The sequence below is a fragment of the Phalacrocorax aristotelis genome, chromosome 12, assembly GCF_949628215.1.
Source record: "Phalacrocorax aristotelis chromosome 12, bGulAri2.1, whole genome shotgun sequence".
In the NCBI taxonomy this organism is placed as follows: domain Eukaryota; kingdom Metazoa; phylum Chordata; class Aves; order Suliformes; family Phalacrocoracidae; genus Phalacrocorax; species Phalacrocorax aristotelis.
Window position 1 is genome coordinate 11,650,800 of NC_134287.1, and position 142,225 is coordinate 11,793,024.

Here is a 142,225-nt window from a genome sequence, read left to right on the forward strand (position 1 = left end):
TTTGATTATTTTTTGCCAGTGAATTATTACTAAATCACTTTGGGTTAGCTAACGGACTGTGGGAGCAGCAGCAATCAAATACAGGGAGGAAAGAAAATACATCTCCTATGTGGGAGTGCGACTTGGGGAGTGTCCACAGTATGAAATAACCAGGCTGCTCACAGAGCCCAGCATACCAGGGGAAGGACAGGGCAGGGGAAAGCTCAGCGTCTCCATCAAACTTGCCTCACTAATTCCATCAGGTCTGGAGATCCCATCCTGCGTATCCATAGCCAGTCCGAAGAGAGCAGCTACAGCATGAGAGCAGACCTGTCCTGCCTCCGCCAGCTACCCTACAGCTCCAGAGTGAGAGGGGAGAAAACCAGGAGGATTGAACTTGATTAATTTTCTCTACTTTGGTCCCAGCTTAGGACAGAGATAACAAGCGCCACTGCAGACAGACTGTCAATGTGATATTGATGTCTCTGTAATTTAAAATGAAATAAATTAAGCCACCACTGAAAACACCTTACTGAGTTGTTTGGTGACCAAAATGTGTCCCCATTCTGTCTTCCTGATCAAGATCTTGATTTAATAAAGGTAAAAAAAAATCTGCATTCCCATCTCCTAAAAATATGCTAAAGGAAGCAGAAAGTAGGAGGGAAAATATTGATGTCTGCAAGATCTTCTTAGTTGCTATTGAGCGCCTGGTATTGCAGAGCCATGTTGTGAAGGCTTCTGCACCCAGAGGTGACTTCTAACTGTTTCTGACTCATTGAGCACTAAAATTTAGATTAATTTCCTTCCCTTCCTGGTAGAATTAATAATGATAAACTGATGGGTATTCTGCATAGGAACCTCATTCCAGAAAAGGAATGGTCTTGTAAGAAAAGATGTATTCAGGCCAGAAAGCATTTTGCAGAGATCTGATAATGCTCATGACAAATCATCTGCAGTAAAAACCAGCCATTTTACAGGTGGAGGTGTGACCATGCCACATGGGCTGGTGTCCTGCCTGTCTGCAGAGTCCTAGGTCTAAATACCCGAGCATCCCAGTTCCACCAATGGCCTGACCCAGCAGGACCAGTGTTAAGCCCATGCATGAGCCCTGGAGGAGTTCTGAGTTGCATGGGGGACTGGTGCTGAGACGTGGCCCATGTGGAGGCTGCTGGATGCCCAGGCTGAATGAGCCAGTGGATTGTTGCTAAACGCTTTGCCTGGATGAGCATGGGAAGCAGCGCTATTTATTTGATTTAAATAATATATGACCAGTAAGTTAAGTAAGAGAAAATGGAATGAGCTTTCCGGTTAAGCCCAAATATTTGATGCTTGTTTCCTGGGCATTTTGGGTCTGAGAGAAGCTTTGAAGTAGCCCTTATGAACTTGCCAATGTAGATAACGTAAAATACTTTAATAATTAATTTATCAGGCTGTGCTGTCTATGATATATAACCTGAAATGTTTAAAGAGATGAAACTGTCCTTTCTAAGCAGCTGTTTGATCTCAACTAAAATGGTGCAAGTTCTGTTGCAAAGGTGTTTTATGAAAGCACTTCAATCTACCTTGCTTTTAATTAAATTGTCCTAATTGGGTTCTTTTATGTTCTTATAACGCTGTATTTGCATCAGATTACAGAAGAGAGGGGTGAGGGCGAAAAACCTGACAAGTAGCAACCACAATTGCCTGAGACCAACCTTGCCAAATGACAGAGCCATTAACTCCATTGTAATCTTGATCTGTATCAAGTGATCAAGGACAGGAAATAAGCCATAAAATAATTCCTTTTATCTTATCAACCCTCCTATACCCAAGATACCTTTGTTATGGTTATAACTTTCATTTCATTCACCTCCTGTTGGGCACCTGTGAAATTTAGACTCCTGTTTTGCAATCTAATCTCCCCAGATGACCCCTGCCCACCTTGAGCAAGCTCACAGCCTTTTCATGGCAGGAGCTCTTTGGCACCTTGGTGGTGTCAGAGGCCAATCCGGTGACCAGTCTGCAACTGGGACACATCTCTTTTCCCCACAAAGCACGAGGCACAGTGCAGGGTGCTGTGGGAGACAGCAAGTAGAAGGAAACAGGGATTTGTAGCAGGAGGCTGAGCATCTGCACAGCTCTCACCGAGTAGAAGGGACGCTATAGCTCAGCTCATGATGAGCCTGGCTTTTGGACCGCGGTGTCCTGCCAGTGACTTGGGGCATCTCCTGGACACTAGGCAGGCAAAAGGATGCTCTCATCCCTGCTTCCACGCCGTGGGGCCAGCGTCACCAGCACCATCGGGCTCTTCCGTTGCAGTGGTCCCAATGTGCCACAGCCTCGGCACTGCTTCCAAGCCAGGAAACTTCTCAGCAGACCTGCAGGGGCTTGGAGGTGGGGAGCGGGATCGCTTCCCCCTCACCCCCCGCCAATACCGGGCCAAAACACACTTCTACAAGGTTGCACACATGGCAAACAGCGCCTCCCATCCACGTGACAGTGCTGGGATTGCCCAGACAATAACCAACCCACTCATACCTGTGTTTCACAGGGGCTGTCCTGCAAACCGTCACGTGCAAGTTGTTTTACTCACAAAAGCCCCACAGTGAGTTTGGTCACATTCATGCCTCTGCACTAGTTCGGCAAGGTCACATCCTCCCGGCCTGGAGGCACACCTGGTCCATGCTGGAGAGAGCAAGTATTTTATGTCTGGTTTTCCTCCTATTTCCACCCCAGAAAATTACCTAACGATAATTACTGCCAGTGTTTTGGTAGTGTGTAACAGCAGTGCTGTGATGTGAGAAGGCAAGGAAGGGCCTGAGAACAGTTCAGCAGAAAACTGCTTGTATTTTAAGCTCTCAGCTCTGAGTTAAATGGAGGTTTCAAACATGTGGTATGAGTCCTTTTGGATCACGTTTAAAATAAATTTTGTATGTTTGGAAACAGTGAAACTAGAAACTGCAACAACAAATGGTGTGTTTGGGGGAAAAGATAGCAGGGAGAGAAGAAACAAGCCTATCTAGAGATCTTATCTTAGTTTTTCTTGGGAGGACATTTTATCCAGCCAGCACTGGAAGTTGATCATGGTTGGGAGGTTCCCAGCAGCTGCATTTGGAAAGGAAAGGGAGGCAGCAGCAGGCCAGGTAGATATCCGAGTACTTCCATGTCTGCTCTTTTCAGTTAAATACCAGATGTTAGGACTTTGCTTGTAAACCTTTAACGACAAGGATGAAAATGAAATGTTTGCTGAGTTCTCTGCTTGGCTCTGTTTCAACACCAAACAGTGTGTGCACATCCCTGCTCACCTGCACTTGCCTGTTTGCAAGTGAAATGTGAGCCTTGTGGCCATTTCCAGGACCTCTTAGTTTTCCCTTGCCTGTTCTAGCAGGAAAAAAGATGGGAAAATCTAGATCTAATGCATGCAAAAGAGACCGTGGTGGTCACTGGTGCTCTGTTAAGTGCTTTAGGAGATGATTTGTTCAGCTTGAATAAAACTCCATGCTTCTAAGGAAGTATATTCTGATTAATTTGATATATTTATGGATATATTCCATGTTTAAATATGAAAATCATGCTTACTGCACAACAGAGACTTCTATTCAGTTCATATGATGCCATTCTTCCTCCAAGTCTTCACCAGCACAAATGTTAACAGGGTGCAGTGACCTGCCTGTGTTTTGGCCTGACACCTGGGAAACATTTTTATTACACAAGATTTCCTTATCTTCTCCAGCAGTAAAACTAATGGAGCCAGGTGTCTTCGCCTTCTGTAACGCTGCTAGGTCCCGCTCCTCTTCCTGTCTGCTCAGGGGGCAAGTGGGAGCCCTCCTGCGAGCTCCTGCCAGGGCCTGGGGTAGTGGCGCATCTCCTCCAGGCCGTGCTAATCCGAGTCTCTGGCATCTGGGATTGCCAGTGAGGGACCAGGCATGGATTTGGGTTCCAATTAACATTTGCAGTATAGTAGAAATTTATTTGTAAATATATATATAAGGGCCACATTTTACAAGCCCCAACTCCCAACGGAAGTCACTGCCTTTGTGAGCGAGGCCTGCTCACCTGCCGAAAAACCCCTTGGGCCTGAACGTGTTGAAATAATTTGGTGTCCCGTGCTGTGCAAAATGTTAAACGAATCACATACAAGAAACAGATGTTTATTCCAGTGGGTGTAGGAGTCCAGACACAGAGTGTTGGGTTACTGTCTGTCTCAGATAATGGGACAAAGCAGAAAAGTTGGGATTAAACATTTGACATGTGTCCCTGTAGAAACTGCAAACCTTAAAAATGTAGCTCAAGTCCTGTAACTGGCCTTGCGGGAGCAAACCCTGCAGTTGCTGGGTGGCAGTCCCAGGCTGCGATCAGCACTCAGGCATAAGCCTGGGTGCTGGCATGTGCCCTGCACGTCACACCGAACTCTGAGGCTGTTTGGGTTCAGTGCCTGGCCACTTCTTTTAACTCCCATGCCCAAGGGACGGTGATCCATAGCCCACATCCACGAGAGGTTTGAGGCCATCTGAGACCCCTTCTATGATATTTCAGGTCTTTGAATGCTGCCATCCTGAGATACAACTGCAGAATGTAACCCTAGGCTTTTCAAATGAGCTGTTTTCCTTAAAATAAAGGTTCGTTACATTTGATTAGTTGTTTTCATCTGTGAAACCAAAACTCTAGATTAGGAGTCAGAAAAACTGGGTTTATTTTTTTTTCTTCAAAAAAAACATGAAATGTGAGGAGCTCCAGAGGAGTTTGGGGGCTGGGACATCCCTGTCAGGTCAGCTGCTTGGCTCTTAGCAACTCAGTACAGGGAATGTTTACTCAAAACTCTGTGCGGGAGAAAGCATAAGCCTGAAAAAGCAAATGAAGCAATGAAAAGGATCCCTGTAGAAAGACGGTGCATATCCAGCGATGCTCCTTGCTTGCAACTTTTCTGCCATGCACTAATTCTGTTATCATCAGCAGGAAATCACTGCCTATATGGGTCCTGTTTGGGGTCATTTCTAGAAGACCTGTGGGTCCAGGTGGTGCTCTGTGCTTGGGGTCCCTGAGGGATCGCAGCCTTCAGCCATGCAGGGTGGCAGTCACTGGAAAGCAGCCTGAGACCAGACCTCCAGCCGCTTCTGCCACCTGCAACCACTCTCCTTCAGCTGGAGCAATTGTGGAAAATGAAAAGCACCATTTTTACATTTTAAAATCTGTCTAAACAAACAGACCTTTGCTTAGACAGAGCTCTGCCTTCTCCCGCATCTCGCCAAGCACCATAGCACTGACAGTGCTTCCTGGCTGCAGGAGCTGGGCTTCACTCATAAAGGAGGAAAGATCTGCTTCTTTCCTGTTCCTGTTTGCATCCCTCACCGTGCTTGAAATGTGCTGTATCCTGCATTATACTTAAGCAAGCCTTCCCATTGTTTGAGTTGGGTTATGAATTCTGTCGCTTTGAAGAAATATGACCCATGCTATGGAAAAGTGAGAATAATGTTAAGTCTGCACGAGATACCCATGGCTGTGACATACAGGAAAAGGATGAGTGCTTTGCACTGTCCTCATGAATGAAGGCACAGGAAGGAGGTGTGACAGGGCAGCGGGTGAGTGGCTGGGAAATTTCCACAGCTCCTGATGCTGCACTGGCTCAATTTACATCCTCACCCTGCATTTCCATTGACTGAAAACATGCCTTATAAAGGACTCCTTTGGCACAGAAAGCCTTGTCTCTGCTAAGAGGGGGCTTTTTTAATACCTAACACCAGTGATTCAGACCTAATTTGTGGCATTTGTGTCGTGACAACCTGTGCTGAGCAGGGCTGGATGACACGAGGACAGTCATCGGTCCCTTGCGTGTCTCTCCACACTAGCACTGGTCCTTTATTCTCATCAGTAACACCAGCAGAGTATTTGCAAGAGTGGGAGAAAACACTTCTGCCGATAGAGACCAAAAGTGTCTTTCTGATGGCTGCAGTCTCCTCCCCAGGAGGAGTATTTTGCTGGAATGGGAAAAATCAAAATGCCAGAGCCAAAGGCCTGCTGCAGGCAGGTGCTGAGCATCACCAGGCACAGCCTGCAGTCTGGAGCATTTGGGGTTTGCTACTGGGGCTCTGTGCCCTGCATTGTCCCTGAGGTCACTCAGCCTTTCGGTTGCCCAGCCCCACTCTTGGCACCGGCAGCACCCATGCTCACTGCCACGCTCGCTGCCACGGGCTGTGCTGCCCATTGCCAAGCTCCTTCCCGCGCCTCGGCACCTTGCTCCTGGAGGCTGCTATCATGTGCAAAAAGGAAGAAGAAGGCAAAACAAGCAGAGCCAGGATTCACATAATGTTGCTGCAGCCCCGCCAGGAAACAGACTGTAAAAGTTCCTGTATTTAAAGCCGGGAGATGAGTTTTATTGTTAGTAGTTGTTATAGCAACCCGAGGTGCCAGAGAGTAATACATGCTCGGGGCGTTGCAACAGACTCTGACAAGTTCAAGGCTGTTGCCTTGCTGCTAAATCTCGTTGCCAAGGCAATGCAACATAAGGCAAGAGCCTAGAGGAATGAATACTGCTGACAGCTCGTGCCAGCAGGCTCAGTCTGATTAAAAGGGAACTTCTGAAAGTGATGTTAACTTAAACAGCACAGCAGCAGCAGAAGGGAAAGGGGAGCACAGAGATGGAGGAGAGAATTCAGAGGAGGAGCAGTGGGTTAATGTCAAGCAACAGGTAAAATAAAGCATTCAGTTAAAAGGCAATGTGGCTGAATAGAATGTGTTAGCCTGTAACGTACGAAATGCCCCACGTTTTTGGAGGGAGTAAAAAAAAAATCACAAAATTCTTGCTTTTTGCATTTGTTTAACTTGGGAAGTACTGCTGCAACTTGAATGGGAACTTTGGCTTTTTCCCAATGGTGTTGATAGAAAAAATTGTTTTCACAGTAAATTAGTTCAGTGATGCGGGTATTGTTGCTGCTGTAGTAAAAGCCATGAAGTAGCTCAGTTAGCTTTCAATTTTACGTTATTTTCCAGCATTTTTAAACATGCTTCATGGCAAAATGTTAGCTGGAAAAGAGATGAAGCTGCAAGTTGATTATTCTCACCTGACTATGATTCATTGTTAATGTTGACAGTATGCTCTGAGTTGAAGGAAGAGTACTACCCCAAGGACCACGGAGTCAAAATAGATCATCGATGCCAAAGAAGTCAGGTAATTAAGTTAATTTCCACTACCAATACAATATTTTGACATGTGCTATGGGATACTAGGGCACTAAAATGCAATTACTACTGAAATGCCTCAAATAGATACACAACAATCTCAGATTGACTTGTTGACTTGTCTATCGATTTGTGAGTAAAAGCGTAATATTTCTTAAACAATTACTATAGCAGTATTCTGATCTACTCCTACTTACGTCCCATGCATTTTACATTTTCATGGGCTATTGATAGCTAAAAATGACCTCACATTTTCCTATTCAAGGACTATTTCATCATATGCATCTTGCAGTACAGCAGCAGTAGTATAACTGAGACCACCAAATGCCCCGGGGGGAGTTTGTTCTTCTGGCACCTGCTGTGGATTGTGGAAAAGTCAGGTCTGTGAGTACTATTTAAAAATGGAAAACTAAGACACGGGAAGTGATTTGCTGACTGTACTGGCAATTTTTCTTGTGCAATCATGGGCAGAGCCACCTCTATTGACCTTCATAAAAGTAAGGCTTTTAATTAGCTGCAAAATATTTTTGTACTAAATTGAAGTTCTTAAGCCATGAGCCAGGAAGCGGGCAGGTGACTGGTCATATGCTTGTAACCATCATTTGTTTTTCAGCAGCTAAATGCTATTCAAAGAAGCTAGCAATGTGTTACTTGTAGCCTTACTACTGTTACTGGCATTTTTCCACAGTCCTAGCTAGCTGTGAGATATTATAGGATATTATAGGATCAGAATGAACAGAAAACCTGGTTCAGGCAATTGTGAAGGGAACATGACATTGCCCCAGAGAGTGCTTTTATGTGAAGACTGTCCATTAGATAATGAAACGTAAGAATCCTAGAACTGGGCATTAGCATTTTTTTGAATAAGAAAGCAAAAGGAAACTCTATTTTTAGTCTCAGTTGAATTTCTCTGCTGGTGATTCCACACAGGGTGTTAATTCTTAATATATCCAGGAGAAGGTTTTGAAGCCCTCCAGAATATCCTTCCTTTTTCTGAAGAAGTCTGACTAGTAAAACGGCAGGTCACGCAACAACATCGACACTTGGTCTGCAGGATCCCAGACCATTTCCAAGACCTCCTATCTGCAAGTCCCATCTGCCCTTGATGCCTGTGACAGTAGGACCCTTTTTGGAAGGTTTCTAGACCATCTTTACCACCCTGAGCGTGTTGTGTGATGTCCCCTCCAGGACAGATGGGATGCACAGGGGAAGCCCAGACCCCTCCAGAGGAAATCAGCGCTGAATCATGCTGCAGCTAAATGCACCTTGGCACATGCTCCAAAACATGGAGGCACAACCCGACGGCATGCCCTTTTGCATTCTTCTGCCTCCTACCCTTCTCCCTTGCTGTGCACCTATTTAGCTGCTTGAGAGCCGCCCCCAGAGAGCAGGGAAGCAACATGGAGCTGGGACAGTGTGTCATCAAGATAGCTAATGATAGCAGAGTAGACAGAGCTATTTCCAGAATGATTAATACTATTAGCACATGCTGAAGCTTAAGGCTGAACACAGTCTTTAGAGGAATGGGTTTGATGTAAAAAGTGAATAAATGAGACAACTGTCAGGACAATGAGTGGTGAATCAAGTGAAGATCCTTAGTGTGGGAGATGGAAAGCCCTGCCTGCTGGCCTGTTTTCACTAACGCTGCTGATAAAATTCCCATTGCCCTTCAGGCTGGAGAAATAGGGCAGCAATTGTGTGTGGCACAGCGGTAACCCAACTAGCAGGCACCAAGGTTGCTCCCACAACTAATTAGCCACATGGCACTTTAGCAGGGGCAGAATGATGGTAAAGCCCTGGGATCCAAGGCATTGCTACCCTTACAGCCCAAACTGTGCACCACGGCTCCTGGAGCCTATTTGGGGGATCTTTGTACTGCCCTTTACCGTACATGCCTTGAGTGCTTGCAAAAATACCAGTCTGAGGGCTCGTCCTGTTGCTGAATAAAAAGCACGTCTTAAAAGGACCATCCGATTTATACTGTCTTCTCATAATCCCCACTCTGGAGGTCTCAAATGCCATAATTGAAAACCCACTGTTCATCTTCTGAAAGTCAGGTTTAACCTACTATAGGCAGCTCCCAGAAGGACAGTATTTTGCATAATCAGTTACATTGCAGGGAATATGTTTAGCATTTTTCTGTTTTTCTTCTCCTGACACTTTTCTCACAGGAAAGCAGGCATACAATATCTAGCCATAGCTGAGCAATACTCTCTTCCCTAATTCCTTTTCTTAAGCCCAGTCATCAAAGCTACTTGTTTTCTGAAGAATATCGCATTGTATGGGCAGTTTTTAATTTCCTTTTTGAAAATCTAGTCTTCTCTTTCTTATGTGAGATATCTTGACAATAGATGTCTTGAATGGATTCACCAAAATCTGGTGGGTTTTGTTACTTTACATGTGTGTTTGCAAAGAAGTCATATGCTCAGGGTGTTTCTCTGGAGTAGCTAATTCATCTTGGACCGAGCCACATGATCCCCTTTTCCAGTCTTGCCTTATGGCCTCTGAGGAATGTTGCATTGGCTGCGAGGGAATTACTAGGTCTTGGCAAGACACGTTAATATCCTCGCAAAGACTTGTTAGGGACCAAGACTTCAGCCTCCAACTATTTCCTCTGATAAAGCAGAGTATTCACAGCAGTTCATTAGTCTTGAATCACCAGTTTGACTTTGTTTGAGAGAAATGAAAGCTCCCCACAGACCAGAAGGACTCTGCAAGTAAAGCTGGCTGGTGCTAGCAGGATTCAAAACAGAAACACAAAGTGTCAGAATTAGATAAATCAGTTCAAGACACTTCAGTCAAGGGCTGGGAAAATGAATACCCAGGTGGAAGACAGGTTATGAATTATGGCAACACCTGATGCACTGGGATCTGAAAGACTGGCCGTCAGGACATCTGAAAAGTTGGACTCTTGTAAGTGGGGATGCAAATTTGATGTTTTCTTTCAGAGACCTGCCTATGTTCATCCACAAGGTTCATAGCGGTGACAGAACTACAGTCCCATTTTATTACAGCTGTTGTTTTTTAAACACTCTGTTATCTTTCCATTCATGTCCGAAATTACACTGATAATCCTTGAAAGCACCAGAGCATGAGTATCATATCTGCAGCTGGATCTCTCTGCTGGGAAGCTAGTTACACAGCATGGAAAATATTTTTGCTATCTCATTTTGAATCATTGATAACAACATCACAAGTGAAGGGACTGTATTGTTTGTCCATGAGTTGGGGAGGAACCACTCCTACAGTCCCAGCATGTCGCCGTCCCGAGCACCCGCTTGCAAGGCAGAGTTACGCGTTTTGTAAATGAGGAGCAGCTTTCTCAAAGCGTGGGGGACGCAGTACCAGTGCAAGTGACAGAGGGTGAATCACAAAACAGGTCCCTCCATGCCAGCTTCGCAAAGCACTCATATCGCTGAGCTGAGCTTCAGAACATAGCACGGAGGACACTGTAAAGGCACCTGAGAGGTTGCCCCCAGCAGCAGCTGGCCCCAGCACTGGAGCACTTGGACTGAGTAAGGGTATTGGTGAGATGGTCAGAAATTCCCAGCTGACTCACGGCCCCATTTCTTGGCTGCGCACTGGCCTCTTCACACCTCTGGTGTTGGAAAAGGAAGTGAAACAGCCAGTTCTCATGTATATGTTCAACAGCTTTGAAAAGCCCCCTGATTGTAGAAAAATGGAGGAGAGCTGCAAGGTCTGGAGCTGGTTTCCTACCTGAAAGCCATGCAGGATGCCGGATCCATAGCTGCAGTTTGGCTTGACAGAGGGCCAACACCAACACCACCATTCTCATCTGCTTTAATGTCAGCTGAACATTTGTGTGCCATTTTCCCATCCAGCACCATCCAGGCATATATCAAGGACTAAAGCCCACAAAGCTTTCTGAGGAGCGGTGACACAAATCGCGATCTTGTACAGTGCCCTTTGCTGTCACTCAATCCATATTTTTGACACTGGGATCCAAATCAGGACCCCGGTTCAGCACCTACACAAGGATGTGTCCTATTCCAGCCTCCCTTGGTCTGTGCATATCTTTGGATAGGCACATGTTTAAATAACTCACTACAGACATGCCTAAGCCTTGACAAAAAGTATCACAGCAGAAGGACAGAGAACCGGCTCCATCAACCACACACAATGAGATGTGTTCCAGCCAGCCAATGGGTAATCCTGTGTGTACGTACCACAAATCCACAACATAACTCACTGTCCTGCTTGGCAGGAGAGTGTTATTGCCTCTTGGGATACAAGCATTCCTGATCAAAGACTATCCTTATAGAATAAATAATCAAACCAAACTAATGCGTGTGTATGTGTATATATATATCATTCACATGGATTTATATGACATGTTGCATATGCTAAAGTCAGTCCATCTGAGGGGATAGAAACTGATGGGGAAGTTGTAGCTATGAGGAAAGAATGGGAATTTGCCTGTGAACCTCAGCATGGCAGAGAGACCGTTCTCAGAGGTCATAAAAGACTTCTGCAGGCTGCTAATTATACACTAGCCAAATCTTATTACAAACAAGTAATAAGTATAGGCACGTTTGTTGGTTTTGTTAATGACATTAATGTCTTTTTTGATGATTTGCAGAGCTACAGGGGGCCAGAGACTCAATTTGTACTGATGTATCTCCCACTCTGGTGAAGCCTGTTGATGTTTCACATCTTTTCAGCATCTATCTTTAGACAATTAAAGGTCTGTTCTCTGCACAGTAGTTTGAGCTGCTTCTTCTGCTGTGTGAGACTTAACGCACATTCAGAACTCCACTTAGATAGTGGATCTGTGTACTATTTTCTAGTATACAAGTGATGGTACATAGAATTACACATTACTGTTGTTAAAAGGAATTTGTGCTTTTACTCCTTCACAGTTTCCTTATCTCCCGTAGCAAAACGGCTGTGGCACTGAAGTCTGCTGTGTAGGTTCATTTATCTTTCCCCTGTGGAGCCCCAGAGAGTTCAGATACCCTAGTTAAAACCACTGACTTTGCAATTTAGGGTAAGTCATCAGCAGGGAAGGAGACAGACTTGGAGCTGGTTAAAACACATTCTGAAGAATTACCAGGATTTGCCGGGCAAAGACAAGCAAAGTTTTTTCTCTTGCACACTATCCGCATACCTCTACAACTGATTTGTTTTGAGCTTCCAGTGTCTGTTTGCACAGACCTGATCATTGGTCTCACTGCCCTTCGCTTCCTGTCTGAGAACAAACTGAGACAGTCAGCAGATGCAATCTCACGTCCTTTAGTACGAAAACCACTGAACACAGTTTGTCCCGCCAGAGAAATCAGTACTTTAAGTATGTGAGTAACCCACTAACTTCATAGGAATATCTCCGAAAGGATTTTTTAAGCATGCTGTCAATGCTGCAGCGACAGAACATGCTTGCACACTGCAGGCGAGCGCCAGGGAGCTCCGTGCAGGCGCTGCTGGCCCATGCAGCTCTTTGGGGAGCCCTGCTGTGCTGGGGCAGCGAGCCCCTGCCCTCTGGCTTTCAATCCAGCCGTTCCTAGCATTACACATCCCTGGGAATACACTCAGAAACTACAGATGAGGTCATTCCCAAGAGTCTGCTAAGGTATTTGGGGCCCTTGACACAGAGAAGAGCTAAAATCTTATACTCTATAATTGTTTTTTAAAGGGAAAGTGGAACTCTTTTTATAGTACATTAGCACATTATTAATCTTCAGTTCGTAAATGACTGACTCCTACAATTTGTTTATTCTTATCATTAGAGATTGCACTAACATATGTTCGTCCATCTTATTTGCTTCTAAAGAGGCTTTGGGAGTAACAGTTACCTATGCAGAATCCAAAATCAAACATTATTTGTGAATTAATATTGTTTATGCATATTAACAAATTTGAGGCTGATTTAATCTCTGTGCTGTCCTTTCAAGTGATCCATCAAATATGAAAAGCAACAGTTTCCCCAAAAGGCCTTGAATTTGACTTAATACTCTAAACTTCCATACTATTGTCCAGGAAATTACTCCACATGCTCTTCTGTGGGTCCAGACTTAGAACAAGAACAGTGCGCATAGATGCATCACCACTGAGGGTGGGGAGTGACTCTAGCTTTGCCCTATGTCCAGTTTGTATTGGGACAATGAAGAAGAAAGTGGACGCTTACGCTGGAGTCCAGGAAAGGTACAGAAAGACTTTTTCAGAACTACTGAATCAACACCCACATCCCCCAGCCCATGACCTTACACTCCTGTACTTCCATACTCCTTTCCCTCAGGCAGTTGTACTGGGCCCCCCACCAGGTGTGGGTCTGGCAACAGCGCGCCCCTGTCAGAGGTGGCAGTTCAGCTTCAAGTCACAGTTAATGTGCTGACAAAGAATTTCCAGCTTGTTGTTCAGCCATCATAAACCTTTTGCCCAAGTGTAGATGGCGTTGAGCCGACAAACGTGGGTTTCTTGATGCAAAAGGATGTGCTGTGCTCCAAATGCATCATCAGAATCACAGATTAGAGATGTCTTTTTAAAAATGTGCTCTGAACATGAGTTTTTTGCTTCCAAAAATAACTTGTATTTTCCTCAGATTAGAAGAGCAGGATGTTCTTTCCTGTCCTGAAGGGATAAGGAGGAAATGAGAACTATGAGGTTTTTATATGATATGAGCTACTATTCTTCTGGACTAATGCTGTGAATCTTGATTTTTTTCCCCTCAGCCTTAGCATTTTATTCCCCATGGACCTCATTTTGCTTCCATTCATGCTGATGTTGCCCCAGTGAAGCTCTCTTTGATTTCAAAGGAATTCCTCCATATTTACAACCTCTCCCATCCTGAGGCAGCAGGCATTAGAAGGGAGGCAACCTACTGGAGACAGCGAATGCTGCATGTCTCAAATCGCTTTTCGAATGAGGTAAAGTCAGTTGAGAGACACAAGTGGGGGCAGAAAGCATCCTTTCCTGTCCTCTGTGTTTGAAGGAAAGAGACAGCTGTTTGGAGGAAATGTGAACGTAATGGACTGTACATTGGTGTCCCATTGTACTGAGGTCTGACAGGAAACACTTGGGGTTCGATTCAGGAAAAAGTAAATAGTATTCCTTTATAATACTCATAACCCTGGTTATCCTGCAGTATTTGACTACATCCCTGTCTTTAATGTATATATTCTCACAGCTCTGTCCAGAAGGCCAGAAGGAAATCTGGCCACTGGGGAGCGGGGGAGGCATGGGAAGAGACTATGCAGCAATTTCCAGCCCACGGCCCTCCTAAATGACAGCAAAAGTCCAGCGGCTCTCTCCCTCTTAAGCCAAAGGGACTCAGGAGCAGCTGCCATTATTGGCTGCCACCATGGCAGTTCCTCACCAGAGGAGAGCTGCAAATACTGAACTTCAGGTAGTTTCTGAGCAGCCTCCGCCAAGCCCATGATAGCACTCTCTCGCCATCATCTCTCACCATAATGTATAGATGGCTGCGGAGAGGCATCCCACCACATGCAGGGCTGCAGACTCCTCAGCAGGCACCGGGGAATCCCTTGGCTAGGGGCTTACCCTGCAGCAGTGTGGAAAAGGCTCCTGCCCTCAGCATTTAGCAACTTTGTTCCTCATACAGCCAGCTGAAGCTGAAGTGGTCTCTAGGATCAGTGCTGGTCCCTGGAAGTGCCTTTCACCACTCCCGAGGGAGCCTGCCTCCTGGCATGAGCGGGGTCAGGGAGTTGTTACAGTCCTTTGTCCCCGGGGAACATGCAGTACCACCAGTGTTTGGCATTTTGCTGTACAGCTTTGAAGCTGCAAAGATTGCAAAAGAAACCAAAAACCCCCACATATAACCCAGAAGAGGCGGATTGAGGACATAATGCCCTTGATTGAAAAAGGAGGCACCCAGGAAACCTTCTTGTATATATACTTTTTTTAACCAGAGCTAAAGTAATTTGGCATGCATGTCCCCTGAGCTGCTTCCTAAATCACAGCTGCACGAGGAATTATCTAGCTCTTAGCTGAAGAAACTCCTTAAAAAAAAACCCCAACATGTAGGTCATTAAAGTGCTAATAAAAAATGTTGATGAATCTCCGAGCAGTGCTCTGATTATCTCTCTGTGGGGAATGAAGAACTCATTAACATGAGCTCCATGCCACTCCCTCCTCCTTTCTCAGAGTTTGGCATAAAGCAAGGAAACAAATGTTTGTGGTTTGGCCAAGTTTCTAATGAGTAGCTCAGCTAGGTCCACTGATTAGACACAGGGCTCTACACAGGGTGAAAAGGCTGCAGTACCATGTAAATCAGCGAAGTATTTCTGGCAGATCAGACCCCCAAAAAGGGAATTATTTACCTGTTGTGAGGATTGTTTGCGTTGTATTTAGCAGGAAATATACAGAGAGAGGGTTTCATTAACAGGCAGACAGGCAGCAATGCTGAGAGGTCCAGGGAGTGAAACAGAGCCAGATGTGTGTCTGAGGACCCATTCTCCAAAAATGCAATTCTGTGTTAGCTTGCTGTGTGTTTGGTTTCACTCATTAAGTGTAGGGGGTTTTTTTAATACTAAGCTACAGTCTGACCCCAGAAGAACAGTCCCGGGTATTATCTGTCCTACCCGCTCTAGACATTACTCCTCCTGCTCCACAGAAGGTGTCTGTGCAGCATCCCCCAGACACCCCAGGAGCCCGCAGGCAGGCTGCACAGGCGGAGACCTCCATTTGCTGCATCATCTGCAGCACGGAGACCTGCATAACTACAACTGGCCAAGGCCAGAGGCTCTCCAGCAGCACCTGGCAGTTGGTTTGAAGGAGGGAACAAAACCTTCAGAACTAATGGGAAAAGTCTCTCTCATGCAAGGAATTTTCTTCTTGATCCTGCTTGTAATCCATTTATGGCCTGAATCATGAGGATGTCATCTGCATAATCTTTCCAGGACTAAAGTAAAAGTCATCCACATGCCCAGCAGAAGAAAACTCACCCTACAATAAACACGAAAGGCTTCTTTACTTGCCTGAAAGCATTCTGCTGGGATAAGCAACTGCTGTCTCTGAAATTCAAATCTCAAGGTGTGTGATCAATGTCACGCAGCACCTTGGCACTCAAATCAATCTCCTGAGACATGAAGTCTGTGCCCTGCCGTTGCAGACAGTGCACTATATAATGACTTTAATAAACTTAATCTCAAAAGCAGTGAGTTTTTCCATTCCCAGTAGCACTCCTGGAAAAGGTGGAATTTGATTGCTCTAATGGTTAAACATCCCTCCTGTAATGTCTGGCTGAAGTTTGTGCGTGGCCAGTTCATACCCAATTGCTCTTGTGTGAGCACCGTCTCTAGCTAAGCAGTTGTCTGGGCCAGAGTGCAGAAGTTGTGGCAAGTCCCGATTCGCTGATTTCATTGAAGTATCACCCTCACATTCAAAACCACACCTGAAGTTTGGCATTTCTTAGCCTTTTCAGGTTGAAAGTTTATTAAAGCAAGGTACAGCTGTAATTTTTTTCTAAAAGGAAAAAAAAAAAGTGGGGATGAACATGCAAGAACATAATTCCATGAGTGTTACACTGAATAAATCCACGAATTGGAGAGAGCCAATTTCTTCAACCTTCATAGCACACTCTGCATGTAGGTAGGTGCCTATAAACACACTTATCCATATTCTTCCTGTGCCCAAGGTAAATTTTAATTTCCTAAAACCACCAGATAGTTAGAGGTCTTGTGTTAAGCACCACCTCATCCCATTATTACTGGCCGGTGCCCATAGGTTCCCATAGCGCTGGTCCAGTCAGGTGGAGCCACCTCAGCCCTGGGTATAAATTTGCAAAGTTAAAACATGTTCTGCATCCTCTCCCTATCCAAATCAAATACCCCGTGGCCGGATAGTTTGGTTCCTCAAGCACTTTTTCCCCTAAGACCTCTCTAGATCCCGAGGGGCCTTGCTCGCCTTTCCGTGAAGGACGTGATCCTCCTGTACTGATGCGGTGGCAGCAGCCAGCAGGGCTGGAGCCTTGTTGGTGTCTCCATCGGGAGAGAGCCCCGGGCAGGCGGTGTCTCCACCCTGAAGTTGCTCCAGCCTGGCTCATTTCCCCATGGTCACAGCCCCCTGAGAGGCTCTTTAAAAACAAGCAGTACATGGAATTGAAAGGTTTTGTCCCCAAACCTACATGAGGTTAGTTGTGTGAGTAATTTTACACCAGTAAGCAATTTTGCTGATTTCAAAGGGTACTTTTAAGGCTTTCAAGCATATTTTACACAACTTCCGAGTTTTAGAAATAATTAAAATATAATTAAAATATAGACTATTTTGCATATAAAGGACAACTATCACCCAGTGCTTCTGTAACTTCAAACGGCTGGTCAGAACTGCTCAGTTGTAAACAAACCAGCCCCGAAACCAAGAAACCGGTAACTTTGGGTGGGGAACCAAGACAGAGATGATTTCAGCTGCAAAGCAGAACAATTACAGAAAGCCAAAAAAAAAAAAAAAAAAAAGGACAGCTTTTGCCAAACTGAGATTTGCATTTCGTGCAGCTTTTTTTAGCCAGGGCCGCTTTCTCCCCGCGGATGGCGCGACAGCCTTCTCCTCGCCAGCGCGAGCCATCTGGAGAAGCCTTCTGCTGCCTTTCAGCCCTACGACGGTTTAAATCGCTCAAAATTTCATCTCAAAACCGGTCTTTTTGGGGTTTTTGGAGGTGTTTTTATTCGTTGTTCCCACATACACCTCCTTTTATTCCCCGCCACTCCTCAGCTGCGCACCGCGGAGCCTCGCCTCCTCACGCCAGCCCGCTCGCCATGGCCCTTCAGGGATAAACGCTCCCCGGAGAGTGCCTCGCCGGGGACGCGCGGCCTTGCCCACCCTCCGCTGCAGGTACCGCCGCGGCCCAGGCGCGGGGAGCTGGGCCGGAGACAACAATGGAGGGCGGCTGGGGTGGAGGACACGGGCGGCGGCCACCGCCGCCCCCCCTCACCCATCCCCGGCTTCAAACTTGGCCGAGGGGCGCCAAAGGAAGGGCGGCGGGCGAGTCCCCGCTCGCTGCCAGATAGTGAGCCGCGGCGGGCGGGCGGGCGCGGGGGGCGGAGCCCAGGTGTCCTTCCTGCCACATAGTGCGCCGCCCCTTTCCCCGCCCGCCCACCCGCCGCGGTGGTGCTGGGGCTCCCGCCGCCGGCGAGGAGGGATGGACTGAAGCACAAAGGCGCGGGCCCGCTGAGGTGAGGCGCTGCGGGGAGAGGAGCCGAGGGGAGGGATCCTCTCCTTTCCCGCCGAACGCGGCCGGGAACGGCCCGTTGCGGGGCTGTGGCCGACCCGCTGCGGCTGCCGGGGAAGGGCGGGGGCGGCGGGAGGCCTGGCGCGCTCCCCCGGCTCCCTCAGCCGCCGCACGGCTGCGGGGCGGGCGCGGGGCCGCGGCGGCGGGGGATGCTGCGGCGCTGCCTGCCTGCCTGCCTGCCGCGGAGCGGAGCGGGGGGGAGCGGGCTTTGAATAATGCGCCTCTGCTCGGAACCTCTGCGAATCAAATCAAGCCTCGAAAGTCATTACCATAATTGTGGACCGTCCTCTGTCCATCGCGGGGCTCCGGAGCCGCTCCGAGTCTCAGAGAACTTCCTAAAATTTATGTTCTTCAGGCTTTTTACCTGCTCAGCCGCGCACGGCTCCGCCTCTGCCGTGAGTCGTGGTGCGGCGAGCCCAGGAATGCGGTCCCCGGCGCAGGCAGCGCGGCTCTGGCCGCGGCGGCACGTACGTCCCTCCCGGCGTGGCGAGCACCGGCCCCGCGCCGCCGCTCCCGGGGGGCTCCCGGCGGTCGCGCCGCGCCGGGCTCCGCCGGCGCTTCGGGCTGGTTTCATTGTCTGTTTATATTCGCGAGGGTAAAATTAAACGTTGCTGCCTTGAACTTTAGGGTCCTGAAATGAGGGCTTATGATGGGCCTCTTGGGAGTCTGTTCCTCGGTTTTGGTCTTGCCCCAAGACAGTTTTGATCTCGCACTAAAAAAGCTGATTTAGGAATGCAGGGCGGATTTATCAAGTCGGTGTTCGTCCTGGACTTCAGAGCAGGCAGGCAGGGTCTGCGTGGCCAAACGATGTGATTTTAGCAGGGAAGGCTTGGGCTGGCTCTGCGAGGAGGGTAGAGCGTGCCTCAGAAGCAACCACTGCTGCAGCTGGTCATGGAGGTGGGTTACTTCTGTTTCTGTCTTCTCAGCGTTGTTGGCTTGAGGCTGAATCTGCTCGTTTTCATCCATGGGTTCTGACTCGTGTCTGGAGGGTAGCGATGTGATACCGAGCAGAGGAAAAACGTGTAGGATTGTCTCATCTGTGTGGTACAGCTATGTGGAGGAGTTAAGTTTTAAAACAAAGAGATAAAATCAAGGTCAATGAATATCTGGGCAAAAAAATAATTGGCCAAGGGTTATAAAAGCATGACTGTATGAAATTGCTGAATTACTAATTGTGTGGGAGAAGTTGTTGCTTAAATCAGCTTTGGTACCAGAAGAAATGAAACTGGTACATGTGACCTCAGCCTTTAAAAAAGGGCTTTGGTGTGCCTGGGGCAGCTTCAGGCTGTCTCACCTGCCTCCTGGTCCATTTGCTGGCGACTGGAATAAAGGAGATGTGTGGCTGCATCTGATCGGCTGGGAAGGGGCAGTGGTGGCTTCGAGGGGGAGCAGCATGAGCCGGGGCAGTTCTGCGCGCGGCTGCTTTGGCAGCAAGCCTGCTGTGAAAGGCTCCCTTTCACCTTCCTGCCAGGGTTTGCAGGCATGTCTCTTGTACCGGAGAGTTGTCTGGTCTGCACACCCCATCACATAACTGGCCCGGCTGAAAATGGTGTGTGAGGTCTTCGTTCGATCCTCCTTGGTGGCATCCCGTACTTACAGAGAAAGAAGGTTTGAATTCTGGGAATGCCATGGGCTCTTTGGTCGTTCACAGAGGAGTTCCTCAATGCCATCCTGAGTAAGGAGTGCACGTGCTCCTCGGTGAAACAAGATGATAATTCTGTGATTACCAGTGTATACCAGTTCTAACTTTAGAAATTTTCATGTTAGCACTTTTAATGATACATTATTTTTTAGAAGACATTATTACTTGTGTTTAATTTTCACTGGGAGAATGTGAAGCCCTAAGCAGGGAGGCAGGGGTGGGCTGTTCAGGGGCTGAGTGTTTAATGATCGAGGTTAGTGCATGATGACAATGATTAAGCATGTCCTTAATTCTTGACCAATAGATGGAGTGCTGCTATGCTTTAGGATATCTGGGGATTTAATGGTCCCTTGGTTAAATCAGTCATTATCCTTGACTCTCGCCTGAGGATTGAGGCAGCTGACGCTTTTATTTAAGGAAATGATGGGTTTGGGGTGGTGCAGTTAGGCTGTCGTGTGCACTGTGATCATCTAACCCAAAGAGGAGGTCCAGGTGGTGCCTCTCATGCCAGAGACTTTGCATTGCTTGTGGAGAGGGTGGACATGAGCGGTCTGGGCGACTGGGGATGTTTCAACGTCAGTCAGCGAGGTGGACTGGAGCTCTTCTGTCGACCCTTTGCTGGTTATGAAATGAGCCTCGGCTGTTCGACAGGGCTGGATGAACTGAGCTGGATTCAGAGTAACTGTGCTGGAACTGTCCCTGTTGCATGTGACGTTAGAGGTGACATTGCACGCGGGGCTGCCTGCTTTTGTTCTGCTCAACTTGTGACAGGCCGAATGACCTGGCGTAAGACGCTATATGCTGTAAAAATTATCAGAAATTAACATGTGAGAGAAGACAAATGAAAAATATTTTTCAGACAGGCCTATGTTTGTTTCCTTTTGTAAGTGGAATGTTTTACAGATCAACAACCAAAATGAAAGAAGGCAGAAGGCTGCTAGTGTTTCCCCTTGCTAAAATCATTGCTGCTAGTAAAAACTGCGACAGACATCCTTGCCACACTGTGGATGGTGTTGGAATGATAATGCTTTAAAAGAACCATTTTAATTTAGGAGAATAACTTGTGTGACTTTAAGCTGGTGCATAAAAATGCCTTTGCTAGCTTTTTTTCAAACTGGAGAAAATTTTTTTTTTCTTTAAAAAAAGTCATGTAAGTTTAGCAGCCATAGCAACCTATGCCTATTCCTTATTTCCCTTGTAAAAAAATTTTGCATGTTCATAGTGCTGCTGTTTAAAAAACTGACCCGGTCATTGTTTTGGTATTGACTTAGAAGAATGTAATCTATATTATTTAATAACATCACTTCCTGTTACATCACATGCTTTTCTTCAAGCTATGTTTTGAAATGCTTGTTGCTGTATGAGAGATGGTAGCAGATGGTGGTGTGGCTTCTGGTAGGGTTCTTGGGGGGCAGTTGTCTTTTGTGTAGCATTTTTTGGCAGATGAAGATGAATAAAAGCTATTTGACCCTTAGGGAACAAGCAGTAACTTACTCTTTGTGTGTTAATGTTAGATCTGTTTGCCACAACCTACTCTGTTTCCTATATTAACTTTGAGTCACTTGGCATATGGGGAAACACTTTTGTTTCTTTTGCATATTCAAGATAACACAAGTCATTGTACATCATCGCACATGAGATTTTGAGGTGTTTCTTTTACAGATACCCTAGCAAGTCCATGGCTGTTTTGTGGATAATTTGTGGCCTGGTTTATCAGTCAAGACAAATAAATTTTAATAAACTTGATTAGATAAGAAAATAACTTTAGTTATGGTGTGCTCTTAATCTGGGCTGTTGTGGGGGGTGTCACTTCAAAATGAACAGTACACTGGAAGATGTTTACTACTAAAAAGTTGAGATTTTTCTTTGGATTCATTGGAAAGTTAGACGGTGGAAGAAGGCTTGACAGCTTCAAACCTCAGCATGAGGGTGATGGCTCCTGGTTGCTTCCCCCTGCCCCGATCTTCAGAGTTTGGTAAATGTGATGTAGGTACCTATTTAGTTAGGACTCTGGGAGCATATTAAACATAATACATGTCTTACGGTAGTAATGTCAGTTCTGCTTAACAAGGATGCCATCAGCTGTTACAGAGTGCTAATTAGGGAAAAAATTATAATAGCCGCGTTCATTGTTCCAGTCTCTTAAGCTGTTCTGGTCTTGCGAGGAAGAAACTCGTTTCTTGCCTTCTATTGTTTAATGCATTAAAATCCTAGTGACATCAAAGCAGCAGGTAGTTTTCATGCGAGTTAGCAGGTTGAGGTGAAGATCAACAAATCACGAGCTGGTGTGAGAGCTCCAGCTTGCTTTGTAGCTTTTCAGGTTGTGTTTTCTTGACCCGCAGCAGCTGACAGCTGGTAAATCCCTTTTCCCTTGTGCAGTTGCAACCTCCTGAAGTTACTTCGCCAGCTGAAGTACATGGCAATCTTGACTACCATAGAGTTGATGGCAGCTTACTGCTGTGAGGATTGTCGCCGTGCCAAACGAGTACCTAGCGCAGTGTTGGTGTTAATAGTAGTTCAGCTCGTGGCTGACGTGCCAGCTATCTGCTGTGTTGGCCAAAGTAAGAGGATTCTGTTGAATTGCTTTGAAAATCTGTGCTTGTTATCTTCATCTATACCTGTAATAATTGGTCTCAAGGGTTTTTTTTATTTTTGCATGTATTTAATTATGACATGTTGTGGGGTTTTTTGTACAAATCAAGCATTCCTATGCGTATCATCCATAGCTATTACACTAAATATGACACAGTTTAGAGGCCGGTTGGATCTGCATCTTGTGTTTGCAGCTGCACAGTAAATGTCAGTTCTGGAAGCAGGGTGCCTACCACCCAAGCAAGCGTTCCTGTGCACGCCCTTCTGGTTGGTAGAGTGCAAAACAGAAGAGCTTACTTATTGGATAAAGCTTGCCTTACTTGCTCTAATACAGTAAAAACAAGAAAGGAAAAACATAATTTGAAATATTTTTTCCGTCTCCAAATGTGGACTGACTTTTGTTGAAGAAATTATTTTTTTGACAGCTCTAGAAGTCTTGACAGAATGCTGTGGAAGCGATTTGGTACTGACGTTGTCGGTGTGACTCAAATAATTTCTAGATCAATGAAAATGATAAGTTAGCTGGGTTCAGAGAGATTGCTGACATTAATGTAAGTTGTTTCATATAATCCAGTATCCCAGTACTTCCTTAGCAACCCATATGACATTTTAGTCTTTACGGATTTTATACAAAAACCTCTGTACTTACAAAAAGCATCAGCTAGGCCACAAAGACAAGTGTTTGAAAGCTGGGTAGTGCTTTCCAAAGAAAATATCCTGGATATAAAAATGAAAATTAAACCATAGTGTTGAAAAGTGATACTTATGAACCCTTGTGTTGGGAAGAGTAGAAGTGTGTTGGCTCAGGTGCTTCAGATCTAGCAGACGCTCAGCAGAGGCAACGTTCAGCTGAACGTATGAAAAATTAGGTGAAACTGAAAATAGGATTTTGGGACGGAAACAGCAGACAATACTAGGCAGTGCATCCAGCTCTGTCTAGAACTGAATACAATGACACAAGAGTAGTGACCTTGCACGTACCTTTGTGTTTTCCTGACTCAGATACATGACCATTTTTGAGAATGCTAATGAATTGCATAACAATTTTTCCAGGCTCCTGGTCAGTCCTAGAACAGCAGTAAAACACAATTTAAGTCAGTTCTTTCTTAATATACCAATTATTGGGATATTAAATATAATAATATTGGTATATTAAATTGGTATATTAAATATTGGTATACAGACAACCTACTGTATTTGCTGTGCATCTTAAACCACCAACACCAGACAAAAACCCACAATTCTTAGAACATACAAACTTTATTTGGAGATTGTGTGATATAGTAGCCTGTGGAGAGTAAGGCCAAGTATTCTCTTATGATTTTTTTGGAGCAGTATTGTCTGCAGTTTCTGTGATGGTACTAAAATTCAGGATGCAAGAAACTCTGTGAAATTAATACCTGGCATTCCCATGTTAACTGAATACAATATTAGCCCTTCTGATGTAGTATTGCTGCCATAAATGAATAACTCGTCAAACAGAGATTTCTGTTATCATGATTATGTTGTAATAGTGCCCACAACAAGCCCATCATCCCGTTTCAGATCTTGAGCGTATATGAAGCATTGTAGTGAATACCCAATTAAGGAATAATTGTCTTTGTAATGTTCACTGTTAATCTGTACAATTTCTGGCTTTCAGTGGCAGCTGTCTTTTAAAAGCCTATTTATCTAAAAGTGTATGCAAAGGCAAAACTCGTCTGGTGACTCAAATTATTTTTTTTTGACCCAGCTGTCAGGGTAGAAAGCAGGAGATGTTCTTTAGATGGTCTGTGACCATCTCTGATGGTCTTCAATTCATTCACTAAACGGAAGGGGTTGTCCCTTAGGGCAAACTGTGTATTTCATGCCAAAGATTGTATAATTTTCTCATTCCTAAAATTATTGAGATTGTGAAAGAATCTGTGGGTATGTGTTGATTTTTTTCTTTTTTTTTTTCTTTTTCCATTCCCATTGATGGACATAAATATAATTTGTATTCAGTATTCTTACTGATGTGCTGGTTGTTGTGGATTGACTATCCAGAGCCCTTTGTCTTAGATGCGTAGCTGACTTGGCATTCAAAGGACACGTGCATGTTCAGTGTTAAACAGCTTGAGGACACAGTTGGAGAGCGTGGCGGGTACCTCTCCTGTGCATGATTTGGAACAAAAAACTTCATCTTCTAAGACAAAGTGTCCAAAGTAGATTGTTCAGTCAAATTTTCATTAATATTTTTGTTGCAAAGATTTAATCTCGAGCAGCTGAGGAATAAAAATGAAGTTGTGTCCATGCTTCAATAATGGCTAGTAAAATGTTTTGTAAAACGAAGTATGCCTGTAGCCAGAAAAGTCCTCTTTATATGTTTGGCCTGTTTGTTATCAACCTGATCAACATCATGGGTCTGGTATTGAGCAAAAAATAAGAAATGTGCAGAAGAACTTGCAAATACATTGAAATTTGTGGGGTTTTAAAATAAATGAAAAAAAAAAAAACCCAAAACCAAAACCAGAAACCAAACCCAGTGGTCTGGCAGTCAGTTTTCCCCCTCCTTTGTTTTACTCTGTTTCAAACTTTGTTTAGTTTTGCAGCATGCAAAGAGATTAAATACATCTGTGTGGTGCTAGCATGAGTGAGTCTGTACTCAAAAACAGGTTAGTTAAAAAAAGGAAAACCAAACCACCCAACACTTGAAATTAATATAGGTAGCGTCCTAGCTAAAACATATCAAGTAACATAAAGCATGTAAACTCAAGACAACTCAGTTTAACTATATAAAATGTTTAAGCTGTAAAACATCAGGAGGTTTTTTTATAGGTGCCTGGATAATTTGCCCTTAGGTGGCAGAGGGGCAGTATGGGTGCCCTTTAACATCAGATGTTTTCCTGTCAGCCCAGCACTTGAGGGAAAAACTGAAATACTGCTTCCTCTTTAAATGGTCATTGCATACACGTCGTGGTCTTTGTGTGTGCTTGCTCAAACTTAGTTGTTTTTAAACAGCAGTGTCCCTAATTTTACATGCCCTGAGACAACTCCTGGTTGAGGGCTAGGTTTCAAAGGCTTTACCCAAGCACTTACTTACTCAAGCACTGCACCATTCAAAACAGAAACTTTTGCTGTTTGTTCAGCAGAAAACATGCTTTTTCTTGCTGTTCCTAATATGAGCGTTCTATTGAATGTCAGTGCTTCTAACCAAATTGAGTGACTCTTAATGTATTGTCAGGTGTGGTCCTGGGTCTGTCAAAATAACATAAGTCTGAAAGTCTCCAGCTGCTTGGATCAAGACACCATCTCTTCAGCGATGGACTCAAAGTGGCCTGTGGAGACGAAGTGTGGTGGGATGTATTCTATGCCAGAGAGTGTTGTCAGGCAAGGACGGTCAACATTTCAGTCCTATGCTTTGTGAAATCTTTGCTTAGATGTGAAGATTGCCAAACCCTCCTCAGTTGGCAACTCAGATGTAACTCGGAGCGAACGGGCACGAGAGCTCTGAGTGGAGACGCAGGGGGTGGGAGCGCGCTGCTCCCGAGGAAAGGCGAGCAGGAGCACAAGCTCACCCAGTGGTTCCAGTACCAGCAGCTGTGGCTGCTTGGTCTTTTCCTATAGCTAGAAAAACAGTCTGCCTAGCACATATGTGTCTGCAGAGCAATGTGCATGTGGGCAGCCCTTTTCAAGAACCTCCGTTGCTATGTGGCGTTTGTCTCTAAGATTGTGTGAACTGTTTCACAGGAACCCACAAAACAAAGTTTAGTAGTCTTACTGCCCCAATGCATGTGTTAGGAGATCCTGTCTCTCCACTAGAAGAATTCTGTTTCCTTGTTGAAAAGGGTTGAAATCCTCCCCTTTAGGGGGAAGAACAGTGTAAAATTTAAAAATCAGATATATTGTTTACTTTCCTATTAATATCGGCTAGTGTGTTGCCTGAGACTGCACTGTATGTGCAACGTTGGCTGAAAAGAATTAGCTAATGGTGGGAGTAAGAGTAACAATGTCGTATTTATAGCCTGGGTTAGCCTTCTACAGGAAAAAAGCTTTGAGGTATACCATGTAACACTAGTGTCTGGCTACTACCAAACATGCCTCAAATGTATACTAACAGGTATTGTGTGCAGTAAATTTATCTCTGTAGTAGAAATCTGATACTGTTGCTATTCCCAGGGGGTAAGTTGAATTACATTATTATTGAGGCTAAGCTAACAGAGCTTTGCTTATAGGATATGTACAGGCAAGATGGTTCTTCAGAGGGGTGACCTTTGCTGTATTTTGGTTTCAGATTTCACAGGGACCTGTTTCAAAGTTTTTAGCTTCAGTCCACACCCTGCTGCTAGTTAGCTATAAAACTCTCTTTGAAGAAAGTTTAAAAAAAAAAAAGTCTGCCCTTTATTACTTTAAGTTAGATAAAGGTCACTTGTTTATTCCTCTTGTAATATACACTGCTTCCACTCTTACTTGTCAATATAACTGATAGTTCAAAGATTAAATTAAAGCTACAGAATTACTGGTTACAATGTGCAAATGCATATTGTAAGTAATGCTTTTTTATGACTCTTCTGTTTATTAGTTAACTTGAAGAATGTGTATCAGCATATATTTCTGCTGGGAAAACTATTGTTGTTGACATGGCATAATGTAGTGTGTTCCCTCCAAGGTTATTCCACCTGTTCTCTAAACTATTTTTTTTTTGCGTTTCTCTCTCTACCCCCCCAACCCGATTTAAAGAAACAAATTAAAGCCCTGTAATCCTATTTAAGAACCCAGTCAAATATGAAGTCTGCATGCCACTGTTCCAATAAATATAATCACCTCTTTAATACAGTCACTCCTCTCTAGCACACTGATTTCCATCTGATTAAAATATTTGGGTTGTATGTTACAACCAAGCTAAAGGGGACATCCTGCTCTTCCCTCCTGGCCGTGTGGTCCTGCCCCATCCTCTCTTGTGTAAGCCCCGCTGCTCACTGAACTTCTGCAATTCACGGTGCATTGCAGCAGAATACTTCCTCTTCCCCCTGTCTGCATTAACTCTCTTTAAGCTGAATTAGCTTGAGAGGGTTGAGCAAGCCCTAGGGTGGGTGTGAGGTGTCAAAGGCAGCGGTGAGAGCCTGTGGGGAAAGAAGGGAATAGGGAGATGGGAGTCTGTCGGTGCTGAGCTTCAGGTTGATTCCAGCCACTTAATCCTTCAGTGGTGACAGCTCTGCAGGGTCCTGCCTGCAGCACTGGGAGGCAATGCGAGAATGTAAGTAGAAGGCCTTTGTGAATTGAGCCTTCTGCAAGGGGACTTGGCCTTTTCATTCTTTCTTTCCTACAAACATTTCTCTAGGCTTTGAGATACAGTGTGGCAGCCACTAGGTTATGAGGCCCCCCAAGCCTCCCAGGACTCTCAAAGTCTGAAGGGGAGCACTTGTCTTTAAAGAGAGGCTCTTTTGGATAAATACAACATTTTGGAGAAGCTATGTAGGTTTTGAAATGATCTTAATTAAAATAACCTTGGCATGCTGGGCTGAGCTGCTCTTTGGCTCACGTGTCACACACCCATATCCCAGCTCTGTGAGGCTGCCAGTGGGTGACAGTCCTGGTGGAGTGGAAGTGTCGGGTGCTTGCTGTTGCTTTCTCTAACAGCCTTCCCTTGTCTCCAGAGCCTGCAGTATGTTTGCTCCGCACAAGAGGCACAACTAAATTTTCTGTTGTAAAAATGGTTCTATTTCATAGTTAAGTATAAGAAATGGAGGTTAAACACTGCCATAGGAAAGCTTCATTGTGTCAGGTAAATCAGTGTCTATGTTCAGGAATATACAGATCAAATTATTTCTTTGGTGAGAGGAAAGGATGGGGTTGTACTTCGTTCTAGTAACGAACTTTATCTATAAAGTTATCTTGTAAACATATGTGTAAAGTATACACTTTCCTCAGTGCAATTCTTACTTCAAATAAGTTGTTTAGCATAGCTCAGCCTGCCTCCCAAAATGTTGTGTAACCATAACCTGCAGTCTCCTACATGCCTCTGAAAATGGTATTACCTCTTTTCGCCTTCCATCCAGGTTCTCATAGGTTCAATGATGTGTAAGAAAACCTAGTAGTGCTACCAACAAATTTGGCAGAAGAACTGTTTTAGAAATGTAATGCTGAGCTTCCAACAGCAGAAAGCTGTTTGCTGTTTAAGTTGACTGAAATCGTTCCAGTTAGTCTCTGTGCAGGTGGTGAATGATACAAATTCACAGTGTGAATAGCTGTCCTGCAGATAGCACTTTATGGTCTTCAGTACTGGGTCCTTCTAGCTTTTTCTCGGACCTCTCTTTTCTTTTTTTCTCTTTTCCTAGGTGCAACGATGCATCGGCTTCAAAAGTTTATACTTTCTTTGTTTGATGTGATATGCCAGCTTCAGTGTAAATACTTAAGAGGTCTTATCAAAGCATAGTGGCTCAGTCAGAGTAAAGATGCTTTAGTTAAATAGACTATGGCTGTGTTTAAAAATAACAGCTCTGGCTGTGTCAGCGCGTTGGACGATCTGATACTGACTTCAACAGAAAGAGCTTCTGAAAATGACTTTGCCTGTTGCACGTATCACCCCCCATGTGGACATGTTTTCTGTTGGTAGCATTTCAGTGTTAGAAGAACCAACACAGAGCTCCTGAATTTTAAATGTGATTAGCCAAATGGCTTCAGAGAGGGCTTATTGTGCTGGGCACCTTTTAAAGGCACAGACAGGAGTAGCTGCACTTCTGCTCTTGTTCTGATTGTCAAAACAGTGGTGTCTGGGGTTGGGTGCAAACACTGTCTGTCTCTAAGCTTGTATTTTTAGGTTCTCAGCCATTTGATTTCTGCAGGAAAAAGGTGGTATGTGTACTTTACCAGCCTGGGCTCTGTCTTTGACTGCTGTGCTTGCACACGGGTAGGCTGTTGCTTTCTCGTAATAGTAAAGCATGTGGAGAGCTCGTTAGTAATTCCCGTGCGATTGTCTCATCTCACCCCAGCCCTGGTTTGGCTCTTGACTCCTGCTGGCTTTCTGAAGGCTCATTTCAAGCACTGGTATTCTTAAAAAGTCTTGGTTAATGGTATATAGGCAATATGCCAAAAACATAAAAAAGCAACCTTTTTGAAAATACGATGTGTATCCATTTCTACGTTTATTCCATTTCTTACGGTTCTTCTGTGTGGGTTTTCTGTCCTTTTTCGTTTCTTGGCAAGGAAGACAGTATTACATTCTTGTACCAAGAGGAAGGGTATTAAGCTTACTCATAAAAAGAAGATTTATTATCAAAAGTAGTTTTTCATTTTCTCCATTGGAATTTATTTATTTATTTTTAAACTCTAACTATACCCAGATTACTGACTTCATTCACATAGTCATTGTATCAAGTTTGGATGCTGTCTTTGTTAAATTATGGCTCCTGAGGGCTTTCTGTTACAGAGGTTCCTTCAGTCAGGGGAAATTAGGGTATAATAAAGAGGATCCAAGGACCGGACATAATGATTCTATATAACTGAAACAAACAATGCCAGATTTGGCTGATGTTGGATTTTCCATCAATTTTTTTTTATTGGCTTTTGCTTTAAGCAGAGTTTAATACTAAGGCAGCTTGAGTGCCTGAAGTAACTGAAAGACCAATAGCAGGCAATTTGGGCGATACTTTTAATCACTATATCCTATCTTCATGCGTTTTTCCTGAATTCTGGCATACTCAGGAAGTCTTCTTGATTCAAATGCCATTAGAGCAGTAAATTCAACAGCAGGCATCCGCATTCACTGGAAGGATTATAACTGAAGCCAGTGTAATAGATCTGGCTGTGCCTGAGGTTCGAAACCTTGTTCCAAGCGTTCAGCTCGTGCTTGGTGAGAAGCAGTACTGCTTTCTGGCACAGTGAGTACCTGACCTTCGTGCTGTTGCCTGTGACTTGCTGCAACTGTGTGCTAGCTGTTAATGGTCTCTTTTGCCTTCTACTACAGTTGTATTATTAATTGTAATATGCTAAAATAGGGATAGAATCATCAGAATGTCCTTCAGGATGAAAGCAAATTTGCTGAGAGATTCGATAAATAAATAACTGTACCTCTCAGCCAGAAATACAGTACGAAGCAGGAAGGCAGACTATGCCCGTGGTTTTTTTTTATTCTCTGATGCTGAGCACTGCCAGAAGAGGAATGATGTGGAATCTGATTTTCACTGCCACTGCTCTGCTGTAACAATGGTCTTTTAGGGTAGAAAGTGTGCAGTACTGCAATCTTCTACAGATACTTCTCAAGGAGAGAGGAGGAGGGAAAAAAACCTAGTATTAGATTTTACATTTACAAACTAATAGATACCACAGTAAAAGTGCTGAAGTCTAAACCGTACCCATCATTTTAATGTCCTTTTAATTCTTTTAGAATATTTTGGGAGTATTTTCCCCCCTTGTTTTTCTCAGTAACTTCTGTGTTTTTGTGTATTAGTGAAATTGGGTGCAAACATTTGAATCATACCCAATACACAAAACTGTTTCCACTCCCTGTCTATTTCTAGGACATCTAGGACAAATTTTCCTAATGGTCCTTCTCTTATTCAGGTTCAACTGCATAACTTTAACTCCTTTTCTATTCCTATGTCTTTCCTACCCACCTTAGCAGTTACTCTATGGTAAAACTGAAAGCCCTTCCAGTGGCTAATCGTGTAGCACTTTAGAAGGTGAAAACTGGATTCCTCATGGAGCAAGAAGCTGTATGTGATTTGAAATTAGCACTTGCAGTGCATTATCACTGTGCATTATGGCCAAATTTAATGAACACAGCATTTTTAGTCTTTTTTTGGTACCATAATATGCATGTGGTACAATAGGTTTCAGCATGACAAAAAAAGAAAGCTGAGAGAAGAGGTAAAACTACACATTGCCCCAAGGATAAACTTTTGGAAATATTTCTGTGAATTACAGCAATAGGTATTGCATAAGAAAGGAAAAAAGTTTGCCCTGAAGTCCCTAGATTATTAAAGCATTTGTAAAAGTAGGATTTGTCTGTCTAGAAATTTATTGCAATGTCCACTTCTGACCAGAGGCAAGATGAGTATGGATGCATTGTAAAATCATAGTCATCCACAGGAGCATGTGGATTTTGGGGGTTGCAAGGTTGTGTAACTCAGTGTGAAAAACATAAAAGGCTACAGCTGATATTTTCAAATTATTGTTTATCTTGCAGTTGTGTGAAATTAAGTTTTCTGAGAGGTCTGAGCAACATAATTTATTGTAAAAGGATCTGATCTTCTAGTTGTGTGTTCTCTGTGGTAAACTGAACTAGCATAGATGACTGAAAGTGTGCAATTGTGCAGCTTTCTGTTTAATTGGAGTGCTTTCTTTAGCGTATTTGATAGAATGGGGGGGCTTATAAAAGCAGAAAAGTAGATGCAGGGATTTCCTCGTAGCATCTCATGGGAGAAAGTTTGCTCTGGACTCAGATCCACAGCTACTGAGACTTGCTCTTGAGCCACAGCATCTTTGGCTCAGTCCGTAAGGGAGCGGAAAGGCAGGAGAGGTATTCACACCACTCAGCTCAGCCAGCTGAGGCTTTCCCCTTAATCATGTTGCTGCTTTGAATTGCTTTTTGGAGACCTCTCTATGGATGCTGGAAGCCTTAAAAGAAGGCAAACCGAACTCGAGCTTGGCTGGCTCATTAAGGTGTCCTGGTCGAGTAATGAATAGCACGCTTTGGTTATTACGCCTGCATACAAATTCTGTGTATGGTGGGGCCTGGATGTGTAGGTCCTCTCAGCTCTGTGCAGATAACACCCAGGTAACAATCCTGTCTTCAGTTCTCAGGTCATTAGTCAGATTGCTTTCATATTTAAATATCCCATCTGCAGATTGGCTTAACCTCAGAAAGACTTGGTCTGTGAAATTTTTTTTTTTCAAAAACTTTTTAATACAAGCTGTGTAAATGCTGCAGTTTATAATCTTTCTCCTTTTAAGATATTTTATCCCATACTGATGCGACAGCTATGGGTGTTCACCCTTCCTGGGGACAGTGAAACCTTTCATGTGAAATAGCTGGCACCTAGAAAATGAATGAAGGTTTTGCCATTGATTTATTAAGGTGTCCAGAAACCAATACTTGGACCAATGCCTGGATATCAAATATGGTGAAAATCTGCTGGGTATAGATGTGGAATGATGCAGTCAGGCTTTCTGTGCTGTTTCTGTCCTGTTTTGAAGAGTTCAGTTTCACACAAAGTTTCTTGAGGTAAGTTGATAGGATTTTATGAATCAGCAAGCATGAAAGAACCAAGTTCTTATTCAGACTTTACTATTTTTTAATTTAAAACCTGTTATAACTATTAATTTTGTTGATCAGTGTTTTATCAGTATTAAACTACCTTTTATTTTCTAAGCAATGCTAGAGCACACCAATTAAATCTTTATCATCTATTTGAGTTACCTAACTGAGAGCCCTATAAATTGGTAAGAGCTTTTAAGGATGTTATTAGTGATCAAAAACTTTGGTATGTATCAGTTGATTTTTAATTTTTTTTTAAACTCAAACCACTAAAAATTAATTATATGTCTTAAGTTTCTCCAGTCCTGTGAGCGGGATTGTAGTAACTATTTTTGTACTTTGAAAACCAAATTACAAGTCAGGTGCAGTCCTAGGTAATCATTGTAGTAAAGAAGGTTAGTCTAGACTTAGTTCTAACCTGCAACGATATCTTCTCACAGCTGATATAGCAATGAGCTGCTGTTTCCTCAGCAACTTGTTCAGCTTTTCTTTGGTTAGGATATGCTTGAATTATTTTTGTGGTGCATGTGTGAAAGGGGAGGGTGTGTAACTTCTTTAGTTTCAGGAAACTTTTTTTTTTGTGAGTTAAGAGACTTAGAGAAAACATAGAAGATGAGTGAAATGATTATACATAGAGAGAATTTTTCTTTAAACATTGGGTTCAAGATGTAGGCCACATCTGTAATCGTGTTTTTAGAAATAAGTCTATATTAAATCAATTCTCTGCCAAGAGCATCTGGTTGCACTTTATGTACATGCTTTCTTTCATAAAGAAAGCAAACCGTATGACGTAACCTCAGTCAGATAAAAATGATTGTTTGTAATACTTTCATCTTGTGGTGCTATATAAATAAATAAATACATCTTCATCTGAAAAACCTTACAGCAGATTACAAAGGTGAGCAGATGACATCGGCATTTCCAGATGGCTGGTCTGGGTACTGTGGTTAATGAGCCCTGCTTAAAGGGATATAAAATTAGTAGCCGAATTGCAAATCAAATCGGGGCTAGTAATTCCAGGCACCTTCGTGGGTAGTGGCCCACATCTGGTAGGGGCCCTGCAATGCTGGTAGGCGCCCCTGAAGCATTGCGTGGGGTCAGAAGGAGCAATACTGTGCAGGGACAAACCTTCGCAGGCACGATGCCTTTTAGGACTGGTAGCAACCCCCTGGTACTGCTGACTGCTGTGAGTAAAATTTGGGAGCAATGATTTGCTTTTAATAAATTAGACTGCACAGCAGTTGTTTGCATGAATTGTCCAAACTAATTTAAGCAGGTTGATCTTAATTATGGTCTTAAAAGTGGTTTATTCACTTAAAAAATGAGCTGTCTGTGGGGCTTGAAGAGGTCCAGCCTGGATTCACCCTTTGGGTTCAACTTGGGAAACAACCAAAAGATAAGAATTGGAAATACCTTGCGAGCATCAGAGGCATGATTTCTTGTAATAAAAAGAGTATTGGGCTGTGATGCCCTCGGGTCAGGCGGAGTTACACAGTGGGGTTTTGGCTTTTGTAATCCTAAACAACAGATCTCTTCAGTACATGCCTACCAAGGTATTTAAGGGTGTCAGCTGTTTCTTTCCCACGTGAAAGCTGGGCCACCTGCAGTTGTGGAAAAAGCTGTAGATGAAGCAGTGTTTAACCTAGTGTGTATGGTACTGTACTCCTGATTTAGAGTTATTTGGAAGGAGCAATTTCCATGTAGGCCAGCAGACAGTTTTTTTCAGAAACAGCTTCTTGTGTCAGGAACTTGATGGGAGCTTTTATGCCCCGCAAGACCCAGTGTGTCGGTGAGACATATACTGGGGAGGGAGGCAAATGTCATCTACTGTAGGGTTTATTTCTTTCCTTACCAGGCTCTGATCAAATGTGCACAATAAAAGGACATTTTGACGATTTGTGCCTCAATAAAATATCCTTGTGTGGTTAACACTGTCATCAGAGATCCAGGGTGTCTTTCATTTTGGATTTTTAAAAATTGCTTATTCATACATTCAAGTTACTTTGAATATGCAGTATTCAACAAGTAGTGCTTTCTTTGACTCTTCCCATTTCAACTGCTTAGCTTATCTGTTAACAGTCTAACTTTGGGGGTTTTTGACTCAGCCATGAGAATGGCCATGGCTTTGAATAGATTTTTGTTGCAATACCAGAACAAAACAGGAATTTAAATACTGTGGCTATTAAACCTTTAAAATTAGGCATCCTAATTAACAGAGCTAAACATGATTTAATTACTTAATGTAATTAACAGAATACCTATTACCTTTTTAGTTACTAGGCTAAAAGGCTTTTAGCCGAGTACAAGCTTTTGCTGTGCATGATGACCCTTTAAAGGCTTTTGGGACTCTATCCAGCTGGCAGCTTGGCATTGCTGAACAGATGTGGCTGGTCTCTGGAGAGCTGATCTGTACTGCTGGCTTTATTAGTTCTTGACATTCCTATTGATCTGTGGATCCAAACAAAAGTAGAGTCTCATGTGGAAGTGGCATAATGTTTAAGTTCCTGTTGGTCTTTTCCTGATATGTTCATGATATAGTTTGGTAGGTCTAATATTAGTCTTAGCAGCTCTTATTTGTTGTTTGTACATGTGCATGTGTTACTGTTTCTTGGCTTAGTGTTCATTTCTTGATGATTTATAGAACATCAAAATGCACAGAAATCATGCTCTCAGCACTTTGGAAGACATCTCCAGATAATTCTGAACACTGCTTGTTCACAGGAAGTAAGTGGGCGTACTGGAGGAGCATTCAAGTTTCCTGAAAGTGCTCATGATTACTGAGGAACTGCTTTGCAGCTCTCCTCTGAGAAGAGAGTTCTTCACTTCTTTTAAATATTATTTAATAAGTAAAATATTGAGGTTAGGAAGAAGTACATTTTCCTGTAATACGGACAGATGGTGTTGAAAAAGCAACTGAAAATTTGTGTTGATGGACTGGAGTTTGATTTCTCCTGGAATCTAATTTATAGCTGCAAAAGGTGAGCTGTAGTAAATTTGGATTAGTATGACAACAAAATCAAATCACGAGTGACAGATTTTCCTCTTACTCTGGGGAGAGTTATAGTCAGATGTTCTGTGTATGGGAAGTTTTTGTGGGCCAGCCATCAATGTATTATTGTCAAAGTACTAAAATGATTTGTAATGCTTATCAAACTTAAGAGGAAACTTGAAATGGTTTAGGAGTTTATGAATAACAGTATGACCAGAAGCTGGTATGTTGGACACTGATCACAGGCAGTTGCAGATGGTGTTCTGAAGGTTATCAGTGGAGGATGCCAGTGGGCTATGAATTTCCCTCTTCAACCACAACTCTGGCACAAATAAACATGCTAATTACTGCAGCAAAGGCCCTGCACTAGTGCACGTTACTGACCTCATCCCAAGAAACATACAGCACTAGCCAATTTGTGATATAATTTTGGGAAAACACTTATTTAAATACTTACTAAAAAAAGATGCTTGAAGTTTTTGTGGGTATGGTAAGTCTTTTAAAAAAAAAAAAAAAAAATTAAAAAAATCCTGAACTGTAATTATAATAGCTGATTGTTTATACCTTTTCAATCCTTGGTCTCCGAGGCTGTACTTTGATAATTTCTCTAAGAGAAGCACTTGCTGGTCAGAAAGTGGATTCAGATTGAGACCACCCAATAGTCACTGAATAGCAGTCATGGCAGTATGTATGTTTTCATTTAGTGTAAACATTTTGAACTTAATGACTTCCTGTTTCTAAGGATGAGAATAACCTTGCTTTAAAAAGGAGGAGGGGGAAAAATAAACCAGGAAACTTGACTGCATGACTGTACTTTGCTAGTAAGATTAATGCTAGTATGGGTTGATGCAAACTCAGGAGAAAGTTCATGAGCAATTCCTATGGTGTTTGTCAGGCACTCAGGGTTGCTTTCATACAAAGACCCAAACGTGTGCATTTTGCCAAACACAATTGGAACAAGCAACAAGAGCTTGTTGGGTGGAAGTGCAAATGAGGAAGGAGCAGATAGCTGGGAAGACAGTGAGGGGAGAATATGAATGGTATGTTAAGTAGCATCTTGCCTTAATAAAATGTTACACTGAATAGGATTTCTGTTTAACTAGGTAACAAGTCTCTGTTTACATTTCCAAATCTAATCAGAATAAGCAAATATTACTATGAAAGAGTAAAAAAAAAAAAAGCTTAGATAAAACCTCAAGATTAGACTTCAATCATTAAAGCATTCAACAGTTGGACTCAAGCTGAAGATGGCAATTCTATCCTAGCTTTGCTGTCTTTACTAACTGAATTTGATGCACAAGTTCTCAATGTAGCAGTGTTGTAGAAGCAGTATAGAAAAGTGACTATTTTGTTTCTTGCGTTTAGCAGTGGAAGCAAGTAAGTTGCAAAGACCAGTAAGGGCTCCTGTAAATTGACTGAGGTGCACATACTCAGGAAACCTTACACTGTAGCACTGTTTTATTTTAGACCTGGACTTGGATTAATTCTGCTGGACTTTGACATATATCTCATGCAGTCTTGCATCACCACTTGATGTAGCACTCTGATCAGTGCATATTTTCTTCCCTTTTTTTTAAGTAACTTTTGTTGAAGGTATCAAAGTATGTACAATAAATGCCCTTAGCCAAAGTTGAGGATCTTGTTTGAAGGGCAGCTACTAAGAGTTGAGGAGTAGGATGGCATGGTTTGATTTAGCTTTGCAAGACCTGGGAGGGGGCAATCGAAACCAAAAGTAGTCTCATCCTTGCTTTCTTGGGGGAGGAACAAACATATGAAACTAATAGCATTCTTTTTGCGTAGCAGTAATTTACATTTGTACTGTTCTAACTGTACACTTGAGTATCATTTCAACTTACGGTTTTGAAGGAGGAAAAACAATCCCCTCCCAAAAGGATTTTGCTAGAAGTGTGCTGAAGTAATAACTTCTATCTTTGAGACATCTTGACCTGTGTATTGTGAAATGAAGTCTCTTCCAGAGTCAAAACATAAGAATTTCCTTTTGCTTTTAATGGCAAAGTAAGTTAAACTGAGTAATCTTCTGAAGCTTTGCACTGTCCAGGCATTCATCAAAGTAGGGATTTGTCTTCTGAACATAAGTAAACTTGAGTACTTTTCTTGTTTACCTCTTTTGTAAATCAGCTGTAGCACTTACGTATAGTTTTAATGGTCCTGTGTCGTTTTTTCCTTTTCCCCTTTGGAAAACTGGGATCCCTATGGTGAATGACAAACAAGGATTGCATCAGTAAACTTTGTTATAGTAGCTATTACAGCAACATCTGACAGTATCTGTCCTTTTGTCTCAGCGTGGTGATCCAGCCAGGCAAAACAGTGCAGCAGCAGTGTTTTCATTGGACTGACCCTTGAATCTATTCCAGTTATCTGTCATTTAAAAAGCTGTGCATTTATTTTCCTGTATTGTTATTTTTATAGAAGTTCTCCATACCTTAAAATGAGTATAATCTCAAGATGAAATTTAGTACCGTGTGTTCTACCTGTAAGTGGCAAAAGGTCTTAAAAAGAAAAGCCTGGGGGAGAAGCGAAGACTGCTGTGCCATACAGCAGATAGGTATTCTTGTTGCATTTATACTTGAAATAGCTATTGTCATCATGTAGCCACTGAAGTTCTTTATTTGTTCTTTTCCAACTGATAATCTAAATTTCTTGATCTGTGGAACTGTGTCATGGTTTAACCCCAGCCAGCAACTAAGCACCACGCACCATCTCCCCTGCCCTGAAGGACTGTTACGACACTCATGGACTAAATTAACAGCCATTTTAGAGGGATAGCCCCCAGACTAAGGGAATGGCATCTGTGTGTCTATATATCAAAATACCGGAAAGGCGGTGGTGAGTGGTGATTAACTGGGATGTATTGGAAAGTGTGAGATGTGGGCATGATGTGGATGGTATAGAATAAAACATGGAAAAAGTGGAAACTGTCCTGGTTTTGGCTGGGATAGAGTTAACTTTCTTTCTGGTAGCTATTACAGTGCTGTGTTTTGGATTTAGGATGAGAATGATGTTGATAAGACACCGATGTTTTAGTTACTGCTGAGCAGGGCTTACACAGAGTCAAGGCCTTTTCTGCTCCTTACGCCACCCCACCAGCGAGTGGGCTGGGGGGGCACAAGGGGTTGGGAGGGGACACAGCTGGGACAGCTGACCCCAACTGACCCAAGGGACATTCCATACCATATGACGTCAGGCTCAGCATATAATCTAGGGAAAGCTGGCTGGGGGCCCGCTGCTCAGGAACTGGCTGGGCATCAGTCAGTGGGTGGTGAGCAATTGTATTGTGCATCACTTGTTTTGTACATTCTTTTACCATTTTGTTATTTTCCTTTCTTTTCTGTCCTATTAAATAATCTTTATGTCAACCCATGAGTTTTACCTTCTCTCCCCTGTCCCACTGGGGTGGTGTTTAGCTGCCTGCCAGGTTAAACCGCAACAAACTGTCTCATTAAAAGCCTAATCTCCCCTTAGTAACACTGTCTTGAAATGTGTTTTGACACATGCTGAATTTTGGCTTTATAGTATGGGCAGTGGTATAAGGAATTTCACTCGTACCAGGCATGAATAGGATGGCAGCGGTTCCTGCTGCTTCCCTGGCAGGTCTAACCTGGGCATGCTCATCTACTTCTACCTGTTCAGTTTTAGCCCTTCCTTTCATATATCTCTTGATTTCTGCGTGGTTTGCTTGCTGTGTAAGAAAGGCACAGTCTGAAATGAACAAAATCCTGCCTGCTAAACATGCCTGGAGTGCATGTTAGGGACTAATTTTTACAGCTGGTGTTAGGAGGTTAGTTACTTGCTGTGGGTATGCCTTTCTTCCTCTCTCTGAAGCAGTAAGTGCCCCTCAGCACAGGAATTTTTGAGTACAGCTTTTCTTTAAGGACATTTTGAATATAAAACCAATCATGCTTTGCTTGAACAACAATAATGCGGTAAACAAAGTATTGTTGCTTCTAGTGTCTTTAGCAAGGCAATAAGCAGCAGCATTCTGTTTGGGGAAATACGATTATTCATCTCTGTTGGAATATCTTATAGGGTACGTTTCGTAAGGCAAGGCTTTGAAAGTCAACAGGAAAAATGCTAAATATATATACATCCCACTGAATACAGAATGGCATCTTAAAGTGTGTTCTTGCCAAAGACAAGATCAAAGTTATTTGACGTTTCCACATTGTGTTTACAGCTAAAACCATCATTCTGATTTGCATTCAGAGTGATGCATGTGACAGGCCATTATCTGGATTATTCAATGTCTATAATTAGGCATTTACTTTCTTTTCCTTTCAGAGTATCTGTACAGGGGTTTAAAAATTTGAAGTAATAATGATCTGTGCACTTTCATACAGCATTTGCATCATTAATTTGGGAGGTTGGTGAGAAGGAATTATTTTGAAGCTTTTGTGCCTAAAATGGGTTCTGTTGATTTATAGAGAGAGACGGGTGTTGATGTGCATAATGCAGTGGAATAGCATAGTGAAATAATATCCTGGCCTGTGGTAAAGTATTCGGGATTTCAAGTCTGGGCTCTTATCTCTGGGCAGCTGGCCTTCAGGCAAACAGTTTTGGAAGCAGGTTCTTAACACTGATCTTTTGGGGTGCATTGGTGTTTTTCTTTTGAAAAGTGGACAGCTGTGCAAAAAAAAAAGTGTCCTTGCCCAAACCAACGCAGTACGTATGCAAACCGTGGACCATTCTCTCTGGAGATGGAAATAGCCTCACTCGAACACCTGTATTGAAACTGCTTTAGAAAGACTGCATTTTAAATTCATGGTCTGGTTTTTCTTGAATGTGAAGGAGATCTGGATTTATTTTGAAGTGTGAATTTAAGATAACTTTTTTTCTTTAAAACCCTGTGGATACCCAGAGAGAAACTGTCTTGCTGTGGTGTGAGAATGATGGATAACAAGACTTGTTTTGGCTCTTGCAGACACATACACACGTGCAACCTCTATTGCTAAGTAGTGGGTTATGCAGTCGTTTGGTATGTGAAAGGAATGGTTCGTTTCAAAGTTTCAGAAGTGCACCATGTACCTCTGAAGTTTTAAAGTCTCCAAAGAATTCTGATTATTTTGGCCTGGAGGACCTCGTTGTGTGGAGTTAACCTGGCATAGCTGCCCTTTGGGTCTGTCTGCATCCCGAGCACGATCCCTGCACGTGGCGCGCAGCACCGGCTGGGGAGAGCATCTGAAGCAGCCCCGTGCCATCAGACCCATGGACGGGGGGCTCGGGGGGACCTTCTCTGAAGTCCAGTAACTCATCACAGCAGGGAAACCCGCTTAGGTTTCATGGTGTGTAAACCCCTCCTGAAAATCAGCACCTTTTACCTGGCCCCCTCTGAGTTCTTGGAAAGAAGGCATTTGCTGCCTCGCCGATTAAAAATTTTTCCTTCTGAAAGAGGAACCATGAGAAGTGGGCAGTCAAGTTTTTAAAAAGTCATTAGGCACTTCAGCATGCGTGAATGAGCAGACTGTATTAAGTGCCAACTGTATGTATTTTTGTCTCTTCCTGCACTGTAGCTGAGAGGCGTAGGTTGGTGCTGGTGGCGAGTGGGTGTGCGTCCTGCTTAGACCTCTGTGCTCTCCCCCCTCGAGCAGACGGGCTGCCTTGCTAGTTAAATTGCTAGTTCTTGAGCTGGGATGCTCAAGAATCAATTCCTTAATCATTTTGGAGGGATTTTGCTCCACGTGCCTTCTGCAGCCAATGCTGTGTTTGCTACAGAAGCAGCACAAACCCAGAAATCTTGTTCCCTCGGATTCTGCCCTGTTTCCTTAGAAACTAATTCCATACTATAGCTGTGAACTGAGAATCAAGGCACTTCACATTCTCTCCATTAGAAACATGTGAAATCAAACTGATGCACAGAGAGTGCAAATATATTAGTCCTTACTACTTTGCAGATTCTCCTCTTTTCTGCAGTGAAACTTCCTTTACTGATTTTCCAACTCAGCTGCTCTAGAGAACAGATGCCATTAGACTGTGGTTGCTACTCCTTTGATTAAGCTGCAAGGAGTTGTCATTGCTGGAAGTTAAATTTATTTTTAGTAGCTTGCTTGAAACCTTCATCTTGTGTCTCAAGAAAAGGATGTTCAGTTGCCTAGTTGATTAGTGTCCACATCTTCACTTCTAAAAGAAGAAAAAAAATTTTGAAATTCTGGGGGAAATTTGAGCAGCTTGAAATCACATAAAAGGGGGGAAAAAAAAGTCTTGATAATGGAGGTATTGCTCAACTGGTAACAAATCTCCTGGAGTTTTGTTTCTGATAAATGATTTGGCAATGCTTCCCTGAAGCAGAGACGTGTTGCATCTTTGCTATGCTTCAGCCAATTTTAATGACAAAATGTGTTTATTGATACTGATGGTCCTTTGTGGGTTTCAGAGATGAGGAGGCAAAAAACAGGGAAGGGATAATGTTGAATCTGTCTAGGAACTGGAACACAAGGAAGCAGAATGTTTGGTTTTGTTAAGGTTGTGTTAAGTCCTCATTTCATAGATGTGGAAGAGGTAAATGTTGGCAAGGGAAGTGTTTCTGCCCTGGCTTTGTCCTCTTATTCTGGTCCAAGTGTTTGTGTGACCACAGAGCTTTATGAAAAAACTATTTTGCATTATTTTATATGAGGTGGTATTTGGGTGAGCTATTTCAGTAGTTATTTTTTCACACAGATATGTTGAATTACAGTTTTAATTTATGGTTATCTGTCTACTGTGTGCTTCCTACTCTAATGAATTTACTGTGGTTGAGGTATGCAGCCTCCTGCGCATCTGTGACTGAACTTCTACTCTTTAGTGTTCCAAAAGAGCCGTTGAAGAAATAAGATACTTTAATGATCATTAAAGATCATTATGCCTCTGAAGGGTCACTTCTTTGAATTAAATTACAGAGGTTCGACGGGAAAAGAAACAACAGCAGGTAGTTCTCTTTAAGCAGTCACACCTCTAAAACGGTATTTTTCTTCCGGTTCCTGTCTTCTGATTTATGTTACAGTATAGTTCTCCACTGGCATTTTTCCCTTATCAAAGGTATTAAATTAGGTCATTAAACTGAATTAAATTTTGAAATTAATAAGATGTTTGGGTCAAGCATCCCAAAGCGTTGGGAACCTTCAAATCCTAAATAAAAGCTAAGTGCATGTCATGCATTGCTCATTGCTTTCATTCATTTTCTCTGTAACAAAGGGGCCAATCTGGCTTTCATTGAAACTTGATGCAGATTTCTGATGCATGTCAAGTGGAGTAGAATAAAGCTGCAAAATAGCTTTTAATGATAAGCCATAGTTGACTACCTTTGATCAAAAGAGATAGCGTGCCATGAGAAAAATAGGGTTATAAAATGCACTAAAAGGGAAGCATTATGCAGCAGCTGAGGTAAAACCAGATAAAAGTAGGTGGGTTTTAAGCACATGTGGGAAGGTAGAAACCAGTTTGAGGTGGGTGGTTGTCTTCAGCAGTTTGCACTTTTTCTGCAAGTCTTCCTCAGCACCTTTGTATTCACAGTGTTAGGAGGGGGGTCGTAGTACAGATATTTTGATGAAAAATGGAAGAACAGAGATGCAATAGTCTTTTTCTGGCAGTGAGCTACCCGTGGGAGGGATACCATCATAATGAATATGACTTCAAAAATAAATATTTTTCTATGTTCCTTTAAAAATTTGTCACTGATCTTAGTTTGGCCATAGTTCATTTTATTTGCAAAACTGTCACTTTTACTGCCTAAATAAACACTTCGGTATAATTCCTGCTGTCCTTATCCATCATACATGAACTTTTGTGCTGTTTGTAAGGGCTTTTGTGAAGAGAAGGTGAAAATTGAGGGGAAAGATAGTAATTTCTCTCTCTCTTTTTTTTTTTCTTTTTTTTTAAGGCAGCCCTAGAAAGTGGTAAATAAAGAAGTTGTCTGACCTCAGTAAAGATCACAAGGAGGATTGTGTGAGCTCCCCAGAGGGCACAGTAATTTTTTTGAGAAAATAAGAACTTGGAAAATAACTGTGCAGACAAGACGGGAAGATAGTAAGGGGATTTTCTTTGTTCATGAACGAATTTAACTTTCTTCTTAGTAAAGCAAATACAGTCCAGATGGCTGGAAAGTACAAGATGCTCCCAGGGGTTAGGGTGGAGGTTGGATGAATTAAGCTTTGTAGAAGTGAAAAGTGAACAAGTGAGATACAGAGCTTAAAAAAAGAGTAGTTGGTTTCTGTTCTTTCTCAATTTTCAGGGATGGATTGAGCCTTTCATGAGAGTGAATAAATTAAAGAATATGAAGAGGAATATGAAGTTTCTGTTTATAATATCAGTATAATAAAGTAGGAAGAATACCAATAAAAAACTGCTTTTTTTCTTTCACCAGTTGAGTTGGTCAGTTTGTAAACAAATCAGTCTTCACTTCCAAATACAGCTTGTTTCAATAAATAAGGGTTTTGTTACCTTGTAGCTGAGGAAAAATATTTGAAGATCTGTATGTGCACTTATTACTAGTTTTGCAGCAGTAGTGGAGTAATGAATTTTCCTTTATCCATTAATTAGTACTGACAGAAATATTTTCGTAACATACATCTGAAGTTTATGTTGTGAAACGCCTTCCAATCATCTGTTGTCGGGCATAGAGGTTCCTCATGGGAGGTTGTGCCGTGCCTTGATGTGACTGGCCTGATTGCCTCAGTTGCTATTGGGAGTGTGGGGAAAATCCTCTCCAGCCCCTCGAAACTTCAGCTGCAGGGCCTCCTTTTTATTTCCATTCTTCTCATTTTGAGGCATGGTAGGAGGCAAGTTTGGACAGTCTTGGGAAGAGATGCAGAACGCTGGTAACCTTTCTGGAAATGCTCATAACTAATGTTGCTGAAGTAGAATGGGAGTAACACTTCAGCTTCAAAGCTGAAAAGAGAAAACTCTGTGCTAGAGTAGGTGTAGAGGTGAAGTAGATTTGATGGCTTAGAAATAAACCCAACATAGTATTAAACGAAAAGAGATTAGAAAGGAATCAGTAGCTGCTCAGGTGGTCAAAGCATCAAGTTAGCAAGCATAACTTCTTAGTAAAAACATCCTGAACGGTGGCTTTTTAGGAGTGAAGTGGCAAAGACAGTTTGCAAAACAACATGCTGTGAAATTAAATGTAGTGTGAGAATGTGCTAGATCTTATTGTTACTTTATATGAAAAAATATGGAAAGGTTCCCTATGAAACTTGCCTTGCTTTTCATCCTTAGGCAGCCCGCTATCGCCATACTAGTACTATACCTGTAAATGCTTAAGTATGTATTTTTACATGCAAGCCCGATGAGAATGGCATACCAATAGAATCACAGAATGGTAGGGGTTGGAAGGGACCTCTGGAGATCATCTTGTCCAACCCCCCTGCTTGACCAGGCACACCTAGTGCAGGGGGCACAGGACTGCATCCAGGCAGGCTTCTAATATATCCAGAGAAGGAGACTCCACAACCTCTCTGGGCAGCCTGTTCCAGTGCTCTATTACCCTCACAGTAAATAATTTTTTACCTGGAACTTCCTATGTTTCAGCTTGTGCCCGTTGCCCCTTGTCCTGTCATTGGGCACTATTGAAAAGAGTCCAGTCCCATCATCCTGACACCCACCTTTTAGATATTTACAGGTATTGATGAAATCCCACCTCAGTCTTCTCCAGGCTGAACAAACCCAGGTCTGTCAGCCTTTCCTCGTAAGGGAGATGCTCCAGTCCCCTGATCATCTTCATAGCCCTCCACTGGACTCTCTCCAGTAGTTCCCTGTCTTTCTTGAACTGGGGGGCCCAGAACTGGATGCAGTACTCCAAATGTGGTCTTACTAGGGTGGAGTAGAGGGGGATGATAACCTCCCTCGACCTGCTGGCCACACTCCTTTTTATGTACCCCAGGACACCATTGGCCTTCTTGGCCACAAGGGTATGGTGCTGGCTCAGGGTCAACTTACTGCCCACCAGCACTCCCAGGTCATTCTCAGCAGAGCCACCTTCCACCAAGTCAACCCCCAACATGTGCCAGTGGATGGGGTTGTTCCTCCCCATAGGCAGGACCTTGCACTTGCTTTTGTTGAATTTCATGAGGTTCCCCTGGGCCCAGCTCTCCAGCCTGCCCAGCTCTCGCTGGATGGCAGCACAGCCTTCTGGTGTATCAGCCGCTCCTCCCAGCTTGGTACCATCAGCACTTGCTGAGGTTAGGCTTTGTCCCTTTGTCCAGGTCATTGATGACTGTTGAACAGGACTGGACCCAGCACAGACCCCTGGGGAACACCGCTAGTGACAGGCCTCTGTCCAGGACTCTAATCCATTGATCATGACCCTCTGAGTTCTGTTGTTGAGGCAGTTCTTTATCCACTTCACTGTCCACTCATCCAACCCACACTTCCTAAGCTTGTGTATGAGGATGCTATGGGAAACAGTTTCAAATGCCTTACTGATTCATAGAATCATAAAATTATTAAGGTTGGAAAAGATCTCTAGGATCATCATCGAGATAGACAACATCCACTGTTCTCCCTTTGTCAACCCAGCCAGTCATACCGTCCTAGAAGGCTATCAGGTCATTCAAGCATGATCTCCCCTTGGTGAATCCATGTTGACTACTTCTGATAACCTTCTTATCCTCTACATGCCTGGAGATGACCTCCAGAATGAGCTGTTCCATCACCTTTCCAGGGATGGAGGTGAGGCTGACTGGCCTATAGTTTCCTGGGTCCTCCTTCTTGCCCTTTTTGAAGGCTGGAGTGACACTCGCTACCCTCCAGCCCTTGGGCACCTCTCCTGTCCTCCACGACCTTTCAAAGGTGATTGAGAGTGGCTTAGCAACAGCATCCACCAGCTCCCTCAGCACTCGTGGGTGCATCCTGTCAGGGCTCATGGATTTGCAAGGATCCAGTTTGCCTAGGTGATCTCTGACCCAATCCTCCTCAACCTAGGGGAATTCTGCCTTTCTCCAGATTTTCTCCCTCACCTCTGGGGGCTGGGATGCCTGACCAGCCTTAGCAGTAAAGACCAAAGCAAAGAAGGCATTCAGTAACTCTGCCTTCTCTGCATCCTGCGTCACGAGGGCTCCCGAAAAGTAGTACATACCTGAGTGAGTTGGGAATTTGGTCATGTTTCCTTGTGTGAGTGATGGAGCCCAAGGGAGCAGAAGTCTTGTTCCCTGAACTGCCTATTCCATTCCTGAAGCTTTGATGCTGTGGTGGGTGTCCTGGGCAGAGTAGGAGCTAGATGGTCTGCATACAGCACCAAGAAATTGCTTTTGATTACAAATATAAAGTGATAAAAAAAACCCAAAACATTAAAATGTTCTCTTGTGGATGGTCAGATTAAGAATAAAAAGGGCTAGAGGTATAGGGCTGTTTCCTAGTGGTAAGCTAGTATATTTATGATTTATAGGAGGTTAGCCAAAGCAATGCTTGTGGGCAGCTCTCATCCAAGAGCACACATGGCAATGGAAGAGGAGGTGCAGGCCAAAGATGAAGTGTTTTAAGGGCAGGGGATGGTGCTGAAAACTGAATGCAGAGATGGGAGTGAAGCATAAAAGGAGAGAGCTACAATGGGCGGAGGGTGGAATTTCTTACAGCCATTAGCAGTCTTGGCATTTTTGAATGAATACGTGTTGCAAAGGGTGGGATCCTGCAGCCCGCTAGGTAGGAGGGGTAGGAGGGGACAGCTTCTGGTAAGAAGCTGGGAGCAACTTTTAAAATGTGGAGTGAGTATGGCATATTAGTAGGTGAAATCTGGTGATAGTAATGAGACTGTAGCAAAAGCTAATGAGTTGGAGTTGTCACTGAAAGACTGGTAGAGAATGAGGAAGAAGGATTTCTTAGGGACAAGAAAGCAGGAAACCTGTGCTAACAAAATCTGTGAAAGGAGTCATGCCAGGTTTTCACACTTCATTTTCTTTTTAAAAAAGAATGCAAGAGATATATTTTTTTGTTATTCCGGTAGAGATTTAAAATCTGAATACCAGAATATGTGAAGTGTGGCAAAAAAAGTAGAGGGGGGAAAAAAGATTAGGAGGCAAGTTCAGGGTCATTAAATAGTAGCTGGAAAATGCTAGGTGGTTTTTTGTTCACAATTACCCAAACCTTGGACAGAGCTTGAGAATGATTTTGCTTAAGTGTAATCTGTGTAGCTTTAACATATGCTTTTTCATTTTTCATAATGAAGGCTAAAGGAGCACTGTCTGCCTCCCCTTGACAGGCTTTTTGAAACCACAGTTAGCACTTGTATTTTGTCTGGCTTGAAGTGCTATCACTGAAAGAGATGCAATATATTAACAAATATGAATGAATACAGCTTGACTAATGCCGATCTCAGTAGGGACTTTGACTCGTTTTAAGGGGGCGAGGGGAGCAGAAGTATGTAATGCTGAAATTATTTTTCTGAAGGCCAGTTGGGATGCCTGTCACAGAACTGTATGCAGCTTTAATAATGCAGTACTTTAAAATACCCTACCTGAAAGTATTTTTACAATCTTGCTGAGAAACCATTAGTAATTAAAGTAGATACCAGACAGCAGCTATATTCTTTACAATACTGAATTGTTCAGCATTGAGCCTTTAGTAGTGGGATTTATCAGATGAGAAAAGTAAGTGTGAATTAGCATCTTCATTTTCATGTGTATTTAGTTCAGCCAAAAGTCATAACTAAAGCTTTCCAGATATTCTTCAATAGCTTTGATTTGTAATATTTTTCTAAAATCAATCTCTGCTTCATTATCAACACCAAAGCTTCCACTGATTGTAGTGCCAATTCAACTTGAGTTTGAATACTACATAGACTCTGCCCAGTAGTTTCTTGCCATCCTGAACATGCATCTTGGTGTAGTGACTAGGAAAATAAAAATGAACTATGTATTTTCATGAAAAACAGGAAATTATTTCTTGTGTAGCTTGATATGATGATGTTCTAACTGTGGAAATATGTGGTGTCCTCTAACTACTGCCTTGCCTTACAGTCTGCAGAGTTTGGGTAGTACTCTGTAGCATCACCAGTAAGATCAAATTGAAAAGCTTTTGGTGCGTGTTTTTTTTCTAGGACACTGAGAAAAATAAAAATAAGTATTTCTGAGTAGTCTTCTAAATCTAGCGGAGACTTTGGCGTATCAGTGGATATGGTTTTTTGGTTATCTAGTTAGGATAATAACTGGAAAAATAATTCTTGCTGTACTATTTTTAATTAAACCAAGCTGCTTCTTTGTATAATTTATGTTTAGATCTTCAGCATCATCTAAAAAGGAGGGGAGGGTTCATATGTTTGCAGCTTTAGAGGAGTTGAATGCTTCAAGACCAAGAGTGTGCTGTGAAGAAAGATGAGTTCTTTGAGAGTTCAGTGCACACCTCTGATAGAAAAGATTGAGAGATGCAATAGTTCAAATAAAACCTAGCTTGAAATTTTTAGCTTCCTGTGCAGTAACTCGTGGTAAATGGTTTTGTACATGAAAATATCATGGGAGACTTGCAATGGCTATTTTATCACTTATCATTTTGGAAGATTAAAGTACAGTATAGTCATGTGTTGTTTACAGTTGTGACCTCTTCCTCCATGGCACCATGGAGGTGAGTTTGTTGTCAAAGCCTTGTGGCCCTGTTTGCCCACGTGTGGGACACCAGAGCCATATCCTGTTCTCCTTTTTGAAGATCATGGAGGATTTTCCCATGTTCCCCCCTAAAAGGGGGATTCCAGAATTTGAAATCTTGTAATTGTAAGAGTGTTTTCCTAGGCTACCAGGGTAATAATGCCTGTGCCTTAGATTGTAAACACTCTCCCACACAAGCAGTCTTTTAACGTCTCCATCTGAAGTTAAGACATTTGTCTGTCCTCTCTAACCATCCAAAATTCTTGACTCGTTTGGCACACTACCCCATAAAGCTTTGTCTTTCATGCGTTTTGTTTGTTTTCAGAAGGAAAAACCAAAAAAATTTAGTCTCTTCTGTTTTGATGACTTGTTCCCCTTGCTTTCCTTCAGCTGCAGTGGAGAGAATTAAGTACAGTTGTAGCCCTGATTAAAATCATGGCTTAATTGAGTTGCAAATTTGCAATGACAGATAGTCATCGGGGTGCTGATTATTAGTACCTTTTAACATTCCTGGTGCCTTCCTGTATTCTGACCGTACTCGGTTTTTGTCATTGCTTATGTTCATTTCTTCTCTTTTTCTCTCCTCACAGCGTGAAGCTCAGTACAGGGTGTAAATTGCTTTCTCTGTGATAGTGACTTGTTAATTAGCTGTCAAGAAAATTAAGTCTTTGTAGGCCTATCTTGCCTTTCTCTTGGAGTATCTCTGATACCGGGTCTCTTCATACAGGGTCTGAAGGCTGGTAGACCGTGAGTACTAAGAGTGCCATTGCCCACACCGATACACCAACATTTCCAGCTTCGTTTAGGGGAATCCATAGTGTCAGTTGGCATTGCTGAAATAATAACCTGAAAAGGAGAAGTTAAGGAGGAAATCTATTCATTAGGCTAACATGGGTGATATTGTATAAGGTACAAGGGGTATACTACCAGTAGTACTGCTTTTTCTTCCGCTTAGCAAGTGGAGTAACAACCCATGTTTTCGTGCCAGTGCTCCTCACTAGCATTGCCTGTCTTACTGGCAGGGAATGCTGCAGGACTGAATTTTGTTACTGATATAATGAGTTATGGTTGAGGCTAGGGGTCTGTGTCTGGTTGATAGGGATGCTAACAATATTTTGGAAAAATCTGATAAATGAGTAGAAATCACAGTATAAAAATAAATTTTGATTAGACAAAGATGCGTGATAATTAAACAAGTTCTTTTCTTCTCTCACCCTCAGGAAATATATTCTTGTAAAGCCTCTCAGGTACTGAGTTTTAGTAAAGATGTCTTGTGGCCCTGGTATGACACTTCTGTATCCTATTATATCATCTGTTTTGTATGCTGAGCGCTGAGAGTGGAAAAGATGGAAACATGGTTAGATTGTCAGTTGTTTCCAATGAAGAAATCTCTATTTGGTGGAACTGTTTGCATTCCTGTGGTCAGTGGTATAAGGAAATACCATGTTATAAAAATTTCCCAATTGTTTCCTTAAGGGCTCTTAGAATTGCACAATCTTTTGATGGTTTTGTTTGTTAGAAAAAAAGAAATTAGTTACTAGCTCTTCAGTTTGGAACTCAAAATTCTCTTAAATATTTACTAGGGCTTTGCTTTTTATACTCAAGGTTTGGATTCAAACCAGAAGTGTATTTTCCTAATATACACTGATCAGCCATTATAATATGAGTAGTTAAAGAAGACTATATTTTCATTCCAGGAGGCGTTTCTTTGGGATATCCCATTAGTTCCTTGACTATCCGTCATTACGATTACTCATTGTTTCTGGAAGCAGCTGTAAAATGTTGCTTCTCTGAGCGGGGGAGAGCTAGCTCTCAAATAACCAAGTGGCTTTTGCACTTTAATTCTCAAGAAGAGAAATGGTATCTCTGACATACAAATCCTTTAGTCTTACATGCTGAAGCATCATTTAACATTTCATTTGTACTTGTATTTTCAATATCCTGTTAGGATTTGTGTAATATGTCTGATTTTTGACATACACATTGATTCAGATGTATTCCAAAATTTTTTGAAGCTTCTCCTATTCAATATTTGTCTTACTGCTGTCATAATTTGAGTTAAAATCCATCTCTCATCCTAACATATTCATCCAAGAATGTCTCAGTTATTATTTCCCCTGATCTGAGAGCTGGCTTGGAGTTGGTTCTTTTACTGTGTGACTGTTATTCCATTTCAGATTTTCATTTTCCCATTCTTGATAGGATCTGCGTCCATTGTTACTGAACGCATAATTTTATTTTGGCCACAGAGGCATTTAATTAATGAATAAGAGCTGAGAATATAGCCTAAACAGTGCTAAGTGCAGTGAAGACAACTGCTGGCCAGTGCCTACATCAGTGTTTCTTGCCCACGCTCAAGGGGTTGGTAGAGTGGGACGAAAAGACCCCAATGGATTAAGCAGAGTGAATTAGGTCATGGCACCAAATGTCACGGTAGTTTCACAATTGTCGAGGGGTTTTTATTGTTTTACTTTGGTTTTTGATAATAATGAGAATTTTAAACTGGGGAGGGAGGAAGAGCTTGTGAAAGCGCATTGAATGATACTAGGGAGAAGGGACGTGAAGAAGAAAGGGATTGTAGCAAAGAGCTTGTGACAAAGGCCGGAGAAAAATCTGCTCAAAAGCAGATATTTGGAGCATCATCGTTCCTGGCTTCAGGTGTCTCCCCTGCTGCCTCCTTTTGCTGAGAGCTGCAAGGTCTCCAACTTGTCCAGCGCCCAGAGGTGGGGACACAGCCGAGCAAGATGGCCAGCGCTTACCTGGGGCTATGCTGGCCCCCGTGGGAGTGACGGGGCACTGCGCAACTCCAGAGGGGGCTAAAGTACTGTTAAACCCCATCATAAATGGGCCCCTCTATGTTCTGCCAACCAGTGCTATTGGACCCAGAGCTGCCAAAATTGGGGAGAATATTAAATTTTCATGTCTGAGTGATCTACCAATGCCCTCTAGAAACAGTAGCTGCTAGCCTGCAAGACGGGATCTCTTCTTGCGGGTGACAGCTATGCTTAAAATAACGTATCAGGAACTTGCATAGAAATAGCATTCCCTTATCTCTAGCAGTGTTAAGTAGATGAAAAATAAACTGTACTCATGCCAAGAATAAACAGTCACGTTAAAGTGTTTAAATTCCTGATGCTGTGGAGGGCTCCTGCTCTAACACGACATTTTGATGCCAATACGCTTCCTCCTCTTTCCCCAATCACTGCCATCGCTTTGTGTGCTGTGCCAGGGAGCAGTTGGCAGGACAGCAAAATAAGCAAATATGCCTAAGCCCCATGCAGAGCACCTGGCTAGAGCCAATTCTGTTCCCTAAATCTGTATTCCTGTCAGGTCTAAAAGTAGATTAAATAGTTTTGTGGCTGTTTACCTGTGTTAATACTGAGTATAAGTACATTATTTTCAGCAAGTTTGTATTTAGGAATGAACAATGCCATATTTCTAGCAACATTTATTTTTCAAGTGAGCAAGGAACTGACTTTCTGTAGCAAACTAATTCAGGGAAAATGGACAATTTCAACACATAAGATGTTATTGTCTATTTTAACCAGGGTTCTCTTGGAATTTTTGTTATTCAGAGTATCTTGTGACAATAATGTCTTACATTAGATTTGTATAAGTCCACTTGCCTTCTTTTTGTGCACATTTTTTTTTCAGAATTCAATTCTTTACAGCTGAAATTTGTAGAGAACATTGAATAATCCAGCCTTTAGTGGTGATGGGGAGTGGATACCCAGCCTGCTGAAATGTTGAAACTGGTGAAGTATTTGTAGTACAGTATACTGAGAAGACGTAAACAGTAATGCTTGAGGGTACTGTTTTGAAGTCATGGAAGAGTAACAGGGAAAAGCTGGCGATGGTTGAAAGAGGCTGTTACAACCTGATGAATAAAAACAGGTTAACAGGTTGGTGCGAAGTACTGCCTGTGCCTGATGGTAGGCTGAGCTCAGTGTTTTCACAATGCATAAAATGTCTAATTTGCAATGTATAGATCTCAAAAAAAGAAAATGTAGCATATGTTTTGTATGCATGTATGAAATCAAGGAGTCTGGCCCTTGTCCCCCAGGAAATAACTGCTTTTCCTTGGAGGAGTGGTTTAGGGGAAAGGGAAGATGATAGAAATAGATTTGTCAGGTTTAGTTGAAGATAACTTGCACTCAAAGACTGAGAAGAAAAAAGATGGTAGAAACAAACAATTGCTATTTAACTTACTCATTTTACTTTCATGTTAGAAGATGAAGGCAAGGCGAAAACCTGTAGCTGCTCAGTGGTGGGAAAGGGTCAGAGCAAGGCAGTTGTTTCCTTATGAACTTTGCGCACCAGCAGTTCTCAGCCTTCAAAGAGCGGTATTGTGTTCCTTCCCCGGCTCCCCACCAGACCGGAGCCTGCCCGCTCGGCAGCGTAGCGGCTGCTCTAGACTTCAACTTCTGTTGGGCTAAAAGAGGAATTGTGGATTATGGCTGTTATGCTCTAGTTTAAAATGCAGCAGGGAGGCTGGATTTTACTTTCTGACTTGTAACCCGGTATGCATGAGGCAGAGTGGCAAGATTCCCAACTAGGTACTTGTAAATGAGAGTTCCCTTTGAATTTTTTTTTTTTTAATATGAAAAATGCATTATGTGATAACCAAGAAAAATGTAAATCAATTAAACATTGTGTAAGGGAGTTCACAAAACTAAATGTTGTGTTAATGCTTTCTTAAGTTTTAAGTGTACAGTATATTCCAATAATATTGAAAAGCCTACCAGGAGTCAGTAATCTCTTTCTTCTGTTTTACAGGTCAACTACTTTACTGGAGCAAGGAAAGCTGTGGAAAAAATCGAGGTAGCTAAAACATTTTACTCTCTGAATTCTTGGCTGTATTCTTGCTCGTGATTTGGTGTAATGATTTTAAAGGGGAGGAGGGAAACTGAATCAGCAAGCTGCCACTTTAAAACGGTTTTATTAAAAAACACAGACAAAAAAAACCACAATAACTTTAATCTCATTAATGTTGTGCCAAATACTTTTGTGGGATGAAATTGTACCTTAGCTTTGGTGTGTGTGCAAAAGCCTAAGCAATACTACGTAATATTTGCTCTAAATATGTAAAGGAACTTTGTATGTGTAAGGATATCGAGGTGTCCCGCAAGTTCCAGGCACGGTGCGGTGGGTGTTACCTGTCTGTATGGCTGGGTACGCTGACCAGCTGATGGTAAGTATCACCAAAGATGAGTGAATGTGTTGCTTGCAGTTTTGATATTCATTGTGGTAATTAGCAGACTTCAGCACGTTATTTAACCATTACATGTACAGTTCCTAAAGATGCGAAAGGAGGAGTATGAACACAGGAAAACTTGAGCTGTAGCCTATATTCTACAAGCAAGGAACTGGGCTTTTCATCTCCTTTTCAGACACTTCTGACTACTGTGTCTTACAAGTGTTACTGTGGTAAATCTAGCATATATTGTGTTGTGGTCTTCATTTTCATAATAAAAGGCAGCACCCATTCTTGCAGTGCAATCTTTTAGGGATTTTAGTTCCTAATCTCATATCTGAAGTACTTTTTTCCTACCAGTGTTTTCTACAACACCCCAGTCCTTGATTAAAATAAGACAGTGTTACAACTTACGTTTTCATGTCTGTTATGTAATAAAAAAGACTGTATTAATATAATCCTGTTGCTAACACCTGGGTAGGATTCTTTCTGTGGATTTTTTTTGAGTTGGAGAAAGTTTTCTCCTTTATTTGCTGTGAAATATTACCTGTAAAATACTACCGATACCTTCCAATTGCAACGCTATGAGGCAGAAGCAAGGAGTTGGAATATTATCACTTTATCAAAATGTAAAGACAGTGGCTTTTATTAATAAAAGCTTACTGCATGCTTCTGTGCACTTCAGACTGAATAGTGCTGAGCTGCCTTCTATTAAGAGTGCATGAAATTGTTACTTGTGATTGATGCAGTGAGCTCTGGAGTTTTCTGCCCTGTTGAGAAGTCAATGCCAAGTTTGCATATTTTTATCTGTGCTGGTTGCTCATGCAACACATGCAAAAGCAGCTTGCTATAGATAAGAATACAGTTTATATAGAAGTAATCTCTCAAATTTCTCCTTTTAATACAGCTTTTAGAGACTGGTTATGTCAAGCATTTGTCTTATCTTTGTGATTGAGGGAAAAAAATAGTGGATGTTTTGTTTTTGACTGGTGTATTCAAAAGTGTGGAAATTTAAAAGGGCAGAGCAACTTACAGCGCTGGTAAAAATGAAATGTCTCGTTCTTGACCTGCTGGTGGATAGTTATGCTTACATTGCAGGTGATGCAGAACTTATCAGGTTAGTTATCTGCACAGAAGTGAAAATACAGGAGAGAAATCCTGTCCTGGAGTGAAGCAGTGATACTGGCAGCGAGGCATTAATCAATAATGCGTTTCAGTTCAAGAAACAGAGCAATTTCTTAGACTTTTGACTTTGCTTTAATGTCATCCAGGTGATAACTTTAATCTTTAAATTGAGGTCTTCTGTGATGCTTGGGGGGTTTAAAATGCAAGTTGTTTTTCTGGAAACTTGGGAGGCTGTCTGCTGTACACAGAGCCCCAGCATGGCTACGTTCCCTTCGGTGCTGGACTGGCCTCTCCTGCAGGCTCCTGGTAAGATGAGAAGCTGGCAAAAAGCGTAAAAAGGAATTCATGTGTGGCTGGAAAAAAGCTCCAGACTTTTTATCTGGCGTCTCTAGAGCTGAAGGAGAAGTTTCTATCTCTCTGCTCAATTTAGACAAGAGATTTTACTCCAGACATCTTTTTGCCCCTCACTGTGTAAAACCTGTCAAATCCTTTTCCTGACACTTTCTCCCCCATCAGTCCCTCAGAAGGACTTCAAAAGAGATTTTTCCCTATTGCAAAAGGAACCAGACATGGCCTTTCTTACTCACCCTGTATTTGAAGCATTGATAAGTAACATGTGGCTGGCTCCAAACTGCAGACTTTCCCAGCCATTTGAGAAAACACTGTTAATCCTCAAGTTTTAAAAAACTATAGGATTGTTCTTCCTTCTTTGCAATTGCTCTTCTGTGTAATATATCCCAAGAGTTTTGATTATCTTCTGTCTGAAGCAGTTAGAATTCACTACTCCTTTTCTGATTAACACATATTGAAAAGAAATGTAAAATTTTTGAAACTTTTCCATATGGGAAGGGTTTCTTTATTCATAACCTGTGTCACACTGTTTAAGGTATAACTTTTTTCTTTAATGCCTTTGGATCATCACAGTTTGGAACATTTATTTCAGGAGTGCCCTAGCAGAAAGGAAAATATTATTTTTAAAACTTGTGACTGAGTAAGAGGAGCCTGAATTGAAATCCACTGTCTTGTGTAATTGTTTAAACCTGCTACGCAGTTTGGTGAAGGTATGAACTGAGAGGTCTTTTCCATAAAATGTAGCTGGGGCTTCATCTTCAAAGACAGGGTATGCCTGAGGACAGTTTCTGATCCTTTTAATAAGAGTAGAGCCTACTTGAAAGGCAAGGCTGCAGATGAAGAAGAATGTAACCTGGGGGTTTATGAGCTTATTCAGTAACTCCAATCTGGTGCATCGCATTATAACGATGGGAGAACACAGTAAAACAACTGCCTGTTTATTTCCTGCTCTAAGGAACAGTCTAAAAGCAAATGGTACAAAACTACAGTAAGATAGAAGGTTAATCTAAATCTGTGTTCAAATTTATTGCTTGAATTGATTTTTCTGGAAAAATAATAATAAAACCACCAAGCTTTCCATGAAATACAGAGGCGGTGGTAGCATCACCCTCAACCATTTAACCTGGTTAAATAAAATTCAGTGTTGGCTCTTAGCTGTTGGGCAAACTGTGCTCCCTTCAGCTTCTGTTGTCCCACATGGTTTGTATGAGGAGCGCTCAGACGTTGAATTGTTAAAACATTCAAGGGACCTGTTGGGCCGTTTTCTGAATGCATCTCACAAAACTCTAAGGTTCAGCAAGTTTGTAAATTTAATTTTTTTAATGCTTTTTGGGAGCAGTGGATAGTGTCTTTCTCTGATATGAAAGCACATTTCTATGCCCCAGTTAGCATTATTGATTTTGCTAGAAATTAGACTTTTAAAATCCCCTTACACATAGTACTGATGAGGAGGTCAAGGTAGGGCAGAGTAGGACAGTTACCAAAGGGGTTTTTGCATATTACTAATATAGAGTTGACCAAAATTTTTTGTCTCTACCCTACTTAAAACGTCGGTCCTTAGTGTCCCGTTCCCCACTCCGTGTGCGCACACATACACATGGTATGGGGGCGTATCTGTTTTGCAGGGTGACTGTAGCATTGCTGGTGAGGGTCATGTTTCTAACCAGGCTGCTGTAGTTTTGGTGCTTTTGAAGCCCTGGGCTGTCTAAGCTTAGAAAGAGGCTAGATGTGTTTTGTGGGACTATTTTAAGCATGCTCTTGATGCTTCCCACACAGCCCCCACCCCCACCCCAAATGTGTCTTTTAACACATCTGTCTATTTTACCATCATCAAGTGTATATCTCCATTTTCCTACCAGCCCTCACCCTTGCAGTCCAGCAAGGAGGAACTGGGATAAACACTAGCTTGAAATCTCTTTAGGTGCACCCCTTCCTAGGCTTGATCAAGGGAAACTGTTTAATAAGTGTTTATTCTTGGATATGTGGCATTCCATGCAAACATGGAAAGCTTATATTCTCTGTCTTCCGTCAGTTACCAGCCCTGACAGAACCATACATCGGCATCCTAAAGGCCTGGGATCCTCCTGTTAAATGTGCCTTTATTGTCCCCTCTGAGCCTCGTGGTCAGGAGGAACTTCCTTATTTTGGTCAGTCTTTTAATTGGGGCCGCAGGTGGGGCTCTTCAAATGTCAGTGACTCTAGATAATCCTGTCTGCATGAATGACAAAGCAGAATATGTGATACAAGTGTATTTGTGCCTTAAATGCCTGTTTCCGGTAAATAATCGTAAAAAGAAGTTGGTCTTGCAGTATGTTAACAAAACCAAAATTAAATAGGCGGTTGGGCTCACACATATTTCATAGACTCATGTAATCTGATACCTTGTTCTCTACAGCAAATCAGTTTGAAGCTCTCTTTGTTCCTAGCATGGAAAGTTTAGATACAGAAAAATCTGAGTCTTCGACTTAATCTGCTCATTAAGAAATTGTAGCTGCAGATGGTCATACTTGTCATAGTGTATCTGCACTCTGTGTTTTTTCTTGTTCTGGTTGGAAAAAGAAAACTGCATTCATTGTAAAGACAGATGTATTTTTCTGGAGTCCTTAATCTGTTGGACTTTTTAATGTTGAGGTGAAGAAACTTTCTGGAACTCAGTTCCAGTTTGCTTGGCTGGGTTCAAACCTGTCCTGTACTAGACACGACAACGGTGCTGTATCTCCTCCACCTCTCCAGCTTTCCCTGCTGGTCACAGTGCTCATGCTGAACTGAGCTGTTTGCTGTGACCAGTTGCGTTAAAGCACTGGAGCTCTGCCCAGATACTCATTAACAAATGAAATACAATGTGGGATATATATTGTGCAAGCTAAAGTAATCGAAGAGAATATAAAACAAAAAAAGGACAAAAGGAGATCCTGCCAACATTTATACAGTTGTTGCCTTTCTGCTGAAAAAGCACTTGCTTTGTGTGTGGCTCCAGTTGCTTTATTACACGTGTGAAAGGTTTGTGTGGTGGTTGATTGTGCTTTGGTTTTAATTATTATTTTAAAAACACCATAATTTTCAAAATAGATTGCCATTGCAAAATAGAACCTGGTTCTCTGTATCCTCAGCACCAAGCTGATGATTGTCTTGTCTCAAAAAAGCCAAACCCAAAGCTTCCCTGGCATGATTAGACTAAACTTGAACACTTGCACTGCTTCTCTCACTGCGATGGAAAACTGGAGGAGGAGAGCCTAGTAGTGGAGGATGAGGGAGTTTTTAAAGTAAGACAGAGAAAACGTCACCCTAGGATACTTTCAGAATTGCTGCTACTTAAGTGATTCATAGTGGCAAGGAAGACTTACCCAAATTCATACAGCCTTTTAAAATGGGAATAGGGCACTTGAAGAGAAGACCCTGCTTCCTCAGGCATGCTGCTCATCCTTGGGTTTGTGCAGAATTTCGGTAGATATTACTTCTGTTGTGGATTTAGGAAAAAGACATTCAGGCTTTCCCAGCCAGCATATCTTTTGAAGGCATTATTTTCATCATACTAAAATCCTGAATTGTTGGTGCTGCCCCCTTTTTTTCTTTCCACAAGTGCCTGGAACACCTTGAAAAGTGCTGAATTGCTCTTTGCCGTTTCCTTTCCGATGCCTGTATCATAGAAACAGCTTGCTGGCAGCAGATAAGCTTCTGTATCTCATTCCCTGTCAAATTCCTCAGACTGTGTGATAAAGCAGTTTTATGCAAGGCAGGAGGAGGAAGAGGACGGCATTCATGTAAAGTCTCTGATTGCAGCAGGGGTTGGAGGAGCATGGTGGGCGTCTCCAGAAGGAATTGTCGGGAGTGGGTGCTGCCAAGCATGGGAGAGAAACACTGGAGCTCACCAAACAAAAAACTTGTCCTTTTTCAGTTGACACGAGCAGGCTGTTACAAGTTAGTAGTACAGATTGTGTTATCAAATCCTGTTAACTATAAATTAATGAAGAACAACTCTGGAAAAAGAGTTGATATAACTATTCAGTAGCTTCTGACATGGAGATCAGATTTTCAGTTCTTTCTATGTGATGCTGGAATTAAAGCTCAAAATGCTGATTCAAAATAGCAGAATGGCATATTTTTAAATCAGTAAGTTTTCATTAAGAGAACAAATCTAGCTTATAATTAAATACTGTTTCTAAAAGACAAAATCACTGTATTTTGCTAGCATTATAACTATTAACAAAATGGGTTTAAATGTGTCACCCTATCTCTACCACATTGTACTTTATGTTTTAAATTGCTCCTCAGCTTAGGAATAAGTCTGCGTTTGTTGGCTTAAACGTGCTGACTGTTTGAGAGCATGAAAAAATGTAGCTAGATGTGTATCTGCTCATTGCTGTGACTTTACAGTGGAGATTGGGTTTTTCTCCAACCTAGTCTGGTTTGGTTTTATTCATAAGCTGAGTGGAGTGAATGAAGAATAAGTGTTTACAAATTGAACTTTTTCCAAAGTAGTTATAAGCCTTAAAACTGTCTTTCACCCAATACTGGTAACTTCAAAAACAGCCTGTATTTTTAGGATTTTTTTCCCCCTTCACTTACTGAATTATATTCAGTAATGATGACCTCCTTAGCAAATGTTGATAATTAGAAAGTCAGTTTAATAAACATACAGCTTTTTGTTTTCCCTCTGCTGAAGCTGGATTTACTTTGTAACAGTTCAGTTGTAATAACATGAGGGTTTTCTCTGCTAATGACTAGGGACTCTTCATAGGAAGGAATCTGTTAAATGTGGAACTAGTTTTAAGATTTGGCTTAGTTGTGTACCTTGGCATGTCAGGTTAAAACAATGTCCGTTGAGTTATTTGCAGCTGACGCTCTCTTAATTCTGTTCCTTCTAAAAGGCTTATGCTGTTAACTGAGACTTTCGAACACTACAGTCTCTGCTGGTTATCAGCATGGAGTGCAAGAAATGTGATTTGTGTTGTGTCCTCTTTTGGCTGAGGAGAGTCTTGGTTGAAGGAGGGTGGGGGTAAAAAAAATCTATAATGTAGCATAAGTGAAACTCTGATTTCTGTATGCTCTGTCTGAGTTTGGGAGCTGTTTTCAGTGGTGAACAGTTGCTGCTATTGCCTGGTGTCTACGCCGCAAGTTAGAGAGATAAGCGGGGTTTCACACCAGGCAGTTCAGTTTGAAGTTTGTCTATACAGATAATTAAAGTAAACTGTAATTAGTTCCCTTAAGTTCAAGTTAACCATGTTTCAGGATTACCATTATGGCAACGACACAAATCAGTGGCTGATCATGGCTGAATCAGATCTGTTTATTCTCAGCTAACCGTCTTTAAATGCAGGGATGGCATTAGACCATTTATACTTGACGTAGGCTGTAACTTAAGATCGAGTTAATTCTTCTAATAAGCTAAAGCAGTCTAGCCCCCAAATCTTACAATATTACAATGGTATTATGAAATATATTGTAATTCACAGGAGTTCCAACCTGGTTATAATACATTGAACAAATTGCCTTGATGTTTGTAGCAGTAACCTGCTACTGTGAAGGTACAGAAGGAGGTAACCTCATGAGTGTTTTCAAAGGAGGAAGCCTGTTGCTACCAGTCTCAAGCCTGTAGAAGGCGGTGACTTCACAAAGTATCGGTGTTGCTTTCAGTATGTTGTCATGTGGGGTCTGGGTTAGCAAAGCTGTTCTGACCTGGCTTCCAGTGAGCAGAAGTTGGGACTATGACTATGTTTGTATGGCTGAACTGAAAGTTTTCTGGTAACATCTGAGCCGGGGCACAGAACACAGCAGTTCTCATGCCAGCCTTCTGCCTTTGCTAGTCATAAAAGTGAGAATGCTTGTTATAAGGAAGTTGAAGATTGCAGGTAGTAAAGCAGTTCTTTAAAGTCTGTGAATTAGAAGTTGAATAGAAGATATACCATCTATCACAGACTTCCAATGGGGTTTTCTAAGACAAGTCTCTTAGAAAGGAATCTGTTAGAAACAAGGAGACATCTTTCAAAAGTTGAAGTTTTCTCCAAAGAAAATAAAAAGAAAAAAAAACCTGTCACAAATTAAATTTTAAAGTCTAATGTCTGTCCAAAAGATATTCTGAGAAACACTTTGCTAAAGATTATAAAAGTCTGCAATAACTCATTTAAATTGAATCGTTTCAAGTACCTGAGAAATGGACATCCTGCCAGACAGACTGGAGGAGAGCTGATAAATGACTGAATTGTAAAAGAAGTGCTAGGCGAAGAGAAGGTGCAGTATGAAAGCTAAGTTATTTGTATCAAAGTTGACTTGCCTGAGAGATTGTAATGCAGGAACTTTGCTCCATAGGTGATGTTTTGGGAATTGGTCTCAAATTGAAATGTTGGTAGAAAAGGTTTGTAGAACCTCAAGGAAAAAAAAAGTAGCAACTTGCTGGAAGTAGATAACGTTTGCCCAAGAGATCTTAAGGTAACTGGTAACTGCATGTGACAACACTGATCTGGCAACTGTGATCTGTTACTTAGCACTGCCACAGGATCAGAGGCAGGACAATAGGCAGATGCAATCTGCAATATACTAAAAGCATTCCAGAAATAGTTAGGGTACCACGGACCAGCAGGTCTGTACAGGCAAGTTGGTATGTTTCATTAGGTACAAAGATCACAGAATTGGTAAATGTATGGGTATGTATAACTTTTCTCAGGATCTGAGAAAAGTGCACATGTACATTTCGAATAGATGGTCTTTAGCCCTATGGTGGGCATGCAGTTAATTGGGTCTCCTTTTCATTCCCTTCAGCTTGCAGAACTGAAACTGCCAGTGATGTCAAATGCAAAAAAAAAAACAATAATTTGTTCTGTTAACATATAACTTTGTGAAAAATATGCTTAATAACCAGAAACAGTATACTATACTGCAGTGTAACTTTTTGTTACATTAGATAGATGTCAATAAATAATTAGATGATAAGAAATCATGGACTGAAATTAACTGTATTGCATTAAGCGCCCTAAATGACCTGGGTGTAGTCAAAAATCTGTGACTGCCAATGTACTTTAATTTAGATATGAACATTTGTTCAGTTTTGGTCAAGTTCTGACCATGAGATGCAGGTGAAGCTCAGTTTGTCGTGAATGTGGCATGGTCAGTAAGTAGGCTCCTATGAAGTCGGCCAAGTCTGAATTTTCTCCTCTCCTCATATGTGATTGGCATGTGTCAGATGGAATGTGTGGGGCCTTTTTTTACGTTGCTGGTAACACACACCTCTTGGTAAGAGGATACAAAATGAATAAGGCCTGGTGTCATCCTAGCATTGGATACAAGGGTTCAGGAAAAAAGATTCTTTGGACTAATAGTAGATTCATGCATGTTATTCCATGGTACAGCCTCCTTAAGGTGTCTAACTTTGCATATAGACCGAATAAATGTTAAGTTTTTTCAGTGTAAAAAGTTTGCATTGGAATTAAGCGTCTTTTTTTTTTTTCCCTACTAGTTCATAAGTGTATGAATTCACGAACTGCAAGAGGAACAGGCGTTTCACAAACTTCTGTTTTTCTGCAAAAGAGAAAAATACCTGATTAAAAGGAAGAGCTGTTTGATGCACTTGTTTTGATGTCTCCCCTGAAGGAGTAAACAGATGCACAGAGCAATAAGCCTGTGTGCTGTGAGGATTTTTTTCATCTACTTATCCTAAGCAGGAAGAACTTGCATTTTACCGATTGTGTATAAAGTTGCTGATGACCTGTGGATGTTTGAAAAGATAAGTAACTGGGGGGGAACCTCACTATAGATTTGTGGGGGGAAAAAAACTCAATACCTTAATGATGGTGAAATAGCTTTAAAGTGAAACAGATTTACTAGACCAGTTGAAAGGCCTTCTGCATCTGTCAGCTATATACCAATATACCAATAAGGAATCTTAAAAAGAGGAAAGATTACTAAAGAAGTCAGGTTACTCCCACAGAAACATTTTCTTTGACCAAATCTGTCCTTCAGGCTTTGGGGAGATACGCTGTAGATAAATTTATGCTGTTTTCTTTAAAGCATAAAGCACCAAGTTTGCACTGTTGTTGTTTTGCACATGTTGTATCATATGGAAGAAAGCATATGCTTGTAGGTGGGTGCTGATAAGCTTCCATGGTTTAGGAAACTATTCAGAAATCCTTTAATCTTCACTGCAACTTAGTGTTGCATGTTTGCCATGAATCATGCCAATTCAACCCCAGGTCACCTAGCTGCTGTGTGAGGAGGTGAGCTTAAATTCCCTTTTACCAAATGCATTTCAGTGTAATACATTTCACTGCAATAAACTCTGTCGCAGTGAGTATAGCAAGGTGCTTGTAGGGGGCTGATGGATGAGAGGGGTTTGTTGCTTTAACTCTCAACTTTCAACATGGACTGTTAAAGGATTTCTAGTATAAAGGAGTACTTTGCTTATTTACATGTCATGCTAATACTGAAATGTAAAGACTTTAGTACCACGCTGATGTCCAGAAGTGTGAGCTGTGTAATGCGTTTGCTAACTTTTTGGCTCACTTGTCATTCTTGACAGCAACATTAGAATACAGAAGACAGTCTGAGACATACATTAGCTTCAAGCATTTACTGGGAGCGGGAGGGAAAGCATTATTGCTGGTTTAAAAATCTTCTGTGGAACTTGTTAAGCACCATTTTCTCTTAAACTTGTTTGCTTTATCATAGTCTCTGTGGACATATATTTTCCTGATCAAGTAAATTTGTATTTTGATCACAAACCCAATAAAATTTAAATCTGTTAAGTTTCCCCCATTCTTCTTCCTCTCGCTTTTCCTCCTGCTCTATTTCCTGCATGTTGACTTTTTTTATTTATATTTTTTAAGGAATCAGACATGTATTTTCACTTAACATTTGCTATGTTAGAAGCTCCTGAATTCGGTATTCTGAAAGCTTGTTTGTGCTTGGTGACACTTTCTCACAGAGTATTTTAGTCTACGCTCACAGTACTGTTGCCAGATCTTGGTATTTGCTTGGTACCCCTAGGTACTCATTTTTTACTATGTTGTACCACAGCGCAGAAAATTAGTAGGTACTATGGCTTGTTGACTGGAACAATGTAAAAGATCCCTTTGCCTCTGAAGTTAGAGAGATGCGTAGAAAAAACACATGCCAAAATATACTACCCGTTGTGCTGTGTGAATTGCAAGAATTTAGTAAGCAGGCTCTTGTTTTTAAATCTACCATTCGCCATTTCTTTCCCCCTTGGTATTTGAAATAGCTAAGTGATCTGTTCTTATGTGTTTCCTTCGTCTTGGATGTAGCTTGCTAGTGTTTCTGAGCAGATGCATCTTGCATAACTTCAGATGTCTGCAATAGGGATGTCCGCTCTTGAATTATGTGTCTCTGTTGCAATCACTGTAAGTCTACAGCACAGCCAATGAAGTCTAAAAATTACTCACCTCATCCTAGAGAGAGACTTTAATTAGGCAATTAATTCAAATGTTACGTAAATATCTGAAGTTAGGCAAAAAGAATTGCACTCTAAAACCTAATGTATTCATGAAGAGGAGGATGCTGACTTTCAATAGTCCACGCATAATATGAATGGTAAATTAAAACTATTACTTTAGGACTTAGGAATTTTCCTTTCAGACTGGGAACTTTTGGATATTGGGCAACTTTCTTCCTGATCCAAATTCCAGAGGGAGAAAAACTGAAACTGTCCCAAGTGACTCACAAATTATTTAAAGATAAAGTATGAAATGTGGTGATTCACACACTGAACTCTACTTGCAGGTTCAGATGGGCACTATTTATCCTTAACCATTACATAATGTAAGTATTTCTAGGCACTATCAAGCACCTTCCATGTTTCAGTAATTATTCCAACCGATGCGATACGTATTGCCTGCTCATTCATGCGGGCACTTTCTCAGCATGAGTAAATGCAGCTTCCTTGTGCTAAGGCTGAATGTGAAAACGAGGGATTTTCTAAACCACCTTTGCATTCTTTTAGTGTGAAATTCTTTCCTGTGTAACCAATCTGAGAGCTATGCACCACTTAACCTCACTACTACTCACTCGTAAGTCTATTTCGGGATGCAAGTGGTACGTAGGCTTGGAGCCCTCTCTGCATCTGAATTTTAGCCTTAGTCCCTTAAATTTGTCTCTAGCTTGAAGCATTGTGCCTGAATTTAAATGCCAGAGCAGAAGAATTGTGGTATCTATTTCTAGGACACATCTTCCGTGCATCGCTTAAAAGCATGGATCTCGTTAGGTTTGCTGCACAAGAAAGAATTTTGCTTTGGAGAAGAAAAAGTAGGAAGAGACTAGTCTGCGAACAGTTGTGTTTGGTTAGCCAGTTGGCATACGCGCACCTGCAAGATTCATTTGTGTGATTTCTAGTTGTGGTGCTCAGCTGAGTTTTACTGATGCAGTGAAATTTACTTTGTTGCCACTTTTAACATCTACCAATATTTTCACAGCCTTCTATATTACTGAAAACTGAGCCTGAGAAACAATTCTGAAATCAATAGCTATTGACTTAATAACTGGGTGGAGTGAGCATCATTTCTAAGCTATGTAATTTCTTGAGAGGCAGCTACAGCACTGTCACCGTCCCTTAGTTTGCTGAAATTTCTTAGCTTTTGAGGTAGGTCTAATAAAGCTTTTAATCCATCTGGGATTTTTAAATGAAAAACTTCACATTGTTTAGCTGTTTACATACAGTTTTGCCTTGTGTTACCCAATATTTAGAATAAATAATATATTATGTAATGTTTAAGTAAGACATAATTTGTATTGCAGCACTTCATGTCAAAAGAACTATCAGTCTTGGAGAGCTGGCCGATGTGCCTTGGAGGTCTGGAGGTCATGGGGCTGCTCAGTGGAGCTGCTGCTGCGTGTCCTTGCTTCCACCTCCCTCCCCCTGTACCTTCTTCCCCAGTGTAAAACTGGATTGATCACATACGGAAACTTTCTGTGTATATTTCTGATATACGAGAAAGTGAGGTTTTGCTGTGGCAGACAGTAAGCAATGTACGAAATCATCCCCCAACAGATTTGCCTGATGTTGAGCAGTTAAAAGTGAAATTACGGGAAGAATGATGGGTGCTGTTCTTGCTTTCAAGCAGCAGTGGAACTATTCCTGTGACAATATAGTGAGATTACTTGCAGTCTAAAGTGTGCTATACTTTTGATTTAAAAAAAAAAAAGTGCTGCTTCTGTTTAGCCATTACTGAGTCATTGGTTCCAAGGGAGTAAAAAGAGAAGGTATTTTAAGCCGTTCATACAAAATTGTACTTTCCAGTCAGCCATAGGATTTGGATTTAGTTTCCTTGGGAAGTTGTATATTACTGAAAGTCCTCTACTTTTGTACTTTCCCGTTGATAACACGGTGTGCTTGTGTAGGTGTTTCAGATACCAGCCTTCCTGAAGCATAGGTCTCAACTTTAGAGATCTATATTTAAAAAGGTAATGTTTAAATATTTCGTCAAACGTGTTTGGTAAAAGAATATTGTTCTCATACTTATTTCATTACTATATGAACACAATGTCACAGTCTTATTTCTGCAGAATGTTTTTATTTCCACACACTGGTACACAAGCCTGTAGTTCTAGCAAACCCAATTTATTCATCAAAATATGCAAGATGGTACTTTATTCCCTTTACAAAAAGGCACACCAGCCCTTCGATAGTTACTTCTTACCTTAGGTACTGGTCTTGAAAATTGTCAGGTGCAAAGATTTTATTAGTGTTATTCTTCTGAATACCTGTGGAGTTTGAGAGGTTGCCCCTGGTTGAGTGGTCCAACAAATGAAAAGGTGACCTGATTTTACTAGAGATCGAAGGAGCTCTTTTTAACAGGTGGTGTTGAGTTGAAGAAAAAATGCCAGTAATATATATTAGAAGAGTCTTGCTGTCTGTGGCTTTACCCAGCAAAAAGGAATCCATATGAATAATCTGGTATTTTTAAATGGGGGCTGGCTTGGGTTAGTAGAGGAAGAACACGTGTTGTTTTTGTTTGGTTTTTTAAAAATGTGTTAGAAGAAAAAGGTGAGCTGTGCATGTAGCCTGGTGAGTTTATTCCAGAGTGGGATGAAATTTCCAGGCACTTGGCAGGACAGGGTTTGTAAAGGTTACCCACAGCATCCTCCTTTTATATATTCTGTGTCTTTCCTGGCCTTCCAAGGGTGGCATGAGTGGATTATATTCATAGGAGAAACCCTAAAGGGCTTAATTCTGCCTTAGATTCTGGAGCTTCATGGCTGCAGGTGTTGGGATGATTACACACCAATAAGTAGTAATTACTTACCAGTAAGTCTTACTCTAGCATAGATGGAGCTAAGACTCCAGCAACTTCATCGTAACAGCGCTGATCCCAAGTAAAAGTAACGGCTTTGTGAAGTGCCCCCAGATCTACCCGTTTGGCATCAGCCAATGTAAAAACATCCTGTCAGAGCTGATAAAAGACACGCGGGTTTGAGACTGTCCCACCTGCCAGTAAGTGACAGTCGTGTCCGTCCTGGGCGCTGAGCCTGGCTTTGCCGGCAGCTCCCCGTGCCCCCCTCCCACCGCCCTCTCCCTCAGATAACTTTATCCTCATAGCACAGATACGCAGCGCGCTGGTCTGGATTTCATTTCTTCTTCTTCAGCTCTAGAGGATCTCGCGCGCATTCCTAATGCGTTACCAGCAGCCCACGTCTCTGAAAGCGCAGTATCAGCTTTCAGTGGCCAAAGCTCAGAGAGGAAACAGGCGGGTTCCTCCATGCGCAAACAGCTGGGCAGTTGTGGATGGAATTAATTGCTGATATACACTGGCTGTGTTTTTCTTCTCATGTCATTTCCCTTGCAGCTGCGAAAGGCAAGCTTTTTACACTTTCAAAACAGTGCAGACCTCGGTGGTAATGCAAAAGTACTGAAATATGTACGCTTATTAGGATTTGCATACAAAACAAAACCTCTCTAAGCTGTAACAACCAGCGCTGTTGATGTTGGTATTCAAATTCCAGCTGCACCTTCCAAAAGTAAGTTCTGACTTTGGATTTCCAGCTTGAAAAAAATCTGTTAGGGGAGATTCAGCTTTCTGAAAGCAACAGTCAGTAATTTCTGCAAATGGGAGTCTGAAGTTGAGCGTTGACAGTAATCTATTCAGAGAATGGTTGTCTTCAGTCTATAGTCTTGGAGCTATTATATCGAACGGATTGATGCTGCTTTAGCCAAATGTAAAACAGTCAAGTTGCTGAAAGTCATGTTCCAGGCTAGCAGTTATGGGAAATTTATCACGGGATTGGAAAATACACATGTTATGAACAGGGCTGCATGTCTGCCCCGAGGCTTCACCCAGCCCATAACAATGCCAAAACAAACCACCCATCACAAATCAAAAAATGCTGTCAGAAGTAGATTCTGAGCACTAATGGTGTCAGAAGCTGCAGCGTGCTGGGTTTAGTTGTAAAATCAGTGGAAAAATGTGTAGTATCTATTGTTGAAGATAATATTTTGTTAACTTCCACCCTGTAAGTCCCACAGATATTTTTCCCCTTGTTTATTAAACTGTTCTAAATGCGCTTTTTTTTAATGGAATTGTTATACCTCCCCTACTAGCAGGCTTATGCTGCCGTGCAATTTACTCAGGGGAACATCTATAAGCTCTTTTGGCAAAATACCTACAATTATCCTAGGGATTTTACTGATACATGGTAATTGCATATTGTACATTTATAAATAGTTTAATACGTAGAATGGATTGCTTATTTAAACAAATGCCAGAGAAAGTTTTTGTTGTTTTAAGACCTGGTCCTAATAACTAAATAAATGAAGTTGTACAAATATGCTGAAAATGCCTCCACCAGCTTGTGTTGTGCAATTATTTCTACCACAAGATGAGTATTTCAAGGGTCCCACTGAAACCAGGGCTGTTATTTGTGGTAAGAAATCCTGTGCAGAGTGAGGAAGGGCTGACAGACCAAGATCTTAAAAAAAGAAATAAAAATAAAAATAAAATAAAAAGTTACAGAACTCTTGAAAGGAGCCAGGCTGTCAGTCACGGCACCCGCATCGGCCAAACTCTTGCAGAGACTGCTGCAGAGATCTCTCTGGCTGTACTTGCAGCAAATACAAAGGAGTGCGTCGTAGCGCTCTAGGTTTTCATGCAAGGGATTTCCGCTGTGAACTTGCATCTGTCATGGCTAATAGCGTGCAAGGAGACGCCAAGCCAAGCCTGGCTCACGTGGCATGCGGGAAGTTCAGCTGTAGTAACATGATTGTAAATCTGAGCTGGAGAGTCAAGCGTGCTCGAACCGTGGCTGTTACTTCAAAGAATAAAGGCTGCCTCTTTAAAGGCTTCTAGTTTTTACAGCTATACAAAAGTTAACTATTACGTAAGTTTTATGTCACACATATCTATGTATGTGTGCATATACAGGTATGCTCATATTTTATTTTAAACGTGCATTTATCATAGGCACTCTGTCCTGTATATGGCAGCTAAGTACTTCTTTGGCAGGTAACAGAAGTTATGGAAACAATTAAAATTCCTGTGCAACATTGGATTACTTATTTGTTTGGAAGAGTGGGTGGTGTTTGGGGAGGGGAAAAAAAGGCAGATCTCTACTTTAAAACCAAAGTGTAAAAGCTTTCTGGAGTGTTTTTGCCAGAAGGTCTTTTTGTCAATTTGTGTTTTGACAGAAAGGTCTGAATATCAGGAATACAGTTCTGGGTTTTGTACTCTAGTGTCTTTTATTAGTAAATATTTAAGAAATGATAGAGCTGCAGTTGTTTTTATGGCCAGTAACCAACTGTGTCCATTTCAAGGCATTAAACAATGTATGAGAACAGTGCTCTTAATTGCCCTGCAGTGCAAGAAGTTGTTAAAGTTTGGAAGCTGGTTGCTTTCTGCTCTGGCTTCATGTTATTTCCTAATTCACTTCAATCTAGTGCCCGTCTGACTGAGATTAGAAGTGGTGAGAAACCCAACCAGTTTTTAAGAACTGATATAGTAGCTGGGCAATTTAATTTCATCCAACAGTAAATATCTTGATCCAGAGAGTCTGCAGCTGCATTTCCCTATGGTTACATGACAGGATGGTGGCATGATTTGCTTTGCAAACCTGTAAATGAGTTTGTGTTTGTGAATCTTGTAGCTGTGGTTTCTTTCTCCACCCTTTTCTCATGAATAACCTTGGAAAATATTTAGGACAAGATTTCTCTGGACTCGCCACATCTGATGATATCTTTTTCAACTATGGTCTTCGTATATATGTACTTCTAAAACAATTGGGAGGTGTGGTGCAATGTGCTTCCTTGGAGGGAGGAACACTGTTAGTAAAGATTACTAATTCTGTGAGAAGAGTCAACCACACAGAATGCTAATACTGTACTGGGAGGAGTCCCTGGCTTTGCTTCTAAACTCCCTTGGGTTTTGCCAGACAGTGACTTGGAGCAGAGAAGAGTTCAGTCAGTCATGGTGAAACATCGAAAAAGATTTTAATCTTCCTGACAAGTATGTATCTCAACATACTAATAAGTTCAGTCTCTTAATCAGCCACCTGACTTGCTACATGAAGTAATTACATATAATTAATGAATACTTCAAATTTTTCTGTGTGACTTACAAGCCTTAGTTGACGAATCAATGGTTGACAAGTCAACGAATCAACAGTTTGGCAGTACGAAAGCTCGAGACATCGTTGCATGAACTTTGTGTAAGAGTGGGTTCATTCAATAAAAAAAATAAAAGGAGCATTTAAAGAGCCTTTTATTCCTGTCATAAAGATGCTTTGTGCTGTTGCTGTTGTGTATGTGACAGAATGGTTGGGGATGGATGCTGCAGAAAGTTGTCTGTATTTTGGTTGTCTTCTATTTCAGACTTGCGTGGTTTTTATCTTCAGTGTCGTGGCATGACTGGTGAGTTACAATTTTTGTGTTTGAATGGGGTTTTCCAGTGCAGTTAGTAAATAACAGCGTAGTTAGTAGGTCTGCGTAATCTGTAAATCAGTTACTCCCTGTTTGCCTCAGTTGTTCTGCATATTATGGGTTTTTTGAGGAATATGTGATCTGATTTTGCTTCCACTTAAGTCAGGGAAAACGCTGGCCTCAACAGGACTGGGCTCTGGGTTTCGAGTATATGCTGGCAGCTAAAGTGAACGCAACCACATCGGGCACATCAGGCCTTTGAGGTTTGAATTTTAACTCTATGTAATAAATCAAATATGTATGGCTTTGTTTTGTGGGTAGGTTGTCTGGCTGTTTTTTGTTGTGTGTGTGTTTTGGGTTTTTTTTCTTACAGTAGAGCAGAAATAGGTAATTTTGATTTAATTTGCAAGATACATTTTTAACATGTGGCTCTAAAATGTAGCACAGCACTGGTCACACAGTTATAGTAATTGTTGCACTGTGGTTCCCTATCTCAGTTTATTGTATCAAAGTAGCTAAACTTCTGTGAGTATATGTGTTAATGGACTTTTATCATATGTGTAAGTAGCAGCAGGCTAGATATTCTCCTGTATCAGTCATTGCAGCAGGAGATGATAGTCTGTTCTCATTTAAAGCTCAGAAGAATAGAGGAAGCAGCCTTCATTGATGTGTACTATATCATTGAATGTCTTAGATTACATCAGGTAGATTTCTTATGATAAACACATGACCAACTATTTCTAAATTGCTTATGAAATCGAATTTTCTGGTGTCAAAAACAAAAAGGCGTTTTAAACTACATAAACTTGAACTGGGAAGAAAAAATGAAGAAAAGGCTTTGAACTTTTAGTAGGTTAATCAGGCTTTCAACATCTGGAATTAAGGTTTTTCTTAAACGCAGTTTTTAGATATGCAGTATAAATCTCAAAGTTTTGTGAGGGCACGCAGAGCTTAGCCTAGGAGTCAAATACTCAGTTCTGGCATTAGTTTTTTCATTGTTTCCACATTCTGGCACTCCGTTTCCTCGCCTCGCTGAGCACTGAAAGGGACATAATTGACACAACGAGATTTTTTTTCTGACTAGTGCAAGGGAAGCAGCATGAAAGATAAACTTTAACCTATCATCCTGTCAACAAATTTGCATTGTTACAGAAGTAAGAATTTATATATCATGGAGTCAAGAATAGTATGCAGGGACAATGCATTAAGATAAAAAAGAAAGTGCACATTTGAAGTCATGTTTTTCAGTCTAAAAATAGGAGCTAAGCATCCCACTATCTAATCTGCTTTTCCATAATTTTGCTATAAGAAAACTTCTGAATATTTTTGCTGGCCTAAAGTGAGAAAGTTTTACCTACGATAAAAATTGAACAAAACAATGGGAAAATTGTGAAAGAATTTGGCCTATCGCAGTAGCTTCGGGATAAGTAACTCCCCTTAGCAGTGTCTTCGCCATGCCACAGTTCAGTTATGCAACCTTGAGAAATTTTTCTCCCACTCATCCTTCATTAAGGCTAATGGGAGTCATGTGTTTGTGTCAGTGGGAAAGCAGACCCTTACAAACCTTTCTGGTAGATTTGGTGGAAACAGAGCTCACGTTCATTACTGCTGTGTTCTGGGCAGTTGGATGTCTCATTAGCGGGACATTAATGATGTTCAGTGCACTTTATTAGACAAGAGGATGTGGTGCAAATATAAAATTAGTGACTTCTCAATCTTATTTCCTGTATCATTGGATTAATTTCTGTCTGTTGTGTCCTTTCTCCCATCCCAGTACTTAAACATTATTACCTGTATCCTGGTGGACGTGGTGTTGTGACACTTGGGGGTGCTCCAGCCCTGCTGTCGGGCTACTCTGCCCCGAGTCCATGCCGTGGCTCCCCTCTTCCTGGCAGCTTACTGCAGCTTAGTAGCAACCGTTGTATTTCCAATCCTTCTGTAATTTAAGACAGATCATAAACATTGATCAGGTAGGAGCCAAATTTTAGTTGTGGGACTGCCAACGTAGTATCTTCAACGTAGTATCTGCCGCGTGCAGAGGGAGTGAATGTGGTTTTGCCCACATCTGCAGGAAAGAGCCCACAGGCGGTGATGGGCAAGAGCCACACTACTGCTTTGCTGAGCAGATGTTCCTGCAAACTGCCTGCTAACAAAAACAAACCCACCATCTCCCTGCCGAGTCACGGGGTGGCCTGGCCCCCTGTGAAGCCAAGCCCTTGGCCAACGTCCTGCGACGCACAGTGGGAATTCGCTTCCCCTCAGGAAACGCCGGCTTTCAGTGTTTTATATCGCAGAGGCAACCTCAGGAGAACAATAGGCTATTAGAGCATTAGAACAAGGCGGGCTGCAACGGACCTCCTCATTATTTCATTGTGCAGGCAAGGCGAAAAGGAGAGGTTGGCCGCCCTCAGAGCTAACGTGGCGGCTGGTGTGGGGCGGCCTGGGCTGGTGGTGAGGATGGCGTGAGGGAGAGGGGAGGGCTTCCCCTTGGGCCTGCCCCCTGTGAAAGGGAAAAAAATAAACATAGAAATGGAGTGTTGGCAAAGTAAGTGTTTAGTTTTGTTTGGGGTTTTTGTTCTTTTCCTGGTACAAAACCTGTCTTCCTTCTTTCTTCAGCTTTTAAGACAAAACATCAATCATTTTGGTCACTGTGACTGTAAGAGTGTCTGGAGCAGTTGAATCACAGGTGAAGTGTCCAGTCACAAGCAAAAAGATGCCAGCCGCCTCAGTTCTACATGGAATGAGACAGGCAGGCTTTCACCTCCCATGCAGAGTCTGCAGACCTGATTTTATCACGAATGCAGCCTTTGGAGCCGTTGTCCTTCCCGAGACTGTGCACATCTGTAAGCCATTAGATAAATTATGCCATTGATATCTCAGAAATTAGAGTCAAACATGCTGTACTAGGAGCTTGTTGTTTCAGAGGAATAAGGATATAGGGGAATGCTTTAATCTACAGATAAGGTACACTCCAGCATACAGCTGGAGCCATTAGTCTTAAAGGTGCACTTTTATTAGCAGCACTCTTATTTCAGTGCTGGTAAAATATGTTGAGCTGCAGTGTGGACATGTATTTTGAGGAAAGTTAGATGGGACACAACACTCAGATATTTGCCAGTAGCTCCTCCTCTGTAAAACAGAAGCAAAGTTCTTAGTCCCTCAGCTTTCACCTGCACACATACACTTAACAACAGAAAAAGAAACCAGCCCTCATGATAACATTTCAGGCTGTCTTGGGTAGAATTTTCCCGCCTCTGTGGCTAGAGGAGGAGCCCATCCGGTACATGAGTTGTAGTTCAGTTGATCCTTCCCTGATGAGAAACAACAAGGTGATGAAACTAGTTTTCTCTTCTGGACTGGCGCACCTGAGGCATGCTGACAATTTTGTGTATATTTTTTGAGGTGTTTTTCTCAAAATATGTAATAACTAAGAATTGTGGCATTCTCTTTCTGGGTAGTTGTCTACTCATTATGTAAATGCATTCCCCAATGCCCTGACTGGAAGCCTGTTGGAAGCCTCCCAGTCAGTGCCCTCACCCTGCAGCTCTGGGGTTGCATCTGAGGGTCTGGTACCAGAGACTTTGCCATCAGTGTGATGGGGGCAAAACAGGTTCTCCATGCAGGAAGAAATATTTAGTAGTTACAATGTGTACCTCTTTTTTAATCAGTTGAGGAAAAACAAGAGATGGCAGTAGCTGTGCCATGTGAGCGAGCGTGTCATGAGCCTGCTGGGCAAGGCATAGTGAAGGGCATTATTCCGCCGGGAGGTTGGCACTGGCCATGGCCCTCCAGAGTTGCCACAAAGGATTTTCTGTTCAACATCTAACGCAACAAGCACATTCATAAGTTTGCAGAGGGTTTCCATGGAAACCGTGTAAACTGTGATGCTAGCAGAGAGAGGCAAAGGTTATACTGTTGTAGAGGCCCTTTTGTATTCTCTTTAAATGTTTCAGAGCGGCTATATTTCTTAACTGATACTCTGAGCCTATGTAACAATTTGTTCAGATTTTTATTTTTGTTTGCCTTTTTTTTCCTTCTTGACCAAGCATTTGTCATGGTTGTACTGAAGAGGTCAGATGAGGTACAAGAATAACAAGGAAAATGTTTTCCTCTTTTTTTTTTTTTTTCATAGACTCACTTGAATATCATTAATGGAATTGATTTCTCTTTTTGTTATTGATAATGATGCAATTGGAAATGGAAGAACAGGGAACAAAATAAAAAAAAAAAGTCAAGCTATTCTGCCCCTACTAGTACCATTCCTGATTCTGTTGAGTGCTTTTATTGCTTGGGTAAAACTAGCTCTTCCAGGTCATCGTTCATTGGCACTTGGGGAATCCCGAATGCTCGTCTCTTCTCAGAAGTATGAGCCTATGCTATTCATAGATACCAGTTTTAACACTGGCTACCCTTTAGTATGCTTTGACAGTTCATGCTGGTTTACAATTTATACTACAAATTTAAACTTCTAAACATATCTATTGCTATGTTCATGTTTTGGGAAGTATTACCACCATGGGCACAAATGCTACTTATTATTAAAAGAAAGAGAAGTATTGGCTCTTCTATATGATTATCCAAGTTCCCATTTGATTGTCCATGTTTGCAAAATTGTGCTTGTTCACAGGTTCAGCTAAACTATTGTGGGAAATTTTTTAAAATGACTGAGCTCAGTTCTGCTCTCGTGTCTGGGCTCAGGCCACATCTCAGCAAGAGGTCCAGGTACCTGTTCGTTGTTCACCTGCTGCTCTGTGAAAATGAGATCTTACCTCGTTACACTCCGCACATATTCACTCCTGCCACTTAACTTTTGAACCTATTGGTTACTTTAAGCCAAACCTAGTACAAAGGTAAAAAATATTTCTCTTACGCATTACAAAAGTTGATATCTGGTTAGAAGAGAAAGATGTAGGATTTTGATGCTGAGGTTGAACAGAAGTACAGGTTTCTCGTTCCATCTGATCACAGGGCAAAGACTAAAAGAAAAAAAAAAAACAGTGTAAGTGTACGTAATTAATTAAACTTTTGAAGAAGTTTGCAGAAACAGGAGATAATTTAAATTCTCAATTTTGAAGTGTTTTATACTTTGCTGCAAGAAGTACAAACACCTCTTAGGTGCATAAGATGTTCCCATTTAATACATACAAGTAACCTTGAGGCATTAATTGCATTTCCAAACAACATAGTTCTAAAAGCATTCACAGTTGTGCTGTCACGATACACGAAGCAGCACTTAGTAATTATTTTTTGTGTGTCTCCCATACAAAGATGAAACAGCTGACTTGGAGTACTTACGGGTGTGGGCAATAGCTTCTAATACAGAATGAAAAGGTGAAATGCACCGTTAGCGCAGGGTAGCTGTTGACTTATGGGCAGCCAGGCATGCCCGTAACCTGCTGCGCCATGCCAAGAGGGGCCAGGAAGGGATGGATTTGTTTGTTTACTTATTTTATCTTTCTCTCTCTTTCATGTTTTGTTATTTAGATATCAGATGTGTAATTATTAATAGCTTTGGAATCCAGTGTCTCATTAATGTTACAGTTAAAAGTAACTTCAGAAAAATAAAGGAGTAGGAATAGCTTCATCATTTTAGTCTTCTAGAAACCATTAGTCTTCTAGTCCAGTATCACCCCATTACAAAAACCACTTTGAATATAACGTGAAAATGAACACAGGCTAGACACAACGAAAACCTATCTTCAAGTTCCATATAGCATAATTGCACTCTGTGATGGACAGAACTTGTGCACCAGGTAGGAGTGCTTTTCCTTACAAATTCCAGCTCTCTGAATCTGAAGCCAGAAGTCTCAGGAAAAAGTCTGTTCATACAGCACAAGACTTGGGATGCTTGTCGTCATTTCTTCCTGAGTGCTCTGCAGTGCAAACTCAGATCAGTTTTGATAATTTATCACAGAGAGAGAACATAGTACTGATGAGGCAGGCAGAAATCAAAATCCCATAGCAATTTGCCAGAGAATTAAAAAGAACAAAACACAAAACCCACAGCAACCCTCAAATGGCATCTTAAATGATTGTTCCAGTGCTTATTGGAAGCATCACTCAATAATTAAGATTTTTTTTAAAATAGAAATTCAGCCATCTCCCTGCCAAAAGTAATGCAATAAATTAGCAAGTTAGAACAGTGCATCTTTTAAAAAAAAAAAAAAAAAAAAAAACCCACAAAAAAACCCCACCTAAATACTGCCCAGCTCCCAAAGGAGCATCCACCACTATTCCTCCAGAAACCTTTGAGACCAGTTTTGTCCTGCAGGTTCTTTTTTTCCTTTTTGGATTAGGAAATGAGTTCCAAAAAAGATGCAGCGCATCCACGTCCCCACTGTGGCTAATGCAGAGCTCTGGCCGCCCTGGGTTTTTGTCGTCCTCCACAGCATTCCTGCACGTCTGTGGAAGCTGTCATGAATGAGCCTTTGGCAGGAGTCTAATCACCTATTATTCCTCACTTTATTAATCAAGCTTTGTGGTATTTTTTTGGCACGTTATTGCATTAATACAAAGATCATTAATTCCTTGAATGGCGTTAGGTTTTTACAGATGGTTTAAAAAACAAAAAAAAACCCACCCAACACATAAGTGAACAAGATAACTGAAAGCCGTAGAAAAGATGTGATTTACTTTCACTTCTCGAGCAGATGTGATCCGTATAGCCTCAGACACTTCGTATCATCACTAATTTTCTTATGGTATAAACTGAAATACCACATTTACCTAGGACAATTTCCATGGGTTATTCAAATATTCAAAAATAAGGACCACCAAAGCTCAGAACACAATGTCATTTTTACGGCAATTGTTAAGTGATTTTTAAATTGGTCAGTTTTGATTCATAACGGTATAACTGGGAGAAAAATTTACCTCCCCGTCTCTCTGCACTCAAACTCAACTCCAGCACATGGGTAACATGTCCGATACTTGCTTTCAGTATAAAAATAAGCGGGTTTAATGGCAAACAGGCAAATACCATTTTAAGGCCAGGTTTACAAATGAGCTTTGGAATTTCAAATAAAACAACTTTTACGTTATTTTATGAATTTTTGTCATAATGCATTATATTGAAATAATCTGAGACAGATCCATCTAATATATTTCTTGGCTTCGGAATACTCTTGAACTTACAAACAAAAAAACAGTAGAAGTCAAAACTGGAAAAATTGTTCGGGGAAGGACCTGAGGGAGTGTCTCTCATGCTGCATATGTGACTGATCAAAGGCTGCGTGTGCCTTCAAAATTATAAGTGAGGTCTTTGCAACTGGATTTCTGAGTTGTGGGTGCTGCAACTCATTAAAGTGCTTGGTTTGTTCCTCTAAGAAACCATGAAGAAGCTTTTCTTCACTTGCATGACAACGCTTTAGCAGAAAGTGTCTCCTGAAGCTCTCTGTGGTGGCTGGTGTTTGTGCTGCCTTGGCTGCTGGGAAATTCTATTGCCGGTACATTGGATGGGCTCCTCTTTAGAAATGAATAATCTGCCCGTTTTATTTACGCTTCATGCAATGCTTAGGGAAAAAAAGAGAGGATGGTTTAAATCTTGAAGTGTTCAATGTCAGGCTGGTTTTGCATTCCAGAGACAGCTGTCACAGATGTTTGCAAGTCTGCAGGATTTTGTGTAGCATGCTAGGACGCATCCATGCTCTGTGATACTAATGTAGTTTGTTGTAGAGTGTCTTTTATTTTAACCAGACTTTCAGTGCTTACGAGTGATGATGGAGAAGGACAGTTATGGGGTAAAAGTAGATAGTTGCTTGCTTGCACTGGAAAATAATAGTAACCTAATTATAAAATATTTATATATTCTGCTTTTGACTTTAAAAAAGAATAATTTCTGCTGTGCTTAATGCTGACTCACCATACCCCTCGCTGCGCGTCCTACCAAAGCTCTGGTTAGTAGCTCTTTAGCTCTTGGTCAAGGATATGCTGGCTCCTGCTCTGGGCACATCTGCCTCTCTGTTCAGTGCCGTGGTTAAGTCCAAAATGACCCTCTGACTTCAGGCGGTCTTGCCTGAAATTCGGTGGAGTAATTTTCCATTCCTAAAGGTGTAGGAGACCTTTGGCTGTCGAAATTCAATTTGCTTTTCTAGTATCATGAGCAAAAGGTGACAGAGACAAGAGGCAGGTCAAATGAAGGCCAAGTACATATTTATATAGGTTAAACTTTGACTGCAAATGAGACTTTTTGTATTTACTAGTTAGGTAGTTCGTTGGGGTCTTTTAATTATTTTGAAGCAAGCTGAAGACAATATTAGCAATGTGGGTAAACACAAAGTGTTGATGCACCACTGTAAATCCTAGGGATTTCCCTGGGATGGATAATTGAAGCAACACGCCTTCAACACAGCTAATTATGTAGCTGCCTTTTAAACTTTCAAGGAGGGCTATGTGGCCCTTCTCTGCTCCGTACTTAACCTTGCCTTCTTCCTCCAAATTATTTTTAACCTCGATCTCCCCGTGTATCCGGTTGAGGTGCTAGCTTCATGGAGAGGCGTGCTGGCACCACGAGGGGGTGGCATTCTGAGAGGTGGGGAGCTGAAACACACGGGGCGGGAGGGGCAGGGTCGCCTCAAGCCAGCCAGGAAAATATGAAAAACTAGCATAAGGTGTGCTTAAGTCCCCTAAAGATGATAGTTTTATATGTTAGGCATGTGACCATAACCTCAATCAAATTCTCCATGTTTGTTAACTTTTTCATGTTACATTTTAACACACACTAACATTTAAGTTTGCAAATGGACCAAGGAGGGTGCAAATTGTCCCATATGTTAAAGCAAAACTGATTCCAGTAATGGAGAAAAAAGCAAGATCCTTTGGAGACTGAATGAGGTGAGAAAAGACACTCTCAACATAATTTGGGAATAGTGATTTACAGGTTTTTGTCCCCTGTGCCATCCTATGGCTGATATAAGCTGTTAAAGTCCTACCAACAGAGCCTTTCCACTACACCTCAATTTGTAGTTTGCTTTTTTGGGGCATTTACTAGAGTAAACATGTAGCTTTTTTTTCCTGAGATGCCTAGGTTTTTTTCCATGCTTGTCATGGCCGATCAGTGGCACTGTGCCTGCTGCAGGCAGGCGGGCTTGACTGGCATCGTTTGTCTCACACTTTCATTGATCCCTAAAATTACTGTTTTGAAATTGCAGTTAAAAACCTTAAGACAACCGTAACATTACCACTCCACCTATATTTCATATGTGAAATCAGTATATGAAGTTGTGATATTTTACCTAAAACATTCTTAGTTTTTGACTATGACTATCACAAACAATCTTTTTTTGAAATGCTGCTGTTTTCTGTTTAATGTGAGAATGTATGTACAGGTCAATAAAACATTTATAATCCTTTTTTGAGAAGCCAATTTATTTTGACATATTCAAGCCGATATTGGTGTATTAACGTGACTTGAGTTATTGCTCCTTTTTAAAATTTAAAATCTATAGTGGAGTGATTCAGAGATCCCAATATGAACTGGGGGGAATCATGCCGGGTGTGGTGTATAATGTAAATAGAGATACAATTTGTCCTGAAGACATTATGATCGAAGGCCTGGCACAATTTCCTCTTTTCTTCAAGTGTCTGGTTACAAATGTCCCCACAGAGATTAGCTGTTGGCTGGGTTTCCCGTTCCTTGCTTACGTGTTATGGAGGGCGTTGAGCTGCAATTCTGCATGGTCAGTGCATGACGGTGGTCTCAAATGGGGTCTGCACTGGGCTGTCAGAGGCCGCAAAGGTCAGGATTTGATGTGAAGAGGAGGAACTCCAAGGGTTTGGGCTATAAAAAGGTTGGGCTGCATGCTGCCATACATGAGATCGGTTGTTCGTGTAAACATTTATAAAATCCAGCAGTTGCCTCATGTCAATCATCTGAGTTGCCCACCGTCACAGCCTCTGACCCTCCAGCAAAACTCAGGAGGCAGCTGCTTCGGCCATGACACTTCTCAGGATAACCAAACTGCCATAAATCAAGAAGGCTTTTGATGTACCCTGGTATCAATAAGAGTTTTTTCGCTGCTATCTAATGTCGTACATTGCACCAGTGACCGAGGAGGGCTCTCATAGATAGCTGGGAGTAGCCCTCGTTACTCCTAACAGTGCTTTCCAGATTGGTGTAAATCAGTGGGATTTCAAAAATATTATTTACATAGCAGACGTGGTTGTTTTACTCCATAACTCTGTGTAGGTCTTTATAAAGTATGAAATTGTTTCCCACCTGCATCTGTGCGGTTCAGAGGAAGCCCAAGAAAAAAGTCACCAGAGGAAGTTGGAGGCTTCACATTGTGAGAGGGAGAGGAAGAGTTTTGCAGAATGTAAAAAGTTTTGACTGCAATCAGCTTCTCCAGTTATGTGTTTTTTTCTCACAGATAAGTTCTTAGTTTATGTCGCAGAGGAACCTAGCTTACATCTTTTTCAAAGGACTTCAGGGGATTTTTCAGCCATTACTTGTGTATGTGTGGGGATTTTATGTTTGCGTACTGTCACAGCTTACTATGGATAAGTGCTAACGGGACATAATCTTTTAATTTAGTGCTGTGTTGCCTACTGACTCGTGAAATATTTTTAGGTAACTTAGCCAGAAGTGATTATGTAGATAAGCAGCGATAAACCTTAAAAAAAAAAAAAAGAAACTACTAACAAAACCAAAACCAACAACTTTTTATTGCCTTAAAGTTGCAATATTTTGAAGAATACTACCTTACTTTTTTCATTACCAACATCCCAGATATCTCTGAAACTAGATGAATTCAAAAGAGTGTGCTCACCCTCCCTTCCCTGCTCCCCGCCATGTTCTACTGTCTCTCTGTAGCATGAATGAGCTGTGTCATGAGAACCAAAAGCTGAAGCTGGTTTTGTGCTGCAGCATTTGTGTTTCATCAGAATCCTTAAACCCGAAAAAGACAAGTAGTTATTCCTACTGAAAACTGATATTTATGTCTTATGTCTTCATTTCTGGTTTTAAAATAAAAATGAAATACGCTTTTGCGGATAAAACTCCCTGACATTATTTTGAGGGGTTCCCTGACTTAAGGTCAAACACAATCTGATTTTTGTTCTGCAAGTGTAGTGTATTTGTATCCCATATTGATACTAACTCTGCAGGGTATCAGTTAGTGTTGGGAATGGGTAAAGACAGGATATTAATATCCAGTAAGTGCTGAGATCACTGATGGATCCTTTGAAATATGTATGTTTTGCTAATAGCATTTATTACTTTTGTTGCAAGCATCCGAATGGGTTTGACATGGGTGGGTAAACACTGTCATCTGTACAAAAGAGGTTACAAAACAGGGTCAGCGAGAGCTGAAATGCGCTGCCAGTCTGGGAGAGGCCACCGGGGCTGCGCTGACCCGCGAGCCGGCTCTGCGAAGCAGGCTGTGCTGCTGGGAGCTGATCTGGAGCACCTGGACCTTCCGCTGGTCCCATGGCCGGCTGGCACGCTGGAGTTACGCACGTGTTCACGTGCTTCCATCATCTTAGAACTACTGTTCAAAGATTATTTCAATAGGTATGTTCTTAATATACTTTTAGAAGTGATTAAATTTGGATGCATAGTTTATAATGTCTAAGGCTCAAGGTGGTATTGGGAAAGAGACAGTGCTTTTGTCTTTATTTGGGTTTGCCAAAAGAAACCACTTCCAGAGGAGACTTGACTGAATTCTTGCAGGTGGAGCACTCCTGCTGCCTGTGAGCTGGCTGAGGGTGGTCGCGAGCAAGCTGCAACCAAAGCAGCGGTGCTGCTGCCATGGCTGTGCTGGTTGGCTCCTCTGCCAGAGGTCTTCTGCGTTCAGATCCTCCTTCTTTGTAGAAGTCCTAAATGCTGTAAGGGAATACAGCTTCAGAAAGCTCGCAACTTGAAAATCTGCAGCGGTTCATGCTTACCAAATCCTGTGGAGCAGTGGAGGTGGGAGGGGGGTTTCTGTGAGTGGCAGATGAACTTTTACCCTGGAGCAAAGTGGGAATGAGCCAAAAAATATTAAGGGGGGGAAGTAACTTCATTTCCATTGTTGTCATTCAGTGCATCTGTGCTTTGCGTGTGAGCAGCTTTTTGCGTATGCTATAGGTAGAGATTTTCTTTTCCCTGGCAGCCTCTGTATTTCTCCGTAGTTTTCTGCTACAGTGAGGTCACTCTTCCCTTCGGATAGGAGAAGGTTATTTAAGCTCAGTGTTCAGATATTTTTTAGTCATCTCATACCCTGCGTGTAAAATTTTAATTTAATGTTGCTATAGAAAAAGAGCTTAAACCAAGAGAAACTTACGTTCTCATCATGGAGCTCATTTTTACTCTGCTTTTTCATGAACTTCAGTATAACATAGAAGATGAAAGAAAAACTAAGGAAAAGTGGGTGTGAGGTACAACTGCACACTTTTCAAGTCTTTAAGGAGGTGATTTTTTAAAATTGCCGTGGAAATAGTCCCCATCCACAGACTCCATACCATTTCGTAGGACCACTCAACCTGTGTACCCAAGCAGAGGTGATGACTATTGGCACTCCAAAGTGCAGTTTAATGTTATTTCAAAATATATGCATACACTTACATATGTAAATAAAACTTATATATGAGCAAAATATAAGTCAGCTTTAAAACTGTTTCTGGTAAATTGTGGTAAATCACGTACTTGTTAAAAATAAATAAATGAAAGGAGGAAACGTAACTAAGAAGATTTGCATGTAAAGAAACAAGTTTAGAGAAAGGTTAAAAACAAACCAATGTGTTATCTGTGGGTGACCGACCTCCTTATCTTAAAGCGAGGTTTTAGTGGCACAATCTATTTTGTCTCTTTTCATATTTCCTTCTATCATACTGTTACAGATAACTGCTGTGGCAAACTGTGTCCAGCAGTAAAAGACAATTTATAGTGAATAATCAACATGTGATACGAATCCCCGCCTTTTCAACTCTGACATCTCAGTTCGTTCTTGTGTTTCTCGCGATGCAGCCACCCCCTTCTTGGTGTGATGCATCAAGTTACCAACAAACTCTGAATTCTTCCTCTGTTACTTCTCTCTCACCAGTTTGCTTGTGTGACTGAGTTTGTTCTGACTTGAACAAACTGGAACAGGCTGCCCAGGGAGGCTCCTTCCCTGGAGGCATTGAAAACCCCCCTGGCTGTGTTCCTGTGCCCCCTGCTCTGGGTGTGCCTGCTCAAGCAGGGGGGTTGGACAAGATGATCTCCAGAGGTCCCTTCCAACCCCTGCCATTCTGTGATTCTGTGTGATTCTGTGAATGTTTTGTGTAAAGAACAGTGTAATCTCCAAACGTTCTTATTGTCTGCACAACCTTAACAATTTGCTAGTAAAACAAGAAAACATTATTTTATGAAGTGAAGCAAGGAAGCCCCTATGCTGCTGCCTGCTTAAGGGTCATGCAATGCAGCGATGGAAACAGCCCAGTTACACACAGCCTTTCCTCAGCACAGGAGGTTTGATCCTGGGCACAGTGGACTTTGGATCTGTACTAGAGGTTGTCCTTTGAGACTGGGTTTTGTCGTCTATCGTCCTGTCACTGGGTGATAGTAACTGGATAACCTGCTCATCAAGAGTTCTCTCCATCATGAAAAACTGTTATGCAGCAGTAAAGAAATACCAAAATGTGAATGATTTAAAGTAGCTTGGGCCTACAGGGTTAAGCATACAAGTTCATTTATGAGACTTAACACATGCAAGTAACATTTATGACCATGTGTAGAGCATATTGGATACATCATCCTTCTAGGCTTGGGAGTTTCTTTACGCCACTGCTTGTGCTGCAAAATGTTAGCAGGCTGGCCTGCAAATGTGGAAGTGCAGACTGCACCTGCTAAAGGCTCGGTGCATTATAAGGAGCTTTCCTTAACAGAGAAAGAATGTCACATCTGCAGTTAAAAGTAAAGGTACAGCCCTCATATTTTGGGTGGTTGTCAGCAACCCACTACATTATTTACTGTCAAGCAGTAAGAAGGTAGCTGGCTCAGTTCCAGTTTACGCTGAGTGAAGTGTGAGTTGCACAGCTTGAATATTTATGTTATCTTTAATATTGCATTATGTAATTGGGCAAAAATAATGCTTTAGATTTAACACAGAAACACAAAAACAACGTTCACATACACTCGAGTTCTTGTTTCGTAGGAAAAAAAATGTACTGCCGCCACATAGTCTCTTTAATGTGGTGTCTGAAATGAGATGATGATTATTTCATTAGCTTACTCTGTTTAAAGCAGAAGGACTTAAAGTAAATACGCAGCACTGGATTAGAATATTTGATTTGTAACCAGTTTGGGCTGTAGTGTGACACATTGTTTATGCCTGCATTGCTACTGGAAGAAGCGGTATTGGACACCCCTGTGTCATTACGGTCTTTGTTTCAGAACAAACGTTGGCGTAGATATGCAGTTAACTGGCTGGGGGAGCTGATACAGCTGAAAATAAATCCATTTTTGAAACCCAAAACTTAAAAGACAAAATTAAACTTGGCCAAAGAGTAGTTCCCCTACCCATTCCACCATCTGACCATACAAACATCTGCTGGCATGAATCTGAGGAGGTGATACAGGGAGGAAGATGGAATGGCTGGGAGGGTTGGGAGAAGGTGTGACTGCTTTTTTTGTTGTTGTTAATGCAAATACTACCTTCTGTCAATTTAAGGGTGGAGCTGGTCGGTTTGACTTCAGTGCTAGTGTACAGAATCACTGTATATTAGTAAAGTCAGTTCATATAATTTCGAACAAATGCTACCTGTCTAGTGTAGCAGAAGTATCTTCAGTTCCACAAACTGCATTTAGAAAATGTCTGAACATACATCTCATTCATCTTACCAGTGTGTAAGGTGAGACTGATGAATGAAATACAAACCCATTGTAACGCTTAAAAAAAAAAAATTAAAAAAAATCTGTCAACACATGCCAGATATTTATGGTATTTGATGTCCTCATCAGGAGAATAAAAAAATTAATTTAACTTTAAAGTGTTTATCCACATTTTTTTTTGCCCTAGAACAGATGCTATTATACGATTATACGACACTATTAAAATTTACAGGAGGGCAGGTGGACAGTTGACTTTCTAATGCCAGAAGAGAATGATGGTGACCATCTTCTCAATCTATGTTCTCCTACATATTTTCCTGCCCCTCTTGACCATTCCCTCATATTCCTTAAGTGTGTTTCTTTCTGCCAGCCTGCATATGTAGCTCACAGTGTTGGCTAAAGCCAAGGCTTTGATTCAGACTGGAACCTGCCTGTTTCATAGGGAGGCTGGAACTGAGATCAAGAGACACCCAGTTTGCTTCCAACAAGCCTCCTGGCAGACAAGATACTGGGGGAGGGGGGCAGAAAGAGCAGACTGTTCCTTAAAAACAAGCAGGCGAGAAACAGCAAGAGCAGAGTAATGCAATGTGCTCCTTAAAAAAGAAACGTTCAGATGCAGTATGGTCTAGCTCGAGTGCTCAGACCTGAAATCAGTTGTACTGGTTAACGATGCCATGCGCACGCTGCCGGTTTGCAGTGATGGAAACCCTCCCACAGAGAGATTGCACTGCATAGGAAAATGGGAATGTCTGAAACCAGCCATTAAAAATCAGCATAAAAGGTGGGTTAACGATTCGTTGCTAGGTGATCTAATGATTTGATTCCTTTTTTGTTGCTCTGTCTTTATTTTGTGGTGGTATTTATTTTTATATACATTCTATAATTATGAAAGATATCAATATATCAAGTCAGTGCTTTCTGGGGTGTTCTTTGTCAAGATAAATTTTTATTGCATTTGGTCTCTTGTTCTTTTTTTTTTTCACTTCAGTACTCCTTGTTTCTCTGACCTCATTGTTATTTTTGAGCTGTTTTTGTGATTTGACATTGAAAACAGTTATTCCAACAAAAGCAGCGCAGCATGTTACTTAGACTTTACATAGTATCAGGTGAGGATGCTCAGGACTTAATGTTGTAGCCTAAAATCAACAGTTCCAAGTTCCTGGAATAAATTGGAAGCTTTTGTTAAATAAAACTTACTTTTAAATGGAGAGATGCATATCTTCCTGACAAAGATGGAGTGCTCTACTTTCTCCCTGTAGCCCAGTTACGGATATAAAATACAGAACAGGTATGGAGGCCAAACCCGGGAGCTATACAAGGCATCAAAGCACGGGAGGACACAACCTGTTTTCTTCTGTAGCAGTATCAAAGTTCAGTTCAGCATGAACCAGGAGGATATAACTAGATGGGGAAGCAGAGTTAGATTAACAAGTTACCCTGTAGCAAGAGCTTTTGAGCGTCTTTGTTTCACAGGTCCCTAAAAGTGTTTCCAGCAGAGATGGGGATTCTGTATTAAAAAACCTGTACACATGCGGACTTGCTCTTCTTAGTTTCTTTTGCCCCCCATGGGGGTAGTTGAACCGTAGGTGGCAAAACTGCTCATCTGTATACTTTGAATCTCTTTTTGGCATGACAGCATATCCATGTTAGGCCAAAACGTGGGCTAAAATGTGTGTCTCAGCTGAGCAAGAGTGATGACTCTCACCAGAACAAAATCAGATCCTAGTTTAGGTTTGGTTTCTCTGTGTATGCTTGTTCTTTCTGACCAGTGTAGCTATAGTGCCTTGTTGCTATAGGGGCATGCAGCCTCTCTTTTCCACCTGTGCCTCAAGTCTCTGGAACCACTTACACTTATGCAATATAGCATGCGTAAGAACCATGAGCTGGTACTGCTCAGGGAGATGATTGCTCACTTCTGTAATTCAAGAACAACATTGAAAGAGGTGGAAGCCAAAAGCAGCCTTGCAGCAAAGCTGATTTTTCTTTTAGGCAAAAGGTTATCACCAAAAAATGGGGAAGAGGAGAGTCCTCTATCAAAATTCACAGCTTTTGCGATGTGGATTTTCTGTAAATACTTCTGTGTTGTTGCCAGTCCTGTGCTGAGAAGAAGGTACAGATTTTTAGATCTGCAAAAGCTGAGCACATTTCTAAGTATCCCTTTAAAAAAAAAATCAGTGCAAGATGCAAATAAATAATAAAAGGATGGCTGATTTGTTTGAAAATTTTCCAGCCAAACAGTAGGTGTTATATGAAAGTCAGCCTGGGCCCGACAGAGCGGGTGTTGAACCAGACCTAATAAGAACAACTGGACCCAATACCCATATTATGTTCAGTCATGGAGGGTGTTTTTTTTTGTAACACGAGGACTTCAATGTTGTAATCTTAATGGCTAGAGGTAGCAAACCAGTCTGAAAGGAAAGAGTTAAAAACGAAGTCCAAAAGCAATTAGAAAAATCTCTTTTTTGGATTTTGGTATTGCCAGACACTTTTGTGTCGTTTTACAGACAAATGGGCTTTTCTGTCACTGTAGGAATGAATGTTAAAGTAATGGACTTGAACTAATTATGTCCTGTAAACCTATAATAACAACAATAAAAGTATTTTGAAGTTCAGACGTGCATGTAGTTGGTCCAGCCAACCAAGTGGATCAGCAGCTGAGCAAGGTTGCTGCTTGGGGTTAGTGGGATCCAGGAGCATTTTAGGAAAAACAGTTGGATAAGACAACTCCTGGGAAGAAGTAACGGAAGAGCAGGAGTCACCGCTGGTTGCTGATTCAGGCAAGGTTCTTGCCGTCTGCAGTCCTAGACTGCTTTCAGTTACCAGCAGGTGCTGGAAGGTGTCTGTTCTGACATAAGTGGAGGTATTTACCCCGAAGCAGATGGAGAACAGTGTAGGTTGAGAGGTCTGGTCTCAAGCTTTTCATACCGTGTGGCATTTGCAAAATGAGCTCCTGGCCTTGTGTCTTCTCGTAATGCTTTTTTTCTTTGGCTTCTTAAACCCTGCCACTTTTTTGGGAGAGACAGGGAGAGGGGAGGTGAGACATACTACATAGTTACATTTATAAAGATATCTCTTCTAAACTGAGCAGAGGGAAGCTGAGTTGTGATCATATCTCCAAATGCTGTCCCAAGAAGTTTATCCTTTTGCTTTGGTGCTCCCAGCCGGAAAAGACAATAGTCCATTCTTTAGAAAAACTTGAGCTCCTTTTATACTTCTACCAGATTTTTGCCAAACCCCCACTTCCTTGAAGCAAGCCCCTTGTCTTCTCCCCAGCCTCCCCAAACTGATCACATGTAGCAGGCTTCCCGGTGGTCAGTCAGCAAACGCTGAAGGAACTCAGACTGCACCCGGGGAGCAAATGCAAAACTCGCCGGTGTGCTTCCACAACCTCCATAGCAAAGCCATCAGAGTTCATGGAGCTTGCCTCCAAGGATGCAAATTATGCATCCCAGAACATGGTACATTCGTCCAGTATGCCAGGTACCTCCTGGCAGCTGGATAATATTGTATCCCAGAGCTTGTTTTCTCCCCCAAAAATAAAAAAAAAAAAAGGAGGGGACGTAGAGAACAAAAGCAATTACAACCTGTAGTAATTGTTTTTTAGAAGGGTGTTGTATTTCATCTCAATCCCAAATTTTATCATAATCTGTAATATGTGAGAAAGTCATAGACACTATTTTCTCGTACCTTACCTGCTAATGCTTCTCCTGCTCTGTAGGTGGTATCTGTCTTGTTTTCTGTCTGGGGGTTCACATGTGGTAGCAGGGCTGCAGGGCCCCAGGTTTTCATCCTTGCGCTGTCCCTTGCAGCATGCCAGCAAAGTAGTTTGGGTGTCAGCGTGGGAAACTGGCTGAAAGCCAATTTGCATCCTCCTGCCAGCCTGGTTCGTGGCATGGCTGCACAACAGAGGGGGCAGCGCAAGGACCGAAAAGGGCTGTCGCAGGCAAGGGGAGGGCTTGGGTTGCTGAAGCTGGTTTTAAAAAGGTTCTCCCCAAATGTTTCATCTGGAAAATATGTGATATTGTAGGAAGAGTTCAGATGCTCCACATCAGTTCACTGTTCACAAAATATCCTAAACAGTAGTTGCACTTACCCAAATGAGAGATGGGTGATCTGTGCCACGGGGCAAGGACACTTCAAACCACTGATACCGTAATGTCAAAGCATGCTGGTTAATGCTGCTTGAAAACACTCGTTCCTTCATGTCTGGCTTTTTTTCTTCTGAAGAGGTAAATCATTTACATTACATACCAAATACATTTGCATGCAAATATCTTATATTAACTATACTGTTAATTGTGGATATTTGCATGTTAAAATGTATTTTCATAATACGCTATCGCGTCCTACAAATCTTGCTTCTCTTTGTTCCTCAAACCTGAGAAAATGTCCTCCTTCTGTACCCGTTTGAGGAACGGCGCTCCTGAGTGTGCTTCTGAGCTTGATTCGTTTTATGAAAATTCAGGTGTCTGCATTTCTGCTTTTGATCCAGTTCTGTTTGTGTTTACAAATGCTTATCAGGTTTTTTTAAATGAAGTTTTAAGCGTACCTTTCTACTAAGACATGAAAGGGGGTTTTGGTTTGGTTTTTTTTTTTTCCCTAGTGTAATGAGCTTCAGTTTTTTCTAAAGTAATGCGCTTCAGTGAGAATCTTTGCTTCCAATTGCACACAAGAGGAGAAAAGCTAAAACTCAGCTCTTTGCCATGGATGCAGCCACAATCCTGTGCAACCCAACATACGACCTTTCCTGCGGTTCCCTCGGCATCTCCAAGTTCCTCCTGAAAGTGCAGGCACCAGCCGGCGCTCTCCAGAGATCCCTTGACAGTCTTCGAGCAGCCTGGCGCCTCATCTTTAAGCTGGGGTTATGAGAAGCTTTGGAAATGTTGTAATTCAGGAATGTTTTCATTCGAGTTGGGAGATGAGCTCTGAGTGGATGTTAAACAGAGGCCCTGTCTTCTGGGTGTGTTTGGTTGAGCATGTCAGGAAGGAGAGCTTGATAAAAACTATGGGAGGGTGATGAGTGCAGCGCAAAATGATACAGGAAATTTGTCATAAAATATATTACGGGCATTTTGAATGTCATAATTCTTAATTGTGTGCTGTTGAGTTTTTATTTTAACTTGAATAGAGATGGTTATGCAGTATCAGAGAACTCATAAATGGTTTTTTAAACACTTTTCCAGAGTTTTTCCTAAGTTTTCTGATTATGATAATTATTCACTTGTTCTCCTTTCATTTTAGATGTTTTTCTGCAGAATGAAAAAGAACATCATTTTTGTCCAGACTTGGAAGTTCTATTTAGTACCCTACTTTTAACTGTTAATCATTCTTCCCTCTTTTTTGTTTCAGGTGAAGCCTACCATCAGCAGTGTTGAAGCATGAGTACCGATGCCAGTCAGGTGGTGATCACTACTCCTCCCCCAGCCACGATGCCTCACAAAGAACGGTACTTCGATCGCATCAATGAGAACGATCCAGAGTATATCCGGGAAAGAAACATGTCTCCTGACCTGAGACAGGACTTCAATATGATGGAGCAAAGGAAGAGGGTCACTCAGATACTGCAGAGCCCTGTGAGTGGGATTAAAGGGGGATGAGAATAAATGAGCGTTATTTTCTGAAATTCCTAATTAACTTTCTGAGACTTAAAAAAAGAAATCTATGTTACAGCTAGCTAGAATAACTCTGGACTTTTTTCTAAGATGGTTGCTAAACAGATTATCCAGCCTTTTGTTTGCAGTTTTTTGTCTGTGAATAAGCAGCTTTTATTGTGTTGGTTTTTTCTCCTGAAGCTTTTATATTCCTGTGCTTCATTGCAGTATTACAAAAAGATCTGGTTGGCTGCAGGATACTTAATTAAAACTTAGGGGCAGGGAAGAGAGTGAAGGAGTCACCAGTCAAATAGGAACAAATTAAGGCATTACGTGGTGTTCTGCTTTCTGGGTTTGAATATTAACGTATCATTTGCATTAGGAATGCTTTAATTAACATTTTTAATTGGGCTAAGTTTGTTTAAAAGCTAGACTATGTTCTTTTCATGTCCTTGGGGTGATCATACCCATACTTGGCATATTAGCACTCACATACTGGTTGTGTAAGTTTCGTACTTGTGTAGGCTACTTATAAAGCTATTAAGTCTTTTGAAGCACCCTCGTATTAGTTTTAATTTTTATTTTAATACATGCATTCTTTGGGTTTAATCTGATGAATATGTTGGAAAGTAATACTGTTGCCTCAAGTATTTTGAAGCCACAGAGAGTGAGGGTGAGCCTTTGGGGGTGTTGGGGTGTAATGTGAGTAATGAGTATAACGGGACTGGGAAGGGGTTAAGCAGCTTGACAGATTCTTCTCTCTTTAGTTCATCTGTAAGTTGGGGTGCTTCTTCAGTAATTTTTTTTTTTGAGGCTTTTCCATATGTAATGAGATTGCAAACAGCTGTTAGTAATCACCCTATTATAGTCATCCATGAATAACAGGATTGTTTGCTAAAGTGTTGTCGTGGAGTGCCTCTTGGATCTGTGTCTTGCTCTGAGTATAATGTGAACCTGTTGACTAAGGAATTTATTACTTTCAAGTCATTTTGCGCAAGCTTGGTTTTGCAGCCAACCTCTTTTATAAACAAGATACTCTAAGGTGGTATTGCATAATGCTTTAATAATGATAATTTTATGTTAAACATTTGATTGTAAAATGTGATCAGAGTCTGCTCCTTCCTGCTAAATGTTCACATTATGAATAGCCAGTACTCACAGCGAAGACTAGATCTTTAGCCTAACAGATAAAAGTAAGTTGCAGAGATCTTGTTTGGGTTTGTATGTGTTATTCTTTGGCCTTTCGATGGCAGTATTGAATCTAATGAGTGTAACTATTTCCTTAACATTTTGGGGGACCTTTTGCCAAGTCTGCCAAACGTAATAAATGTCCCTTTGCTGCAGCCTCTGTGGTTTTTTTTAATAGATGCAGTGTTGGCATGCAGATAATGGGAATGGGGATGGAGAGGGGCAACCCCTGAGTCTAGGTAACTGTTTTAACAGAAGGCTGGAGGACAAAGAGCCGCTGGGCTGCTGTTAGTGTTGTGCTGCAAGAGAAGCCGAGCCCAGCACTTTTTAGAAAGTGACTGGAGCTGCCAATAAGTTGCAAGTTTTGTGTAAGAGAACAGTTGTCCAAATAAGCCAGGGGCCTGCCGCCTGCTTGGCTCTTGGCATCTGCCAGGGAGAAATGGGAATGTGGTGGCTGAGTGTGCGATCAGGCACAAAGAGGAGGTGTCTGAGCTACCAGTTGCCTTCACTTAAGTATCTCCTTTTATTGTCTCTTTTCTTGAAAAAGAATATTCAGGGGAAACCTGCTATGATTTCTCATGTGAAGAAATAAAACCATTTTTAATACAGTGTCTGTGACTGAATGTCCATCAAGCAAATTTCATAACCGATTTGGGAACAGAAGCTGCATTATTTCTTACAAGTTCCAGCTGCGATGTGCCATAGTATTCTTGAGAGTCAGGACTGAAAGCAATTTCCTTGTTTCCTCCTGAATAAAATATTTGTCGCAAAAGGGCCAGAAAATGTTTTTCCTGCTTCTGGTGTGCGTAACACAGGTTCAGGATTGAACTAATGAGTATTGTATGTAATATTTTTGTTCTATCGCTGCAGAATTACGTTGCGGTAGAAGTCTGAATAGAGCTTTGTTGCTTCTCCGGTTTATTCCAGTTGACAAGGAGGAAATAAATTGAAGGTGTTTTGGAAGAAGAGGAAGAGAGGTTATCAGACACATTTTTAAAGAAGAGCTTGCTCACTGGTAAATCTTCGCCCAGTCTTAGATATATGCATTCAGATCAGAGAAATAGTCATTGACTCATCTTCTGGCAAGTATTAGTAAATATGAAGTGTATGCAGCAAGGATAATTCCTTTCTTAAAAATACACAAGCATGTATGGACTTGAGGTGAGCTCATTCGAACACGCACTTTCTCTGAGGAAGGAATGATGGTGTAAAACTAAAGGGTTAATCACTGTCATACACTAAGAAGCTTAGGTACTGATTTAATCTGTTTTATTAGCAAGATTTTTTCTTTCAAGTGGGAAAATCTAAATCCTTTAGCAAGAAAATAAATTAGAGAATATATTCCAGGAACCATGGTATATTCTGTGCAGTGCGTGTTACTGTAAGGGCTACAGTCCTGACAAGACATCTTCAGACATCAAACTGCTGTATCTCTCTGATGTACCTTTTGATGCATGTATTGATGTGCAATCTGACTACTCCTATCTGATATGCAACTTCCCTTCCCTAAATTAAATAATTTAAAAGCTACTGACAAGCTATTCCCATTACCTCTAATGTTTGCTAATGTCTTAGAGTCTGTTCATAATAAGTCTTAAACAAATTGTAGGAATTTTATGACCACTGCACATGAAGAATGTTCTGACATTGTAAGTGAATTCTCAGACATGTTTGCTTAATACTGCATGTAACCTGTGAGCATCTGGCGGCCTGGAGAATCTGGTAGGACCCATATGTTTGCTGTTCTGTGTCTGTTAGAAATGTGAAAAGAAATTAAGATCAGCTGGGTGTGCGCAGCCTGAGAGCATCCAGAGGTACTGCTGGCTAATCTTTAAGACAAAGCCATTTAAGTTTATTTCAGTAATGTCAGCAAATTCAGAAGGTTCAGGTACTGTGTTGTTATTTTTAAAGGAAAGGCACTCCATTTATGCAGTGGATTAATTTTATTGCTTTACATTGGGTCTGAGATACTTGACCTATAATATACCCACAATCTGAAAATGTAGGCTTTGGGGTTTTTTTTCAATTTTCCAACTTAACTCTGAATTAAAAACAGTTTTGTCTTTTCATATGCTAAGCAATCATATATTGCTTGTTACACAGAGTAACTACCTCTTTCAGAGAGTATTTGCTCTATCATCAAAACCCTTATATCAGTTATGGTATACAAGTCCTCCTGGCCTTTGTTTCCTTCTGGCATTTCTCTGGTACACTCACCATGGAAATCAGAAGCTTCAAAAACACGGTGGTTGCACAGTTATTGGGTGTGAAGATTGAATGTCAGTTCAGCATCAAGGAGCCACACACACGTACAGCAAGGAGGAACTCCCCACAACCCTCCCAGAGCAGCCAGGGAGGGCGTTGGATGTATCTGCAAGCAGGCAGCAGTGCCACGCTGCTTCCAGTGAAGTGAGACCATGTGAAACGATCGTCGAACCAGCAGGAAAGCTAACTACAGGCTTTAGCGAACAGGTTTCCCACTCTTTTCCTTGAGCTCTGTAAGGACCCACTTGCATTGGGTGTGATCCAAATTCCACCAAAGTCTGTGGAAAGTCTCCATTTGGCTCATGTAGATTTTTAACAATCCCTTGGCCATTAAAATGCAGAAGATTATGGATGTGTAGAATCCAAATAGTTCTGGCCCTCCTCAGAAAAATCTTTGCCCGCATTTCAGGCCCAATCCCTGAAGCATCCCTCCATTAGGAATGGACACAGGGGAATGATCCCCAGTGAAGGGGGGTCCTCAGTCCCACCTGACCCTCCTCTTCTTCCCAAGTAGGGTACCTTCAAAGCCACAGGCCCCTCTGGTGCAAGAATAGCCATAAATAGTTTGCATAGCCATCACAGTGGCTTCCTGATGAGATACCTCATCATGTTCTGTTCTGGATGCTATAAATACCAGGCTCATATTCACTGTGTCCGAAAAGAAGCATCCAGGCCCTCAGCCTCCATGATGGTTGGCAGAAGGAGGACCCAGAGCAGCAAAGTGAGCACGTGCCCACCTCTGTGTGGGCAACCAGAAAAACAATTGCAGGAGATGCAGAGGAAGAGGCGGCATCATAGTGGAGGCACCATCAGCAAAATGGCCATCACTTATGGTGATGACCATCGATTGATGGTGTAGAGCCCATGGAGGTGGATCCACCAGAAGATGAGGAGGAGTCAATGTAACGCCACTACATCATGCCAGGGCCCCCCTCCACCACACCTTCGATGCGGTGCCGTAGGAGCACCTGGCCAGCACCCTACTGTCGGCCCAGCCTTTGCACAAGGTGCTAGCTGGCAGGCCTGCCCTCTGCGCCTGGCTGGCCTGCAGGCTCAGTATTCCATCTCCCTAGCATCAACAATTATTTGTTGATGGCCGTGGGTTTTGTGAGCCCTTCCTTCCTGTCCCCCATCTCTTCCCCTACCCCCATCCCTTTTGAGGAGGTGCCATCTGCTCTGCTCTGAGTTGCAGGAAAAAGGATGGGGACAACATTGCTTCTGCCGGGCTGCTGCACTGGGAGTAGACCCTCAGAGGGCCACTGAGGTCCATGGGGCCTGGAGGCAGGGGCTCTTCAGCCCGAGGATGAGAAGGCTGAGCAACGGGAGGTTGAAGATGGACGCAGACCCTCTATGCAGCACACCAAGAATGGCAACAGAGCAAGAAGAGATGTCAGTGATATGTCTTGACCTGCAAACTTCTGCTTCTCCAGAAGTACTGACCTTCAGCATTAAGGCCCCTTCTAGCTGCTTCATTGGTTCTCATCAAGATTGGGCAATAAAACTTAATACAGTAAACCAACTTTGGCAACTGCATCTGACCTCCTCTCTCTCCTCCTGGTCTCCCCAGCCCAGGAAGGACACTGGCGCATGGGGCCCAGCCCCGGGCCATCGGGGTGGTGAGGGGCTGGGGCACACGAGGGCAGGCTGGGGGAGCTCCCTCTGCTTGTGAGGGCAGTGAGACCCTGGGGCAGGTGCCCGGAGAGGTTGTGAATGCCCCATCCACCTGTTGAAGGCCAGGTCAGCTGTCGTTTTGAGCAACCTGATCTAGTGAGAGATATCCCTGCCTATGGTGGGGGTTGGACTAGGTGATCTTTAAAGGTCCTTTCCAACCCAAGCCATTCTATGAGTCTATGAGACTGTGTGTAACCTGACAGGAAATCAGGGTCACAATTCAACTGCATTGAAGGATACCTTACATCCACTTTATATCACTGTATTTGAAGACAAGCTACAATTCAGAGTGGAAATGGAAGAGGATACATTCACTTATTTAATTTATACATACGCTATATTGTTATATGATATATATTTCACTATTTTACTAATGTAAGAAAAAGTTGGAGTAGTCAAATTTGTGTGTAGTGATGAGTTGAACAGCTGAAATATGTAAGCATAAAAATGCCTGGTTATTGGAATTGAAATGCCCAATTTATAGTTTGAATTTACCAGTGAAAATTTCACATGGCTTGTTGAGACCTATTGAACACGCGCTTGCCATTTTTACGTATGAAACACAGTGATTTGGAGCTTGTTTCTTTTTAAGCTGAGCAGTTTTCTGGCAGGATCTTGTCATGCTTTGCTTTAATTTCATATTGGATAAAGAGAGTGCCTACCAATCCATCACAGCTCTGCAGGGGCGTTTGGGGCGATTGTGGCTCGGCAGTGCCTTGCATCAGGGCACTGGTTTGGGTCTAGCCATCTGGATTGCACAGTCTTTTTCAGTTCTTGGTTTTATGTTGAGGTTAAAAATGTACTTAGCTCACATTTCTCTTCCTTCCTGCCTCGTACATGCACACACACCCCTGCCTTGTACATTTCTGGCTGATCTTGCCCAAAGAAGTGAGGAGATAACAGTCCTGCTTAGCAACTCCTCTACTCAATGGTCTGCCTTAGCATGCAGGCAGATTTTTTTCTCCTCAAAAACAAGCAAACCCACCCACACTTGAATTTTTCTTTCTGGCTATGTTATTTTTCAAACCATCAGGACAGAGATGAAGGATGGTTTGATTTCCCCCCCGCCCCAGCTTTGCAGTTGTCTAGCTTGCTGTATTATGTATTGAGTGAATATCCAGTATTTTCGCAACACCACTCCTATTTGGGACAGTTTATTTTCTTAAAATATCAAAGTCCTTTCAGTTCCTCACATGTTTCAGCTTCCACTGCTCTTTCCCCACAAGTTCAAAAGCCTTTCAGATCCTTCAGGAGCGTCACCCTTTGGCTGGGAAGAGCTCACAACCTTCTACATCCCCAGGGAACCTCCTTGCTGGGCAGGCCTCTCACACTGCAGCTCCCTCCTCTGTCTTTGGTCTTCTCTGACATCTTCCTGACTTCCTGCTGCAGAGTCGTGACCCTCCTCTCATCGCAGTAGCTTGTTTAATTGCATGCTTTCGTCATATGACCTATGCAGTATTTCATTCACTGGGGGAGATGAGCTCAACCTGGCACATCATTTAAGACAGGCTACAGATTGTCCCTTAAAGATCCCCTCTGAGCCATGATAATAACCCACTGGGCCCAGGGCAGACCGCAGGGCTGAGCAAGATCACCACAAAGTGAGGGGGAACTTGTGCTCAGGGTAATGCTGCCTTAAATCAGGGCAATACACTAGATGTTTATGAGAAACCAAGAAATCGTGTTGCCTGACTTCCATTTCTATAGCTGCAACAGTGCAGCGTCAATTCATACCCATGTCCTGCACCTCAAGTGCAATTTTGAGTTTTTCCTTCTTCCTTACGCTAAAAATGAGTTACCTTTCACTCCTCTCTCATTTCCATATTGCTGCTTTCCATTTAGTTTGAGCTGTGGTTGTCATTAAATATACATGCTAACAGTTTCCAAATAGAATTTATTTTCCATCTATGTTTCTAATCTCCCTGCTGGTTGTTAAGTGCTGCTTAGGTTTTGTCATCTTGGGAGGTGTCTATAAAATAAAATGCATTGTAACAACATACACCATTTTTCTTTCATTCGCTAGTCTTGTAAATTCTGTCCAATAAAGGCAACAAATTGGTCTGGTGAGAGCTGTAAGAGGGGTTTGCATTGCAGTATAAGTAATGAATAACAATTAAAAGGACTTACTTAGCTGTATTCATTTTAAAGTCTTTTTTCTTTTTTTTGTGGCTGCTAAATAATCGTTTGGTTTAGTACGCGCTCTTAACAGTGCCTGGAAAATCCTGGAAAGTCGTGACTGGTGACTTTCCTTCCTGGCTGCATCCAGAACGCCATGGAAGAGTTTTGCCCGTTGTCTGCCCTGGTGCATCGCCACCACCTGTTCTCCCACCCTCCCTACTCCTGCGCTTACTGAAAAAACGTTAATTAGGACCAGAAATGTGTAAGACCCCTGATAAACTAAAATTTGATTTCTTCTAGCATTTTAAATTTCAGTGGTTATATTCCACCTAGCAAGATGCATAGCATGGCTTTATTCCATGAGAAAACCCAAGGGAGGGTCCCAGATCCCCCGTGTGCAGCAGCAGTTGTGCGAGTGTGGGGGTTGCTGACGCCGGGGCTTTGGGAGCTGTGTGTGCCGAAGATGGCTTTGCAAAGGAGCTCGGTGCTTCCGGTTTTGCTTTAATCATGAGGTATCTCTAGGCTGCTTATCGCAGGAGTAAACTCGCTGCTTTGACTCATGGAGGGAAGCTAGTGTGTACCAGGTTAGAGGAGCTGGAAAAACCAGCGCAGGCTGAACCCTGTGTGGGACCAGCTTGCTGTCAGTCGAGTCACTGAATCCAGGCCAGATACCCACATGCTTCACTGCAAGTGAGGAGAGTATTGTACCTTTACCTAATTCTCTGTGTTTAATACTATTTTTTTCTGTCTTAACACAGAAGCCCTTTTTTTTTTTCATGGCATTAACAAACACCTTTTGTGGCTCTTATCTTCTCCCTGCCAGACTTAACTCACTGGCGGTTTTTTTGTGGCCAACTCCACCCTTTTCCACTTAGGGCACTGGTTGTTTGTATCTAAACTCCAGTCTTGAAACAGCCTGTTACGAAGCTGTATCAGCCATTTCAGCAAAGGTCGTCTCTCCGTGGGCAGCTGCGTTTACAGCACAGGAATTAAAATTTGCGTCTCTTCACTCTTGAGAGCAAAATACCAGTTAAGTTTTGAAACTTTTCTTCAGTGGTGGTGATTTGGCTTAGAGACTCTTTGTGGGTGCATTTATATGTAGATAAGTTGAATTAGACCCTTTTTAAAAATGGATTTAAGATACATAAACTCTGATCAAAAATGGACAGAAGTGAAAATGGGTGAAGGCATTTCTTGTATTATTCTGCAGCATTTAGGCTAACAGCAGTGCTGCTATTAAGTGTAGGGACTTTCCTGTAGACTGATCTATCAAACTGGACGATTTATTAGTCCTGATGTGAGCACGTGCTTTCTTCTCATAAAGGTTAGTGATAGCGTAGAGTATTTGCAGATGACCTGTACGCCATTGTTTTCTGTTTACAGGAAAAATTTTTTGCTTATTATTTCTACGTCTTTTGAGAGGATAAGGACTATGTGGAGAAATCAATGCTCAACAAACAAGAAACAGCATAGAAAGATAGTCAAAATACTTATGAGTCTGTATACTTCTTAACATCCTCAGAGTGCTGCCTACCAAGGTGAAGAGATTAATACTAAAATTTTCTAGCAACATTGTTGTTCTGTGCTATATATAGATGTGTATACATGTAAAATAGGTTATTCTGGTGAGTTGGTTATTCTAGTTTTTCTGCTTATGGTGACTGAAAAATACCAGTTGTCAACTGGTACATGCAAATGTTTCTTTCACTCTTAAAAGCTCCAATTTAAACTGTCAGCTCACACTTAGACTGTCCTTCTGAAAGAAAATGGAAGTAAGTGAGGAAGTGAGTCAGAACTGAGGCCCGTAACTTCACTCTTGAATTTCAGAGAGCCCTTGCAGGTCTAAGTTGGAAGACTTTTGCATCTAAGCTGCTTGAATTTATGATGTGTATTTGGATAGTGATTGCAAATATTTCTGGAGAAGTAATTTTATGATGCTAGAAAGACATTGACCTAATCATGCAACTAATGACTCTATCAAGAAAAGCTGTATCTGTTCTGCAGGCTGTAGTACCGTGTAAGGCTGTCTAAGCTGGCGTAAAGGAGCTGGCTGGAGTTTTAGAAACAGTGAGAAAGTTTAGAATCAGTGGAGTTCTAGAAGCAGTTTTAGGACCAGGCTGCCCTGTATATTTGTACTAGTGAGTTGCAGGGAAATTCATGTCTCAGTGCAAGGTAGTGGAGAGGCATCAAAAAGGTGGGTGAGATGGAAGCAGAGCAGCCAGGCACTGCCAGCTCAGGGCAGTCAGGTCAGCAGCTGGCAGGCTTGGCTCTGCAGGGGATGCTTTCATTCATGGTATAAATGCGAACCTATGTTTTCCTCTGGTGTAACTTAGTGTAGTTCAGCCCACTGCAGTTCTGAAGAGAGCAACCTCAGCTGGTAGTGTTGGAGGGGGGTTTGCAGCCTGCTGCATACCGAGGTCAGGCTATGTGCTTAGGTGGCTGGCTGCTGCCAGGTGACTAAAAGCTCTGTTTGGCATCCTCCTAGTTGTGCATCTTGTCTGAAATGTTGCTTTGCCGTCTTTCCAATAGCTGTCATGGGCCCAGTTTTCATACCGTGGGCTGTTTTATATGTAAACTTTCAGCAGGATGCCTGAAGTGCTGTGCCAGCACAAACAAGGGGGGACACCGGTGCTCAGCTGGGCAGGTGAGCTTGCTGAAGAGAGAAGGATGCATGTGCAAACAGGAAATGATTCTCAGCTACAGCGGGGTAGGTTATCCGGGCAGCAGCCTTGCTGTAGCACTGCTGCAGGCACATGCAGGTTGACCAAGTCCAGAAGTGGTGCAGCTGTGTTGACGGGGCAACAGTGGTGATGGGCAGCATAGGCAACCACAAGGTACGGTGCTTCTCGCCTCGGGACTCAGTACCCCACTGTAAAAAACCCACTGCTCTAGTCATCTTATGACTAAGGTGTTAGTGTTTTAAAACAAACAAACAAAAATCCCCACATGTACTCAAAGAGCTTTTTAAATCCTAAAGATGAAACTTTATTGAGCAATGCTGAGATTATGCTGAATAACATAATTTTTCAGACATCTGACAGTACACGTCTTCCTTTGTCAGCATTATCTTATTGAATACTACATCTGAAATTACTAGTGACCTTTCCACTTGAAAAATATCTGCTTTGTGCCAGAGCAGTGTGTTTGTCATCTTTTTGAAAAAATCTCTCTCAAGCATGACTTTTGCTTGGTCACTTGCAGGCAGTTCTCGGGTAATGCCATATATATGTTACAGTCTTATGAAAGCAAAACCAAACCGCTTGGACTGCAGGCTACAGTTAGGTTTTCAGGAGCAGATCCCAAAATCAGAGCCCTGTGGGGTAGTGCTTTTACAGAAATATGTGCTGTACAGTGAAAACTCCAATAAATAGCATTCACTTAATGGCTAATATTTAAGGTAAATTGTTGTCCAGAAGATGGTGATACCTTTCATATGAGCCCATCAGGAATTATCAGAAATGGAGGAAGGTTGTGTTAGCACATGTGGGGTGGTTATCTAAGGACATACAGATCCGAGTTTTAAAGGTCCGTAGCAGTGAACAAAAGGTATTGAAATATTGATAAATATGCATGGAGGAATGTGTGTGTCATGTGCATGACACACTGAAAGCTGCAGTCTGCTAGAAAACATTGTTCTGCATGGGCATGTGGATAAATTGCATACTTTATTTGTGCACTTCTTCCATATCCTCACCTCTGTTTTAAAGATCATCCCAAACCTCTATATTTGCTACTTGCCCTGGCTCTGACCTATATTCTGTTTTTTCTGAAATTATTTTTAAGGAAAGCTGCTTGCTCAGTTTAGCAAAATTATTGATGCAACACTAAATCATCATTTGTAGTAGCCTCAGCAAGTGTATAATACACTACTTTTAGCATCAGAGAGCAAAACTAAGCTCAGAAGAATGAAAATAGCGTGATCAGAAAGCAGAAGAATTAAAAATACGATAAGAAATAAACAAAAAAAAATTCTGTCAAAAATTGCCTGAAATATGTTACATGACCTTTTTTCAGCTATAGAAATAACATTACTCATACGGGTTTAAAAAAAAAAAAGTCTGAATATGACTAATAAGAGTTTATTCTGAATGCTTTTGCAGATCCTTTTTAATAGTCCTTGTTGAATTGAAGTGAGAGTGATTTAATATAATACAGATAACTGTTATTCTCCATCTCCTCCCAAGGAAATACTTCCATAAATTTCATGGATTCTGTCTTCCACATGGTCCCGGGGAGACTACAAATGTGTGGTTTCCTTATATACAGATCATAAACAAGAGAGAAAGAGCATTTCAGCCTTGCAGAGTGTGAAATGGCAGAGGTTTTTTGCAGGGGGCCTCTTTTAGGAATATTTGAGAAGTAATTTAATCTCTTGGAATAACAGATTTTGAAAATAAATGTTAGTATTGCTTGTTGTTGAAATATATTGGCCAGTCATTGTCTCTGCAATCTTAATAGATCACAGTAACAGAAGGAGAATGCCATAAAACTGTGGCCACATGGTGAACCATTAGCGGAGAAGCAAGCTGGCACTGGGATGGCTGGTGCCTGAAAGTCTGTTTTATGTGTTTCAGGGTTTGGGGGGCAGAGGGGCGGTAAGCCTTCTGTAATGTGAAGAATATGGTGTGCAAAGGGCCAAGGAACTACCTTCGTGGTTATTTTATACTTTATATGCTTTCAAGCATAGCACATAAAGGTTGGACCTTGGCTTCTTTTTCTACGCACCGTGAGCTGTTTGACCACCAAAATGTTTTCTTCTAGTTAGGTGAAAAATCCTTATGTCTTCTACAGGGGATTGTATAAATCACATGCATCTGAATTTCATTCAAAACCAATAGTGAGAGATGCTCAGATTCAGGTACTAACCAGCATCAAGGATTTAAACCGGCCTGTCATGGGTGATGCTGAGTTGTCTGTTTCCTGTTTTTTCAGACTGTGATTTTTTGTGTATCCCCCTTGTTACCCTGAGGTACGGCAGCACGTGCTAAAACACTCAGTGCTTCACTTGAATTTTCACAGAGAGTTGTGCTTTGAGTATATGAGAAGCTATGGTACTCTGCAAATGGAGCTGTGGGCCTCTCAAAATGAATGTCCTAAATTGGTGGCAGCATCTGACCTCAACCTCCTTGCTGCTGTTCCATGGAAATTATGACAGGGACCTGCTGCTCCTTAAAGGCGTGTTTCGGGGATTAGTAAGTTAATGCTTGTGAAGTACTTGGATTTACAGTAATTATCTGCCCAGAGAAAATTTTGTCAGATAAAGAGTAATTTTTATCTCGACAAAGTATGAGTAGTGTGCAAAAAAGGGCACCAGGCCATGTGCTGAGCCATAAGAAGAGGGGAAAATACTTAATTTCTTTTCTAGTGAGAACCAGCCACTGTGTGTCAGATGAGGCATGGGGACAAGACAACTGTGCTACGCTTGAAGATTATTATCTCTGTGTAAGAGGGGCAAAGAAATATCCTCTGCATGTCTGACTTCCACAGTCCAGGCTTGCGGCCACATTCGAGTTCCAGGCTGGGGATGGTGTTCGTTATTTTGTCAGTAAGGGTGGCAGCCACATTGCCTTTGGAGCACAGGGAGTCGTGATGATGGTGGCCATCCTCAGACCTGAATCAGGTTGAAGCGAGTGGGTTTCACACTCATCTGCTGATAGATGAAGGATGAAAGTCAGGGTGTTTTCTCCAACCACTTGCTGTTTTCCACAAATCCTTGTTTGCCTTTCTGGCAATTACCTCCCCGTAATTAACTCCCATTAGATTCCCTTATGGTTCCCAGTGCGGATCCCATACCTCCACTTCTCCCAGTCTCAGGTTCCTTTCCTCACTTGATTCCTTGTCTCTTATTTCCCCATCTGCTCCCTTCCCCTGCTGCATAGGTCTTGCCTACAGCAGTCACTAAAGGGAAAAATCTGACTTTGCCCGTATATCTTCAGGCTAGCAAGAGGTTGTTCAGCTGTTTGGGGGATGCAGTGTGCATAGTCTGGTCTGTCCAGAGAGATCAATGTAACAGATTGCTGCATAGTCAGTCCCCATGAATTTTTAGAGGCTTTACTTGTGAAAATCTGGCAAGTCTCAGGTACACACAATCTGACAAAATTACTCCAACTAAGAGAACAGGTGTTGAAAACTTAGAAATTACAGTGTAGTTATGGATATGGCCTCAGTTGTCCAACTGAGAGGCCATATCACATAGGGTCTTGAGGATGTTTTCTGGGGGTCTGGTAGTAGTATCTCTTCTAGAGTCAAAACTGTTGATGAACAGACTATGTCATGAGATTGGTGGATTTTACTCAACAAAGTGGGTATTTTGGAGGACTGAATTAAAAATCAGTGAAGAAATTTCATTTGCCGTACAGAACTATTTTCTTTTTCAATTGAGAGCAAGTACTCTGCTAAAGAAGGCAAACTGAAAGGAACAATTACATACTGGGAATAGCCTGGAGTTATAATAGGAGTCAGCTGTGTGGTAAAGACACCAAATGTCTTTCTGGAATGAACCAGCAGGAGCGTTTGCAATACACCTCAGCTCGTGTTGTATGCAGCTTTGCGTACTGCTCGTTCAGACAAAACCTGGAAGATGCTGCCAAGAAATAATGAGAAGGTTAGAAAATATAACCTCTAAGGAAAGTCTCAAGGAACAGAATTTACTTAGTTTACAAATGTCAAGACTGAAGTAGTCCTAGGACAGGCATTTGTTGTGGATAGTGGTTAATCTGTCTATCATCTAGAAGAAACATGCTCTGTCCACAGTCATAGTATATTAAATTTGATACTGTGAGAAACTTTTTCATGAGTTTATGTCTTGGAGTTGCGGACATTTTATACAGGCTAAGAGGGAATGGTTTTTTCCTTTGGGCGAAGGAAAGAAATAGAGAGGACATGACATCCCAGCATTCCTTCTAGTTTCTGCATGTCTGTGATACTGCTTGACCATAGATGACCCCCAGTTTTCCAGTTGTTTATAACTTTATCAAATTTGGATGGATTTTCAGAGGGATTACAGAATTAAAAAATACCTAGCACTAAAAGCAACACATCCTGATCAAATTTCAAGTACCTCTTCCAAAACATGGAGAACTCTTTCACTATTGATTTAGATGGTTTTTGTTATAATTTACAAAAAGATACATTTTATCTTGTCTTGTTCTGGGAAACAGTTAACCTTCAGTGACCAAACTCCTTCCTCCCGCCCCCTGGATTGCCAATACTTATACAAAGTTTAGGTCAGATGATTAAAGTTTGGCAAAGTTATAACAAGGTCTAAGGGGAAGTGTCATGTAACATTAATAAAAGGTGAAGCTACCAGCCCCACCTATAATAATCTTATTTCTATCAAAGACAGGTTTCCTTGATGATTCTCAAATGTTTTTACAGGCTTTTAGAGAAGATCTGGAATGCCTTATTCAAGAACAGATGAAGAAGGGCAATAACCCCACTGGACTGCTTGCATTACAGCAGATTGCTGAATACATTACAGCAAGCTCTTTTGCAGGTTTTTCCACTTCTTCACTCAGTAAGTGAATTATTCATACAATTACACTTTTTCTCTTCCTTTTTTATTATCACCAGGGCTTAGCAATGCTGGGATCTCCTCTTTCTTTGAATAAAAATTCTGTCAGAATTTGCTTCAGCTCTGAAGTAGTACAGATGGTGGCCTTAACTTTCATTTTTAGGCTTCTTTCTCTCAAATTCTTTGACTTGTATAAAGATATCCAAAATATTTGGAGTCCTCACACTCAGTTATTCTAAAATTTGCTGATGAAAGTTTAAGTGAGATAGCAAACAAAATACTGCCTCCCATTACTATTAGCAGTTTAAATTATTATCTAAAAAAGGAAGAATAGCCTGGCAAACTGAATTGTTACACAAACAGCCCCCACAGCCAAAACCAGCTTGTAGTATGCACTCTATTATAAAGATGTCGCTAGGATCTTTCAGTTAACACCCCAGTTCTTCTTTCCAAGTCGTGAAGCACTGAAATGTTAAAGTAGATGTAAGTTCTGTGGGTGGGCATCATAAGGGAGCTTACAAATCTGAAGTACAGTGGCAGCTGTCAGCATTCAGCATCTTTTGAGGATTGGTCCCAAAATGGCTCTTCAGAGTTCATTTAACAAAACAAGCAGAAGAGAACAGAAAACCCAAATAATCTTATCTCTGTGTCTCTGGCTGGTTAGCGGGACTGCAGGTCCAACTGCTGGCTCTGCTGCATTTGCCCAGGGACTTGGACAGGGCAACTAACCTCAAAGCGCATACTCTTTTTGTTGAAAACAAAATTACTTCCATCTCTTCTGGTCTTAACTGTCCACGTAAGCAAAGGCTGTCGCTCTCAAAGGGATATCATGCATTCACGCAGGGGGGGAAGTGTATGTTTGTGTAGTCACAAGTCAAAGAGATAAATTGATCTTTGTGCTTTGCTTGTTAAGAGGCGATCTCTTCTGTCTAGCAGTTTGAGAGCTCTTGCACTAATCCTAATTTCTTCATTAGGACTAAATTAAAGTGCTCAGACTGAGACGTCTCTTCAGATTAGTTATATTGGTATCAGAAATCCAGCAGGAATGTGTTCTGCTGTAATTCTGAAATTAACATGTAAAAATGCTTCATTAGTGGCAAATATCTTAAAGTGCACTTCAAGTCCTATATAGGAACTTGGGTAAGAAGAGAGCTCAAAATCTGATCAAACCCGTATTCTCCCTCTCTCAAGTTTGAAAAAGAGATGAAGACTTCAGTTCTGGGTATGGTTCCTACTGTCTTAGAGTAACAGAGGTTTCAGGAAAAACCTTAGAAATCCCAGCAGTGCAGTTCCAGTCTAATAATTGCTGGTACTGCTGTGCTAACAATTTAAATAAATTGCTTCGGGGCGATCATGGCATAGCTAGAAGTTATTTAATTGTCTGACTGGACATCATCTTTTTTTATCTGTTTTTCAGGCCATGGAATGATTACACCTATCAATGATCTACCTGGGATCGATACCTCTTCGTTTGTTAAGGGAGAAAAACTTACTCGTTGCAAGTTAGCCAGTTTATATAGACTGGCTGACTTGTTTGGGTGGGCACACTTGCCAAATGCCTATATCACTGTAAGTATTTTAGAGAATAAAAAATTTTATTTGCAATCTTACCTATTCATTCAATTAATTTTCCCCCTGAATAATATAAATTAAAAAATAGATCAGTAATCCATTTTCCTACTCCTTTGCAGGTAAGAGTGAGCAAAGAACATGACCATATTCTGATCATTCCAAGAGGTCTCTCCTTTTCTGAAGCTTCAGCTTCTAATTTGGTACGTCATTCACCTGCTGTAATAACCAGCAAGGCTCAACCCTGTTTTCCAAAAGTGTTTTGTGGCTGCTGAAATGGACTTCTAAACTACAATCATGCTGTTATTTGTTTTTTAATGTTTACCCACCAGGTGAAAAGCTGATTAACTGTTTAGGTACTAGCAACCTTTGTCCTCAGCATTTCTTTTTGGGTTTAGCTTTGCTCTCTGTTGCTTTGTCTTCAGCTTCGATGTGCAACAGCAAAGTTTTGTTTTCCTGTCTGATGAAGCTCATCAAATAGCCTCAGTGTAACAACAACCTTTTATAACCCGACAATATGGTAATACATATGAAACAGCTCTGTAGGAGTAGTGTTAGTAGAATCAGCTCTTATCTTTATAAGTGGAGACATAAAGTTAAATAATCTTCCCCAGGCCCAACAAAGGAGCTGGGTGAAGTGACAGATTGGCATTTAGGCAATGGTAGCTGCTAAATCACACATCTTTTGGTGCAGAACCTGCCATATGTTCTTCATGTTGGTACGTATCCGGAAAGAAACTGCCTCCAGTTGGAAGGGGTAGCAGACTGAGACTGATAGCATTATACCAGCAAACACAACCAAAATACAAACATGAGAACAAGACCTGATATGACCCAGCTGTTGTTTTCTGTTGATCCTGGGATTATTATTTTAATGTTCCCACTAAATTGAAAATTCCCTATGCATTTAATTTTCTTACTGGAAATTTCTACAGAGGCTGAATTTTCTTCATATTTAAAATGTACGAAATGCTAAAGAAATTAATTTTTGAAAGTCAGAAACAAAGAAAGGTCAGCTAGACCAAAGAGGACAATTATATGTTGTAGCAGGGTCTTATCTTTACTTCTTCCATGGCTGGACTTCCAACAACTATCAAGGGCTTGGACAGCAGGATGATTTATTGACACACAGATTCATGGCCGCTCTCCTACTTTTATTCATGCTCTGAGCCCTAGATATGTGGGGGGAAATTTCATACCAAGTAAGAACGGGAGGGTACTCTGTAGGTAATGGTAGTTGCCGCAAACATTTTGAATATTGTTCCTTTGTTTGACTTTTCCAGGTTAAAGTAAACATCCTAGGAGATGTCGTTGACCAGGGAAGTACAACTCTAAGTATCGACAGAGCAGGATTCAGTCCACATGTGGCCATCTACTCCACACGCCCTGATGTCAGATGTGTGATACACATACATACCCCTGCAACAGCAGCTGTAAGTCTTCTTTCTAGTATAAAGAGGTTTACCTTATAAACTTAGAGAACGTTTTTGAATCTGAATCACTGTTTATGGCAGTTTTATTTTTGTTTTTAACATCAACTCTACACTGGTAAAAAAAAGGTGTGAGGTTATCAAATCAGCAGAGAAAAAGGGCTGGGCCACTGCAGCGAAACAGATAGGAATAAACTGATGCTCAAATATTATTAAACTCAGGTTGAGAAAAGTGTAAAGTACTTAGTTGACACAGGCCTCATCTGTAGCATCTCACACCGTATAACGTCCTGCATACATCATCATTTGCATTGCGCAACTCCATTTTTAAGTGGCTTTAGTTTGGATCTACCTCACTATTAAAAAGTCACAGTTAACATACAAGTTTAAAATGATCTGTATAACAATGATAAAAATGTAAGGAGACTTGAAAGGGCTGGTTTGATATAAATAGATAAATTCATGTTATTTTATATATAAATGCATATATATGCATTCCTTGACCACAGACAAAAAAAGGAATGGATAATTTCTTTTATACTAGCTTTTTGAAGTTATAAATGTGGGAAAGACAGGAAAAACATTAAGTAGGTTTATGCTGAGAATTAAACATGGATAAAATTCACAAAAATTAACTTATTTGAGATGATTTGTCTTTTCCTATAAGGAATCTTTCCCTAGGCTGGGTAGCAGCAGCTCTGTCGCCCTATTGCAAATTAAATTGGGGCAGGGCGGGTGGGGAGGTATTGTTTCTGAGCTTTCACTATAAAGTACATTCTGTGAAGGCTTGGATGGTTGACATGGGGTTTAAGAGTTTCATTTTTTCCTAATTATCAATACTTCATTTTCTCAAAACAGGTTTCATCTATGAAGTGTGGCATCCTCCCCATATCACAAGAGGCCCTAATCCTGGGAGATGTTGCTTATTACAACTACCAGGGATCTCTTGATGAACAGGAAGAGAGAATTCAGCTTCAGAAAGTTCTTGGACCCAGTTGCAAGGTATTCAACCTCATTCACGCTCATCATAAACAATTTTCATGTACTGTGCCAGTTTCTACCATTTAACATTAGTGTCTTCATTTACTAGGTATTAGTCTTGAGAAACCATGGTGTGGTGGCACTAGGAGAGACACTGGAAGAAGCATTCCACTATATTTTCAATGTGCAACTGGCCTGTGAAACACAGGTGAGAAAGAATTTATCTGTATTTAAATTCGAACACTTAATGCTGCTGAGTTATAGATTACATCCCAGATGGGAAGATCTCTAATATTACAAAATATTTGGGGTTGTCAAATCCAGTAATTATATGCCAGGTCAAAACCAGAGAAACTGGAATAATCAGGAGAACATAGGAGGAACAGCACAAATGCTCTATCACTCTTTCTAGAAAGAGTATCGGTGGTGTTAAGCTCTGAAGGGTACAGGTTTTGTTCCATGCTGTGGAGAGTGAGCTTCAGGCAGGGAATCTGTCGGATAATAGATTTGGTGGCATTCTTGCATGTGGAAGCGAATTAAGATCTCAAAGCTGAATGTTGTGACAATGAAAGAAGCTTCTCCCTATGATCACAAAGATTAGTAAAACCAAAATAAACAAAAGGTCTTTGGAGCAATGGTAGAGGGTAGCCTATTTAAAAATAACTTGAGTCCCAAAATTACTTGTTTCCATTTTGTCTAACTTTAACTACCTAGTTAGGTGTCTAGGTATTATCTATAACCTGTGGAGAGAGACCACTGAAAGTGTCCTTACCTTCCATAACTCTTAAGTCCATCCCCAGAAACTTCCTCACTTTGCTCTTACTTGTTCTCCAGTGATCCCATCCTCCCAAGCAGGCGTTTGGAGGTGCAAATGGCAGTCTCTGCTCCTTTCCTTTCCTCCCTTGCCCTGCCATTCATTTTGAAACGGATATAAAAATGAAAAATTTTTAGTCTTGTGATGCAGAAAGACCTTTTTAAGGTACTCTAAAAGCTAGCGTTTGGGTCTACTCCTTTTAAAATGCAATTATTGGCAGATATTACTATCCTTTCTATAAGAATCACATGCTAGATATTTTAATACATTTTTACACAGTAGAAAACTAGCCTGAGAAATAACTGCAGCATGTGTTTAAGTACATTTCTCCCGTGATTTCAGAAGAGCAGAGAATTCAAAAGCTTTTCCACAAATTAAATACATTCATTGATGTCTCTAGGTTCATGCATTAGCCGGAGCAGGTGGGATAGACAATCTCCTACTACTGGATCTGCAGAAGTTCAAGCCTTCAACGCACGCTGTGGCAGCAGCTGGAGGAGGTGGAGTTAATATGGCTTCACAACAAAAATGGAAAGTTGGGGAGCAAGAATTTGAAGCGCTCATGCGCATGCTGGACAACCTGGTGAGAGCACGTTGATGGTGTTGCCCATATAGTCTCTGTAAGCTTTTGAGTGTAAGGTTAGCTTCTATAAAGCAAACCATTTTTCTGGTTTCTTCGTGAGTTTGAAAATGAATCCAGAGTAACATTTATTGTATATGAAATCTCTTCTGCCTGGTTTAGTTTTTTCTGTGTCACTGCATCTGACAGTAGTATTCTGTCTTGATAAGAATTTATAATGTCTTGAACTTAAATTTTGTCCAACCCATCTCAGAAACATATTTTCTTTTTATAGTAGCTTAATAGTAAAAATATATTTTAATCATCACCTAGTAAATAGACATGGCAGATTCCCCCTGTATTTTGTTATTAACTCTAATATTAGGAGATAAGATAATTTATTATTTGTTTGAACTGTCCATTTCACTGCAGTATGAATTCTGGAACAGCCTTTAATATATAGATAGAGTGAGGAACGGGGGAGTGTCATGAACTAGGATGTGCCATTGTGGAGGATGAATGAGTGTCCTCATGAAAGCTACCTAGGTCATAGCCTGAGCAAGGGGGTCATTTGGTGGCCACGCATTCACAAAGGTGGGAGGAAGGTGAAGTGTGCATGGGGACCTGTCCAGCTGGTACTGTACTGTATTTTAAATGAGTCTCTTGAATGTTAATAGTATGAACTAATGATGGACGATACCACTAGCCTGTTCACCGAAGAGCTCAGTGAACGTGTTTAATGCTTATAGGGCAGCACAAAACTTCCATGACTTCTTTGGATACTTTTTTCTGATTTTTATTTTTTATTGTTTTTAATTTTTTAATCAGTTTTTTCTTTTTTTTCCTCCTTCATAGGGATACAGAACTGGCTATGCCTATAGGCAACCATTAGTCAGAGAAAAACCCAGACATAAGAGTGATGTTGAGATCCCAGCCACTGTGACTGCCTTTTCCTTTGAAGATGATACAGTCCCGCTTTCCCCCCTGAAATTCCTAGCGCAGAGGCAACAGAGAGAAAAGACAAGATGGCTGAACTCTCCAAACACATACTTGAAAGTTAATGTGCCTGAGGAGTCCTGGAACGGAGAAACCAGTCCCAGGACTAAGATCACGGTAGGTACATATTTTAGGCAGTTGCTTAGTTTTTGTACTACTTGAGAGAAAGTAAATTACCCACAGTTTGTATGAGGAAATCTTTAACAGGATGAGCAAATAAATTTATCAAGCAAATAAAAATAACCTTTGAGGAGACCCAATGTCATTAGTACTGAGGGCCCCTCTGTTTGGGAAAGAGGGGTTTAACTGTTTGGAAGAGTTAACAGTTTATGATAAAATTTAACAATTATTTCCCTTTTGTTACTAGCTCTTCTGATTCCTGAAGTAAAAAACAGATTTTCTACCTTATCTTTTTGTGCTATTAATTATCCACCAAACACAGTAAGGTTTTAAATCACCCATGGGTTGTTCTCTTCTCTACACAAGGGAGAGACAAACTCTAATTCATCTCTAACTGCCCCTTTCCTGTTTGTGAGCCTACTGAAAACAGACTTCGAAGAGTCTGTTCATGCCACTGCTTTTAACGGTGATCAAGATTTTTCCTCCCCCTTCAGCTCACCAAGATGCTTCCACAGTGCTTCCAGCTGGGAGAGAGGTGGCTCTCGTGGGACTGCTAAGCGTGTTATTTGCCTCAGGCTACTCCCAGCTGCATAGCACAACTCTAAAAGCATCAGCTCCTCCTGCTGGCAGGCTAGCGAGTTTCTAAACTTCGGGAGAAACAGACTCAGCAACTGATTTAAAACCCTGCTTACAATGTAAAAAAGCTACTGTCAAAATGTGCGGTTAGCAGAGGTTGAAGCTAATTGCATGAACAAGGCCTCTGGAGCTGGTGGATCTCTGTGCCAGTTACTAGGAGGCGTGATCCTTTCGAAATGTGACCTCGTCAGCACACAGTTACTGCTGCATTTTTGAGGAAAGTATTTCAGTGTTTACAAAAGTAATGTTGTGATACATGTTCAAGGCAACTTAAATCCTCTTGGGCAAATACACGGACCTGTAAAGAGTTGGGATTATATTGTGGGTGTCATGTGGAATTGGGTATAAAGTCAGACTGTCCTTTCTTTATATCCCTTTTTTTAAAAGTCAGACAACACTGAGAATTATTCCTCCCCGTCGTGCTGGGTTTATAGCTTCTTTTTCTGTTTTTTCTTTAAGTGGATGAAAGCTGATGACTCCTCCAAGACTAGTGGAGGAACGCCGATCAAAATTGAAGATCCAAACCAATTTGTTCCTCTAAACACAAACCCAAGTGAAGTGTTGGAAAAGAGAAATAAGGTATAAGTGTAATGAAACAAAAACTGTAACATTTCAAAATAAAATTGTATGTTCCACTACTGATTCAACAGAGCAGTAAAATCAGCAAAATAACATTTTTCAAATGTTCTGATTTTACTCTGTTTCTTACATTACTTTTTTTGGCATGTGTTTAAATGTATGATCTACAAGAAGTCTGTAGATACATATTCAAGATATATATATAAATTTTGAATGCAATAGTTTGATGAAGGATGAGTATTACCTCTGGAAATGATAGATTGGAAATGTAGTCCCTGCTATTTAGCTTTATATTTAGTGGATAATTAGGTGTCAACGTGAACGAAATTGCTGTGCATCTTCTACAGCATGATTCAATCTCAGACTGTAATCTCGCTCTGTTCTGTATTAACTCTCCTAGGATTTATTAAGCTGGAGTTTCTATGGTCCAGTCCGCTTCTTAATGGCAGGAAAAAAAGAAAATGAGAGATTATTGTTGGACCTCTCTTTAAACACAAATATCTCACTGCTTTTCCCTTCCAGCACATAAGACGCTGCCTGTCAGACCGACCAAATACTCCACCCTAGACATAACTATATTAACAGATATTCAGGACACTTTCCATTTGATTACATATTTTTTGTCTGTCTTGGAAAGCACCATATCAGTATCCGTGGGGACTGAACTGGAGTCAGAAGGAGCAACTCCCTTCCTTAGATATTTATATCTGATCTGTCAGTCTCTTAAGCACTGACAACATGAAACTAGGGCTGTTGGTTTGGGGAAAATAATGAGCTATTCATGGAAGGAAAAACTTTACCAGCCTTTGTGACCACAGAGATCTCTCCAATAGCTTAACATATGTCATTTATGGGATGAGGAGAACAGGTTCAGAGACACACTGTTCCTTGGAGCTTATTTCTAAATACTGGCTTGCATGAAGTGCAGGAGCTGGGACTAGGATGGGTATTCAGGAGTACTTGAAGGGCTAAACAACATTTGCAGTTCATTTAGAGATGGGAGAGATCTTAAGTTCTAGGTACGGCAGCAAACAGCTTGATCCTTCAGCCATTCACTGGTGCCTGTCTTACTGGCTTTGCAAAGCTGGTGGGCATAGGATTTGTTGAAGAGGAATAATCTGTTTCTAATCCAGTTTATTTTCTCTGTACAGATAAGGGAGCAAAACCGATATGACCTAAAGACAGCAGGACCTCAGTCTCAGCTGCTCGCTGGGATTGTTGTGGATAAAAAGCCGAGTCCAGTGAGTAGGACATAATTGATTTACAAATATTTGGGTTATTTGGCTGCCTGTCTTTCAAACATCAGTTTGGGACATTTTCTTTCTAAATGCTTTGTTAGAATGGATTATTTTAATGCCAGATTTTGGGTGTGTAATACATCTTATTCATGTTTCATTACAGAGGTTTAAAATGTTAGTTTCAAATGGAGATATGCCTGCCATTAAAATTAACGAAGTAGGACCTCTCTCTAAGACCATTTAAGCTAAAGAGTTATGAACTTTGCAATGCATAGTGCCAAAAATAATCTTTTCATCAGTCAGTGGAACCGCTGCTAAAGGAAATGATTAAGGCCCAGAAATAACTGAGTTTAAAAGGTGGGATGGGACTGTGTAGAAGGCAGCTTTCGTTAGGAACGGGATTCTTATTGGGAGAAAGGGTTTCCGGTTTCTTGCCTCTCTGCACTAATATTTTCTTGAATAGAATATATTTACTTCCAAGCAGTAGAGATATCCCTAATAAGGTTATATAACAAACCGTGATGAATTATAATTGGAATTCTGTAGTTCTAAGAGTTTCCAACCCTCCACGGGTTAGTACATCTATTGCCTCATTTTTGTTTCTAATATTCTTTAGAAGTAACACTGAGTTTGCTTATTTATTTCAGGCAAAACCAATTGATTTCCCAAATGAGTTTTCTTTCAACGTGAGAATAAATTTAATTTTGCTATTGTAAGATTAATCTCAGAAGAGGTCTTCCAGTTAGATTCCTAAACTGGAGCATGAGTACATGAGTACAGTTACTTTCCTACAAAAAATTTCCTAGAACTTGGGGTGTTTACAGAAAATATGGGGAACCTTATCTTTAAATTCCTGTTGTCAAAGGATTTTCACTTCTCTGAGGAGAGTATATTAGTACTTGAGGTGTAACCTGTTGAGGCAGGTCTCTACTCTGAAGCTGTCCACCTTGATACAAAAAAAACCCAACCCTCAAATAATGATTATGCTGCTGCAAAAGGATGGTGATTCACAGCTCAGTAGTCGGTGTTCCTTATTACGTGAGTGTCATGGTTTAACCCCATACGGCAGCTAAGCCCCACGCAGCCGCTCGCTCACTGCCTGCCAGTGGGACGGGGAGAGAATCTGAAGGGTAAAAGTGATAAAATTCCTGGGTTGAGATAAAGACAGTTTAACAGGTAAAGCAAAAGCCATGTGTGCAAGCAAAGCAAACCAAGGAATTCATTCACTCCTTCCCATGGGCAGGCAGGAGTTCAGCCATCCCCAGGACAGCAGGGCTCCATCACGCGTAATGGTTTCTTGGAAAGACAAATGCCCTCACTCTGAATTAAACATGTACATCTTGCTTGCTTGCTTCTTTTTTTCACTGTTAAATTTTGTGGTTTTCTCTTTTCCAGCCAATGCAATTTGAAGATGATGAGCACGCACCACCAGCACCACCCAACCCATTCAGCCATCTCACAGAAAAGGAACTGGAAGAGTACAAGAAAACAATTGAGCGCAAGCAGCAAGGGCTGGAAGGTCAGTGGTGTGTTTTTAAATATTGGGGGTTACATTTTAATAATGAGCTCATTTTTAGTTTGAAAATATCTACTGCAAAAAATATGTACATGTTCATTATTAGCATATACTGTTGGCAACTACTGTAGAAGTAATCATTCCTTGAGACTGTAGAATTTTTTGTTAAATGTTTGGGGGGTTGTGTTTGTTTTTGGTTGGGTGTTTTGTTTTGTTTTTTTACTTTGGTTAGTGCTAAAATTAAAGCAATGAAAGGTTTGCACAGAAATGGGGTTGACAAAAACCCTTTATCATAATAACTTCTTTTGTCAGAATCATAGAATAAATTAGGTTGGAAGAGCCCGTGAAGGTCATCTTAGTCCAACCTCCTTTTCAAAGTTGATATCAAAGTTAGATCAAGTTCCTCAGATCTGTGCCCAGATGAGCAAAAGTTTACTGAGGTGTTTGGTCTTGGCTTCTTTAATTTTTTTTCTAGTCTCCCAATGTGCAAGACTCATCTACTTTCACTTTTTACATCTTCTTCCAATACTACTATTCCATAGGCAATTACTGACTCAGGGTTGATTCTTTTTTAACAATAACACTTACTCTATGCATTCTTCTTTGCTAATACTGTGTAATAAAACAATTTTGCTATATATCACATTCAGGATGTAGCATAATAGCTTACAATAATAGCAAACTGTGTGACTTATGGCTAGATAAAACTATGGGGCATGCTACTTGGAATGCAACCCTGCCACCCTTTTAACGTTTTATATTAAAGAACTAATATGTAATGATTGATAGCAGATAAAACACTTAAATCCATAATCCTGTAGAGTTTAAACTGTGTATTTTAACTTCTTGATGTTGTAAGCATGAGCAACACAACGCTAGCAGAGCTGTAAGTCTTGTAGCACTAGTACCGACATTCTTGCTTGATTTTTACTTTTGCATGGCTACTAATTCCAATCTTGTCCTGCAGATGCTGAACAAGAATTATTCTCAGATGACGGTTCATCTGTGTCACAAATTCAGTCACAAACTCAATCCCCGCAAAATGTCCCAGAAAAATTAGAAGGTATTCCATGCAATTTCTGTACAATGCCAATAGCTCTGATAGCCTGAGCCATCCAGTCTTCTGCTGCATTCCTACACTTGCATGAAGTCAACTGAGCCAACAAGAGCCTTCTTTTACTGTGTCTGGGTGGGACTTTGTCCAGAAAACTGTTTTTCCCAATTTTTTCTAATGCATAATTCTCACAAACAGAAAACAACACGGGGCATACTGAAACTTAGATATTAATAGGGTGGAGGAAATAGATATTATATTTTTATTTTACTCAAAGTGTTAAGATTAGGGTTTTTGCCTAAGACTTTCCCAGCAGAGTCTAAGAGGCCTTTTGAAAGGCTGGTTCTCCAAAGACTTCCGTATGGAACGGCTGCGTTTTGATAAAGTAAAGCATATTCTGAGCGTGCTTGAGACTGTATGTGTACATGCTGTGTAGACTGTATTTGTATGTAAGGTATACAGCTTGAGCTGTATATGTACCTGGGAGAGAGAAGGTTAGCTTTTTCAGACCATTTTCCTTTCTGCTTACAACAAGTAAGAGTGTAGATAAAGGAGGGAAAAACCACATCTAAGCACTTTTGGTTTCATTCTTTGGATCACAGTCCAGACTCGAACACTCCGTTTTAATTCTGTTTTCTTGCATGATAGTGTACATAAATAATTGCAAAATTGTCTGTTCTTTCAGAAAATCATGAAGATTTCTATACCCAGAATGCTAATCTAATATCTGTGGAGTTGCCGGTTGTGGTGGTGAACGGCAAGGAAGATGCACATGACGTGGAAGAAGATCTCACCAAGAGGGTCAGTCAGTTAACCACTAGTACTGTGGAGAGCGTAGAGATTACGATTAAAAGCTCTGAAAAGATAGAAGAGGCCCTGTCCCCCGAAGGGTCACCTTCGAAATCCCCGTCAAAGAAGAAGAAGAAATTCCGCACTCCATCTTTTCTGAAAAAGAGTAAAAAGAAGGAGAAAGTAGAAGCGTAAGTGCAGTTCTGTTGTGAGGAGACATTGCACATTTGGGGCTTTTAAGTTGACCATTAACAGCGTAGTGTTAGGGGTGTGCAGTAACTGGACTTTTAACCTAAACATAAAGTAACTGGAAGAGGTTTTGCTTAAAAAAAAAAAACACACACACACAAAAGAACCTTTCATGTTAATTGAAAATTAATTCATCTCTCACTTAACTGTGTCCAAAATTGCTATGAGGGTTGGAAACGTTCATTAGTTTCATGTAGAACTACACTGGCAGGTGCTCAGTCACCATCATAGCAAGATCAAACACCATCACAGTATGAAGCAGCAAGTTCTGCTTGGAGTATTTTGCAGACCTTAAACTTTTCAGTACAGTTAAAGTCTTTATTAAAGTTACTGTTGAGTGATCATACGACTTTTTAAAACTGCTGTCTCATTTGGTAACCAGATCATACATTTTTGTATTGTGATTTTGACCATATATTTTACGTTTCTGCACCCAAGTTTGAGTGGGTGTATATTAACAGCACACCTTAAATCTTTTTTAAGATTAGATCATATAGAAATATTATACACTGGCACATAATATTAGGGGGAAAACTGTGTAAGAGAAAGTTTATTTGGAATTATACAAAAAGTCTAAAGAATTCCATTCTTCAATAACTTTTTTGCCAAATATTTCATTTTACTGAAATATAATTTTTGAAGACTTCTTTTTTTATTCTATCAGTTGGGGGGGGAACCCTTATTTTTCAAGAGAGGGAATTTTATACACTTAACATTGATAATTTAGTTTAACTGGCAAAGCAAAAAGAAGATTTTTATATGTTCAAATGTTTGTATACCATTCAGTATAAAGGTATTATAAGCATGTGAACCAAGCATTTAATAGTAGAGTGTATTTAAGAATGCTTGGTTTAGAGTATACTTAAATATAATTCAGGAATCCAGGGACTTAGAAATCAAAAGATAGAAGCATATAAAATTGAACTGGATTCATGTTTAAAAATTACTTGTGGGGTTTTTTTTTTTCTCTCTCATGGTATTGCTAATGAATGAAGAAAAAATAATCTCTTAACATAACCAAATGAAGGAAACAAAGCTGTTAAAAGGGAAAGTGAAATAGTAAGAAAATAGGAGGAGACAAAGAAAGTAAAAGTCTGGTGATTATTTTTTTTAAATATATGATATGGAGTCTGGGATATTTTTATTAAATCAGCAAAGTGACATTTCCATATTAGACCTTTTAAATAATTTGTATGGATTCATGCAGAGTGCAACACTTGGGTTTTTTTCTTCACTTTCATTTGAATTGTAAAAGGGTCTCATGAATCTGTGTTGTCCTTTGGATGAACCCAGAGCAAATCAGAGCCTAGTGCCATGGGTAAGGGTGGTACTGCCACTTACTCATTTTTACTGATATTGTCATTTTAGTACTTTTACTGCATTGTAAATACAAACTAAACATAGAAATTAACATAGGGTTTTCTTCGCTGTGTCAAATTGTCTGTAAATCAGTCATCGCAATAGGAAGTACATTTTAAAGATCCATGTGATTCCCAAATTGCCAGTTGAAATATTATACAATATATAATTGTTAAATATGGCTGGAGAGTGGTTTGGCATGCAAAAATGTTGATTATAGCATGTTTGGGGCTGGTTAGCTTTGACCGTGTAAGTGTGATAATGCGATGTTGGAATGGATCCTGGAAACAATTTTCTAGCTATCACTAAATACTGGAATCAGTGTTTTTAATCATAGTGGAAACTTTCAGTTGCTTACTTTGTTTTTTATGTTCTACATTACTTGTGTTGTATTACAACATATGTAGAAACAGTAACCTGTGAACTACGCTTTTCATAACTTTTTTAAAAATATATCTAAATGAATGCAATGTGCATAAATATTTTTTAAAATGCAACCGTGAACTATTTGCACCTTTTGCTAATGCCTCTATTTACTTGCTTTGGCATAAAGAATGAGCCAGCCAACTCTTGTGTCCTGTGGAAAATATATAAATGTTATCTGAAATTGCTTATAGATGTAATGCTAATTAATGTTAAATCACAAATAAACAGTATTTTAAATAGATGGATTTTGTATAGCAGCCTTTATTTTTAGACACTGCTCTTGGAAAAGATGTCTTGATTATGCAAGTAACTTCTCAAGAATTTATTCTGAACATGGCTTCTTGCTTGTGCTTCTGAAAGCTATGCAAGATGCAAGAAAATAGTCTGATCTTATTAGAGAACAGTTGTTTCCTCTGTCACAGATCCTGGAGATGAAAGAGGACAGGCCCGTGGCAAAATACGCAGTGTTGTCAGGCAGTTGGTTTGAACCTCGGCAGTTTGTGCTGCAGGCTTTCCTCTCCCGGGGAACGCTTCCCCTCCTTCTTGGTCTGTGTCTTCTGCTCTGCAGCATGGGTTTAGGTATGACAGCCTGAGACGTAGCACTCAGGTGGTTTAAGTGCTGTGTAAGTACAGAGCAGGGAAATAGCTTGTGGAAATTACCTTTTTTGTTTTGTTTTGTTTTTCTAATGAAAACAAACTTTTTTTGTAGAAAAGGCTTTTAGTACAGTTATTTGAAGACATCTGTGCCCTGCCCTGTCAGCATACGGTATACCTCGGAGCCTCTGAGCCTGTGGAAGTTGCAGTGTTATGTTTTTATAGCTACAGCAACTCTGTGAGATGTCTTTAAGGACTTCAAAAAAATGTTTATTTTCTTTGTTCTTCCACAAATCACCCTTTTGTTTCTGTTTACAAGAAAGTCACAATCCAGCCCTCCAAGCCCAGTGCCAGTTCATGAACTCAGTCCCCATGTGGGAGGATAATTTTGGTTCAGCATTTAAAATAGATGTAACCAGGATTCGAGTAATTTTCGTACCGTTGCTTGTCTCCAGGAGCACCTACAGTCTGCTTAGTGCTGCGCTAACATGAAAGTAGACACCATATCAACACGGAGGAGCTTACGCCGTAAGGCTAAGTGCATCTATAGTTTCCTTCTCTGCACTCTCTCTGTTGTCAAGAGCCTACGAACCCATGCAGACCCTTCATTTGCACCTAGGTCTTACTCTTTCACAGTGTTACAAGAAGGATCTGAGATTCTGCAAGCCAAAGCATGGAAATAAAGTCAAGAAATAAAGTTCATAACAGGCATAACATACATTAAGGCTTAGATCTTGCGGAGCAGGAGCCCTTGGAAAGACAAGCTTCAAAACAGATCGCTGACATGATAGGAAAAATAATTATTACCGTTAGGATGCTTAACCCAAGAAAGAGCAATACAGAGAAGCAGCGTGTGCTATGAGGAATTACAGGCAGGCTATCACCTCAGAGCCTTATAAAGGAAAACAAGGGGTTTTTAAAGTTGTGCATCTTTCTACCCCACTCTTGTCTATGTATGGCAATAATGAAATCTGTATTGTGATCCTGGTGATCACCTGACTACTTCCTTTACAGGCCCTCACCAGTTCTGGGGGCGAGTGTTACATAGCGAAACAAATCTTGCTTGATTTGCAAAAATTGCAGAACGACGTATACTGTAGATCGGGCTTCAGGTGCTGCGACGAGACAGAATAATGTCATGGTGAAGGCTGTAACAGGCCATTTTGACCACTATTTTCCTGCCTTGCCAGTTGAGTTATTGCACACTGTTGAGCACATAGCATAAATCGCTCTTTTCTTTGGTGCTCAGTAGTTGAGGTTTTTCTGCTTTCTGGATGTCCAATTTGCAAAACTGTTGGGTTTTCATTGTTTCAGACTGTGGAAACTTCTCAAGTATAATGAACTGCTAAGCAGCCAAGGAGAGGGAGAAAGGGCCACCGTGTTCCAGACTGGGCACGTGGATCTGATGGAAACTTCTGATGTGAGCGCTGATGTTCCTACTCTTCCTTCCTGCAAACTGGCGGGGAAGCGCATCCCCTCACCCACGGGGTTGCTGCATGCGTTAGTGTTTGTTCTTTCAGAGATCAGCTATGTTAAATGAGGTGGAGGACTCACCGAAAAGCACTAATTAGAAACTGGCAGCCGGAGCGCAGTCGGCCTGTTGGCGGGCACTGCTATGTGCACGGCTCCAGCGGCGCGAGCAGCCCGGCGGGGAAGGCCGGCAGGGCGTTCGGTGGAGATGGGCGCTTCTGACACTTTAGCTGTCTCAGAGCCTGTATAAGGTCTTAGTTTTAGAGACTTGCAGATTGGCCAAGCTTGCACAGACTCTTAGAGGAACAGTAGAAAGCCCATCCCTAATATAAAGGTTGCTCAGCCGTTTGCCATAATTTCTCATCTCAGTTGCAAAGCCAGCAGCAATTTAGGTTACTAAGAGAAAAGACTGCCAGAACATAATATGGAGAAACTTGCATTTTTCTACAACCTTGCCTCTTTGGAAGTGTTTGATTACATTAACTTCACATTTTATGCCTGCTGGCAGTACCTGCAAACACACCCAAGCAGTTCTCGCTTGGACCAGCACTCAGTGTGGAAAGTTTCAGTCAGGTCTGATCAGCTTGTAAGCAAACAAAACAAGGCCTGATGATGAGAACTGGAGGGCAGACAAGAGTTCACACTCTGAAATTGTGATTTGAGTCCCAAAGTCAAACACAGCCTTTGAAAGGTGAAAACTCAGACAGCCTTTAGATGGCATCAGACTTTCACGTTTGCTGCCTTTGTTGCCTGCAGTCAGAAAGCCATTAACAAAGAGCTTTCAAATAAAGTATTTTGGTGGAGATTTTGTGGGCTTTATTCTAGTTCCAGCGCAGTGAGATGAAAGCAGACATCTGGCTGTCGGACTCATTTTCTTTATTGATTCATTTCAAAATCCAGCAATGGAGCGGGCTTTGGCCAGCAGGCAAGACTGCTTTGCTCCCCTTGATCCTCTCGCACTTTCGCAACTAGCTAAGAAAATTTTGGGGTTCTTTTGCACTTGTAAACTCACTCCACTGAGCAGAGGAATATCCTTATGTTCAATATTTTCTTTCTAGCAGTCTTACCTGCAAGCCAGAGGGCTCTCAGCATTTCTGGATGGTTGGGGCAGAAGTGACAGGAGTCCCTGGTGGAAGGCATGCAGAGGGGACAGAGTATCCGATGTCTCGGGGTCAGGGCAAAGCCTTGTTGATCTCCCCCTCGGCTGAGCTGCGGGTGTGTGAATGGAGAACCAGAAGTCACGGCAGCCGTGTTTCTAGGAAGACCTCCAGTGAAGAAAGGTATTTACAAGTATTAGAAAAACCTGTTGCTTTGGAAGTTCAGCCACGCCAGTTTTGGAGGGTTGTACTGAATGTTCATAACTCTTTAAAAGGGAATGGCGTGCTTTGCCACTGCAGACACCCGTTTCTGTCGGCTCGCTCTTCAGCAGATAACTTCTGCCAGAGGCACGCTTGGCATCTCGGTCTCGGTCTCAGGCTCTGAACTGCACATTGTTGGAGGCTGAGGGCAAAGTCTCAGGAAGCATCACTGCATGCTCACTCTGTTTTAATGCTTTTCTCCAACTGTCTTCCCTTTGTCTTTGTGGGAAACAGGATATTGGGCAAGTGGGACCTTCGTTCTTACTTGCTACAGTTGTTTTTCTGTATTAGTCAAACTCGAGAAGGGAAAGATGTGGCTGTTTGTGCTGTTAACTGTTGTGCACGCAAAATCAGAGAAAGGGGGGAGAGGGTGAAGTTAAATATGTTATTATATATTTTTAAATATAGATCATAGCTATATAATATAGATATTGTATTATATACTATTATATCCTCTCACATATGGTGGTCAAAGGGACAGATGCTCTGAATTGTCTCCAAGAGAGAAAAAGGCACATTTGACTTTTAAAAAGTGGAAGATGTTGTCCGTGTGTTTCTTACTTGGCATCTGCCTGTAAATGAAGCACATAAAGGAAAAATGATGGCTGGAAGCATTTGCAGCATGTGTTCAGCAGAACTTCCTTTTCGGTCTCTGTTGCCTGACTTTTCTAGTTTCTCCTTCCTACCCCTGGTCAGCATTTGCACTGGATCAAACGAAGAGAAAATCAAAGGCTTGAGCTCACACAAGACATGCGGGTGTTCTCCTCTCTAGGATCTTACGCTTAGGTGTGACATTAGTGCATCTGTATCCTGCAGGTCCTCAGCTTTAAGCTTTAAATCAAGCTGTGCCGTGCCACAGACCTAGTGCTGTGGGACGGACAGGGAAAATACATGGTGTTATCCTGGCAGGGTCCCAGGTTGCATTTCATACAGGGTCTGACCGTGCAACAGGGTAGGTGCACGGGGTCGCTGTCACAGCCTGCGAAGACGCGTGACCCAGAGGTGGTGCACACTCGCCGCCATCAGCGGGCACGGGTGCCGCGGCGGTACAGGCGCCGTTCGCCCCCGTGTGCGGCTATCCTCCTCTCCCTCCTGCAGAAGCTATAGCCCACGTGGGGGGGTCGCTCCAGGGGTCCAGCCCAGGTGAGCGGAGGCCGTGCCCCATTTGGCATTGCACCTCTTTGGCCACCCCGGAGGGCGGCTGAGCCCCGCGTGTGCCCAAAGGGGCCTCAGCAGCCGCCGCTGAGCTCTGAAGCCAGCGCCGCTCCTCGCCATGCATGACCCTTTGCTGCCAGCAGCTCCCCGCTATTGCTTCATTTTAAGGTTAGTTTTATTAAGTGAAGAGGGAAAGAATAAAGTTTGGCAGCCAGCAAACATGGGACTGAGGTTCATTGCCTGCCCTGCTGCCCACCATGCTGTGCCAGCTGTGCCGGGCTGCCCTGTCTCCAGGAGACGTGTCAGCTCTGACAGCATCCCCAGGGTTCAGAGCAATGGAGACGGGCCAAATCCTGCTGCCCGGGCCAGCGGACACCCGCACGGCTGCAGGGCCCTCCCAGCGCCGATGCTGCCCGGCTGCTCTCTGCTGTTTGAATTTTTTTTTCTTTTCCTCCTGTCTTCTCCAACCGAAGAAATTAAGTGAAAATGCCTTTTCCTTTATAGTTGTGTGAGAACAGCTGCGTATCAACGATGCCAAAGAGAGAAAAAAAAAATCAATTAGGGGCTGAATTGGCTGCTGGCATATACACAAAAGCTTCCCACCGCAGTCGCGCGGGGCTGGCGGCGTGCGACTTCCCCCGCCAAGTGTCTCTTCAGACTTGACTCTGCTTCATTTTTTCATCATTAAGATGCTGCCAAAGTTTCTGAGGAGGGTTTTATGGTTCAAATGCCAGCACGGCAGTCAAGGGCTGGTGCTGAGGGCCAGATCCTGAACATGCTCCACCAGCCCGCCAGAGCCAGGGTGTTTGCACTGCGGTGCCAAGAGCTGGGCTGAGCTCGGGCTTCACCGGGCAGCGAAGCTCTTTCTTCCACCTCATTTTTTAGGATCTCCAACCTACTCTTGCATTTAAATTTTGCGTGGAAATGGCTGTGTTCTGCGCTGACTGACGTTTTGCCAAACTCCTGGGGGAGCTTTTGTTTTGTTGGGCTTTGGGACCGAGGAAAGCAGACGTGTCAGCTGTGTGTGGCGGGGATGAGCGCCTCGCCTGGATCTGCTTGCTGGGACTGGTGCACGGCTGCCATCGCCACGTGGGGAAGGGGGCATCCCCTCCAGGCTTTGTGTCCTTGCCTCCCTGCATTTGGAGGGAGTGTGTCATGTCAGTCCCTGGTGGGATGCTGGAGGGATGCAGGGAGTGACTGATTTGAGAGGTTTCATCCCAGCTGTGCCAGAGCTGCCTGACCCCTTGCCTGTCCCGGCCGGAGGAGTCAGGGGTCACTGAAAGCCCTTCCCATGGCTCCCCATCTCTCCAGGGGAGATATCCAGTATCCACTGGTGCTGAAGGATCCTGCACCTTTCTGTTTTGCCTACATCAGTGTCAAAATTTCCAGGCACCTTTCGTTTTGCATTTGCAGCGATAGCTTGGTACGACGGCGTGTCTCTGGACACTGCTGTAGCTTTTGTAAATTTTTAATTTGCAAATGTTACTTGTAAAAGTAAAAGTTGTGCTCCAGGTTATCAGGACAGTGAGTAGTTAAGCTCTGTAAGGAATAACTAAAATGCTCTGGGGCGGCACTGTTGTCCTGGGCAGAGCTCTGAGCAGTAGCCTTCCGCTCCCTGGCAGACGCTGCTGGCTGGCGCTGGTTCTGACCTTCGTCATGTCAGCTGCTGGCTGCTCTCTGACCTCCTCATCAGGCACGGTGCTCATCCCTCTCCTCCCAAAGGTACAGAAACTGCCAACATTGCCTAAAGTGAGGTCCTTGAATCAACAGCCTGATTTTTCTCAAAGGGCTGAGTGCACTCGCCAGTGCTGGGGGAGCCACAGAGCAGCAAGTTGCTTGTTTGTCCCTCAGCTTGATGCATTAAAAGCCAAATAACCCCTGAGCTGGACGGGGAAAAGCCGCCCCCAAAAGCCAGCAGTGTGGCAACTGGCTGTTGTTCTTGAGACCCTCATGGGGATCAAGTTTCCCAGTGAACATCCCGACGGCCAAGCCCTTTCCCTCTCCTCCATGCCCCAGAGGGGATGGGGAAGGGCAGGTTGCTGCAGGGGGCTGGGTTTCTGTCTCCAGGGTGCTGAGAGCAGTTATAACTGACCATTAATGAATGTGCCTTCACCTTAAGGGTCTCTGAGTGTTAAAGGCGGTGCAGGGACCTGCCCGTGTCTCGCAAGCTGGTGCTTGGCACGATGGTGCTAAGGCTTGGGGATGCTTCAAGTCCCTGTGCCGATGGCCACGCGGTGCAACAAAGCAGCTGGTGGGACACACCTCCTTCCTTTTCCCTCTGTCATATCAGCTGAATAACAGAGGTTCTGCAAACTTTCAAAACTTCATTAAACTCGTATAAACTCAGTCCCAAACTGTGCCTGCCTGTGAGTGTAGCTTGGCTTTTTAAAATACTTTTTATAAAGAAATGTAGCTCTAACCTGAGGCAGTGGGAGGACTGCACCATCGCCTGCGTGTCAGAGGCCATCACCGTGCCCCTCCACGTGCTGAGGTGCCGTCTGCATGCAGGCTCCTTGGGCATAAAACCCACTCCCTTGGACACCAAAGCCCAAACATCAAACTTGAGTAAAGAGAAATTGCAGCCAGTGCCTTGAGAAAACTGGAAAATAAATGCATTTAATATGTGCGGTTGCACATGCATCAGCCATGCAGGCAATTGCATGGTATCTCCCTCTCAGCGAGACCAGGTGCAAGGACTAATTGTTGCCTTTCCCACAGTAAACCTGGCCTGAAGCCCAGATGGGTCATGAAATGGAGGACATTTACCTTGCCGCTCCTTGTGCCCCACCTGCCAGGTGTTTGGGATGGAGAAGGGAAGGCAGTAGCAGCAGGTAAGCCTTTCTCAGGCTGTTATCTGACAGTGTCTCCAGGATCACCTGCAGTACAAGTGACCTGTGCAGAGGGATCTGTGGATCAAGCAATAGCCCAGCAGAGCAGGGAGGATAAACGCAGCCCAGACTCTGCCTTATCACCTGGGCGGTGAGTGTGGACGTGTTCGCAGGCAGGCGCTGTGCTGGGGCCTCAGAGATGCTCCAGGGGACCAAACCCTCATCTTTTCCTGAGTTACATCTTCTCTGGATGCCATAAATGACCTGCAGAAGGTGGTGTGAATACGCTGCAGCAGCTGTGGTTTATACACAGTGCTTTGCCCTTGGATGCCAGACACTTCCAGCCCAAATTCTTCTTTAGATGGATGGACAAGACGGAGGAGTTGGCTGTCAAATCCACCCAGCTGAAGGGTAACATGGGACGATAACTCCCTTCCCCAAATATCCACTACTAATTTCTTATTCCAGTGACCTTAAAAATCCTTCCTTCTGCAGCGGGTAGTAGCAAAGTGTTGTCAGTACTTACTCTTTCCATCTGGCTAGACAACTCTTTCAAACACCAATACCTATAATTACATATATAATGTATATTTGTATATACATATTACACATGCTAATTATATCTATCTACAGAGGCATCAAATCATTTACCCCGCCTGGCTTCAGTTCTATTTTAAAGTTGGTAAGAGTCAGCATCCAACCAGCATTAGGAATACGCTGTATAAATAATTAGAGTTTATTTAGATTTATTCGACAGTATTTACATCTAATATGTAATTGCATCTATTTAAATATTGATGTCCCGGCTGGCATGTCACCTAGATGCGATCATTCACCTTCAGCTGGAGCAGCTGGTCCTTCCTGGATTTATTTAATAGGACCAACTTCTCAGATGACCTGGAAGAGGCACATTGGGCAGGCTTTGCTTAAAAGCAAGGCACACATGCCAAAGCCTTCACTTTTCCTTTCAGCCTCTTCCTCTGATTTAACCCGCATGGGGGGTGGTGTGAACGCCACGACGTGCACACCACCACGTACTGCACAGGGTAGTAAGAGGCATCAAGTTTGGCTGGAGACATCAGTGTGTTTTACACAGGGGATCAGCACCTTTATCTATGTGAAAACAACCTTGTCTGAACCATTGTCCCGCAGAGGGTTCATGCAAGCAGGTCAAAGGCTCCCCCGGAGGGGGCTGGGCTCCCAGCTGGCACCTCCAGCCCCCCCAGGAACGCCACGTCAACATGGCATGGCTTGCTGAGACTCATCATGCACCGCCAGTGCCTTTTTGGGGTGGACTTTGGCAAGCCACACAAGCTGCATTACCCCCTGCAAGATCAGGATTTGACCGTTTATCCTGGTGCACCCCGGGTGCTGCCCCCCAGCTGCTGCTGCCCGAAGTGGGGTGACCCAAAAATATGGTCCCTGATTTAGATCTAATCAAGGCTGTCAATTCTGCGGGTTTACTGGACACTCAGAAAAACCATTTACTCGGAGAAATTTATATTATATGAAAGAACCGAAGTGGGGTCCGGGTGAATGGAAACAGGGTGCTGCACTCTCTCGGCAACCGTACAACTGCCGTCTGCACCGCACGCAAAGCAGCACCTGCCTCTGACAGCCCTAGACACCATGTGGAGGGTGTCAAAGAAATGCATAACATGTGTGCAATGCAAAGGTGCCCCAAGTCTGAGGACACAGGCTCACACAGTCTCACCTCCATGGGTCAGCAAATTAGGTGGCTCTTCGCAGTGGCGAGATCATGAAATGCCGCTATGTTTTAACATGAACCTGTGATCTTGAGCACCTTTAGTGCTTTGAGGTTCATTCCTGATGAAATTAGGGGATGCTGTGAGAGGCAGCTCTGAGCCCTCCTCCCACTCGGCTGGGCAGGGAACTGATGCTCCTCTCCATGAGCCTCTCTGTGCCCAAGGAGGTGCTTGAAGGAGAGGCTGCAAATTATCACTGCATGATGATCCTGGCTCCAGCAATCTTCAAGAGGGGAAAAGTGGTTCTTACCATAATTAAACAACTTCGAACAGAGATCTGAGATCTGCAATAGAGCTATCAGGGGTAGCCGAGCCTCATACACCGTGCAATCGCTGCCTGGGCACCATGTGAGCGTGGTGCGGTCCTGAAGGACCCAGGATGCAGCAGGATGGCCAGAGAAGCATTAGAGCAGGACCTGCTGTGCCCAGGTCTCATCACCATTGTCTCTTGGCTGATACGGACTCCAAAGCCAAAGCTTAGCTACTGCAGGAGGAGCACTGGACGCGCTGCTGTCCTTTCCCAGCTGCTCTGGGGCATGGGCAGGCAGAGGCAGCCAGAATTAACTCATTTTCAGGTGGGCTTTAAAAGGCCATGTTCTTCAGATCAGTAGGTCAGCAACAAGCTTTCCCCGTGCCAGACAAACCACAAAGGCCGCTCTGCCTGCCCTAATGCCAAAGTTTCTGTAGCCCACAAATGGCTTAATATCTAGGCAATTTAGACTAAATGGGGCATATTCCTATAAGGGGAAAGAAGAAAGTCTGGTATGTGCAGATTGTTCCCGTGTCAGCCTCTGCCCAGCATATGGATTAAATAGCTCTTGCTGTGTGAAGCCAGCCGGGCTTTTCAAGGAATGCACACACGTATGCGCCATTTTTGACAGCTGCTTCTAATTTGATAGATATGATTACGAATTGATTTTAGGATTAGATATTTTAACACCCCCAGTCCAAAAGAAATGACAGCACCTCTTAGCTCCCGTGTTAACTGAAGCGCTGCCAGGGCTGTAGCCAGGGGCTGGGATGGCCACTCCCGCGCTCCAGCTCCAGCAGCCGGGACGGATGCTCCTCCCTACCATCCTGCTGCCTCGCCAGAGAGCCGGGATCCAGAGCCGGCGTATGGCGATGCCCGGGGCTGCGCTTGCCGGCCAGCAGGGATAACACCAAGCTCCTGACGGCTCTTTTCATCCCATTGCTCTTCCATTGGTGCGGTGTCTCTCCTCTGTCTCTGTGAGCAGCTGCAGTCAACAGAGAGAGCATTTAAAGTGGATAGAAAAAATGGGAGTGTGGGGTTGTGGGGGTGAGTGTATACACATATGTGCAGATACCAGTATGTATGCACTGAAGTTTCTAAAGTTCTCAGCAAAAACATCTTTGTTGTTCCCAATTTTCATTTCTTCTTTTCCAGGATTCCTGTCTCCCTCAGCCATCTCTGCTGGGGGGAAAAAAAAAAAGGCGCAAATGTCATTTAAAAAAATAAAACAAAAACAAAAAACACCCCCAGCTTCTAAAGCGAGAGTCATTTGTAGAAGAATTTCCTTGTTACATAGATTTAGTTTGTACATGTGTATAAAATTGCCCTGGGCAGCAGGGAGCTACAGTCACAAACTGTCTTTGCTTGGGCCTTGGTCTACAGGGCTCTTACCCTCGGCTTTATCACACGGCCTTGAACACCCAGTTAACTGATTTGCCAGGTTTCAGCCATGCCCATCTTGTCCCTAAAGCTCAGGTGCCGCCCTTCAGAGAGCACTTAAACCCTTGACCAGGTCCTGTCCCGGCGCCGCCAGCCTGTGTGCCCGGGGGGCCAGGGCAGAGGGCTCAGGTTCAGCGCCTTCTTTGGCTTCTGTCAAGGGCTGAGCAGTAGCGAGGCGTACGGGGACGGACAACCCCAGCATAAAAAGCTGGGGAAAGTGCTTCTCTGAAAATATTTTGACTGAAAAAGGTATGATGTCCCTTCTGCCTAGGGAGGAAAGGGTAAGACGGGAAAAATCCATCAAATTGATTTACTGGGACTTGATGGGGTGCTCTTTAATTTACTATCCACCATGGCTTAAACTTTGCACAGGAGAGCATGCTGCAATCCGGGGTGGCGGGCCACGTCTCCTGGCCTTGCTTTAAAATATTGCAGAGGGTGGGTGGAGAGGCAAAGGGCCCCTTGGCTGGGAGCATAGCGAACAAGAGCTGCCCTGGCAGGGCTGAGAACCTCTGCCTGCTCCTGCCTCTGCCTCTGCACTTGGGGAACACCACCGGCGTGCGGCTTGCCCCCAGCCAGGGCTCACCTGTATGCTCCCTGTCTACAAGAGAAAATCGCTAGCAATGGGGCCATGCAGTAAGTTACAAACCGCTCCCGGACACCCGATGAGCAGAAGCGAGGTTGGCTGTGCAGCCAGCGAGAGGCAGTGCCTCCAAGGGCTGCTGCTGCACAGGAACCGGGGGACCTACCCCCAAACCTGCCCGCCAGTGCGTGCTCCCTGCCACTCCGGGAGGAAGCATGCACCGTGGGTGCTGTGCAGCTCTTTACCAATACTAACAAGGGGTTTTGGTGCAGTGGAGCTTTGGAGGAAGCCAGCACGCATCCCGTGCCCACCTGCTGTGGGTACAGCTCCGACAGGCAGCAGAACCGCATTCTGGAAACCCCCAGATTCCACGGGCTGAGTGCTCAGCCAGGGCTCCCCAGCAAGCCTGTCCTGGCGGCAGATGGACTTGGACTCCTGTTCCATTTCTGGGTGGGATAAAAAACGCCCACCTCATTGTTTGCAGCCATCCCCTAGAAGTTTATAAATAAACCCCGTTTCCCTGCTGGCTTTGTGCTTTTCCATTTTGACGCACCCTGGATTTCCTCCTGTTCCAGAGCTTCAAACAAACGGCCCCGTTGTTTGTTGTTGCCTGTTTGCTTCCTCCCAGCCCATGTCCAAACAGGCGTCGGTGGCGATCCCCCGCGCCTGGGCGCACCCTGGGTGGCGGGTACCAGGTGCCAGGATGCCGGGCACCAGGATGGGGTTATCTGACAGTGTGCCATAAATTACCCCACATAGTAGGTGCGGGCGTTAATGTGCAACTTGGTGACAGAGCAGCTGGTTTCATCACGTGCATGTGGTGTGTTAGCGATGGGAGGAGGATGCTGAGCAGTCTGGGGATGGGATGCAGGAGCCCGGTGCCAGCCCACACAAGTCTTCCCTCTGCAGGGTGAGGCAGAGCAATGGGGCTCAGGCAGGCCCATGCACAAAGTGGGTGACCCATGGGAGTTGCTGCTGTGCAGGCAGGTTCATGCACCCACTGTCCTAAAAATACTCAGGGTGTCCAAAACCAGGTGATTCCCCAATTAATTTTAATAGTGATACTATGTTTCTGAGCATTTTAAAGCTCATTGCCTGCTGGAAATTTGCAGTCCTTTAAAAGTGACTCTGACTAACAGTGTAGTTTGTGTCAATATTTAACAAACACTAAAATCCACCCATGCTCTGCCCTTCTCATTGTATCAATATTGGGGATTGCCCATTTTTATCATTTATTATAATACACGGATGTATTAGACATCCTCATAAACAGAGGTCTGTGCCCTGGGCCAGTACAAGGAGGTGCGTATTCTGCTTTTTTTAGTGCTTGCATTGTGAGGGCAAGCTGAATTTTAACCTTCTCCTTTATTTTATAGCATCTGGGTGAAATCTCTCTCCCCCAGCTGCAGCCTGGGGTGTGAGTGGAGCCAGGGAGGGCAGAGATGCTCTGAACATCATGGTGCTGCAGAGACGGGGTGAGAAGTTGTGGCTGTGGGATGAAACTTTCCTTTTTTTTTCCTTTTTTACCTGCTTCTACTGAAGCCAAGGTCCCAAAAACCAAGGGCCCACATCAGTGTTATGGCTCCTAAGTTAAAGACCTGCTGGGCTTTTAATCTCCAGCTGGGCAATTCCCAAATGAGAGTGAAGTTACCATCTCCCCTACACGTGCTTACTCCACTAAGGTTAAAAAATAGCAAAGAGAGAAATCTTAAACTATCTTTACACCTGAAATTCAGGAAAGAGAAGAGAAAGCCCGAGCAAAGGGATGTGCTGAGCTGTAGCAACATGTGGCCAGCCCCTGAGCTGGCACATGGCAGCCCAGCCCCGGTGACACTGGGGGCACTTACGGCTTCACCCCAGCTCGCTGCAGTGCAAGCGGGTGTCTCCTGTTATTTGACTTTTTCCTTCCTCCTCCTGAAGACTGAGACATCGGTCACTTCACACCCTGCCCACGTCTGGAGCCACCAGCTCCGAAGGGGAGCAGAATCAGACGGCAAAGTTTCCCCGCTCCACTGCCTTTGTGTGCAAACCGGGTTTATCTGTACTGTTTGACCTGGCGCTGGCAAATTACACCCTGCCTAATGTGTCGTTAGGGAGAGGCAATTAAGTACCAACCCAACAAGTATTGTGGCCAACCTGACTGGGGAGAAACAGCTGCAATCTGCATGGCAGCTGGGAGAGACGGGTGGAAAATATTATCCTTTTTATTTATGTCTTTGCTCTAACCTCTGCTGTGTCTGGCTGCCCAGCTGGGTGAAACCTGCGCAGGGCAGGGTTCGGCAGGGAGCAGGCGGGGATGACGCCTGGATCCAGTGAGTTGTTGCTGGTTTGGCTTCAGCCCAAATGGCCAGCGATGCCCATCCTGTGCACTGCCGGGTCGGCTCACCAGCAGCCGCAGGACTTTGCTTTCAACCTGTAGCTCCCGTCTCTGCCTTTCTCCGGCTGCTTTCTGGCCGTTGCAGCCCTGCAGGCTGTTCCTGCTGGCAGCGGCGCCGGGTGACCACATCCTGTACACCCCCGTACGATTCAGTGCTTCAGCTCAGTTGCCCATCAAATCAACCCTGCTTTTCTATGGCGTCTCCTTCAGTGCCCGTGTGCCCCGGCTCCTGGCACTGAGCTTGTGCCGGTGCTGTCCCACCGCCGGCCTGCCCAGGCGGGATTTGCTGTCCCTAACCTGCTTCACAGGCCACAACCTGCAGCACATTCACATGTCCCTCCCTCAGCCTCCAACACTGAATCACCCCAAGTGTTCTGAGTGCAACAAATCCTGTTGCTAATCCCAGGCACTCCAGTAAATCCCTTTTTCTCCATTCCCTGGAGGCTGTGAGTGCTCTGAGGGCTGGGACCATCTTGCTGCGGGCTGGAGAGTTTTCTCAGTGTTAGACAAATAACTGCAGGGAGGTTTGAACCAGGATCTCTGAGATTGCCTTCCTGCAGGTGCCAAGAGCATTTCTGGGTGGATTTAGAGGGGTACCTTCGCAAACAGCATCCTTAAACACTGCCAAAGTGATGCTCATGGTGAAGCGATCTGGCAGCTCGAGCAAGCAATGGGAAAATTGCTCTCGGAGTCTCATCACAGCCACGGATTTAAACTGGCTGGTGTGGACCGAGTCATCTGCCACTGAGTCCAGCACTCCAGAAGACAGAGCAGATAATTTGTATTCCTCTCTGTTGCCACCTTTCTGAGAGCCACCGCCTGCAGGTTTGTGGAGAGTTTTGTGAGCCCTGAACAAAGGGTGGCTGTAGGAGCGCCTGGGAAGGGAAACACCCAGGGCAAGGCAGCGAGCCCATAACACGGAGCAAACGTGTTCCTCCTGAAGGTGCTGCCTGGGCGGCCCTGCTGCAGCCACTCGCTCCCATCCTGCACGTTGGGTTGGGGGCAGCCAGGGCATTGCAAGGCATTTTATTTGGTTTTACTCCGCAAGCAGTTTGCTCTTTGGGGGATCCTTACAGCATCTGGGGTTCTGGGGGAAACAACAGTCAGAGGCCTGGAGAGGACGGGGAAAGGGTTAAAAATGCAATGAACAGGTCACACTGATATTTTTCTTTTATAACCAGTGATTTTTCTAGGCCAAGCAATGCAACAGATCAAATCTCTCCTTCAGACAGATATCTGACAGGGCCATGTGAGAAGTTGTTAGTGGAACCGGAACAGGTGAGGATTACTAAATGTGCTGCAGGGTGGGTAGCGCGCTGGCCAAGGGGAGCGGAGGGGCTGGGGACGTCAGCCCCTGCTCAGTGGAGCTGGGACCTGCACAAAAAGGGAGCCGGGACAAGCGGCAGTGGGTTTTACTGTAATATGGTGGGTGTATGACGTGGGGATCTCAGCTGACCGGAAAGAAATCAGAAGCCATCTGCGAGGCTTGGCTGTGGGCGGCAAGCCAGGAGCTGAGATGCCATGACTTGCCAGCGGTGCCGGAGCAATGGTCAGCCATGTCCGAGGCAAAGGTGGTGACGCTGGGTGGGATCAACCTGGGAGGATGCACAATCCTTCTCCCTACTTACAGTGAGAGGAGGAAGCCTCAGGGAAATACTGGGGAGAGAGAATAGCTTTTAAACCACAGATAATGTTGGCGCATGAACAAATTGGGTATTAACTGGTAGGGGCTGCTGGGAGGCTGAGAAATTTGTGATGGGGATTATATGACGTGGCTGCTCAGAATAGCAGGAGTTGGACTAAATGACCCAGCGGATCCCCTCTAGTTTCGCCCTCCTCTTATGACACCAGGTGCTCAGAGTAGTAGCAGGGCCCATCTATCTGTGTTTGAATATTATCATGTAAAACAAGTGAAGATGAGCAAAACTGCATCCAAATGCTGCTGTGCTTTTTCTGTTCTTGAGATCTGCTGGGAAATTCTCCTGGGATCAAACCCTGCCTGCCAGTGCCCCGCGGAGGCACAGTGAGCTGTGCCGCAGGGCACGGAGGTGTTGGAGGGAGATGCTGGTGCGAAATGAAGGAAATCATTAGGCAACCGTAATTACCCTGTGAGACTCACATGTTGTCTCTCTATGCATGGCTCACACGCTAACCCTGCAGAGCTGGGTCTGGTGGCACTGGCTGCTCCCAAGGTTCCTCCCGAAGCAGAGCTCCTCCCAGAAGCGCTGTCACCTCCGAGACACAACTCCCTTCCCCAGCCGGTCTCCGTCATTGCTGGCACCCTGTCCCTCCGAACCCCTGTGCATCGTTTCTGTGCACGCCATCATCTTGTGGGAGAGTGGCTGGGAACCTCCCAGGATGTTTCTCCTCATAAAGCCACTGCCTTTCTCTTCCTCTAGGCTTTGTTTTCTGCAGACAGCTCTCCAAGACTTGAAACTCAGGGGTGTGAAAGGGGAAAATGAGGCACGCACCTCAGCAGCTAAAACTTGAGCTCGGTCCTAGGAATGCATGGTTTCATAGCTGTCAGCGCCTCAGGAAGCCCGTCCTGAGCTAATGCATCAAAACACAGAGGGGGCGGGAGGTTACTTACTATGAACTCAGTTAAAAGGCCAGATGGGGGGAGGGACACAAGGCATTCAAAAGTGAGAAGAGGCTCAAACTACTGTCCATTGGGAGTTGTGGGGCCCTCCTTCCATGCTCTTCCCACAGCACATCCTGCAGGGTTTGTCCTAACCGCCCCTCAGCCCCGGCCCAGAAAGCACAAATCTCAGATGTCACAGATACCAAGTTTAACATAAAACCCCAAAGCCAGAGCATGCAAAATTTCATACTACAAGTATTAAAAGTTCTTCCTGCCGGGAGCAAAGTCAAATGACTTTCTCTTTATCTGCAAGCCTAGACTCAAGGATCAGTCGGTATATTCCTAGGAGTGGTGTAAAGTTTTCAGTTCAGCAGCCAAAGAACTAGATCCTCCACTCGGCCCATTTCGCCAGGGACATGGTCTCGGTCCTTTCGCCTCATCCATCCTCCCAGCTGCCTTGGCAGATCCCATCCACCCCTTACGGAGCCACCCAGACCTGCCAGGAATATTCAGCAGTGAATCCACCCACCAAGAGATGTGCTTTTTTCTGCTGGCACAATGCAATTTTAGACCATATGTGTGCTTTCCCTTAAGGGTGGGCAAGAAAAATTCTTTATTATTTTTATATCAGTACTGTGTAGCAACTACTGTGAAAGGCCAAGCACGAATGGCGAAGAACTAGTAAGTGCCAAGAAGAGCTTGTGCCAGCTCACAGGCTCTGAGACAGAAAACTTAAAATTGCAAAGATGGAGAGCAGGGAGGACAATTAGGAGGCTGGGGGAAATAAAAGGAGAGATCATAGCTCAAGTTTGCTTAATGAATGCTGGAGGAGATCAGGAGGCACGACACAGGTAGCCTGTGAGGAGGGATTTCAAAGGAAATTAAGTAGAAGCTTTAGAGGGACTAGAAGGATGAAACTGTAAATAATAGCAGTATAAATGGATCTGAGATAAACAGTATGGCTGAGCAAGACAGGAACAGGCAAAAGGGAGCATCAGCACCATTTCTAGCTTAGTTATTTCTAGCACACACAAAAAAAAGAGCATCAAATGACAGATCATAAAGGCACTGCACCCTCCTCACTGCCTGCTGTGCCCACAGCGTATGAGGTCCACCCAGCAAAACCACAGCGCTTCCCCCAGCCCCAGTGAAAAGCTGTCAGCACCACTCTCGAGCCTAAGGTGCAACCCCAGCGTAAGGGCTGCTGGAGCAGGGACCCGAAACACTGACAGCTGTCATTCTTCTCTAAGTCATTCTGATCTCTTCTTTAAATTTAGGGAGCAACTGGGGAAGTTGGTCATTGTAATGATGGCTTTGTAACAGGGCTGGATGTATCCCCCCACTCTGGGTCTGGCCAAGTGAGACTCAGGCTCTGACAGCATCTCTAAGGAGAGGCACAACACTTAGCTGCAAACATCTACCTGCCTCACAGAAGGATGTGTGGCCCTGCTGCAAATCCCAGTCCTGTCTCACGCCTCAGGACCAGGGACAAGAGGCAGCAATAGCAGGGGGCAGCCAAGGGCCTGGGGGGAGAGCCTGTAGCCAGTGCTGGGGAGAATTAGGTTTATTAATCACTGACTAGTCAAGGATGCTCAGGTCACAGGCCATTAAAACATTGCCCACAAAACTTACCAGCTGACTCCTTGCAAAATCTCTGTGTTGAATTGGAAACTTTCATCTAAAAGTTTGAAACAAATCAGATGAGTATCACAGGAGAAATGAAAATAGCAACATTCCTCCTCTTCTGCCCTTCTTATTCAAAATGATAGTTGTTTGACAGCCCAGGAGGTTTATCTGTGCTTTGAAAAAGTGAAAAAAATATAGTCTGACTGGAACATGAGGAAATACATCTTCTTTAAATCTCTCCTCAAGTTTTTTTTTTCTTGCCATGAGCCTTTTCCCTTTTTTCTTTAAACAGGGAAATATTTGATCAGTAACGCTGGATTCTTCCCCATAAATGACCCACTGATGGGTCACCAGGAAAGAGGGACCGCTGGGAAGTGTCTGAGAGCTGGCTGGGTCCCCAGCATCTGGAGAAACGCTCATGCTCTGACAGACTGTTGCACCTGCACCCGGGGGCTCGGGAGCTGGTTTATGGATGTGCTGTGGGCACACAGGGGACAGAGGCTGATGGGGAACTGGTAACTGGTAACTACTTCTTCCCTGAGCTCCAAGCCCAAACCTGTCGGCAGCCAGACCCCAAGGCTGGTTTTGGCTACCCTACAGAGATCACACTTTGGACCTGCGATGATGGAGAAGACTTTCAACGGTCATCTTAGCAGAATCATAAATTGTCTCCAACAAAGATGGGAAACTGAAAAGATGAAACAGAAGATTTCACTCACCCCTGTGCCTCGTTCTGTGCTGGCAGATTTCTGTAGCCTGATTAAATCGCGCCTGGGCACCAGGGTGAGGAGCCAGGCACCACCTGCGCTCACCGTCGGGCTGGGGACACTTGGCTGACCGCAGACAGCGATGCTAGTAACACGTCTCCTGGGAAGGAGCTCACCAGCAAAGCAAGCCCGAACAGCCTGACACACCGCTGAGTGCCAAGTTCAGGGGTTGATTTTTAAATTTTTTTTTGCAAACCAGGTTGCCTGGATATTTGGAAGTGAAAGGGCTGGTATCAGAGCAGGAAAGAAATGCTGAAAACCAGCATGGTCTTCCTCGTAGCCATGCATCTTGGCAGAGATGGAGGCTTTCTGCTTCCCTGCTGTAACCAACAGCATGTCCTAGTGAAGGCAGTGGTGCGGGAGGATCCCAACCCGCAGACAGCAGTTGCTGGGGCGCTGCTGAGCATCCCACACAGGCACCCAAAGGGGCTGTGAGGGCTAAAGGTGCCCACTATCGCTGCTGGAATAACCATCATGGTAGTAGCAGCAGCACCAGCTTCTTGGGTCGGCCCTGAGCTCATAAACTTCCTGGGTCCAACAGCAAAGTAAGTCGAGCCTTTAGGAGTCACCCAGGATCTGTCAGAGATCTGCTCCCCTCCAGGGTACCACTGCTTCAGCCCAGCTCCAGCCCATCACCACAACAACAACTGTGTCCATAACAAAAAAAAGAAGAGAAGTGATAGCCCTCCAAATGATTTTTTAATATATTGAAATCACCCTTGTGCAATGAGAAATGCCTGCCCTTGGCAGATGGGCAGCGCAATTATCGCTTGGAAAACAGGTTTGTCCTTCCAAAAGGGCAGCAGCAGACTTTTAAAGGTAGGTGAAATTTTATAAAAGGATTACAATGGGATTAGCCACAAAGGAGAGAGAGCAGGTGCCTCCAGCAGCCTTTGCACACCAAAATCCAGAGTTGTCCTGGCCCCCACCCTTTACCAAACCCTCTCCAAACCCTGCCAGGTCTGTTCAGGGGGTGATTTACACTGGTGCCGCCACTGGAACAAACTGAACAGGTAACACCTGTGGTGTGGGGAAATAGCAGCTGTGAGTGCTATCAGAACAATGTCAGAATACACCCACCAAACGGGACTCACCTTCGTGCTCAGAGCAGGGGCTGCGTTTTTCACTGTCCCAACAAGGGCATGAGACCCACGCACAAGATACCCACCGCAGAGCGGAGTAGGATGCTCACTCTCTAACCTGGAGATTTCTTATGGCAACTGACACCGCTGGGCAGCTTTGCACCTAAACCCACACATCTGCTGTGTTATGGAGCACTGTAAAACAAAAGCACTCCAGCAATCTTACCTCTTACCTGGCCCAATCCCAGAAGGATGGCATGGATATTTTTCCCATTTCCGTGACAGTGAATTTGGCAGCAGCACCACGGGCACCCGACCTCTGTACTCCTGGGACGCGCTCCCCTCACCGTGCCATGCAGTACCAAGGGCAGCATGCAGCCACAGGCTGCTGATAAAAGGTCCGGGGATCTCCCATGTGGTGAGCGATGCTTTGGCGATGTGCCCAGACAGTGGCAGCTGTGCTGATGGCGTGGGCAGCAGGGCTGTGCCAGCAGCTTGCCCTGTCTCACCCCATCTCCCATTCCTGTGGGTCCACAGGGCTGCTCCCGGTCATTCCACTTTTGTCTGAGAAGCAGCTCCACCATGACCTTGCAGAGAAAAAATTGACAATAAGACTTCAGGGTGAGCACAAAGGTTAAAAAAAAGTAAAAAAAAGAAGGTAAATAAGGGGAGCATGCCCTTATCTGGCTGTATTTAGAAGGCTGCCATGGATGAGGGTGCTGGACCACGGCTACTGGATGCGCAGAGCTGGTGATAACTACAAAACCTCCTCCCTCATTGCTCCTTCTGTGTTGCCTCTCTGATCTGTCCATGTGCATTCCCTTGCCCACTCCTTTTTTTGCAATGTACCCCCCAGCCCATATTCCCTGGAAACTCCATTTCTCCTGAGCCAGTTCTGCTGGAAATCTTCCCCTTGGACCATTCCTTTGGAAATGCTGGTATCTCCCTACCCCATTCCCTAACAAACACCATGACCTTATGCTGTCCCAGGAGCAGACAGGACAGGCAAGTGTTCTTGCACCTGCTGGCATCACTGAGGGGCAA

At 42.7% G+C, this 142,225-nt stretch overlaps 1 protein-coding gene and 1 long non-coding RNA gene across 5 annotated transcripts; both read left to right on the forward strand.

Moving 5' to 3' along the window:
- The first annotated feature begins 6,574 nt into the window (after positions 1–6,574).
- On the forward strand, positions 6,575–11,431 carry LOC142063759 (uncharacterized). The gene is made up of 3 exons (XR_012662858.1): positions 6,575–6,643; positions 7,047–7,123; positions 8,065–11,431. It is a non-coding gene; the product is annotated as an uncharacterized LOC142063759 (long non-coding RNA).
- A 6,758-nt stretch (positions 11,432–18,189) lies between these two features.
- Positions 18,190–121,545, forward strand: ADD3 (adducin 3). 4 transcript variants are annotated; one of them, XM_075108316.1, is made up of 16 exons: positions 18,190–18,278; positions 54,112–54,156; positions 91,993–92,216; positions 106,854–106,992; positions 108,407–108,558; positions 108,681–108,761; positions 109,842–109,991; positions 110,847–110,990; positions 111,079–111,177; positions 112,184–112,366; positions 113,198–113,455; positions 114,554–114,673; positions 115,825–115,914; positions 117,307–117,430; positions 118,395–118,490; positions 119,167–121,545. In XM_075108316.1, exons 3-16 carry the CDS (start codon positions 92,022–92,024, stop codon positions 119,463–119,465), a joined length of 2,130 nt encoding a protein of 709 aa, XP_074964417.1. In that variant the 5' UTR covers positions 18,190–18,278; positions 54,112–54,156; positions 91,993–92,021; the 3' UTR covers positions 119,466–121,545. The 4 variants fall into 4 exon arrangements, with proteins under 4 accessions (XP_074964417.1, XP_074964419.1, XP_074964418.1 ...); XM_075108318.1 differs by lacking the exon at positions 118,395–118,490; XM_075108317.1 differs by lacking the exons at positions 18,190–18,278; positions 54,112–54,156 and adding an exon at positions 83,274–83,364.
- Positions 121,546–142,225: the final 20,680 nt, after the last annotated feature.

Coding starts and splice junctions, on each gene's coding strand:
- ADD3 (XM_075108316.1), top strand. CDS start 92,022: ATGAGTACCGATGCCAGTCAGGTGGTGATCACTACTCCTCCCCCAGCC. Junction 106,993..108,406: donor TTTTTCCACTTCTTCACTCA/GTAAGTGAATTA, acceptor TCTGTTTTTCAG/GCCATGGAATGATTACACCT. Junction 111,178..112,183: donor AACTGGCCTGTGAAACACAG/GTGAGAAAGAAT, acceptor TGATGTCTCTAG/GTTCATGCATTAGCCGGAGC.